Source organism: Erpetoichthys calabaricus, chromosome 2 (assembly GCF_900747795.2).
Source record: "Erpetoichthys calabaricus chromosome 2, fErpCal1.3, whole genome shotgun sequence".
Lineage (NCBI taxonomy): Eukaryota > Metazoa > Chordata > Cladistia > Polypteriformes > Polypteridae > Erpetoichthys > Erpetoichthys calabaricus.
In genome coordinates this window covers 92,372,989-92,517,167 of record NC_041395.2, presented here as the reverse complement: position 1 = coordinate 92,517,167, position 144,179 = coordinate 92,372,989, and the positions used below count along the sequence as shown (strand labels likewise).

Sequence of the window (144,179 nt, the reverse complement as noted above, 5' to 3'; positions counted from 1 at the left end):
ACAGCCACAGACCCCACAAGCCCACCTATTGATAATCACCCCAGGACATGGTCAGGGCCAGCTTAAGACCTTTAGAAGCCCTAAGCACTTAAAAGATTTTGGTGCCCCCATATATATGAGCTGCACTTGTACTCGGTGGACGACTGAACAGGACAAGAATAATCACGTGAGCTGAGCCTCAGTGGTCCGCATGGCAGTTGCCAGATTCTAATTTTATTGCATTTCCAAGATTAATATATCATTAACCTCTGGTATTACTGTTATATTATTATTCTTGTTATTGTATACAGTATACATGTATGCAATTTTTTTCATTTAATATGGGAACCCCTTTTTGTGGAACCTGTTTCAGCGGCACCATTTCTAGTTGTACACCATATGGTCAATGATAAAGCCCACAGTGTAACATTTCTGGGGTTCCCCCCTTCCCCTGATGCCCTAAGCTTGTGCTTATTTTGCTTAAATGTTAATCCAGCCCAGAGCATGTACGTGTTCAGAATTTGTTCTCAATGGAAAATACTGTGTTTATTGATAATTGAACTTGAAAGTTTATTAAACATCCATAAAGGAAGCAAAGTGACCAGTGGCAATGTGTTTTTGACAAAGTGATCAAAAAACCAAGTGATAACTGCCATAATGGCAGAAAGAAAAAGAACAACAGCGACATCTGCTGAACATCAAATGGCTTACAGAAGGTGATTAAGGGTGTACTCCCACTAGGCACGTTTGTTCTGTACTGTGCCCAAACGTGATTGTCCCCCCTCCCTACCTCCCAGCTGGCCTACACTCATAATGTGTAACGCTCTGGGCCCAGGGATACTTTCATCGTGACCGTGCAACTTTGTGTAAAGCCAAAACAAGATCTGAACGCATAGCAACAGCATGCGTGTCAAAATGATTTTACTTATCTTGTGTTTTGTTTTGGAGTCGTGTAAGGCAGGATAACGCTCTACCTAACTACACATTTATTGAGTGTGCAGCGCAGAGGTTTGCTGTATGTATGAGAAGACTTTTACAGAGACAAATGATTTTAAGGGAGGGATTAACTTTTCTTGCCAACTACAATTCATGTTCATCTGTAAGGTGAGAATACAAAGCCATTTTTAACTCAAATGGTGTTGAATAAAATGAGAATTGCACTTTCTGACTTGTCGCATCATTGACGTCATGTCTGTTGTCTGTGCTCGGGCACGTTTAGCAATCACATTGTTCCCGAATCCTACTGAACCATGCTCGGTCCCACCTCTTCTATGTGGGCCAGGGCACAGTATAGTTGGCCCGGCACAGAGCGATCACACTAGTCAAACGAACTACACTTTGGGGGGTTGCATGTGGACAAATGTGCTTGGGCATGGAATGAATTGCCAGTGTGAGTACACCCTAAGTGAAGATGCTGAACCAAATTGACAAGCAAGAAGATCAACTGAGCACCACACAAACACGATGGCTCATAGTACTCAAGAAAAAGAATGCAAAATCACCTCAGAAAATGAAAAGCACAGCGACAATTAAAAAGATTATCACATGCTCAAATCTTCTGACCATATGAAAGCTTTGCTTTTACATCCTTACATCAATGTTTCATTGAAGACTATAACTTACCAGAGTTCATCAGCAATGTGATCAGTGTTAAGCTGTAGTTGATAATCTCCTTGGCGATTACTCGGAGTGTGATGTGGGCCCAGAATTCTATGTAATGATAGTTGAACCTGAGTCAGACTCCTGGTGACATGTAATGATACGCTTTACGCTGAATTAATCTTGGGACAGTATTCTGCTGCCTTTTAGTGGATCAAATAACATCATGCTGCAAACCAATCCTGAATATTTCTATGCTTTTTGACCCTCCAATGTATCTCATCAATATTCATGAGTGGGGTGGAGCCATCAGCCAAAACACAATGGAGTGTAAACAAGTTGCATCTAGCGACAGTGATGACAATGTGAATTGGACGTTAGACATTGGCACGGATAGTTAAACTGACTCATACAACGCTGTACGACTCAACCGCCTTGATAAGCCTGGTGAATTCAGTCACCTGTAAGTTCGCCGTTCAAGCAGGTGTGTGACAAAAAGGCAAAATGATTACAAGTGAAAGGACATGAAAGGTGCTATCACTCTAAGCACTGTTCACAATGACAATGGTTGTGTCTCGGGAAATGTGGAGGTCACTGGGCACTGCGCTGTGGTAGCCTACAATAATATAAGGAATGTATCGATCATGCGGGTCAGGCACTGATGTTCAACCCTCTCATGTGCAAGATAGAGAAACAATATTATAAGAGAAGTGTGCAAAGAAACACACTTGTAGTGTCTCGATTGTGACGTCGGGCCTTTGGCTGGTGGACGTGTACTAAATCTGCATCAGCCCAGAAGTGGACGCTCCACACACCTTTTTATGTATTTATGTATTTATGTTGACATTTTGATATTTAAGTTTATTTTTCCATTACAAGTAATAACATTTTTTCTTGTTGATAAAAATTAAATGTTTTTCACTCGTTTTTACTGGCAGAAACAATAATGCTAAGCAGGTGTAGAAGAAGAATGTTCTCCTCAGCACCATGTATTTTGTGTGTTTAGTAAATTAGAATCTTTATAATAACTATTTTGTAACTTGCCAGTGAAAGACGCTTTGGCTTATGAACTAACAAAAATATGTTATTCCAGGGTTCAGGAGAAATAGTGTCCAGATGAATAAAATGTAAGCTGTTTCTTGTTTTCCCTTTCTCAGAGTGAATGTTTCAGGGACAAGGTCACAAGGCTGCAGAAAGTACATGTAGTTTATGCAAAGGCGTCTCTCCTGTGCTTAGCTTCCAAAACACAGATAATGCTTAGCTCAACAGACATATTGTTTAACTTTACTGTTTTGATAAGGATGTTCTTTCTGTCTTATTAATCATGAGATGCTGAAGTATAAAAAACCCCTCCTGGCTTTTGATCGGGGTTCAATTGAGCTTTGCGGCAATAAGTTATACTCTTTTGAATCTCTACTTACTGCGACTCCGAATGAATAAATAAAGTGAATTGAGAAAATATTATCTGTCTGCTTTCCAGTGTGCCTTTTTCGTCCACAGTTTTTGGCGCCCAACGTGGGGCAGGAGACGGGCAGACGACTCCCTGGGCGGGTTCGTCCAAGTGGACCGATTTCCGCGGATCGAGGACCAGCTCCGGTACAAGTTAGGACTGGCCAACCTCGGGCGTTTTCCTGCGTGGGGAGTCGCTGACCTCCTCCTGACAGAAACGAAAAGCAACTGGATGGGATTTTTTCCAGGCAGGCAGAAGGAGTCGCGGTGAGTAGATTCGGGGGATTCCCGTTGGTTTGACTGGTGTGCTGGAAGAAATAGAAGTATACGGGGAAAAGAAAAAAGAAAATAATAATAAAAGAGAATAAAAAATAAAAGCATGCTGAAAGAATAGAGAATCATACTGTATCGACCTAGAAGGGTTTTAGGGATTCATAGAGAGTGACGGCACAGTGTGAATGCTAGTAAATCATCCCTTAAGAATTCGAGTAGAAAGGACTGAGTGGCACGTTCCTATATTAAGAGGAATAGGGGTGAAAGGGGCAGTTAGAGTACGTGTGAAATTTGGAAGAGGGGAGGTTGATTTTCCACTTGTCGACTCTTTGATTCCGGGGAAGACAAGTGGGATGAGAAATAATCGGGGATTGAGTTGCTCTCTGTTGAAGGCCTGCTGCTTACTATGGGAAATTGTAATGGCACGCCAGTCAAACAGGTCCCCCAGGGTCCTCAAAACTTAATGTTAGAAGGATTATTTTCAGAGAATCACCAGGCTCCTAGTACACCGTCGGGATTGAAAGGCGGGTCCCCTAAACAGTTAATAGAGAAGCAGCCTGGGTTGGATTTAAAAAGGCATGTAAGAAGTGGAATAAGCAGAGGCGTAACAACCTGCTGGCTGCTGAAGTCAAAACACAAAAAAGACAAGGAAGAATTATTGCTAGCGTTGCAGAAAATGAAGATAGAGACAGCGCCCAAGCCTGAAAGTAAAAGAAAGCAGACCGAAACGAAAGACCCCCTATACCCCGTAATCTGTCCACCCCCTCCTTACCAAAACTCCCCCGCTTTCACCTCCTGCACCCTCTTCTCCAACAACACCCCTGTTAACAGACGAACCGTCTGGAGCAGGTTTTTACGATGGACAATATCATTATGACCCATCCTCACATATTGACCCTGAGGAAGATAATTCAGATCATTCACAAGGTGCTACTGGGTTGCAATGGCAGAAATTAAAAGAGTCATCTGTCTCCCAGCGCACGAGCAGTCGGTGGACTGCAATTTGTGGAGCCGTTACAGCAGCTGGATAACATGTATAAAACAAATGCTGCACAGTGGACACAGGTGCTCCGTCGACAGCTGAGCACCGCATGGGCAACTGTAAATCATGGTGATCATAACGGTGTCCCTTGGCGTTGGAATGAAGGTCCTTTCCTCGCCCAGTGAGATCCTTTGAAAGGAGCCCTGGCAGAAAAAATATAAAAAAGGGCACAAACTGGTCACTAATTTCAGCCGGCTCACCGATTGCAAGATCTGATGGCTAATCACTCTGGGCTAGACAATACAAACGATAGAACTCGTGCTGCAGTGCCTCCTTTCATCTCGAGACTGAGAAGTGCCATTCAAAGCAAAGTCTGCACGTCCTGCAAAAAGGCTGGAAGACCGCAACGTTCGAGGAAGACAAGCGTCATGCAGAGCATGCTGACAGACAGACTAAATTAAAAGAGTCAGAGACACAGACCAAACTTTTGGCTGCACAAATAAATTACTATACTGGAAGAACTGACCTGGCTAGGGGGAGAGGACATGGAAAATTCTTTGGAGGTCGAGGGCGAGGGCACGGAAGAGGACACGGGTTCCATTTATCAAACCCTAAAAATCCTTTTGCTCAGATGCCTAACCCTTCGGAGCAGACGCCAGCGTCATATGCCTGTTACGGCTGCAGTGAACTTGGACATTTCAGACGCAACTGCCCACACAAGTGCCTCCGTCACCCCCTCTCCCTGAGCCTAATGACATTCCTTGGTCCTAAGAATTATCAGGGACCCCAGCCACTTTTTCCAGTTTCCTTTGCTTACTCGTCATGCTGAAACTGATCTTTTACTGACTTTAATGGCAAAGAAACTGCCTTTGAAATGGACACAGGAGCCATGCGCTGAAGGAGGTTCCTGTGCAATTACAGCTCAGCATTAACAGTTTCATTATTGACTCGTTGCTTTCTGTTAAATCATTTGTGCCCTGTGAAACTGCTGGGATGGGATCTTATGACTTAATTGTCAGTCTCAATTTCTGTAACTGACAAAGGATTTTTGCTGCTCCATTCCTAAGCTCCTGTGCCAAAACTTCACACCCCAAGCCCTCTTTTACAGCCTGGACCCTGAACATCTCCCCGCACACCTTCCTCTTGAAAGCCCTTCATTCTTTCCCCTCATGCCTATTTTCCTCACTTACAAGTCCCGGACACCCTGCCTTGTACTGCCCAGTATTTCCCTACTGAAGTGGACACACCTTGGTTAGAATCTTTTCTTTCCTCCAGCACATGCCCTGAAACTTTGCACATTCCATGTATTTTTGTTGTCTACTAAAGCAGTTGCTTCAGTGCACCTCACATATTCATAAAGCGTTTTCTGTTTAGGAGATTCGGTTCCCCATGTTTCCTTAGCACTGTGGTCCCAAGGGAAAAATGATTATGGAAGGATAGCACACTGAGCCACTGGTGATTTTCTCAAAATCTTCCTTCCGCCCATACCGTATCCAGGATCCTCTGTCTCCAGAGGCAGAGGCTGGCATCGCCGCCGTACATTCTGATCTCGTGAGGCGAGGAGCGATTATTCCAATTACATACTTTCCAGTCAACTCCCCCATTTTTTCAAGTAAAAAAGGCTGACGGGTCCTGGCATTTTGTTCCACACCTATGACAAGTTAACTCTGCGGTTTTTTCCTAGAACACCTATTGTTCCTAATCCTTCCACTATTCTTTCCACGATACCCCCGTCCGCCTGGTACTTCTCTGTTATTGACCTTGCTAACGCTTTCTTTTCCATTTCCCGTGCACCCTGATTCTCAATCCTGGTTTGCTTTTACCTTTCAAAACCGCCGATGGATCTGGACCGTCATGCCTCAGGGATATACTGAAGCCCCTTGTGTTTATGGTTTTGGCTGTAAAAAGATAATAAATTGATACAGTATATAGATAAGAAAAAAAAAAAAGAAAAGAAAAATAAATAAGCAACAAGTGCACATGACACTCAGAAAAATTGCTATTCTTTTTAGGTGAAAATGGCCATAAAAAAAAGTGTCGAGAAAAAAAAAAAAAGAGAAAAAAGAAAAAACTGCAGTTACTTCAAGCTATCGTTAAATATTTAGGTCATGACATTTCTTGCGATACAAGAGCTCTCTCTAGCGGCCGTTTAACCATCATTCAAAACCTTCCAAGACCGGTCACAAAACAACAGGTTAAGTCAGCATATTTCTCTGTGGCTGCATAGCTTTTGGTGGGAATGTTTTCTTGTTGTGGAGTTGTGCTGTGTGTTTCCCGAAATGGATTATTTTTGTTTACAGTTGGCACTTGGGTCGCCACGGAAATTAGTGTTTCCTTGTTGTCGCTGACCCGGTCCCGCCTCGGACTTTTCCATGATCTGGAGGCTAGCATGTATGGCACCACGGTGAGATGAATTCCTAATTTAAAAGTAGTACCAGCTTGCGGCCTGAGAAGTTGTTTGCTTGTAAGTTTTTCAGGAGGAGCACAGCCTTTACAAAATCTAGCTAACACTGCGATCTGGCTGTATGCAGTGATATAGCAGGCTGACAAGGCTTTATGTGATTTAAAAAAAACAAAAAAAAAAACAAATGCATTACTCTCACTGACTATATTCTCGTCCATTCACTCTGTTCATGGACGAAAAAGGGGGGATTAATGAATGCAGTTTTAACGCAACCACATACAGACAAACAAAGTGCTCATGAGCCCCCTAACAGTAAAGGTACCTCACGCCGTTCATTTTATTTTAGTACAGGCTAAAACCTCACATCTCACAACTGCAAGAGCAATACACTATCAAAATGTACTCTATACTTTGTCCAATGTCACTGTTGAAAGATGCTCTACCTTAAATCCAGCCACTCTTCTTCCAACTGAAGAAGATGGAGAGCCACATGACTGTCATGATGAAATAGCTAAAGCTGTAAAGCCTAGACCAGACCTACACGAAACACCGTTAGATATTGGAGAATTAATTTTTGTGGACGGATGTTCTTTGCGATTGGAAAATGGAACACCCTCGACCAGCTATGCAGTAGTGAAAGGTGGCCACCTGCTGGAAGCAAACCGAATTTCATCAAATTTAAGCACGCAGGCAGCTGAATTGATAGCTATCACCCGAGCATGTCAGTTGTCCGAAGGGAAAATTATAACAATTTATACGGATTCCAGATATGCTTTTGGAGTCTGCCATGATCATGGAGCCTTATGGAAATTAAGAGGATTTAAGACCAGCGCTGGCAAACCGATCCAACATCAAAAACTGATTGAATCCCTCTTAGAAGCTATAATTAAACCATCAAAGTTAGCGATCGTTAAATGTCAAGCTCACATAGGAAAACAAGATCCTGTCAGCAAAGGAAACGAATTAGCTGATCACTTTGCTAAACAGGCTGCATATAATAACACACCAATTTCTTTATTCCAACAGAGAAATAACCAGGACCCTGATAATCAACTTGTTTCTTTACAGAGTGCAGCCACGGACAGAGAAAAAAGAAAATAGTCCAAAGAATGGTCCCTCTCTTATGGAGTCTGGACCCATAGGCAAACTAACAAACCTTTCCTCCCAAAGGCTTCTCTGCAGAGCAGTTCTGCAGGCGCTGTGCATTATGTCAAAAGTCTAATGTAGGAAAGGGCACCCAGGTAAGTCCAGGTAAGTCCCGCTGTTACACCTAATCCAATGGGTCCGTTTGAACACCTCCAAATGGATTTCATTGAACTAACTCCGTCTAAAGGTTACCGTTATTGTCTAGTAATTGTTGATGTGTTCTCCCGATGGGTGGAAGCTTTTCCTTCTAAACACGCTGATGCTGAAACTGTAGCCAAAGCTTTAATCAACGAAATTATTCCTAGGTGGGGCATACCACAGAAATTGCAAACTGATAATCCATCCATCCATTTTCCAACCCGCTGAATCTGAACACAGGGTCACGGGGGTCCGCTGGAGCCAATCCCAACCAACACAGGGCACAAGGCAGGAACCAATCCTGGGCAGGGTGCCAACCCACCGCAGGATACACACAAACACACACAAACACCAAGCACATACTAGGGCCAATTTAGAATCGCCAATCCACCTAACCTGCATGTCTTTGGACTGTGGGAGGAAACCGGAGCGCCCGGAGGAAACCCACGCAGACACGGGGAGAACATGCAAACTCCACGCAGGGAGGACCCGGGAAGCGAACCCAGGTCCTCAGGTCTCCCAACTGCGAGGCAACAGCGCTACCCACTGCGCCACCGTGCCGCCCGCAAACTGATAATGGCACCCTAAAATCTAAATTAGCAAAAATCTGTGAGCAGACAAATTTATCCTGGCCGGACGCTTTGCCTCTGGCCTTAATGAGATTGAGGGCAAGAACACACCGTCAATTAGGACTGTCGCCGTTTGAAATTCTGACCGGACACCCATGCCTGTGGGCATGGTTATGCGAAATGTTAACCTGCATACTGTGGACAATGATCTTCTCTCTTGTCTTACAGGTCTCCGAGCTTCTCTGAAAGAAGTCCACGAGCAGGTTAACCAGGCCTGGAGGACTAGTCTTCCATCTAAAGACACGCCGATTCCCTTAGGCACTTGGATCCTCGTCCGTGACACTCGGAGGAAACATTGGCATCAGCCGAGGTGGAGAGGACCGTTCCAAGTTCTTCTGTCCACACCACATGCAGTGAAAATGGAAGGATTGCCCGCCTGGATTCACACCTCACATTGCAAGAGATGGCACCCTTGATTGCTGTGCTACTATGCTTTTCCTTTCCCTTATCGACTGCCCTGGTCACCTTGACTTTCCCGTTAGGAATCACCACATCAGTGCAGGTTGATTTCTGCTCTATTATCAACTGTAGGACTGGTCGACAAGCCCAGTGGACCTGGTCTGACAAATACGTGTGTATGACTGTTACGAAGTATTATTGGGGAAGTAACTGTGACACCTGGCAATGGGTTTTTGCTAACACTGGAACTGAGGACTGGGGTTCTCAACCTTTTGAGGCCCAAAAATACGGTTTGAAAAATCGATTTTCTATCATAAAAGGACATGGTTCTCATAAATGTGTTGACAACCATTGTAACCCCTTGATCATCATTTTGAAGAACTCCTCTTTACATGACTCAGGAACCTATATATTAGGGGCATATGTATCTGGAACAGACCCTTTAGGGAGATTTCTAATTAAGATTGACAACCCTGTTACTAACACCTCTCATTCTCCTGCACACACACCTGTCACCCCAACTTCTGGTCCAGACTTTTCTTCTGTTAAGATTATGAATATTTCCACCCTCTCATCCACTTTTTCAATTGAAACTGGCTATGGCGATCAGAATCGTTGGTTACAGTGGGTATTATATTTGGCTAAGTAAGTAAATCAATCTGATTGCTACGCCTGTGCTACGGCCAGGCCACATTTGGCTACTGTCTCTTTCCCTCTTTCTAATATTTCTGACCCTGTTGGTCTTCCTTGTCTCCTTGCCCTTTTTACCTCTCCGTCCACACCAAAAGACTCTAACTGCATTACACTTTCTCTCCTCTCCCCCCCCACTCCTCAAATGACTCCCCCGATGTTCCAGTCTCATGAAGGCAATTATACCTGCTTCTCTAGTAATTATAGTTCCCCCTTCCGAGGTACTAATGTTGGTCATATCCCTTCTTCCTTCTGTTCCCAGACTTTCCAGGTTAACTCCACCTCATTTAATTCTACATTATCACTTTTCCTGTTGACACAGTCCACTCCGCGTGCTGATATTTGGTGGATGTGCAGTACATTAAAATTACTTGATATTCTTCCCCCTGTTTGGAGTGGCACATTCGCATTCACCCAACTTGTTATGCCTTTCTGCCTCCTCCCTTTGAATTCTCCTCGCGTGTCGTCCAGCTCTGGCCGACGTCGTCGACCCCGCTCTGCTGACCCCTCCACATTCTCTCTTCACGGCCCTGGCGTTTACTTTGATTCCATTGGTGTCCCTTGTGGAGTCCCTGATAAATTTAAAGCGCGAGATCAAGTTGCTGCCGGATTTGAGTCTATTTTCCCCCAAATTACAATAAATAAAAATGTAGATTGGATTAATTACTTATATTACAACCAACAGCGTTTCCTGAATTTTACTAAAGAGGCTGTTGAAGGGATACATGAACAGCTTGATAGAACATCCCTTATGACTTGGCAAAATCGATTAGCATTAGATATACTCCTTGCTGAAAAGGGGGGTGTATGTACTATGTTTGGTGATGCGTGCTGCACTTACATCCCTAATAATATGGCTCCCGATGTATCAATCACCCGTGCTTTGCCAGGTTTAACTGCCCTTTCAAATGAATTAGCTACCACTTCTGGCATTTCTAGCCCCTGGGGCTGATGGCTCAGGTCAGCTTTTATTTCACTGGCCGTTGCTTTTATAATTCTGTTACTTGTGGCCTGCTGTGTAGTCCCCCTAATTAGATATCTTGTGTCCCAGTATTTCACTGCCTCCGTGGCCAAGGCTTATATGTTACACGAAGAATGCATACTTCCAATTTCTTCCTCCTTTTCTTCCACTCCTTCCCCTTCTCCTACTCTTTCCTGCGTTACTCCTATGTCACCCATATTTTTGTTGGTTCAAAAAGGGGGGAATGTAGAAGAAGAATGTTCTCCTCAGCACCATGTATGTTGTGTGTTTAGTAAATTAGAATCTTTATAATAACTATTTTGTAACTTGCCAGTGAGAGACGCTTTGGCTTATGAACTAACAAAAATATGTTATTCCAGGGTTCAGGAGAAATAGTGTCCACATGAATAAAATCTAAGCTGTTTCTTGTTTTTCCCTTTCTCAGAGTGAATGTTTCAGGGACAAGGTCACAAGGCTGCAGAACTGTACATGTAGTTTATGCAAAGGCGTCTCTCCTGTGCTTAGCTTCCAAAACACAGATAATGCTTAGCTCAACAGACATATTGTTTAACTTTACTGTTTTGATAAGGATGTTCTTTCTGTCTTATTAATCATGAGATGCTGAAGTATAAAAAACCCCTCCTGGCTTTTGCTCGGGGTTCAATTGAGCTTTGCGGCAATAAGTTATACTCTTTTGAATCTCTACTTACTGCGACTCCGAATGAATAAATAAAGTGAATTGAGAAAATATTATCTGTCTGCTTTCCAGTGTGCCTTTTTCGTCCACACAGGCTAAAGCTGAAAACAGAAAAATGTGCTGCCAAAATAGAAAGATTCGATCGTCAAATACTCCAAACTTCTGACCATATGCAAGCATCGTGTTTCCATCCTTCGACCCGCGTTTGTACTCATCAGGAAAGTGAGAGCCCCAGTGTGACCACTGAGAGACTGTATGGCATAACGGAGAAAACAAACGAGTGCGTTACCAAAATAGACACATTTCAGCCTGCAGTATCTGGACCACCTTTATTTTTGCACCATAGTTCCTCATGTTTCACTGATTATTATTATTTTTATTGAGATCAAAATTTGAAATGACTTACATTCAGGTAATGGATGCTGCTTCATTTGTCCTGTTATAATATTTAAGCTGTTATCTTAAATTTCTTTAAGTTTTAAGGGAAAAGTGGTTAAGTCTGAGCATATTTTTCTAATGACATCCATTCCTATTTTAATGGAGTGAAAACCTTTGAGAATTCCTCCTTGTATTGCCAGCCACCACAAAAAAACAAAAGTAACTTTAATAAGTCACAGTGTTGAGAGGCCTGTCAAAATGGATGTCATCGCCGCCGCCACTGCTGCATTCTACAAACAGATCCGTCTCTGGCATGTTCCAGAATTCTGCAGAGGGAGCAGATTAAAGGAGAAGGGCGAAGTTGAGAAGCTGCCGAGTATCTTAGGCTTAGAGACTTTTGGCTTTTAACAGAAACAGCGTTACTGAAGTCTGTTCTGCGTGTTTACCTTCTCGTCAGTCACACACATGGACTGTTCTCTGTGGTCCCACAGTGTGTGCGGAGGGTCTCCTGCTGCTGCACAACACACACCATAATGTGAAGGGCTGGATGGCTCATCCACATCACTTCCTTTGATTCCAAAGGTTCTACCTCTGCTGCTATAGAAGGTCCAGCTAACCAGTTGTTTTGACAAGGGGCTGCATATTAGAAAGAAAGAAAGAAAGAAAGAAAGAAAGAAAGAAAGAAAGAAAGAAAGAAAGAAAGAGAAAGAAAGAAAGAAAGAAAGAAAGAAAGAAAGAAAGAAAGAAAGATCAAAGGAAGCCAACCATTCACACTTTATACAGCACAGTACAAAGCTGGCAAGTTGGCATGCACATTGCTCATAGCTTCAGTCTTTCATTTGACATAAATCCTGAAGTTATATGAAGCACTTAAAAGAATCCTCAGTCCATCCGTCCATCCTGTAATGTTTTTAATCTAATTCATTGTCATGGGAGCCAGAGGCTTACTCAGCAGCACCAGGCACAAGGCAGCAGCCATCTCTGGGTGGGCAGTCTGTCACAATAATAATAATAATAATAATACATTTTATTTATATAGCGCCTTTCCCATGCTCAAGGCACTTCACAAAGCACACTCACTCGTATTGAGCCATGCAGAGGTGTGTGTTGTGCTCGGCTTTGCTTGCATGTTCTCCAAATATATGACCCAGAAAGGATGGGTGATTAGCACCATAATATTTACTTGCGTCAAGTTCTTGAAAGACATGTCACTCATGCAGTCAAAGTGGTCTCAGTGTCTTTAGATTTAATACAAATAACCTGAGAACACATCAAAGGTATTATTAGTTTCAAAATGGCTGATGCTTATTGTCTCTCAGCACGTGCACATTTAGCATCACCAGGCCAGGGGGCCCTCACATGTAGACACATGGCGATGGGGGCACTGGGATGGACTGGCCGGTCATCCTGGGTGAGACGTGCCCTATCTGAGAACTGGACGAAGTGAAATAAAAGCAGGCTTCTCGATGAATGCATTAACATGTGCTTTAGTCACATTGCCAGTCATCAGTCTTTGTTGTGTTCAAGGCAACAAGGCCGTTCAATACACATATGGCTGATATTGTGGTGACAGCACCAAAGGTAAGTTGATTTTGCTGTTATCGTACTATTTATTATAAAATTAAACTCCAGTAAATGAAGAAGGTGCTTTGAAACAGTTTAGAACATCTTGTGTTGTGCTGGCAGTTACCAAATGTTAAAATGGTCAGATTTCACGGGAATTTGGGGATTCTGATTTTGTCATTTTTTTCTTGTAGGGTTGTGTGTTGGCAAATCAAATGACAACAATTTGGACTTGACCTGGGGTTTGGGCACCTTCATACTGTATATGTGTAGATTTGAAGATGTGAACATTATTGTTCTTCTGTACCCCAGGGAGGGAGGCGAGCAAAGGCCATGTGAGCGGAGGAACAGGAGCGAGCAACGGAGAAGGAGTCTGGTTACAGAGAAGAGTCGGCACAGCACAGCAGACTTATTCGTCTGCTCCTACTGAACTTCCAAGGTACATCAGACAATTTGAGTTCAATAATCAAACACTGACTTTTGTGTTATGGCAGAAATGTATAGCAAGCCCTGGGCAAGGGAATGAGGGTACACAGCTTTTTATTATTTACATGGGGAAGCACTTTCCCTCACTCCCCACAGGAGTGCACAGTACAATTAAGCACCACAGGCACAATGCAGCAGAGCACTTTTCTTTTTCTTCTTCCTTGTTGTTGTCATCATCTCCCTCTCTTCACCTCCTCTACAGGCAAGCTTCGTCCTCCTCCTCCTGACTCTGGCTCCTGTCTGTGAGGTCGCTGGCTCCTTTTTAAGCCGTATTCCAGGTGGCTCATTAGGGAGGTCTGGAATTACTCCCTGGTGTGGCGGAAGCCCAAGATATGGCTCTGCAACTCCCACAGCTCCCCCTGGCGGCATCCACGGAGCACAATAGGGCTGTGCCGACGAATAGTAATTCCCATACAGCTCCGTTGTAATCTGAGGTGGCATTACAATCCAGGGGGGCTGCCAAGTAGCAGTTTGGGGGGAGACAGATTTTGAAGGGTGCTATCTTTAAGGAGGTGTCCCGGCTGTCCCTCATAACACGTAGTGCCAGAATCAGGGCTCACAGGCTTAAAGAAGCACCGGCTGATGAAATATTTGTAACCAGAAAATCAAACCAGACCGTTCATCTGAATGAAAACACCACACTACATCAAAGTCAAATTACAAAGTCAGTAAACACACAATGTTTGTTCAGGATGAATATCCACAATCTTGGATGCAAAAGACATGTGGCATTGGGTATTTAAAGCATCGTGGTGGTGATGTCATGCTGTACAACTTCTGGAAGCACATTGTGTGAAAGAAAAAAATTATTAACTGCTTGCAAGTTACTAAGGGTTAAAAACTGACAAAGCTGTTTTGCTATAACGGCAGGTTATTTATACAGACGTCTGTCATAAGACAGGGGGCAGTAAGCTGACCCAGGACGATTTCCTCTTTAGGAACTCGTCCGTTAGACGCAGGAAAGATGACTTTTCCTTCTTCCGGGCCCCATCTGTAATGTATACAAAATAGAAACAGTTAGCCGATTCAGGCAATGTAAGATGAAATGCTTAGATAAACATATTGTGCTTATTGATAAGTAAGGGGAAGGAGGAGGCAGGAAAGATATTAAAAGCCGATTGAAACAGGGGAGCTTTACTCTCCTGCCTTGCAACTCGTGAATCCTATGTACTCAATGGTGCCTGAATAACGACATATTGATTGAACTATTCCCATCTTCCTCGGAGATCTCCTTCCATAATCGCGGTAACAGTTCCACAAAATTGCATATCCCAAGAGAAAAACAAAATGGTAAAATAAAAGCATAATAATAAAAACATTTACATCACCCCACAAGCCTGATGGAAACATCGTCATACCCAAGTACAAAACCTTTAAAAATAATAAAGAATGCATCCAAGCAGAAAGGTTTCTTTGACATGGCATGCACTGTAACACCGAGGTGCATCACAGTGCCTGAGTGTGTCCTGCAGCGGCCTGATGTACAGTCCAGGGTGGTCCCTGCCCTGGTGCTCTCCATTGCCATGCCAGGTCACATCGGAGTTTCTTGTCATGTGTCTTGTCACAGCACAATGAGATTCTTACTTGTGTGTCTCCAACCTGCTGGTGACATCTGTATAATGCAAACAGCTGACATGAAATATAAAGACACCCCATCAGGTGAGCTCATCCAGTTGACAACACAATCAGCTGTTGGGCAGCCTTACCTACTAAGACTACTGCTGCATTGTATTTGAAGCGGCAAATCAGAATTTCTGAGTTCCCAGTCAGAATATTTAACTGGAATGTCCCATTAAGTCGGATTTCCAACTCGGAAACTCAGGACTGGTTTGTCAAGTCCGACTTTGTGTGACTTCATATCATGACGTCAATCCAAAATGGCGATGTACACCGCAGACTTTAGTGAAAGCTATAGTGTTATTCTGCTTCTTAGCACTTCTGTCTATTTGTGTCTTATCAAATCAGTTGTGAACACAATACTGTCAAACTTCTATCTGTGGACGGGTTGCTATGGTGTTTGGATACACAAGAAAAAAATAATGTATAATGCATTGTTATCAACTGCTATTTATTCTGATGGAAGGTTTTCCTGGAAGCGTCCATATTGGTTTTCTGAATGTTTTACCGGAACGCAATCAATTCGTGTGTGACGGCATTCTCACCTCTGACTTCCGAGGTAAATGGAACATAGCTTATGTCCACACCACTGCGCTTTTGTTTAAAAAAACAGACTTTAGTCTCTACTTTCTTTTTTGTCCACACTACCCCGGCATTTTTAAGCTGCAAAAATGGAGACTTTCGAAAAAGCTCTTCAGAGCCATGTATTTCTGGAAACGCCAGCTTGGTGTTGCAATGTGGATGGGTGAAAACGAAGAGCTTTGAAAACTAATCACACTCTGATTGGATCATGCATATTATGTCACTGTTCCCTGATTGGATCCTGTTAATTACAATGTTTGACTTGACACCCTTCATGGAAGAAAACCATATTCCAACATGGCGGACGTAGAGGAGTTGCTTCCCATGATGCAAATCATTTACTGGCTGCTACGGTTTTGGAGTAAATCCCATGGCCGATGGTGTAATCATCTTTTCAAGGATCTGAATGTCTAGTGTGATGGACTCTTGCTTTTCCCCGTTTCCATCAATTTCCGTGCGCCCAGTGTAGGTGAACATCTGCTCCGTATGAGTTTTCAGTGATTTTAGTTTGGACGGAGATCCTTTGATAAACTGTATGAAATTGCTAGTGTGGAAGGAGATTGTTTTCATTTAATAACACCATTTTTAAATGATAGTGTATTAGTGTGGACATGGCCTAAGGATATGAACTGAGCCTGATTCAGAAGTGTTCATTTTCACAAAATGGATAGATAAACATACTGCAGGAGTCAGAGGCAGATTGATCCTCCTCAATTAAAACGGCACTCCAGAAGTGTCTGCAAACATCCCACACTTGTTTTTATAAAACCCACACAATATACGGGTAAGCCCGCTGAATTCAGATGTAATGTGTTTCTTTTGCTAAAGGAGTACACAATACCATTCTGAGAATTTAAGCCAATGTCGACAACCAGTGAGCCCTGCACTTTTAGTGATAGGTCTTGAGCGGTGGTGGGACCCTTTGGGATTGCCTTTGTTTTCAAAACAATGGGATCCAATTCTAAGATTATTAGACCCTGGAGTGAATCCTGATATCATCAGGTACAAGATAGGAATAATCCCTGGATCCAACATGGGTATGTCAATGGGCACAGGCACACTCACACTCGCTAATCCCAGGTCAGTTTAGTGTCTGTGCATATCACCTCAATGTGCAGGAAAAATCCACAGAGTCTTGAGGACGAAGTGGAAACTCCACACACAACAGGGCTTGCAGCAGCAGCACTGCTAAATATTTAATAATAAAATAATTAAGAAATCATCAAAACACTACAGGGTGGCCATGGAGCAAGCGTGCTGCTTATGGTAAGCCAGCAGTGTGGTGACCATTGCTACAACTGTAAATAATATAATTGGATTAAAGTCAAGTAAAGTATGCAAGTCATTGAAGTGCAATTCAATTTTTATTTGCTTTATGCATCAAAAACAGCATAAATCCTGGTGGATAAGGCCTCCTTCCTGCTAAGTTATTTCAATTATTAATGTTATCAATAAGAATGCAATTTAGATTTACTACATGAAAAATTTAACACAGACTTGGAAATTAACATTAATGTTCACAGGAGACACCAAGGTTAAAGTTCAACTGAGCCCCCACGCTAAGAGTCAGTACCAGTCACATGGCTGCTTCTTCACACTGTGCCTGTTGAACACCAATGGATTGCCACATACCTCATAAGAAGGTGTTAAGACAGTCACCCATTTTCCTTTCCTTACCCCACTTTTATGTATCCATCTTTATCGACTGTGCTTAATTTAATTTGGAGTGGTGTAGGCCGGGCCTGTTTCTCCAGGTATTCTGTTTTGCTCCCGCTTCACAAACACATGCGGGTTTGGCTGACTGGCCTCTCTGAACTGTCTCTGACTGTGCATCAGTGTGGCTGTGGGCTCGCCTCAGGTGGTTGTGTTTGGCTTCAGTCCCCACAAGCCTGAACTAGGATTCATAGATTTTGGACAATTAGATGAACTCTAATTGAATAAAAAGCTTTAATTTTAATTAGATTTTAAACCGAGTCAGTTTCTTTATCCAGAGATCATTCCACCAAGGCACTTTCCTTTGACTGCTACTTGAACCACTAAGCACCAGACCCTTATGACTTCTGCAGGTGGTGGGCCCATTGTTTCTGTACAATTGGAGCTTGGCTTGTGTTTGCCAATAGTAAGTCGGGCTCATCCACAGTGGGTGTAGGCCTCCATCAGGGCTGCTGTCTGCTGCTCTGTGCAAAATGTTTATAGTCAGAATTTCTAGGCACAGGAGTGGTGGGTTTCCAATTCTGTAGCGTCAGGAGCGTATCTTCTTTTTGCAGATGATGTGGTCCTGCTGGCTTCACAGGACTGTCACCTTAAACCTGCAGTGGGATGCTTTGCAGCAGAGTGTGCAGTGACAAGGATGAGGATCATCACCTCCAATTCCGAGGTCGTGATTCTCAACTGGAAAAGAAGTGGAGTGTCTCCTCCAGGTTGGGGATGAGGAGTTTAAGTACCTTGGTGTTTTGTTCACAAGTGAAGGAAGAAAGGAGGGGGAAGACTACAGGTGGATCAGAGCAGCACAGTCATGCAGACATTGTACCGGTCAACACGTTGAAAAGATTGGTGAGCTAAAAGGCAAAGATTTACTGGTCAGTCTGTGTTCCTGTCCTCATCTGTGGTCACGAGCTTTGGGTAGTGACTGAAAGAACTCAACTCTTGAGATAAGTGACAGAAATGAGCTTCATTCGCGGGGTTCTTGGGCTCAGGCTTAGAAGTTAGGATGAGGAGAGCAGCCATTCAGGAGGACCCCAAAGTGGAGCCACTGCTCCTCTGCATCAAAAGGAACAAATTGAGGTGGTTTGGTCCTCCCTTGGGAAGTGTTTTTTTTTTTTGGTCATGTCCAACCTGGAGAAGATCTGGGGCAGAGCCAGGACACTCTCTAGAGATTTAATCTCTTGGCTGGCCTGGCAATGCCTCAGCATTCCTGCGGGGGGAGTTGGAGAAGGTGGCAGGGAAGAGAGATGTCAGGGCGTCTTTGTTCAGACATCTGCCCCTACAAGCCAGACCTGAATAAGTGGAAGAAAATGGAAGAATTGATAGACTTTAAATAATAAATTACAAATTAGAAAAAAATCAAAGTGTTTAACATAGTATAACATGACATTCATGGTCAAGGGAGGTCAGAGTCTACATCAGTTGCCTTTTTATTTTGAACTTTGACCCTTTTCACTCCTGATCATGCTTCAACTGCAGTATTTTATACATTGGGTAATGTCATTGTCATGCTTATTTTCACAAATATCTAAAAATCATATAGCAACACACACACAACTAAATTGCCAACGAAAAAAGCATCTTAGGAAACCTTTACTGGAAGAATCCGAAATAAACACGTACATTGCTAAATTATTCAAACTATGCACCTCCGACTCTCTCTGTAAAGTAAAAAGACCCCTCTACCGTCTGCATGTCCAGTTATGCCCTTCTCTTTTCTTTGTACTTTCAGAGTGCATTGTCAGAGCTGTGAACACAGCACATTTGTTTGTTGACATTTTGAGAAGCCTGTGGCCATCATGTTTTTTGAAATGCATAAAACTGTCCATCAGGGCCATGTACACATAAAGTCTGAGCACCCACATCATGGTATGTCAGTTGGACTGAATGTGGTCGTGCAGTTTGAACATATATGTGCCTGGCGACTCGATCATACCGTTTGAATAGTCACTTCCCCAAGATCTCTAAAAATGTATGCGTTGTATGATATAACTTAGGCTTAACTTCCCTTGACTTGTCCTGTACACATCCTGATATACAATCTAACCTCCTATCTGCTGTCTTGATGGCTTCTGTACACCATCACAATGTGGACAGTGAAGAGTCCGTCTGCAATGATTCTGCTGACTCTAGGCTCTCTGCCCTTCCACCTAGTTTGGTATCATCTGTACCTCTGAAAATCAAGATGAATAACATCACACACACCTCTCTTATCATGGGCAGTTGTTGCCTTCTCATATTGTAGCATAAAGAACTTGAGTTTCTAATTGTATAAGAGTTTAAGCAACACTGATTATAGAAAGCAATAAAACACACAGGAATTAGGAAAAGTGTGCATATAAAGTGCAACGAGGATGGGGCCGGTTTTCTGGACCACGACCAGTTGTTTAAAACACACACGGCGTCCTGGTCCGAAATGACCTTAAATGCAGAAAAAAGGAAAACCTGACGGACATCATAGTAGCATTAGCCTCAACACAGAATCATGAGAGAAGAAATGAAGTGGAATGTGCTGCTTTCCCAATTAGCAGGACCGCTCATTAATTTCCTGGATCACAAATGACAGTGTCAGGTAGGGGTGGACATCCTGCACATTCAATAAATGGAGGCCCAGCATCCCTCTTGTTTTTACTTTTCTCTGAAAACCTAATTGGCCTGGTGCACAGTAGATGTCAGTGCTAGGTTTTCTCTGTTACTGTTATTGATTTTTATTTCATGACATGCTTGAATCAAAGGGGCGCACTGGAGTTATAAACTTTACAATGGATGAGAAAGTGAAAACAGCCGAGTCAAAGACAAATCAGTAGTTTTGTTTTGGTTGACTGTAACTGGTTTCCTCTAAGGATGTCACTATGAGATGTGCATTAGTACGGTAGGTCGCGTGTATGTATAGTGTAAGTGGCCATGACAAGAACATCAAACACCAATAAATCTGGAGACAACCCCCAGCTCCTCAGTTGGTTATCACCAGAGCAGCACCACACTTCACCGCTCCTTCACTGTTGTTCCTGTTGTTGCTCCCAAAGCAGAGGTGCCCAGCCACATGCAGTGGCAGCCATCATTTCAACGTTGGCCTAACTGCCGAGAACCTCACTCATTGAGAATCCATTCAATTTCCAGATGTTTTGTGAAACATTAAACTTGTACCTTATTTATGAAAAACTCCTGGCCATTGCAGACCAGTGACTGTAATGTGGTGTCTGGCAGCCTCACCTAGCAGCTGGACAAATTGGGTGACATTAAGCATCTGAGTGACAGGATGAAGAATACCAGAAAAGTCACCATTGGTTATGTAGACTTAACTGAGAACTATACAAGTGGTGTCTGTGGACTACTACATAAGACTGCAGATTAAGTTGGCTTTTGGCCAGTTGGAGTAGGAGATGAAAGGAAAAATTACATAAAGGAGCCTTACATCATCAGAGGTTCATACATCATCAGAATGAAGCAGCAGAGGAGTGTAACAAGAAGCACAAAGTGGTTTCCCATCCCAGGAGCTTTCTTCAGGAACCAGGGAGACCTTTCAGAAACTCTGGACCATTTGTAGCATTCCCACCACAGGAACTTAGGCCATTTGTAGTTCCACTTAATATTTAAAGCTCCTACTCTAGGGTATGTTCTTTTTGTTCAAACGGGGGGGCTCAGATGATGAATTGTGCTGATTGGTTGACCACAAGCACTGGCATCATCTTACAAATCTGGTGCGTGGCACCATGCATCAATGATGCAATGTTCTCCCCTGTGAAGTTGTGATCGCTTCAATACAATAAGGTGTAGGGGTCCTCTGTAAACTCCAGATCGCACCACACCATTCTTCGTAGCCATCTCCATGGTGCACCGTGCCATACACCACATTGATATGGTGGGAGGTTTTGAACCCTTTGAACTTACGATGCGCCTCACTTTGCACTGTGTCACTCTTCTTTGCACATCATATATTTTGTGTAAAGGTTTCAGTTCCTGTTGTGTGGTGGGAACACAACAAATGAAAGCAGCCAGGGACCACAAGTAGCTCAGGGCCTTCATTATACAGGAACTCATTGGTTCCTGAACACAAAGTTCCTGTGGTGGGAAAACATCTACACACGTGCCTAGGGAGTAGTGCACATCTGTTTTGGCATCCTAGTCCTTTCCTTTGTCACACCCAAGTCATTACAGTAATTGTTTGTGTCCTACAGGTAGTTCCCTCCATTAATATCTGAATAGTCTATCGTTTGACTGCAGAAATGGCAAATACTTGGGACTTTGGCCTAGGCTGACCCTACCAAGATCTCATGTTCAGGTTTAGTTCAGTTGTAATCTCAGTCAGGTAGGCTCTCTTGGCAGTGTTGCATAGTGGTTAAGGCACTGGACTCAAACCACAAGGCCACTGCCTCAGTTCACACTAACAATTCAGTGTTTGACTCTGGTCGAGTCGCCTAACCCTCCAGTACAAGTTTGGTAATAACTGTGTATAAATAATTATACTGAGTTCTGGTCTCGTAAGCTACACCAAAGTCAGCCAAGTAATCCCAGTGGCATCTCCATTTTTAGAGACTGGGGGTGCACTAAAAAGATGGCACAGTTGTTCAAAAGAGAAATAAGTAGTAAACTCACCTCAATAATTTAACATATTATTAAAATATTATAGTAAACTAAACTCCATTTTTCAGTGTCTCGTCTAAGAAAACTTTTCTTTTTGGAATGTGTGACACTGGCTTTGTGCTGCTAGCCTGTTTTTGGGTTGTTTGGAGAGTCACTCCAGCCCTGCCATACTTTTGCTCAAGTGTGCACATGTGCAGCCTCATCTTTTCAGTTCCGTCTTGTGTTTTGAAAGCTAGAGCCCTTTAAAGCTACTCCTTGGTTGGTTTTCTCTGGTACTGTCTAAAGTGTGCATAAGCTTGTGCATCTTACTGTTTTGGAGTAGATGTCACCATTATCATGAATCACACTGCTTACACACACACGGACCCTCTGCACTGCTTCTCAGGATGGCTCCGCTCCTTTTGATGGTGTTTCTCTTCCAAATGTGTGCCACAGCAACAATATTTTCATGCCAAAAACACATAATTTAATTATGTGAAAAAATTGTGTTTTTCAGAGATACTAAACCTCAAGATTACTGCTTCTTTTCTCATCCCTGATCCACTGTGCAGCCCTTACAAGTTCCTTAATCAGTATGACCATTCGTAACATGTCCTGATTTTGTAAGTTGCCTTAGATAAAGGTGTCAAAATGGATGCAAATGATAAAAATTATAGAACATAAGAAAGTAACAAACAAGAGGAGACCATTCAGTCCATTGAGGCCATTTTATAGCTAAAAGCTGAATCTGGTGGGGTGACAAAGTGACAGTGACAGAACCGGTGCTGCCTTGGACTCAGTAAGAAAGAACGAGCTGCATCAGGTTTTGTCCCCAGCATGCTAGTATTTTCTACTTTCCAGTTGTTTATCCCTGCCCGGAATATGTCACCAATATGACAGATGTAACTATTTGTCCATCGTTTTTGGTGGTGTGGCAGTCAAGAGGGCACCTTGCTACCTGAATATTTCTACAGATGTGGAGCTCAGATTTCATTGATTGCTACTTGCAGTTCTAATAACTCAATCTGAGCATCTGCTGGCGGCTCTCCAAGAACTTTAAGGCTCTTCTCATCTAGCAGTCGCTTAGATCATAGTGTTTATAAAACATCCTGCAACCTTATCCCACTCTGCAGTGCTTACTGGAAGAGTAGACACCATTATAAGTGACTGGAAGGAGCTCTTCGGATTCTCTTCAGGTCTTTTGTTCATTTCACCTTTTAAACTACCTTGTGCACCAGAGAACTCCTGTGATCTGTTCTCAATTTTTCTTACTTCTCTGCTAATAGCATGAAGGCAACTATATATTTTTTTTATATTTAAACAGCATAAATGTTAGCAACATTTATGTTAACCACACTCTTCCACAGAAGAAAGAAACATGCAGACTGGTAGGGAGAGTGCAGGGAAGGCAGAAGATTCTATAGGGTGGCAGACACCCGCATGTTCAACAGGCAGGAGTGACAGTCAGAGAAAGATACAGAGAGTGAGTGGCAGCCAGTGCAGCTCATGGTGACCCAACAAGTGCCAGCTGAGCCTGAACCTCTACAGTATGTCAGCAATAAAAATGTTCAAGAAGGAAATTGAATGAATTAGTAACTATGAGGGGGCATTAAAATGTACTGACAGTTCTGACAACAAATGCTTTAAATCAGTGTTTCTAAACATTTCTGGTGTTGTGTCTCACTATTTCGTATGTAATTATCTTCGCAACCCACAAATCGAGCACAAAAGTCAAATGAAGTGTAATTGTCACATTTCTCTCGGTTAATCAGTGACCCAGTGCAACCCACTTTGTGGTCCATTGTGTCCCTCTACCACTATAAACATTAGCAGCCCTGGACCCAAAAGTGGGCTGCAACCAAGTAGTGGAGAAATACTGGTATAAATAAAGATTTTTCTAAAGATTTTAAAATATGGAAAATTTAATAACCTCAAAACAGTTGTAGCAGACGGCCAGGGCCCATGCCCGGCCGGGATGCCTCTTCAGTATATGTTTAGGGGGAGCAGCCATGGACTATTCAATATCTCCCCCTGGATGCTAGATGGAGTGGTGCCTCGGTTTCCTGCAGAGCTTCATGGGAATTGGAGTTGGGTCCTGCAGGCGCCACCAGGGGGTGCTGAAGCTGGGACTCCTGAGCCCTTATGGGAAGTGTTTTCACCACACCCGGAAGTGCAGCTGGAACTCGGCAATCAAGCACCTCGAGTACTTCCGGGTGCCTTATAAAAGGAGCCAGCAGCCACCACTGAGCAGGCTGAGTTTGGGAGGAGAAGGACAACACTTGCCGACTGGAGGAGGAGGAGGAGGAGGATGAGGAGTGGTGGAGAAGAGTGTGTTGTAGTGTGCTTTACTTTGGTTTATTTGGTATGCTTAGTTCTTGGGACTGTGTTATACCTGAGGGACACGGAGAAGACGTGGACCTCAGGAGAAGAAGAAAAATAAATCACTTTTGGTTGATTTTAACGTGCCTCCGTTGTCAGTCTGTGTCAGGTCAGGCGCATATATAGTGCCTTTTTCACACAGTATAAAGGGACTACTTAAGGAGGTACTGAGTGGTTTATAAATTAGAAAGAGAAATACTGCTCGAGTTTTTTTCAGCATTGTATCACAAAGGTTATGCCAAGTGGCGTTTGAATCTTTTTGTTCTAATTGACCATCAGCTCTACATACTGATAGCACATCCCTACTGCCCTACCCCTTATAAAAAAATCAGTGCCCATTGTAGCCTGAGAGAACATTCAAATCAATAATTTCTTTTCATACCATTCCAATTAAAATTTTTCCAGGGTCATACTACTGATCAGCAGTAAACAATACAATCGACTGGAAAAATAAAATAATTCAAGGGAGGGAAAACCTTTTTCTTGTGGAAATATTTTAAAATTTACAACCACATCCCTATGGAAGAAAATGAGCCACAATATTTTAATTTAACATCAGGATGTATTTAATAGCATTAATGCTGATCCAGAACTTTAAGTTCTGAATGTCAGTCCAAAGTTTTCTATAGCTTGGTAATCTCCCCCCACCCTTTACTCTTGCCATTCAATCAATTAATGTCGAACCTGCTTACTTCATACCAACAAGTGTCTGGTGGCCCTGAGTTAGCACACATTTATCAGTTTTATTACTAAGAAAGATCATTAATTGTCTTATCAGTAATTGCCTGATCCCTTGAAACTCCAAAATAAATCCTTGACCCTTGAAATTTATAAAGATACAGATTTGGTTACAATGTGAAGAAAATATCTAGTATGAAACTATCGAACATACATGTAACCCGGTTCATTACTTATTGTTAGACAACTACATACTTTATATTTTTCTAGTGATAGGATTCAACGTTAACAGAGCAGAATACAAACACTACACATACAAATTGAGCATATACTTTTCCACAACCCCCCCCCCCCCAGATATTTTTGGATATATAAAATTTGTAAATGTAGGCATCTGCAGTCCACACAGATTCTTGGCTTCTGTTGCGACACTTTATACACGGTTTCTTTTGTTTTATTGCATGTGCATCTTCCCACCCAGCTCTTGTACATTCTCACAGGAGTGAGATGGACCCAACTGGATGTTTTCCAAAGGTGTTATTGCTGCTTAACATAAAACTGCTTCAGTATTTAAACAATTTTCAGTCATCTGGCAATATAAATTAACAAAAGAAGTAGAATCTAATATTTCTCTATGTAAATCATTTTGAAAAAGTACACCTATACTTAAATATTTTACAGAATATGTTTGTAAGCAGCAAGTGGCATGACCAATGTATTCTAAACCTGTTCACATCAGTAATCTGCACATTTTTTGTTGATGAGCAGCTACCACACACAAAACTGTGGCACGTCATTGAATTTTATTTTGCTGTGTGTGCATCCAGTCGCCTGGCACCTTCTCTGCCTTTTATCGATGTCCGCCACTTTAATTACAGTATCTCTTGCATTCCCTGTTACGTTGACATGGCAGCTCTCGTCTCATTTTCTTTGCTATATGGTATATAGCAGACTTGTCATTTAGATTAATAACTTATTTACTATAGGAAGTGATGTGAAAATATGGTCAGTATTTCAACATTTGTTCCACTGTCTATGAATGACTCAATGAGTCACATCGCCAGACTCCCTTTCCCTTGTAATAGAGTAGGACTTTCTCCAAATAGGGGATAGAATTTGGTGTATATCTAATAAATAAGCAACAGTGTTTGTATGTCCTGACTTTGGTCACAATGCAATCACCAAGTGAGAGGAAGAGTCCAAAAGCTGCAGTTTTTGTGATTAAAAAAAAATTAAATGTGTGAACAAGATTCAAAAAGTTAAGGAAAACCATAGCACAGAACCTTTTAATTTAATTAAAAAATATATATATATCAAGGTTGTGAGAAATGTGGCAACACTGTCTCATCATAAACACATGATCGAGGCTACTATTCATACCTGAATTGGAAAGGAAGAGGACATTTTCATTCTATATCTATGATTTCCAATGAACTCCCTTTCAAATTGAAACAACTTAAATTTCCAGTACATCTTGCATTTGCAATGTCCATGAATAAAGCACAAGGACAATCACTTAAAGTTACTGGAGTTTAAAGCAAAGAACTGTGCTGTACACGACCAGCTAAATGTTGCCTGGTTCAGAGTTGGATCAGGAAAGAGTTTAAAGGTTCCTGCTCCTAATGGCGAAACGAAAAACGTCATGTATCATAAGGAATTCTTATTCCGTTATTCATTAACAATGGCAATTTGACTTTTGAATAATAAATTTATTGCCAAATAATAAATGGAAATGGTTTCACTTTTTTCCAACCCAAGCAACAGCTGGGCATCCCCGCTAGTTTGTTTCATATACATCAGCAGCTATCCAAAATTTGTCATCAGACATGTTGTGTTTAGTTGGCTTCAATCAAAAGACATCAGCATTTATTAGGAATAACTGTTTAACAATGATTTTGTTCTACACTTACTTTTAAGGAATGATGCAGCTTTGCACTAAGAGTGTCTAATGTCTGATATAGCAGCAGTGGGATAAGTAAACATGCTACCAGTTACCATTTAGATAAAAATGAACGAATTGGGTATGCATCTACCATCAAACCACTGTGTGTATATGATTCAGTATGTACACCAGAAATTCTGTACAGCTATATTCAATTCATATGATTTCTTTTTCCTAAATGGTGCTTCATTCTTTATTCCCCGTTCCTCAGTTCTCCCAACTTGGTGCAATCTTGGATGTGTTTTAGTATCTTCAAGCAGCCCATGCAAAGTGTACAGTATGCACATTGTTGAATCTGCCATTGTCCATCGAAAAAGTTGTGAGCAAGCCTCCTTCCAGTGCTATGCTCTTCACTCATGGTTTGCTCGGTTCACAATGTGCCATGTTGGGTTTTCTCACTTCTCCATGTCAAATTAATGCTGTATGTATACTCTGTATTCCAAGCTGTGTGAAAATATTGTGATGCCTTTTGAAGTGAGTTTATATTTGTGTTTTACGCCTTGTAACTAACTGGAATGCAGATACTTTTTCTTATTTGTCTATTTTCTTCAGCACGTATAGTAAAAGAATGTGAGTGATTATAAGCGTGACACTTTTTCTGAAATTAGATTTGAGCTGTATACTGAAGAAAGACACCAATTTACATTTGAGTATCTATTTTCAATAATTTCAATAAAACAACAGCATCAGAAGAGAATTTGTTGTGTGCAAGCCTGAGGAGAAAGGTAGAGATTCACACTGTGAGAACCAACATTCAATAATATTGCTTCTGGTGGTAATGGGGGTCTTTCATGTTAAAAAAAGAGATCACTCATGCTTCCTGAATAATCTTTCAGAGTTACAACAACATGAGCATTTACAGTACAGTACAGAAAGAACAGTAGTGTGATATGCATATTACAAAATTTAAAAAACAACACCAATTGATGTCATCCATTGCACTTCTGGTGTTAAACATCTTAGCGAGGTTACTGACTACATGTATAAATCTTTGACATATTTTTTCAGAGACCACTGCACACTGAGAAATTTTCTAATAACTGGAGACTGGCAAGTTGTATCCCTTGGTATAAAAAGGGTGATCAGGCAGATCCAAAGTAACTATTGACCAGTAAGGTTAACATAAAGCACATGGTAACAACAGGAGTGCTAGTCAACAGTCAGCACGGCTTCAGAAGGAGAAAGTGGTGCTTCACTAATATGCTGGAATTCAGCAATTCATATTAGAAAGCACCAAAAGCATATAATAACAGAGTTATCTATCTATCTATCTATCTATCTATCTATCTATCTATCTATCTATCTATCTATCTATCTATCTATCTATCTATCTATCTATCTATCTATCTATCTATCTATCTATCAGGAAAAACATTAATTTTTTAGAGAAAAATCCATGCAGGGCTGGGTCAAGGTTTGAGCCCAAGGTACCACATTCATGAGTGGCAGTGCTTATTGTAGCAGCATTATGCCACATGAAAGTTGGATAAAATTAATCAAGTGATTTAATTTCAGGAGAAATTATTTCTACAAATATGGTGCTATAACATTTTTTTATTTCTTTTCATTCATCATGGATTGCAGCATGTTTTAGTTTGATAGAATGTGTGTGTTACAATAGGATATTTCATTTATGAATAAACATTCAGGGTTATTAGAAAGCATTTAATTTGAAAATGCAAGTATTCCTACTAGTCTTTTTTTTCTTCCTGTTTCTGCACCACATTCCATTACCTTAAGTTGGTTTGCAAACCGCCATTAAACAAAAGCACAGTGCAAGTGGACAGCGTGACAGATGTGTGCCGTCACTTCCCTGCATGTGAAGTGGATCAGGTAGCTTTACACTCATTCACTTACTGAACCAGCTTATCCAGTTTCAAGGACACAGAAGGTCACACCAGGCACAACAGTGGAGCCAACCTTGTTTAATTCACTAACCAACTTTATACCGTAAGAAAGTAAGGAGGGACAAGTGCTGTTTAATAAGCAAACAAGGGTAGGATGCTATGTGTCAGGTGAACAGGCTCGCAGTCAAAGGGCGTTTGTCAAGGGAGCTTCATCCTGTTCAGGTGCAGGTTCAAGAATGGCTGTTGACTTCCACTTCGATGAGCTCCTAAATACCTGATGCGGCAGAAGGGGAGAGACTACCAGCAGCTCCTGGATGTGACACCTGTTGTCTTCTTGTGCCTCCTCCTCAGGTCTGCAGATGACAGGGGAGAAGGAGTTAATGGCCGTATTACCTCACCCTGGCTTGGGCCGTTCTTATCTCATTACAGCCTTGTGCATGACAATCCATAAGCCTATTTTATGAACTGCCTCGAGATCCCCTCACATTCAGGTAAGATGCTCCAAATAACTGCCCAAGTGATTAATATCCTCACTAAGTCATTATTGTAATTAAGATTGTAGGTATTATTTAAGTGATCTTACCCAATAATCTGGCTGATCCTTCTTCTCTTTAATGGTACACATATCTGAATAGACACCACACTGTATAACCAAACTAAGAAATGCTTGCAAAAAGCTGGATCAGTAATATAGTTACAAAGGATTTTTTTTGCAATGTCAGGATACGGCTTTATGGATTTTTTCCTATTGCTTTTTTTTAAAGAAAATTATTTTAGAAGAATCATTTAAGAAATCAATAGGGACCTTGCGGGTGCTGTCACACTCAAGGAGGTTTAATGATTTATTCATTGCAGCCTCCAAAATTGAGGGGTGGATCACGGGCTGCTGTAGTGCATCTACGCTTCTGTAATGTGGAGCTCTTTCATAAAGCACTGGAGACCGTATTAAGTGTTTACTTTATGTTATGTTTTCCTCGGGCAACAACAAATGAAACACTTGAGTCTCTTCACCATCAATATCCGTGATTGTGTTTAAAGGCCTATAAACTGCAACCCCTTCTTGACTTTTTACAGCAGATTAGGTTTAGGAAAAGGGAACAAAAACCAAATCCAGTTACACAAGTGATGGAGACAAAACATTGCAGTGTTGAAAGGCCTAAAGCGATAATATGGAGTATCAGGCAGCCTCTTTACGTAATAACTGGACTGAGATCTCGTCTACAATAAATGAGCCTTCAGGAGGCTGTTATACAACCCAACGTAAGCACAAGTCTAATGAAAAATGGCAGTATGGAGTGAGACCGCAGATTACGAAAGCCGGCTGACTTATTACATACTGTAAATTACAGCTCATCACGCTGCAGGGTGCAAAGGGCAGAACTGTGCTCCATTTTTCACTGCGAATGACGTTACTTTTTTTTTCTTTCTATTTATAGAAATGTAGAACTGACCTGTATGACTCAGGAAGAGAGTCGCTCAAATCATTTAAATTTCCTCTCCATGCAGGCAGACTCAAGACAAATAACTAACAGACAATCCTCCTTCATTTGCTTTTGCCTCTACAGCTGCTGCTGCCTCACGTCTCTAGGAGGCTGGGTTCAAATTCCAGCCCAGTCGCTGCCCAAATCCAGTTTGCATATTCTCCCCGTGTCTGGTGTTTCTGTGGGTCTTGCAGGTTTCTTCCCAGAGGATTAGCAACTCTGTTTTGGCCTAATACAAGTGAGTGTGGGATTCTTGATGTCTAATTCACTCCAGATTATCTCTACTTGATATGTAGGAAATATACCAGCGCCCATGAATAGTACAGGAAACACAGAGAGTGAATGAGCTACCATTTGTAAGCGAGCGATACTCTCTAAACCCTCCATTCAGTTCAGTCTGTGCTCACTTAAAATTCTATCAGTTTGCTTAGTCGTTTCTCTTTTTGATATGGCCCATCTTTGACCAGTTCGAATTCTTCTTTAAATGGATGGATGACAGACTGGGTTTCTTTATAGCTGGCCTTATATATGCCTTTATTTAGCAGGAGCACAAGTCAGAGTGCAAAAAAGATGGAATGAAGTTTGCATAATGTACAGTAGGTGTGTGGTTTGAACCTAAAGAAATCACCCAGTGCCACCAGCTGAGTCTCCAGCTTGACCACGATGAGTTATCTGCACAGGATGAAATTTCAAAAACATGGCTGACACCAAAAGCAAAACGTATCCAAGTGATCAGAAAAGAGGCTAGAAAAGAAATAAGAGTGAGATTTAATTCAAGAAAGTAAAAAAAAAAATAATGGTGCACCGATAACCAGGATGAAGTACAGGATGTTAATCGAATCTCTCAAATAGACATAACCAGTCAATAGCAGAAGAAACACGAAAAAGCGTAAGAACTTCTGGAGCACCAGACAAAAGGAACATCCTGTGTGCCAACTGATCCCTCCTTAATACTACCCTAGGCCGCACTGTTCAGGGCTGGACTGAGATCACAAATTGGCCCTGGACTGGGAAGCAGGATAGAAAAAGGCATGACAAGACCCTCCAAAGTGTGTGACTTTCAGGAAGATGGATCTTACATAACACTGTGATTTGGGAAAGTTGAGCTTTACAAAAATGCCGCTGTGTATGATTGTGATGTGATCAGGTGCTGCCCATGGGAATGAAAAATTATAAGAGACCCCAATGAGATCAGAAAGGTATAAAATGAAGAACTGTTCTTTGCTCTCATGCTTCTAAGGTTTTTCTCCTAAGTAAAAAAAATACCTTGGAATCTCACTAGTAAAGATCTCAGCAAAGTCATACAATGGTTCTTTGTGGTAATAACTTTACTATGATTACAAAACTGTAGTCCTTGCCTCTGAATAATACAATTAATTATTCTAATTTTTACTGTTGTGCTCCAATTAGAACATACTCATTCTAGAAGAAGTGACACAGTAGTGAAGACTTTGGACTTCAAACCCTGATGTTGTGGGTTCAAATCCTACTACTGACACCATTGTGTGACCACGAGAAAGTCGCTTCATCTGCCTGCGCTCTGAAAGGAAAAACAAATGAAATGGATCCAGTCTCAAAATGTTGTAAATCACCTTGGATATAGGCATCAGTCCAATAATAAGTAAATAATATGAAGTCTTGAAAGAGATTAAACCAAGACAAGATAAAGGTCTCTCAAAATATCACATGCTTTTCAAACCACATTCTCCATTTTGACTCCTTTTACCTCAGTTGTATCTCATGTCTCTTTTCGATTTAAATAAATTTCTCCTTTTAAGAGATTCATCTGTGACAAAGTTGATTCTTAAAATGTAAAAGACAATCTCTTTGAAGTCTCATGAGCCATCGAATGATCAACCTTTGAGCAGTAGAATTTTTCTATGGGTGACTTTGGTTTTGTTCTGATACATTAAGACCCCTTGTGATCTCATCCTTACTGTAAAGTGGTCCTTTTTTAACTTCTCAGTCTCAGCTGATCTGGACCCTGCCTTGAAATCCTGGAATATGTCACCATGTTAATGCTGGCAGGACTCCTGCTCTGTTTTCCATGGTCTTGGCTGTCTTATGCTTATGAAGTTGGTCTGGTGTTTACTTCACATGATCTTTTGTTTTGCTTGTGTTTTTCAGTTCTCTTTGTGTTTGTTCTTTGAATAACTTGCATGCCAAGTTCGAATCCCATAAAACGCCAAAAGTGACTCTACTCTGTTGGGCCCTTAACCTGCAGTTGCTCCATCCTGGGTGTGACGTTAATCTGCATCCAGCCCTTTATGTATGCCCTCCAACCTGCAGGGAAAAACCTGGGGGTTGGTGGCAGAATTGGCACTCCAGCCACCATAAAAGACCTCACACTGGTTCCGTTCCATCTGAACTAGCATGGTGCTGAGGTGTCACCCATTGCATGGCTGCACTCGGGTCCTAATCTGGGATCCTGAGTTGGTTTGTCATGTGTTGGGTATAGCAATGCGCTGTATTCAGGCTTTCCTTCAAACTCCTGATGTTGCACCAAAGATGTCAATCCCAATCCATTTGCATGACTCCGAAGTATTCAGTGACTGATTTTGGAATTTGTATTTGTCTTTGATTATTGATTTTTGCCATACACCTTGCTGTTTATTGCTGCTGTTTTATTACTTTTTTTATGTGCTAATTTATCATTGGCTATTGAGGACTCATTCATCTGTAAAGTATTGCCAAAATGTAAGTCTTTGTTTCTTAACATCTTACATGGAAAATAATCAAATAATAATGATAACATGTTACTAAAATCAAATTGTGGTGGTCAAGCCCTGAGCAGATTGAACTTTGAGAGTACATTATATCATTTTCATGAATTCCTGTTGACATGTGTTATGGCCCTCTGGTATTGTGGGTTGCTCACAGTTCCAGAGACTTGGGTTCAGTTCTCGACTAAGCAACTGCCTGCCATTTTACTCTCACATCCCAAACAGTTATGTGGTGCTAATGGCGTCAATAGTGTGACATCCGAGGTTTGTTTGCGTCTCAAGCCCAGTGATCTCCTCCAGAAACCAGTGGATGAATGAGCCATTCTAGTTCCTTTTAATGACAGCTACAGGATGGTGCAATCAAAAAAACAGTTTTATCATGAGCTTTATTTTTCTTCTTTCTGATTCTTTATGCATAACATGGAATTCTTTTTGTGATCAATTCTTATAGGTACAGAAGTTTTGAATAAAATTTTAAAATCTATCCATCTAATTGGTGCCTACATTTTTTTAGGCCCATACAAAGTCTTCAGTTCTAATGTACTTGTCCCTTCTTTCCAATGAAAAGGCAATGTGTCCCCACCAGGCCAAGAAGACAACAACACCCTAGCAGTAGAAGTCATTCTAACATTGAGTGGTCTGATGACCCAGAAGGCAGAGGAAAAACGTCGAAGAAGATAAGGAGAGTAGGAGAAAGAGACAGGTTTTGATTATTTACAGATGCAGTCTTAAGAACGTAAGAAAGTCTGAAAAAATAAGAGTACAGCTTCTGTTATATTTGGCTCATTTCATTAGCTAATGTTTTATTTATTAACCTTAGAAATAAGGAAAATCCACAGCTTTTATAATTGACAATAATGGCCAAAAGTAATCAGCTAAATATGAACATTGCTCTGCTCTAAGAAAAGCAATTTCTAATTACACAGAAAAAAAGATGAGCTGACAATAATTCATTATGAAAGACCCTCTTTGGTTATTTACATCAATGACTGTGACATTCCAGACCAATTTAGTGAGTTTTGTGTTGACTCTAAAAGTTAAATAAAATAGAGAGACATTGACATTCTTGCCTACAATGCTTATATGCCCTGCTGCGCAAATTTCCCCAACGTACACTTTGTCAGACCCCTGTGCCATTGTCTTACTCCAAAGTTTGTCTAAGAATCTGCCTTCTAGGAAGGTTTTAGTCGAGCAGGCCTCACAATTCCTCAGTAATGGGCCCATGCCAGTTTGCCAGTTGATCTTCTGAACATGCTCTTCGTTTGATCCTCACACCCTGTGATGAAGTTGAATGTCCGAGGATTAATGTGACAAAAGGTTTAAAGCCAGGTAATATATGTGAGACTGAAATGTAGTGAGGGACAGGCCGAGGACAAAAGTAGAAAGATTGTTAAAACTGGCAAACAAAATATGAGTCAGGAAACAAAAAGGAATTCAAATGGCTTTGGCTACTTTGGAGAAACTAACTGTGATAAAGCTTTTTTATTGGTTTTTATCCATCCACTAAAAGGAGACGGAAACATACTGTATTTATAGAGTAATCACCAGCCAGCGAAAGTGGTCATGTGATATGCCAAGAACAGCCAAAATGAAGTAAACAATAAACTCTTGACAAAATAAATGAAACACAAAATAACAATTTCTGTATGGTAAAAGATCATGTAATGACTCATTAAAAGAGTAAAGGATGCTGTCATCACACATCAAAGCTCTTGGCCAGTGTCCTTCTCATTGACTTCAGCTCAGCTGTTAATATTTAACAGACTTCTGGTTACAAACATGAGCTCAGTGCCCCACTGGATACGGGATTTACACAGTAGGAGAAAACAGGCCGTCAACGGCAACAACGATAAAAACAATGATGTTCTGGCAGCCGTGAGACAAACACCAGGAGGCTGCAGTCCAGTTGACAGTCCAGTTCAGTTTAGTTTTGTTTTTGCTGTCTATAAAATCACATAATGCCTGGGAAAGTGAAGAGGTCATTACAATTTGGAGTCCAATTGTTGTGAATGACTGTGGACCACCACAGTCACTTTTGTTTTCCTTTTTTCTATTGTCATCTGGCATATTTCATTTCCATGTTAACAGGAATTTACATCCTACCTGTGGTTACTTCTAACTACTTATTAAGGCTGCAGTGATGCCTCAGCTTTGCTTTTATTTCTCATCTCCCCTTCTCCCTTTGTCAGAAGGGGACCTTGTTTTTCAATTTCCTGGATAATCCAGTTACTGATTGTGTCAGGGTTGTTTGTGTAGGTATTTGCTGTCTTGAAAAGCAGTCACCGCTTTGAAGTCTGGCCTTGGAGGATGTCTGTATTTACCTGAAATTAACATGTTTGACAATATTGGTTTCGAATCAGCAGATCTGTACTCATTAATGGTTGGTAACAATACACTTTGTTAACTTGTGTTTTCATTAATTGTTAAACCCAGGAAATTTAGATGTGCCATTGATTAAACTGATTGTCTAGGACTGACAACAGCAGGGACTGAAGTAGATAAAAACTCCTGGCAGCAGAAGGCATAGAGCACAGTACACAGAAAACGCTGCCAAGACACTCGGACAGAGCACAGGGGCTTGCAGGCAGACAAGGGTACCTGGCTGGCACGACGTGAGGCACAAGGACGGCAACACTTCCAGGTAGGAAGAGACAGCTCCACAAAGAGACGCCGGATGTGGGTTCAGCGAGAGAGGGAATCCGCATGAAAGGACCAAGCAAAGCTGGCAGACGAGAAATGAGGCGTGCCTAGGTCACAGCAACACAAGGAGCCCAGAGTGGAAGAAAAAGGAACAACGAAGAGATGCTGACAGGGAATCAACAGTTTGACACAACTTCTGTAGGGGAACGAGTGTCCAGTGAACAGAGTGCATCCATGGACAGCTGAACAATTAAGTGTTGGGGTAATACAGTGCACCAACTGGACTCTGCACCACTAAAGGTTGTATCCTCCAATTCTTGTTTTTAACGGACTTTTACAGTGTGGACTGTGAGTTTTCCTCTTAAAAAACAGGAAATTCATTCCTGATATGTTTAGATTTTGTTATGTTTGTTTATCTTTTTAATGTACCTTATATTGTCTTGTGTAATAGAACTTACTGTTGCTTTTTTCTGAAATTAATGTTGTGTCTTTCATTGTGTGTTTACTCACCGCCCAATTTAAAGAAACCTGTGTGCTATTATTGGTAAATTTCAGGAGTTCCCAGTCTCTTAATAAAACTGGGTGGCGTAGTCGGATATTTTAATGGTGTCTAAGTTAGATTACCTGTAAGTGTGACCAGACACTTGTGACACCTTTCCTTTATTTAATTTATATTTTATTTGGGGCTTTTGTGTTGTGTTTCCATGGGGGTGAAGTCTTGTATTGAATTGGGCTGCAGGAATTAGGGCCACAGTTACCTGAGAGGACCATTTAAGGGTTATGCTGCAGTCAGGGCTCCCCACTAGCAGGGGTACAAATGCTCTTTTTATGTGTATGTTGTTTCCAGTCCTGATGGTAGTTGTTGTTGTCCTCTTAGCTTGCTTCAGGTGGCTGTGTTTGCAGCTCCTGTCCAAGACTCTCTCTTTTGGTTGTGGTACTCGAAAAGGTTATGTGGCTTGGCTCCAGGACTCTGTCTGACATTTTAATAGAATTAGTTAGTTTAACTCTCTTGTTAAGAAATTTTGGGATATTTTTATCATATGCATCAATTTTGGAAACGTTTCTTTAAGGTATTTAGGTTTTCAAAGGTTGCCTTAGGTTCTGATCTTGTTTAAAATGGATTCCTTTATTGTTTAAGTAATTTTGGTACTAGTTAAGCTATTTGTTTGTTTGCAGTTTTGCTAAGTATTTTCTTTGTTATTTGCATTTTGGTTTATTATTCTATTAACCAGTAACGGTGGACTGCAGTGAATACACTTGACTTGAGAATTCCTAGTTTTCATCCTCTTTCTCTGTACATTTAGCATTCATTTGCTCAGAGGTTGATACGCTTGCTGCTTCCTGAGCAGTTCTTCTTTCCTCCACCCTAGCGGGCCGCTTCATCTCTTCTTCACTTTAAAACTGATTGTTAGTTTTTGTGTTGCAATTACTTAGTACATTTTTCTTAATATTTCACTTAAGCTGGCACTTGAGTGTTCAATCTGCCTTAAGTATGATTTAAGAGATGAAGAGGTAGGGAAAGTGACGGCGAAGGAGTTAGGGATGAGAATGGCGCCCATACAAAGGTGCCGCACGGCCACCCTGTTGGCTGCTGCCGAGAGTTGATTCTACAATAAATAAAAACATAAATAAAAAGAGTAATAAAAATCATCACCCCGAAAGCGGATAGTAGAGGTCATGTAGTATATGTGTACCAAATTTCAGGTCAATAGTTCAAACGGTTTGTGAGCTACAGGTGATTTAAAATCCTGGACAGACAAACGGGCAGCCACAGTAGCGTATTACATAAGAAGATTGGTTTAATTCAGGTCTCAAAGACTTTAAGTGTATATTTTCTCAGCTGTCTTGCCTTTTCTGACTTTTTTTTTTAGAATTTCCTTTATTAAATATTCTAGTTAATAAACTAATTTAAATGGCTGTTCTTGAGAGGTTGTCTATGGTTTTGAGTTTCTCGTTTAGGGGTATAAAATCATCACCAGAATTGGACTGATTTCTTCTCAGAAGCACATCAGATGACTGAGTTGAAGTAAATATTGAAAGGTTTTGTAGTGTATGCCACATGTAAATATATGTAGGTGCTCACAGCCCGTACTCAATACAGAGTGCTATAAAAATATGCTTACTTGAACCGCTATCCACCAACATGGCGTAAATCCCACCGAGCCCCATTGATGTGTTCAAGTTCATGTGGCTCTTTTCTGTATTAAATGTCCAAGAAAGCCAAGGAAATCTAAACAATTCCCAGGAGCCTTTGGCTCCTCGACCAGCCCCTCCCAGCATCCTTCAATTTACTAAGTTGTACATCACTGAGATTTATTTGCTACTTTCAGTGTCAAGTATTGCCTCTCATCAGCCAATTACTGGAAGCAAGAAGTTCAAACAGTAAATTAATGACAGAAAATTGTATCTAACACCAATGGGGATGGAAAATCTTTGGTCAATTTCAATTTTGTCAGGCTAAAAGGGCAGGGTGTTTTTCTTCCCACTAATGAATTGTGAAGCAGTCGGAAAACCTTTGGAAATCAATTATGTTAAAAATCTCTTTTTTCACAGTGCATGCTCAAGTGTTTTCTGCCTTAAATTTGAAAATGATTTACATTGGGTTCCCAAACGTAAAGCAATTGTTGGCTGATTCCAATCAAGAGACTGCTGTGCCCTTGTTGTAGTTCATATTCGAGGGGGCCATGCAGAGGGCAACATGCTGGCTCCATTTGATTTCCTTCATTTGACTACTGGTGTCTTTAAAAAGCCAGTGGTGTCTGGATTATATTCAAATCTTTAGCCATTATCTCTATCAGTGAAGTTTAATGGGATAATGTGCTGGGGGCATACGCTCAGGAGGGTTCAGGGCTAACTAAGAGAAGCAGTGTGGTATGTTGGCAGAGGCACTGGGCGATACACCAGCAGCTGACGGGTCAGACTCTCCATGTGACACTGAGCAAGTCTCATTACCTGCCTGTGCTCTGTTCAGAAGGAATTGTAGCTTATCCTGATTGTGTATGTTTCACTGTGTACTGTCCACAGCTAAATATTGTATAGCAATGCCACTGTGTAAGGTGAAATTACCAGTTAGATAAGTAGAAGCTCCAGCACTAGGCATAAAGTGCAGGCTCTCTAATGATAACTACACTTGTCCATGCACATAGACATACTGGTATGAGGAGTCCAGGAGTCAAAGCAGAATGCCAAGAGAGTTCTCTGATCCAAGGGCTCCTCTTGCTTATCCTCTCAATGGTGGCACATACTGTATATAAGCACAATACCAATGGCTGATCATGAACAGAGGGTCTTGTCGCCAATCCAGCTTCATTCAACGATCCTGTAATTCAGTGCTGTGTAGTCCTTTAACATGGAGGCTGAGGGTGAGGATGAAGAGTCAGCCTGGGCTGTCAAAGGACAACACTGCCTTAAAGTTACGTGTAACTGGCCAGTGAACCGTGACTACATAAGATTAGTAGAAATGGCATATTTGGAGACTGGCAGTAGAGAACAGCACGTTGCTCTAGGGCAGTGGTCTCAATCTCCAGTCCTGGAGGGCCGCAGTGGTTGCAGTTTTTCATTCTAACCCTTTTCTTAATTAGTGACCTGTTTTTGCTGCAAATTAACTTATTTTGAAATAATTTAATTGACTTGCTCTTGAAGACTCAGACCCCTTAATTGTTTCTTTTTTCTTAATTAGCAGAAAATGAGCCAAAACATGACCACCAAACTAGCATGACCATACAGCATCTGGAAATAAAGAAAGTTGAAGATCTCAGGAATGTTTATCTGCTCAAGTCCTCAAAACATTTGAACAGTGCTCTTAGAAAAGAGAAAATCAACAGTTTCTGAAATGTCTGATGTTGCACAATGAGAGCAGCAACAAGCCATAGAATTAAAAAAATGGTTTTAATTAACGACAAAAATAGGTGTCTAATTAAGCAATTGGTTGGAGTGAAATTGTTTGGAGTTTGAGGCTCTGACTTAGTTGGTCTTTGGTTGACTCACATCACATTTCATTTCTGTTTGGGTGCCATTTAAGGAAAGAAGTGAAGAAATTCAGGGGAACAAATCTTAAAAACAAGTCCATTAAAATGAAAGGAAAAGGAGTTAAATAGCAACAAAAACTGGTCACCAATTAAGAAAAGGATTAGAATGAAAACCTGCACCCACTGCGGCCCTCCAGGACTGGAGACCACTGCTCTAGGGGAATGGTTAGGCAATATGAAAATAAAAATCATAAAGGTAGAGGAGAAAATAAGCAGAGGAGAAGAGAAACTATGGAAAGCAATTGACAAACCGAGATGTCCTTGATATTTAGTGTGTCATTGTCTGTGTGCTCCCTTTACTCCTTCCTCTGCGTCAGTGTGCAGACATACTGAAACCTTTCTGTTCCTGTGTTGAGACAGAACTGAGAAAGGCAGAATGGCCGTGCTCAGTATCTGATCTTGCTTTATGTCATTTGGTGACTTTATATTGGCAGCATTCATTGTGTTTAAAATGAAAAGATTTTTAGCTTTGAGTTTCTGCTGCCAGTTATAATGTAATACTGATTTGATTGACTGAGGAAGAGGAGAGCCTTTACATTCTACAATCCTGATACAGCTCAAGGATATGTTGTCTTCTTGTCCTGATATTTTAGTCCTGAATTTGGCAAGTCCCTCAGAAGTACATCCACACATCACCAATTCTTTGCGCGTAGGCAGAATGTTTCTGTTCCAGCCTGAGAACAAATCTGAAACCGCTTTCTGAATGCTCACATTCTGTGACTGTGATGTCAGTATGCAGGTCTGTGGAGTTCTTCACATTCAGCGACTGTCCTCTTCCTCAGGTAAAGGTTTGGGTGTGTTGCCTGCTCCGTGACACTAAGCACAAGTGCTTCAGTTCAGTTTGTTTCTGCACAAAGCCGAGATGACATCCTTTGGCAGGTTTCTGCACATGAGCACCGACTGTGGTAGTTGAAGGTTGTTTGGTTGAATTTTAGTGGCTGTGCAGTCTTTGCTGTAGTTAAGTCAATTTTTGTCAACTTTACTATGAGCTCATTCCTTGTCCCAGCAAAGATGAAATGTTCAACCAGGTGTCACGCACGCGCGCTTAGGGGGCCGCGGAAAGACCCGATGAGCAGCGTACAGCCTGCCAGGGGCTGGAGACGGGGCACTAACCTTTTCTTCTTTTATTCCCGCAGAAAACCAGATGCAACAACCCCGTAAACGTGCTCAAGATGCCATTTGATCCACCCGTAACCACTTCCGTGTTTCCGTCCCTTCCTCTGGCCTGATATGATGACGTCATTACCCACAACGCTCCTCGGTTCCTCCCAGCATTCCAGTCACCAGTTTCCGGTCCCCCCTTATTTAAGTTCCCCTCTGCGAAGGGATGAATGTCTTTTGGTTGGACGCATGTCTTTGACAGTGCATTGTTTTGTTGCAGTTTTGACAGTATACGGGGCCGGAAACCCCAAACCTTTATGCGAGTCTTGTGCTTCTTCACACAGGCTAAAGTCCTTACTTCAAGATTTCATTTCTTTGAAAGACTTGGTCAATGCTGAATAGAAGAAATTCATCCTTAAGATGAGAGGAAATGCCATCAACACGGTACCAAGGTGACGTTTACTTGATTTACAGTAGTATTTTACTTCACGGCCCAAAATGAGTATCAAATACTAGAGTCATTTAAACTGTCAACACAGTAGCCGTCAGTGGAATGGCGCCACTCAAATGTGTTTACTCCTAACAGAGCGCTCCAGAAGGCCTGTTCATTTCCTTCTTTTAAGTATATTGTTTGATTTGTAATCTCTTCCACGGCTTCTTCCAGCATATTGAATCAGTGCAATGTGTTTCTAGTGCTTGTGTTCAATAAGCAGCTTGAATGTGACAAAGACACAACAAACGGCATCACTTGAAACTGCAGTAGTTTACTCTCTATAGTGAGCACATGCTATCATATTCTTATGCTTTTACTGATTTTTGAGATCACAAACAGAAAACCAGCTTGACCCCGTGGGCTCTGGAGAGAAGCCCCTTTCCATTATTCTCACACAGTCAGGGCCACAGTTTATTATTATTTGCACTCTCTAAAGTTCATTTGCTTCTTGCCAATGGCCGAATGAGCATTATCATTTCTTAGCACTCCCATATTTCAGGGCCCAAAGGCACCTGCTCAGCTTTCTTGATGGTTTTAAAATTCATTATTTGTGCTTTAATGATTAATAATGATGTCCATGTGCTTTAAGACTGAATAAGCATTTACAATAATGCAAATGACAGCACTCTAATTCCGATTAATGCTTATGTGGTATGATTTGTGATTAAATATTAAACTTTAAGATCAGACCCTAACCCAATTCTGCTTCTGAAATTCTAACATTTTTAAGTCAAATTTTAATTTTTATTTAATCTTATTCCATATTATTTTCTATGTGTTGTTATTGATTATGTCTTTGTAAAGTGCCTTCTCCTCTTTGTGTTGAGTCTAATGGGAACGACCTCCCTGAACGCTGCAGCTGTGGATCCACCTCAAGGCCTTTTAAATTTACAAAAGCCACAGGGCTAATGCTGGCTTTCATTTATCTATTTTGGGTTTTGCATTGTAAGTACTTTTCATTTTTCTCTTATTGGAATTTGGCTCAGTTTAAAAGATATGATTTTGAATTATAGCTTGGTTTTATTGCATTTTGTTTTGCTTCCTTTTTCTTTTTGCTTTGCTCTTGTTTTTTTGGGGATATTTGTTAAATAAATTTTAAAAATATGATTTTTGTCATTAATGAGGACCAGGGGTTTTGCATGGTTTCCCCCTTCCTGTCTGACATTTTGAATTGAACTCCTTTATTTCTTTTTGTGTGCCCAGCACTAGCTGAAAGTCTGCTTCTTGATATTTAGGAGCTGGGCTAATTTAGGTAGGCAAGGCCTTCACTTCTGTTCAGACCAGTGTTTGGTACTGGTTCAGTTCTAATTTGAGACTTACCATCATTTTGAGTTTTGAGAACCCAACAGATCATAACATTACGTTGATTTTATTAGTTAGTTTCCTTGTGCTCTGTGCGTTGAACCTAAGGGGTCAGGACCCCCTAATACTGCAGCTGTGGGGACCCCTCTCAGTCCTACATAAGGCCTCTATTGTATCTTTGTTGAAGCATTAGTGTCTGCTATTTTTGTTCTGCTCATTTTTGCTTTCTTGTATCTTTATAAGTGCTCATTTTTTCATACTTTTGGTTTATGAACTCTTTGTCAGTCACTTGTGTTTTGTTATTCTTGAATTGTTAGATCCTCAGCTTTGATTTTTCAGAGACCTTGTACTACTGCCTGTCCTTTCACTGACTGCAACTGTTCTCCACATTTTTCTATCAACGCTGTCATTGCTGCACTGTAATTGCTGTCATTTAAGTTCACACGCTGTCGTATATATTTTTTTGTTATAAAGTATCCAGCTTTAATAAATATCTAATACATAAAGCTGCACTTAATGTCTAACTGATACTAGTTTTCAGCTTCTATCTTCTAACACCTTTTTCCATTCCAGGGTCACAGGGAGTCAACGTCTATCCCCAGAAAGTTTAATTTAATCAGTCATAAGAGGAGCCTTTGGAGTTGTCCATTAACATTCCAGGATTGTCTTTGAGATGTATTGGGAAAGCCCACAGAGACACCAGGAGAACATGCAGACTCCACATGGGCTTTGAACCCAGGATTTTGGATCTGTTGGACAGCAGGGCTAATTACTGCACCACTGTGCCACCCTTTCATGGATGTTTGCCCCAAAGAGTCTAACTGATGATGGTTTTTGATGACAGGCCTGTCCTCAGATCAAAGTCTTTCACTGTGCAGAGGTCAGCATCAGAATGTTTAACCCATCTTAGAAAAAAAATGCTCATGTCTGAATATGAAAATGTAAGAACCGCTTAGAGCAAAGGTAAATGAAAATGTTCAGCACTACGGATAGGAAAAGAAATGAAAAAAAACCCACTTTCTATAATTTGATGAGACATAAAGGGTTATGAGAGGCTTACATATTGCAGAAGACTGCATGATTAATAATGTTAAGTAGTAAATTATTTATGAGAGGAATATTCAGGGGACATGAGGCAGCATAATTAGGTATTTTTAGCAATTCAGATTTTGCTTGGCTTATCATCCGCTGTACGTGTTGAGTCTCTAAGTTTGTTTTCTGCACGAAATCTCCCAGATGTGGAAACAATAAACATTTTCTGATTCATTTCAATTCAGTTCAATTTTGCCTGTTTGTATATAATATAGCGCCTGTCACGCCATAACTGGCTACACAGATTTTCAATCCATAGAACCCTATTTTTAGCCTGACTGAAATATCTTTAGTAAAGAGAAGTGTCTCCTTTGCTGCCTCGCAATTGTTCTCTTTGCTCTTTGAACTTCATTGGGCCAAACAATTCAAGACTGCATTAAAGAAGGTGATGAGTTTTATATTCCTTCTGAATATTCTGTACCTTATTAAATAGTGATAAGAATACTGACCATGGCGCAGTAGTTAGTGGCCCATGCCCTACAACCCCAGAGTTCTGAACACAAATCCTAACTGTTTGCCAATGTGGAATTTGTGTGTTCTCCATGTGCTTGTGTAAGGCTTCTCTCCCCCTGTATTCTGAATCTCCTTTGTGGCCTGTATGGGGCATGCTGACCCCCAAACTCTTGACACAACTACATCACACGCAGTCTCGGGTCCAATCTGGCACTTTTATTAACAACAAAGCGTACCTTTAACAGGCTTCTTTCCTTTGGTGCAGTAAAGCATCACACGGCACAGCAGAATACTCCAATTCTCTGGGTCAAGTGGAAGGCTCTCTTTTAACACCCTGTGAGTATTTCTGGTGCTCCATCCACTGTCGACTGTCAGGTCAGGTGGGGCAGCCCTGGGGCCACAGTAGTCAGTTCCACCACAGGACCTGACTGGACAGCCGTATGGGACCACTTCCATACTGCCCTGCAGGTGTCCATACTGAGGCTTGCCAGAAGAGATGCTGCCATCCAGTGTATGGGTGGGAATAATCTGCCCATAGCAGGTGGTCTTTCAATTTCCCATATATCTGGCCTCCCAACCTGGAAAGGAACTGCCAACCAACTTGTTCTGGTTGCCTCCCCATCCATCATGTCCCTCTGATGATGCTGGGATGCCAGCCCTGGTGCACCAGCTGCTGTATCATCCCTCTATGTCGACCTCTTGGCACAAAGGAGGAATATCACACCTTCCTTCCTTCCTGACCATCCTTTCTATTGGTTTCATGTCCAGGGAAGAGTAGAATCCATCCTTGTTTGGCTGCTGGTCTATCCATTACACAATCAAAGACATGATCATTAGATTAACTGACAAATCTAAATGTAAAATATCATTGTATATACAGTAAGTGTGCCATGCAATGGACTGGAGCATCCAAGGATACACTCCAGCACTAGATAAGCAAAGTTAGAAAATAAATGGATGAATGGATGGTTGGATAAAACCAGAACACACACATGAGCTAAATCAAAACTTTCAGCATGTGATTAAAATGTGCCTCACAAATCTAAGCACCTGCCATCCACATCGGGAAAAAAAAGAAAAGCAAATAATTGGGGACTGAGTCATTGATGACAATTCTACCAGCCATTAGCCAGCTGAAATAAGTGGAATTCCTTCCTGCTTCGAATAGTAGCAAATTCAGTAAAGGTAATCCATTGATCTTCATTTTCTGTAGCACTTTGATGATGTGCACCACCCAGTAGCCAATATAAATTGCTTTCTTCTAAAAATGTATATAATTGGACTCCATTGAGCTTATGCTAAAATATGATCTTATACTCATATTGGTCCCTGTTGTGACAATGCCGGTCCCCTAATAGACTCCCTCTTCCCACATGGGAGTCTGCTGAACCAACACCGTCAACAGTTATGACCGAGATGAGCTGACAAATGAGGACAATTCTCAGATGATGCCAGAGGATGATGGAAAAAGTGCTCAAGTGCTTTTATTAAAAAACAGTCAACACAAAAGTAAAACCAACAATTGTCAATTGTGCAGTGTTCTAAAAACAGTACATATATAATCCATAAAAATCCAGTGAAAAGTGGGAATTAAAAAAAATCAATTAATAAATCCATTAAAAATCCGAGCTTAAAAAATGCAGGCTAACTCTTCCTGATCTCAGCCCACTTCCTTCTCATTCTCCATGGCTCACTCATTGCTCACGTAGCCAGCGGAGACTCAGCAGCCACAAACTCCATTCTTCTGACCCCCATCTTGGCTGCATCTGGACATCGCAACCAGACTGTCCGAGGTCAGCTCTCTTCCCTTCTTCCTTCGCGCTCACTTGGTCGCACCTCAGAAGCCTAGGGAGGGCACCTACCTTGCTCGCCACACTCCACCCGAATATTCAGTGGGGCGTACAGGCCCCTACAGCGCCACAGCCAGTGCTCCTTTGCGGGGCCCCAGCTCATTATGTCTCCTCCTTCCAGGTGGCCAGAGCGTCCTTCCAAGGCTGCCTTTCATGTCTTCTAACCTCTCTTTCCTTTCCATCTTTTACTTCCTCTCGTCTTTCATTCCTCTCACCCTTTGTGCCGGTCCATATATATATATATATATATATATATTTATATATATATATATATATATATATATATATACACACACACACACACATACACACACGTCTCTGTGGGCACAGCACCTTAATCACCTGCCGCAGGAAGCCAATGAAGCAACTGAGAACGAGCGCACCCTCACATGCAGGTGCGACTCGCCCCAACTACCTCATTAACTCCCCACGGTCGTGCAATCACGCCCACAGAGAGTGACACGGCTTTATGGATTTAAAGCCTGGCCCTTTTTTTTGAAGCTGCGGACCCGTTATACCCCACCTGTCCATTAACCCAACCACAAAGCCACTTTGCCTGATCAGAGGCCAAAGCCAGCAGTGCCAAAGAAAGGCTGGAGTTTTAGAGGACAGCAAGAACCTCTTCTTTGAAAAAAATAACTTTTATACTCAATCAATAGCATCCATTTCAAAAAGAAACCCAAAGGCTTAAAGTGAAAATGTGTAACATGTGCCCTTATGTGCGGACGCCCTTCAAACATGGACAGCTTAAAAATGCTGGCTGCCCAGCTACCTTCAGTACACTGCTTCTTAGTGGGCCATCCTGTGTGGTCAAACTGCCAAGCTGACTCAACTTGTTCATCAACTCAAGTCCACGTGCACATTAAATAAAACAAAATGTGAGTGAAAACAGGATAGGTATGGGTGGCAGGGAGGGTGTATGCCTTGTCCATGTTACCCTTCTCTTCCTCTGCTCTTGCCAGCTTCTATTCTCAGCTTCTTATAAAAAGGAAAATAACCACAGGCAGAAGACAACATGTAAATGAAGACAAAAACAGACTCTCCATCTTTGTAAAATACTGCTTACTCCTGTTGTGCTTTTTTCACTTTTTTGAAAAATGTTTCAGAGGAGAATCCTCACCATCTCTACTCTGCCCTCCTAGCTCTTCTACCCTTTAAGCCATTTCTGCTGATTATATCTGCCTTCTCCTTCACTTCAAAGTCAAATTTCTTCCAGAATCTGGTCGAGGCTCCTTAGTTGTCCTCCATCTCAGAATTTATTGGTTCTTCTCTCTCCTTCTTCTCTCTATCAACTCTTAAATTTGTGACCTGCTCTGTAACCACCAAGAAGCTCCCTTAGCAATAGACCTCATTCCCTCATATTTACGTGGGTCTCCTGTGCCTAAATTTGTGCCACAGTCTTTACTTTTCTGCTTTTCTTCTTACTGTCTATCAGCACTGCTAAGGTGAGGGGATTGACGGCTTCAGCTCTGCTACTGAGAAATGTGCTTGTGTTGTGAAAAGTACAGCTCTGCACGATGCTTCTCAGAAGTTCTAGGTGTGGTGGCTTTTATTTTGTGTATGATGTGATTTGTCTACTTGATGTATACATTTTCTAAGTGATAGCATGCCTTATTTCATTTTGATTTAATTTGTTATACAATGTTAATCCCTGAGGGAATATGGTCTTTTGCATAAACTTACTGAATATTCCAAAACACCAAAGTGATATTCAATGTTCGACCAACAGTGGAATACTAACAGACCCCTCTGACTACTGTGTGGTATGTCAAATGTTGAACTCAAAAAACCTCAGGACTGCGTACGTTTTCTAAGCTATCAAATCTCTATTTTTTTGATTTTACAGTTTAAAACAAAATACTACTTCTGCAATTTCATCTTTAATTAGCCAATGTTTTGATATATAAAAGTAGGTGAATGATAATTGTGATTAAATACAAAAAAGAGGAGCTGGTTTAGTGATTGGTAATTTTAAGAATTGCAGGAAACACTTTTAAGACTTACTTTTGAATATAAGGTTTGCGGAATCCATACAAAGTGTTTAAGTTATCTTTACAAAATGATGGTGGTGTCTTAAGCTGCTTCATTTTAAAAAGTTAATTCATTCATTCATCTCATGCAGGACTGACAATTGTAATGTGTAAATAGTATTAGAGGCAGACAAAGTAAAGATTTGGGGAGTCACTCTGTATATTGTTGAAGAGTAATCACAAAGGACCGATACTATGCTTTTCCAGCTGTAAAACAACAAAAGACAAATGAAAGTGAATGAGTTTGATTTTAAATTAAGGCAGCAATAAAGAGGGCGAGGTCATCAGGAAGTGAGGTCATCTGAAAAGGGATTGAAGCAAGGAAACCTTACTTAGTCTTCTGTGGGTCTCTAGGGAGAAAGAGAAGAAGGTATTAGTACTCCTCATCAAACCTTTTTCTAATGTTTTAACACTGTGGATTGGACCCTTTGGCTGTCCCCCAGGCGCACGTGTGTGACCAATGCTTTATTGTCAGGATGTCCAAATCATTCACGTACCACTCAACAGTTTGTTCAAAACACAGCAGCAAGAAATGAAGAAGAACTAGGATGGTTGACCATATGACTCCAGGTCTTAATTCACTTCACTGGCTTCCAGGTAAGTTTCAAGACAATATTAAAATCCTCCTTCTCATTTTAAAAGTTTCTAAATGGTTTTGGCCACCCCCTTACCTTAAAGAATTTGTTAGTACCAATACTCCAGGGTGTATATTGTGATTAGTGATGAGCTGGCGATTTAGGTGAAATTGAATTCATTAAAAAAAATTCGGAAGCCTTGATGAGACTTGACGAGTTTCCTCTCAATGACCAGCAGGGCAAGGCTGCTTAAATAGTTTTAGCTCATTGGGTTGCAGCTGTACGACTTGACTTATTTTAAGTAGAACAAGCTCCTTTCTACATCTGTTGATGTGGCTCCAATTGTTGCCACGAAAGACAATATCTTGTATAGCTGAGGCATTGCACTATCCAACTCCATGTTTTTAAAAACATCAAGAAATCACATGACTTAAATATAGGAGTTCAGATCTCAGTCTCCCTGAATCCAAGAAATGGCCATTAATTTTTCAGGACACATTGGAATGCCTCCTCAGGAAACACTTGTCTCATTTCATCAAATTTCCCTGGATTGATTAGTTCTAGAAAGTATATACTTTCTAAATTTGCATAGCCACTTTTGCATAAACAACTTTGAAAGCCTCCTCTGATCTCTTCTTCTTTGAAAAAGCAAGGGGATTCTCAGTTCTTTGTTTGCAGTAAAGAATATCCTTAGCCCTCTGCTGCACAATGTCAAAGACCACATCAGTTTCTGAAATTACAAGGGGGCTTCGCCCACTGCTCGCTTCGCTCACCTACCCCCGGCGTTGGGTATCCTGAAATACATTAGTCGAGCTCGTTCGTTTTGGAGCCATGCCCGCTTTGCCCGCGGCATTTCAGATGCACGTTGTAGGCGCCTGCGTTCATTGATTTTATCCAGCCGGGCTTGTGTTTGTATATCCATCAGTCGAGGTCGTTCATTTTGAACCCGTGCCTGCTTTGCTTCCGCAGTTTCAGACGCGCGTTGTAGGCGCCTGCGTTCATTGATCTTATCCAGGTGGGCTCGTGTTTGTATCGTTGAGCTGTATTGTGTTTGAATTCGGTGTAAAGCGTTCAGCGGTTTGTACAGTCCCAAGCAGCACATTATTCCTAACTTCACTCCGCAGTAGTGCCACTTACAATATGGCGGTTACGCCTGCGCCTTTCGTACTATCTTTGTGGACCTGTGGGGCCTCCGTAGCCTCTCACGTTTGACTCTGGGGTGCAGCGCAGAATCCTCTTTTTTGTGTGGTTGTGTCGTTAGTGGTAGCTATGGGCGCGTTGTTGCTTCATTTCTCATTCACATTAGTTGAGTTCCTTCATTCCTGGGCCGTGACTCCTTCGTTCGCAGTGGATACGACTTCGCTTAAGGTTTATGAGATGCGCGCCTGCGCAGTACGTCTCATGGTCCTATCGCCGTGTCCCTGCGTCCATATCTGGTCTATTCTTGGTTAGTAATATGGATTTGTTCATGTGTTCAACATAAAAACAAACTCAAAATCCTCCTGTGTCCTTAAGAACACTTTGGCAGCAGTGAGTGTGTCCTCATCTACAGAGGTCTTAACCTTGACAATCTTTTTAAAGGTCTGCAGAAGCCCATCATAGTTGTTAAGTTCCACCGAGCAGGAGCATTTGAACACCCTGCAGACTTAAGAAAGGACATCATCATTTTCATCATAGAAAAAGAATGTGGCAAACCACAGAGAGATGCTTGTCCGAATCCAGATTTTTTTTTTGCATTTGCCCCCTGAGACAACACCAGATTGAGTCTGTGTGCATAGCAGTGTACAAACATTGAACTGAGGGCTATTGCTTTATTTTAGCTTGACATCTATTCAGAGAAGAAGCCATGACAGCAGCCACAACTTTTTCTTTGCATTTGTAGGCCTGCATTTTTCATTTAAAACATCAAAGACAGACTGGGTATATTGTCCCCTGAAACTTCAAAAAATCCGACAAATTGCTCCTAAATTTGACTTGTGGTATCAACATATCGAACTATGACAGTTGTGCCTGACATGAAATGTCAGTTGTTCATCTACTTGCCATGCAAAAAAGGGAGTAGTTTGAAGTTGACCTTTGATTTCATTAACAACTGTGGCTGCAGTAGCAGAAATCAAATAATTTTGAATGCAATGGGACATGCCAGATAAACATGGAAGATGACTAGAAGTGTGTGGCCAAGTCAGCATCATATTGAATAATGTTTCACTGAATTCTCTGTAATTCCCCTTGTTAGCAGATTCACTACCCTCATCATGCCCTCTGAATGCCAGCTTTTGATAGCCAAGCAGTGATGTGATGTCAATTAGACGGTTAAGAAAGGCCCTGTTTTTTTTCTACTGTTTCATTGTGTTTTGCCACCTGAATGCGAACACCATCATTACTGTAATTGCTAGTTCTACTCTGACCCTGCCAAGACAACTTAACTGTGCATATGGACTCACGTGTTCATTGCTTTTCTCATGTCTTTTGTATGACCTGCCAAAGTTAGCCAAATCTCCGGGACCCAGTTTTGACCACACAGCCTGAGATGGTTTCATTGAGAGGCTTGGCCAACAGTACATTCTCGTAGTCACAACACTTCCAGTCAGCCAGCTCACCTTGTCATACCCAGGAGAGTTGAAAAGACTGGTTATTTTTTCCTGACTTTTGAACCAAATCACCTTTGAATGTTGATCTGCCCTGCTGTTTAATTCTGAGTCTCTCCTCATAAGGAAAACTGTCAAATGGCTTAGTTAAAAATCTGGTCAACAATATTAGCTCTGTCCACCATTACACACAGCTAACTAACTGGCTGGCTATTTCCTCCACCCCCTTGTGACATTTGAAATAAACAAACAAACTAAACTGAAACAAGGAGCAAACTCAAGAATGCTATATGTATGTTTTTCTTTGCAGTAGGATATTTACAAGTGAAAATAGTGGGCTATATCACCAGAAAATAACAGACCACGAGCAGCAGCTTGTCTCACAATTTCACTTGCCAAAAATCCGCATGGGACTGAACTTGAAATGCTCCAATGCCAAAACTCTGTCAATCAAAAAGAAGTCCAGCCCCTTTGACAGTTCCTCCAATCATCATGCAGCACCCTGGCCAGCCCACTGCCCCTTTTACTCCCAAAGACGCTGAGCTTCCCTGGAAATGACATTTTGAAGCACTTGTCCAATAACTCTCTGGCTTTGCTTTGTTCTGACATGATACTGAAGTCCAGTGAAGCTGCACTTCAATGGGTTTTAATGGATGATGTTGTCACGGGAATGTATGAGTCAAAAATTACATTAGACGACCTGCTAGAAATTATTGCTGATTCTGAATGAACTAGCCATTAAGTAGAACACGTTCTAGCACATTCTTTGTAATAGCAGTGTAAATACAACAGTACATATTTGACACATTTTTTTCGTGACATTTTAGAGGAGGCCGTGCTTCCCTTGTAGTCTTAGAGCAGTTGTCTCTGAACTCTTGATATTTGGACTTACAGTGTGTGCATGTTTTATAATCATAAAGGTTTAAAAGAGACAAATAGACAAGCTGAAGATTAGCTGTACCAATAGCAGCCGTTATAACAGCCAGCAGGCTAATTTCAGATGAACAATCCGTTTAACAGATTTAAAGGCAGTCTTTGGGCACTGGATGTGCCTTCTGCTCTGATCTGGTCAGCAATTGGCAGCCTGACTTGTTATCCCCGGGTTTTTATAGGAGTGGAGTCAGTAAAGGTCTTCTGGCTCTGCTCTTGTGCCTCCAAGCTAAAAGTGTGAAAAGAAAACACTCAGCTGATGGTGTTAGCAGAAACTCCTTCCCCTGTCCACCCTTCAAATCCTTCCTCAGAAGAGGCCCAAGTGACCCGATTCTTTGACAGTTTGTGTATGCTGGATCGTGTGATGTTTCCTTGTTTGTTTAAAAATGAGGTTTTCTGGTACATGTGTTTCATTTTTATTATATTTGTGATTACTGTATAGTGCAATAATGTATAGTGTACTAATAGTGCATCAATTGAATTGCCCTTAAAATGAATACGGAGACCGTTAGATTAATTATTTAAGAAATAAAGATCAGCGGTATCGCTATTTAAATATTTTAAGCAAGGAACACTACAGTGTAGAATTTTATTCCAGAAAAACAAAGGAGTTAATAATATTCAGAGCCATTATGCCTATCCAAGTCAAAATCTTGAGCGATGTCAATGGCTTATGAAGTAAGCCTTTTGCTCTTTTAAACTGAAACATGAGCAATCCCTCCCTTTGAAAACAAAATTCATAAATGACAGATGCAGCACTCTAGCATAAGATGGCCACCGTGACATTGTAAATGTGTATTGATTTTTTTAAGTTGCCTTGGGTGATGGCTAAATAAAAAGATTGTTTATTTCCTGAACTTGTCTTATTCATTTCTTGGTACAAAAGAGCTGTAGCCCACCCTGGCAGGACTGAGAGTAAGGCAGGCAGCCCTCTGGATAGACAGAAGAAGAAGAAAGAGAAGAAGAAGGGTGACAGGAAGGATTTTCCTCTAAACTGTCACGTTTTTCTTCCAGTTCCCAAAGAGGCACAGGTTTGTTCAATGTGGACGTGTGTGCAGTGGGCTTTATGATGAAATGGCCACCCCTGCAAGGATATCCCTGTCAGGATAGGCTCCAGATTAAATGGATTTGAGAAAGCAATGACATCATTTAGATCTGGACTCTACACTCCATGATGTTGTAGATGACCTGATGCTTTCCATTTAAGGTGTCCACACACCATCTGTTGCTAATGGACTTGTTGACTCCTCACTTTGAAAACAGTTATAATATGTAATGACCCCTCATCCAGACTGGAGACCAATGAAGTTGGCACAAAAACCCACATGAGCTGATCTTATTTAAATTACTATTAATTTATAATATTTCATTATTATTTAAATATTTATATTTAGGTGGCATGTTCTTGCTGTGGTCAGCCCTGATGCCTCACAGCTCCAGGAGACTAAGTTTGAAGCAGGCTTGGCTGCTGTCCGTGTGGGGTTTTCATGTTCTCCATCTCTGTCCATGCGTGCATGTAAAGTCCACTTGTATCTTTAAGCTGGTCTGTGCCACCCAGTCCAGCAATGCTCAGTGCTGTCCACTGGGCTCCAGTCCTCCATGACTCTATAATTGTCTTAAGTGAGTTTAAAACTGAAAGGAAGTATTTATAGTGAGCACAGCTACCTCCTCTGTTCTTGTCACCTTTGTTAATTTTCTGCTTCATTTTCTTCAGTTGATGAATCCGGCGGTGTTCAAGGTGACAGAGATGCAATGTCAGGCAGCCCTTGTGTTTGGTTTGTTAAGCAGCCTGCTTTTAAACTCTGACATCAGTGCCAGAGGCTTCTTCACTTCACAACAAGACATCATTCACCTCTCAAGGACTCGTAATTGATACGCACCCTACAGCCACTGTGGGCGTCCAGTGGCTCCCACTGATGGCTTGAAAATGTCAGTCTTCATAAAAAATGCCTGTTTGAATTGTCTTTAGGCTGATGATAAACCTTTGTATATCTCAAAATGAGTGGATGTGATCTGACCCTCTTGTCTGTAAATCTAAGCAGTGTCAAGAGAACAGAAGAACTGCTACACATGTGAAATGACAATGAGATTTTGCAGAGCACTCCAATTTTTATTAAACTTGTTACAGTGTAAAGCAAAAGGCTGACGGCTTTAATAATCTTTGTTGGGCTTCCAAAATGACCAAGAAAATGAAAGGAATAAACTTATAAGTACAAGCAACAGGCACAGATTAGATTTTTATTTATTTTACACAGTACCTGATGGAGCTTATGGGATGGAAATGGCTGCCGTTGTAGGTGTTTTTTGTGGATAGCATCCTGAGTTTCATCATCCATTGTTCATTTAGGTGGACTGCACGCCTGACCAGGGCTGTTTCTGGCTTTGTGTCCTACGCTGCCAGGATTGGTTCTGTCCCTCTGTGAGCCTGAGTTGGATTGAGAGAGTGTGAAATTTAGATGAGATGAGATTTATTGTTTATACTCTGTTATAATTTTCAGAAACAAATGTCTGAAGAGAAATCTGAATATCATTAATCACTTTTCTGTGTCAGTTTTGTCTGATTCATCCTGAAAGAATGCGGTAAACAGCTAAAAACACATTTAAGGAAATGTAAAACACCTCCCAAAGCACAGACAAGATGTTTATATGAAAGAAACAGAAGCAATAATGTACTAATGTGTGGTGCTTGGTCCACTGGTGAAGTGTTTAGTTGCTTGTGGGCTTTGCAGTGCAATGTCTAGAGTAGCCATGTTGATTAAGTCTCTAGCCTAACAGATACAGTAGAACTTAATGAATCTACTCTTGGATTGATATCATATGCTGTTCAAATATTGTGTAGTTATGAACAAAGGTGAAATAAAATTCATGGAGCCATCCACTACAAACAATCGACCTGGTGAGCATAGATAAAAGTTCACGTAGTTGAAAACTCACCCCACATCCTCCATGTTCAATCACCTCAGGTTGGAAGGCCCCGCACTCCATTTAGGTGCGCCATGCCACTTACCATCATATGTTTGTTATTAATGGCTTGTTCTCCATGTGTCACTAAAGCATTTATTGACATGAATGCAGCTGCCTCCAGGCTTCTTGTCAGCTCATGGTGGCCAGATTCATATGCCTACCTGCTCATCTTTTGGCCTTGGTGTTGTCTCCTTCAGCATATTAACAGAAGTGGGATTGTGTGCATAAATTAGACCCAGACATCCCCCAATTGTCTTTCCCTCTAAAAATGTTTAATTATTTTTGTTAGAATATTGGTCTTATTCACATAAAGTGAAAAGGATCATTCAAACTCTAATGACATGAGGCTATTGACTTGGGAGGTGGTGTGATGGTCAGCACAGGTCCAGATCTCTGGGTCCAAACCTCAGCCCACTTGCTCTCCATGTGGAGTTTGCATGGACTCCTTGTGTCAATGAGAATTTTAATTCCGGCCCTCTGGTATTCTTCATATACTCCCAGAGACAGGAGTGTTCATTTAATAATAATAATAATTCTTTGCATTTATATAGCGCTTTTCTCACTACTCAAAGCCCTCAGAAATTGCAGGTTAAGGGCCTTGCTGAAGGGCCCAACAGAGCAGAGTCCCTTTTGGCATTTACGGGATTTGAACCGGCAACCTTCCGATTGCCAGTGCAGATCCCTAGCCTCAGAGCCACCACTCCGTCTAAATTGTTTGAACATGATGGTGTCCTATGATGAACTGCTGCTCTGTTCAGGGTTGGTTTCTGCCTTGAGCCCAACCCTACCAGGACTCCTGCCCCTGCAACCCTAATTTGGATTATGTGCTGCGGCAGATGGCCGGGGGTACCCGTACCCATCCTGTTTTCATATCCCAAGGGCACGGGAGAGAAGGAGGGTTCGCCGATGTTATGAGTACCATGTTACCGGTCATCTGTGGAGGCATTGTCCGTGAAGTTTGACGGAGGATGCCTGGAGGTGGCGTTGTGGCAACGTCTCCTCACCCTTTTCTGCTTTGTCTGTTGCAGGACCGGGCTGTGGACAGAAAAATGTCGGCGCCCTGCCGTGGAGGAAGACCTGCCCTTGCGGGACAGGCTACTGCACCCTACGTGCTTCTGCTGAGGGTGGGGGCACTGTGGCAGATGGCCGGGGGTCCTGCCCAGCTGGGATGCCTGGAGGGTCCGGGAGAGGAGCAATACCTTACTTGGGCCACGAGAGGGCAGCCAACCTGGACTACGTGGGGGCCATGGGAGCAGAGCTTGGAGGCTCAACCCGGTTAGGGCCCATGGTCATCACCAGGGGGCGTCCGAATACTTGTGGAGTGCTGCTGGACATGGGATGGTGTACGCCCGGAGTGCTTCCGAGTGCAAGGGCAGCACTTCCGCCACACTGGGAAGTGCTGCCAGAAGTTCGTCATCAAGCACCTGGAGCACATCCAGCGAAGATATAAAAGAGGCCGCCTCACTCCATTCCAGGAGCTGGAGTCGGGTGAAAGTGGACAGAGCTTGCCTGGGAGGAATTGGAGGCAGTAGAGAGAAGAAGAAAGTTTAAAGGACTTTGTTGGTGATTACTGCACTGGGGCGTGTGTTTGTAAATAGGGGTTGCAATCAAAGCGATTGTGTTTTACGACGTTCCGTGTCTGCCTGTGTGTGGCAGGTTCGAGCTTTCCACAGTGCGTACAGAACATGTAAACGTTTGGATCTGGGAACTGGCCATATGACTATCCAAATGATAGTGAGCCACACCTGCTTGAAGGCTCTGTTGCAGACATTTCCATGTGATTAATGTAAAACATACTCCTAAAGTATAACAGATGATGAAAACTCGTCTTTTTTCAGTGCAGTTAGATGCAAACCCCCACTTCTCCCTCCACTGCCTTTGAATTATTCACTCACATAGGGTCTTGCGCCAGCTGGTTAGGGGGCTCTGTTCTGTTTCGTGAATGTTTTTTAATCTATTTTTTTTCTTGTTTTGTTTTTTGGGGTTTGCTTTTGCTGTCCATGCCAAATATGTTTTTCATTTCTCTAAATGATCATAGTCTCCACATGTACAAGTGGATGTTTAACAGGAACTACATATCAAAGCTCTGGCATAGACACTGAGTCCTGCAGAAAGTGTCACAGATGGACCAGGTTTGATGCTGGGAATCAGTGTTATTCTGCTTATAGTGCTGCCTCAAAGCTACAGTGGTGACACAAATCGTACATTTATATTTAGCTTGGGTTAGAGCACTTTTACCATGCAAATTCACAGTCAAGTCCCAAAAAAAATTGACAGAGATGAATGCAGCAGTTACCTGAAATGCTCTCTGTTCCAACTGTTGTATTCTCCAGATGCTGTAGGAGTGTGCAGAAGTTTAAACCATGGAATTTAAAAGTGCCAGAGTTGAACATGTCAGTAGCTATGGTGCTCCATCATGTCCGGAGTCCAGTGATGGTGGAGTCTCAAAATGCCTGGGGTGAGGAAACACATTTTGTAAATTTAATTTTGCTTTGGTACCACAGACCAAAAATTGTCTACTTAGGTGTTTTACCACACCTTTTCCGGAAATCTCTATAAAGAAAATATCTTTTTTTTTTACCTTTCTCACTAATTTAAACAGAGCAACAGTGAAAACAAATAGCAAACAATGCATTATAAAAAGGAAAAGCAAGCAGACAAGTACTAATATATATATATATATATCCGAGTCTTGGCTATCAGATGAAAACGCCATCAACAGACACTTGGACATAAATCCAGCATATGCCAACTTAAGAAGGACATGTACACAATAATTAAACTATACAACCCCCCCCCCACTTGATCATACTGACTTAGTCACCGCCACCCACCCCCCCCCAACTGAATGTGTTGCTATATATTGCCTTTGATTCTTGTAAGTCTAAGCATTATCCTCTGATGAAGACCCCTGATAGGGGTTGAAAGCTCGGGAATAAAACTATTTTATGATACGTGATTCGTTTTTTCTCCCTTCGTGGATCTCCAACTGCATATATATATATATATATATATATATATATATATATATATATATATATATATATATATATATATATTCGCAAAACAAGTCTTCTTAGACCAGAGTCCTATTCCAGCTGTCGAAGATGCTGGTTTTTCCGGTCATATGGCTCCCAGGCAGGAAAAGGAGGGTCCAGGTGGGCTGACATTGGAAGTGAGGTCATTGGAGGAGAGCCATCAGTCTTCTGGGCAGCAGAGGGAAAAAAAGAGAGAGCGTTATGACACAGCGCCACCCGGTGTATTGGTGGAGAATTACCATCACCTAAGCCCTTAAACTGTCTTCCATGCATATGTGTGTGACTATATGTGCATATATATATATATGCACCAATCCTCCAATATTCCTCCAATCTCACATCAGTTTCTCAGACACGTAGAATTTTGTTGCAGCAGCACAATTACCAATTTCTTTCGCCACTTCAATGACTTTTAATTTAAAATCAGCTTCATATTTTCTTCTGATGGAACGCTCCATCGTAGATAAGGGATGCTCATACGGTAAAGGTGTATGAGGTTGTGAGAAATAAAAAACACAAAACAGTGCAAACGTAACATCGGAATAATTTGGGTATTACCGTGTGGTCACGTAGGCACAATATTTGGAAAAAAAAGGCAGTGTGCTCTGTGGTTACTCTCTCAGGAGGGCATTAGCATATCATAATCTCTTGGACCAATAGCGTGAGTTTTCCGCATTCGACTTATACGACCAGCATTATAAAATACCAGAAATTATACGATAAAATCAAGCCCTGACTTATCTGCGGAAAAACTTAAACGCGAGTATATATGGTATATATATATATATATATATATATATATATAAACTCACACACACACACACATGCATTCAATAAATATAGAGTACATGAATGAGTAATATTTCATAAGCAGGCTATTTATATGAGTTCAAAACTTATTAAATACACTGACCACAGTGACACATTGAATCTTATTGATCTTCACTGCTGCCTGCAGGCACAAATTCTTTTTGAATCCTTGGCCTTAGACTTTTTCCTCCTTTTTACATGAAGTGTTAACGCACCAAATTTTTGCAACGACTGGTCCTGAGTCAGTAATCCTTCAGGAAAGGAGTTCAGTTTTCCTTAACCCAATTCAGAATTGGCCACCTGCTCACTTCCCAGCTCTTGCTGCAACGCATCGTAGAGACAAATAAAGCACTTGAGTACAGACCAATGTCAGTCCGCACAATTCCACAAGGTTTATATGAACACTCTGGGAGAGATGGGCTTCTTTAATACACTAGTCTTCATTCGGTGGTAAAACATGCTGCACCTCAGACATATTTTAAAGTTAAAGAGACATGTTAACCTTGAAACCATGGCTTGTATGCATTAGAGATCAAATGGAAAGGGAATCTTTTCACCTTTTGACAATGAACTCTACAGTCTATTAAAAATCCTGCTCTATTTCTAAACAAAAGAACATGGAGTTAAAAATGTAAGTGAGAGTAAGTGTAAACTGCCTGCCTTTTTAACTAGGACATTATATGAGACCACAGGTAACATTTACCTTTATATTTTGTTCTCTAATAACAGTTTACATATAGAAATTGTATTTCTTTTAAGCAGGTGTCACCTGTGACACTTAATGATTAACTACAGTATACATACTTAATACAGAGGTATGTCTCTGGACCGTTTATCTGTAAGCTGATTGGTGTGTTTTAAATGCTTTGTAGTCATTATATGTAAATGAACCCAGTTGAGTTTCTAACAGTCTGCCATGCTGCATTAGACAGAGCACCTGGGACTCCACCTGTAGGTATAAATAAAGGACGTCAGTGTTTGGAATTTATATCTAATGGTGGCTCAGGACCATTTTATTTATTTATACAACATTGAAAAACTTCTAAAGAGACATCAATAATAAAATTACTGTAGCTTGAGAACTTGATGATGTTTACTGCATATACAGTATGTTGACAAAAAAGTTTGGTGAATTTTACTATTAAAACTATATAGGCTTATCATAAAAACAGCCAGTCTGACTGTTTAAAACCTTCCATACAACTGAGATGACTTATAGTTCTAGCGTACATTTCCATCTGATATTTTGTATTTTACTAATTATATTATTGTTCTATCTCTTTATAGCTTTATTTCAGTAGAAGAAGGGTTTCTGCCTCACAGTGTCCTGTGCCTGCTTTAAAATCCCAACACTTTGTGAAGCCTGCATGACCTTCCCCGATTATATTGGTCATTCATCAGTTTTTCTCCTACATCCCAAAGCTGTGCAGATCAGGCTATTTCGGTTGGGTTTGCATTCGTTCATCTGGAAAAGGAAACAGCTAAAGGTTATTTACATATTGAAAAAACAAAAATTATATTAAGCCAGTTTCAACTCTTTAGTCTTTGTGCCACTCCTAATGAAGGCTCAACAGAAGGAATATTGTGTTTCTAAATTGATTTTTCCTTAGAAATATAAATACAAAAGGCACTATATGATAGATAAATAGATATGAAAGGCACTATTTAACATAGTAGATATATATTAAAGGCACTATATAAGACAGTAGATAGATATGAAAGGCACTATATAAAAGAGATAGATAGATATGAAAGGCACTATATATGATAGTAGATAGATATGAAAGGTGCTATATAAGATAGATAGATAGATAGATAGATAGATAGATAGATAGATAGATAGATAGATAGATAGATAGATATGAAAGGCACTATATAAGATAGTAGATAGATATGAAAGGTGCTATATAAGATAGATAGATAGATAGATAGATAGATAGATAGATAGATAGATAGATAGATAGATAGATAGATAAGAAAGGCACGATATAAAATAGTAGATAGATATAAAAGGCACTATGATAGATAGGTATGAAAGGCACTATATAAGATAGATAGATAGATAGATAGATAGATAGATAGATAGATAGATAGATAGATAGATATGAAAGGCATGATATAATAGGAAATTGTGAAAGGCTGTGCACAATAAACAGAGCGATGTGAAAGGCACTATAAAACAGACATAAATTGATATGAATGACACTATAAATAAAATTACAAAATCATCTTTACAATCAAGTTTAGGAGGTCAAATGAAAAGAAGACATTGTAAGGCTGGTATAAAGTATGTCAATATGATTAGCTGACAGTTCACTTTATTAAAACTAGATTCTATACACCATCCATCTTAATTTACCCACATCACCAAATCTCAGTTTGCATGTGTTTGTAGTGATTTTGCATGTTGTCTTTAATGTGGTTTAAATTATTTCTCTGAAAAAAACCATGAAGGATTCTCTGCTGCATTTCTGCTTACCTGTCACCATCTAAATTTGAAATCCCCTTAAATATAAATGCCAGCATCATGTATGAATTTAAAGCTTCACATTGCTGCCCTGTCTTGGCTGACTCCCATATTTTGCTCATTCCGGTCTCTTTGCTCTCCATGATGATAGTAAACCACACTCTTGCTCTCACTGATGTGACATCTCAGTCAGTTTACAGTATGAACTGTATGTGTACAGTATTTTCTAGAAAGTTTTTAACTATTGTCCAATAGTGAAGAGTGCCACCCTGTCTTACAAGCCCTATACCAATGGGCACCTATTGGCTCAGATGTGCCAGTAAGTTTATCATTTAGAGAATCTTTGTCAAATTAATCTCACAATCATCTTACAGAATTCACATCAGTCTGTGAAGCAAACTAGGAGAGAATCTTGAAAAATGCCCACTCTACATGGTGACATTTGCCAGGAGCAGCCCAGCTGGAGTGATTTATAAGCTGACATGCTTCTGTGTATGAAACAGAGCTTACATCTCTCAAAGCTGGATATTCATACTGTATAATGTGGAAAATGCTAATTTGTATCTGGCCACCTAGAATTAAATGGTAATTATGATAGTTTCCCCTGTGACACCCAGTGGACCCCTGGCACCCTGCCTGGCATGTCCAAGATGGATGATATAGTATTAGGGGCAGAAGCTACTTGGTAGTCATCCTAATTTAGTCATTAATCTACTACCTAAAGTGCAGGGCTGCAGATCTAGTGATGCCTTCCTGCTGTTCAGCAGATCTAAGAGTCATCAGAAACAATGACGAAGTTGCTGCCTCTCAGAGGTTTCTGACAACTTATCACTATTTCACCAGTGAGTAATTTTTTTTACAGCATTTAAGTATATGTTGACCATCTTCATCTTATCCATCCACCATTATTTTTACTGTCGCCTCACTGTCCACTCCCTTGTCCTTGTGGGTCTCATAGTGACAACAGGCTAAAACAGGCTGATCCTGAAAATGTACCCCTACAACAGCGGTTCTCAAACTGTGGGGCAAGTAACAAAAAAGGGGGCGCGATTAAAACTCTTATGAAAACTCAGGTCGCAAATACTTAAAGGTTGAGAAAAGCTGCCCTACAACAACAACAAAAACAACCTTTATTTCTAAAGCACATTTTCATACAACAATGTAGCTTCAAGTGCTTTCCAAGATGACAAAGGGAAAGTTACAAATAAAGAGAAACAATTAAGATAAGGCAATAATATTAAAGAGTAAGTAACAAAGGAAAAAGGTAAGGTCAAATGGTCAGGAGGACAGAAAAAACAAAAGAAACTCCAGTTAGGCTGGAGAAAAAAAACAAATTCTGCAGGGCTTCCAAAGCCAGAAAGACCACCCTGCCCCAGCTGAGCATTCCACCTAACATAAATGTTTGTAAATCAGTCCTTTTTGTTTTCAGGCTTCACATGATAGGATTTGATGGTGTTGGTCTTGTGGACAGCCAAGGGGCTGCATGGTGCCTTGATCAGGTGGTGGTGGTCTAGAAACTGTCTACAAGTACTTTTTGGGAAAGCCTATTTATTGGTCTTCCTGAAGAGAGACCCAGTTTCTTTAACATGTCCTGTGTCTGCTTCTGCAGCTTCGTCTAGTGGGTTGTGCCCTGTACGTTACTCAAGTGCCATGCACATTACTTGCCCAAACCCCTTCATCTGGCTAATGTCCATCAGAACAAGCAACAGTTCTACTCCTAGGTCCTTGGGCATTATTCCGTTCCTCCTTTTCTCACCTCCAATTCCCAGGGAGCTGCAACATGTCATTGTCATCTGCAGATGCAGCATCAGTATATCATGGGGTTAATTCAATTATTGTCACTCAGTGTGGTCAGACTGGTTAGCTTAATATGACTGTGGGCCAAATGTTCAGCAAAGAAGCAAGGTAGGATGAAAGCCTCTATAAAATGTATGGAGAGGGAATAATACTGAAATTTAGGAGGCCAAGGCAACCAGGGAAACATAAAGAGAGTTGGAAAGTGAGTGGATGGATCTTCTCACCTTTGTGTTAACCACATCTCTTTGGATCTCCATGATGTTGATCTTATTGTGACACGTTGTCAGCTGAACTGAGGAATGGTGATTTCCAGGGGCTATTTGGCCATTCTTCTTCTGAACTTGCTTACTTGATTATTTTGCAAAGAGAGTTTCAAGACAGGTTAAGATAGCAACGACCTCTGGATGGGGTGCCACTCAAATCTCAGGCCATGCTAAAGTACACACCTACACTCCTTTATAGAAGACTGATTCAGAATGAACAATCAATCCAATATTCTTCAGAGGAAAATAGTAAGATACCCAGACCAGAGTCCAACCTGCATGGGGTGTCAGCCCATGGGTGCTCATCACAATAAATACAGTGTGTGTGTGTGTATATATATATTGTCACGCACGAGTGCATAGGGAGCCACTTAAAGACCCGATGGGCACCGCAACATTTCATGCCAGGGGACAACGACGGGGTACTAACCTTTCTTTCTTTGTTACCTCAGGAAAAACGAACCAACACCACCATGAATTCACTCGGACTCAATAGAGTCGCAAGCCACTTCCGGGTTCCTTCCAACCCTCTGGTCCCCACCTGATGACGTCATTACCACGCATCTACCACCATGATTCCTTCCCAGCATTCCATCTGTCCACTTCCGTTCCTACCCCATAAATTGTCTGCCTGTCGTTGTACCAGTTGTCTTGTGTGTTCTATGTATGAACTGACCCATAACGAAAGTATTACCTTACAGTATATGGGGGCGAATACCACAAAACTTTATGACTTGTTTTTTGTCTTTATTAAAAAAAAATAATAATATATAGTCCTTCAACTGATTCTTTAATTTTACTGAATAACAGATATTGAGATTTTTAATATTAAAACTCCAAAGTGTTTTTTTTATGTAACATTATTTCGTGAAAATTTTAAAAATTACAATATGCTGTTGACATATATTCAATACCCACCCTTCAATATTTTATGGAGTCCCGTCTGCAGCAGTAGCAGCTTTTAGGCATTTAGTCTATGCAGGTAGCAGCTTTGTTGACTTTTCATTTTGGCCGTTTCTTCCAGACAGATTTGCTTCAGGCTATTGTTCAGGCTATTTAGATGATGAGTACAAGCCATTCAACATTTATTCCTTGAGCCACCCAAAGGTTACTTTGGACTTGTGTTTTTGAATCATTGTACTACTGAAACATGAATTTGCACCCAATCTCCCATTTTTAGCAGACCACAACTGGTCATCTTACAATATTTGTTTGTATTTCCCACCATCCTTTCCTGCTTCTCCAGCCTGGTTCCATAACAAAACACTACCTGCTCCATACTTCACTTTATGTACTGCATGGTGTTTTTGAAACGTGGGCACCATTACTCTTTAGATTTTGGCCAAAATGTTCTGTCTTGGTCTTTTCTGACAACAGAACTTGAGTAATGTTTGCCATACAGACTAATGTCATGGAGAGCCCTTACTATACCTGACTGGTGTGTCTTTAGACCAGTCTGAGATAACGACCTCAAAATCCTTCAAACTGAAAAATAACGTCTTAATGGCTTCTCTTACAAGTGTTTGTACGGAGAGTTTTGAGAGAAAACCTTTTGTAGGCAGTACCAGGGTGGATGGAAGGCACTTCTACTTGCTTGTAATTGAATTAACAGTTCACACTTGGGCGTCTTTTTCCCATGTTATGTGTTCATTAGTTTATCTCTGTGTTCTGTGGACTAATCTCTAGTCTTTATTTTTACAAGATCCCTCAATTGTGAATTTATTTGAACTGTTGCCGTTATTTTAATGATTTCCCTGGAGGCAAAAATATTAGGCGACTGTATTCTTGTTAGCCAATTATATTTCACTTGGGCCAACTTAGAGCTTCCACAACACGGTTAGTTATGCAAACTGCAGAATTACTTTTGCAAATGTTTTCATAATATATGACAATGTTACACAAAAAAATTATTTAGTGTTTTTGTGTTTTTAAATCAAATTATCACAGGAAAATACATTTCAGTATATGATTTTGTTAATCAGTCAAACTTGCAAATTGGTCAGGTGATTAAATGCAAGACACCAATATATTGCACACACACACACACACACACACACACACATATATATATATATATATATATATATATATATATATACATACAGTAATATAGATTGCAGCTGTCCTTGTTGCCTTTCCATGATTCAAATTAGCATCCCTCAGGAGTTAACTAAAGACTCGCAACAGCAGCAGCTCTTGGTCCCTTTGCTCTCCTGCATAGCTGTTGGCTGCCCTCTGCTGTATCTCTGCTGTATTTGCTTTAAAAGTAATACTAGGGTGTTGTACCGTGTTAGCCATTATGAATGTAGAGAAAAGCCAAGCAAAATGACACCTTTTATTGGCTAACTAGAAAGATTACAATATGCAAGCTTTCGAGGCAACTCAGGCCCCTTCTTCAGGCAAGATTGCCTGAAGAAGGGGCCTGAGTTGCCTCGAAAGCTTGCATATTGTAATCTTTCTAGTTAGCCAATAAAAGGTGTCATTTTGCTTGGCTTTTCTCTTTAAAAGTAAAAAAGTGTCACTCGTTCCTCAGTGTATTTCTTACAGTCTTCTCTAGAAAAACTTTTTAAATTAGTTCTAAAGCAACTCTGTTATTCAGAAGCTCCTTTCTATAAAAATAGAAGCACTCTAAATTCTCTAAATCAGTCATTTTTATAAATCAGTTATTTAAGTACTGGGTCATAAAGGTTCCTTACATTAACTGAAACCTAACTTGGAGGGACTTGGTGCATACCTCTCCTGGTTTAGATAGAAATAAATGATTACAAGGTTTTGGTGATGTGATGTGATGTGGTGTTGTGTTGTGTTATGAGTTGTAATGGTATATCATGTTATGTTATGTTATGTTATGTTATGTTATGTTATGTTATGTTATGTTATCTTCTGGTCATCTCCAAGGTATCCAGCACTAGAAGTGCCAACCAGCAATCACCAAAGCAGTGCCCGATTCCTTTAGTGAGAATACAGCTGCCCGTGGTCGGGAGGTCAGTGCCCCAAACTTTGTCTCATCAATAAATTTTAAAAACTCTTAGCAAATGAGTGAATTCATTGAAGATCATATTTATTGTCATGTGTACATAATCATTATTACTTTGTCACTGTATCTGAGTATGTTTTGAAAATGTTTCTACTTTACATGAGTACAAAATTTTCTTTTTTTTTAAATTTTATTTCACTAGAGTTTCAAATGCAAATGTCTACTTTTACTTTGGTATATTTTTGTGGGCACATTTATTACTGCAATATTACCAGAAAACAAAAGGGTTATACAAAGAAGCACATTATTTTAGTCAACCAGTTATCTAAAATACAGGCTAGCCCCAAATTAACAAAATGTGTGTAAGAAGTATCTGGGATAGTTTTCAAATGTGCACCTCTGGCACTAACACTCGATCATCTACACAGGCATTCCAAGTATCTTCACTGCAGCACACCAAATAGGGCGGGACTGGATGTCTTGGGCGGAGCCAGGCAGTAGGGAGACTCGGCCTCAGCCTCAATTATTTCCATGGCATTCAGACACTGTCTTCATGGCAGCCTGCCAGAGGAGGCGGGGCTGCAGTGAGATGTACTTGCTGTGGTTCACTCACTCACAATATACTAAGCATCACAGCTCCAAAATAGTTCCTGAATTAGTTGCAAATGTCCAAGAAAAACCAAAAGGTCGTTCCCTTTGAATTAGAAGCTACAAGTGATTAAGTAAGGCTCTTTATTATACATTAATTAATAAAGGGCAGTATCTTGTTCCATCTTTCCATTCATTTCCAAACTCGCTTATCTAGAGCAGGGTCACAGTGAGGCCATAGGCCATCCCAGCAAACATCAGGCACAAGTCTGAAACAATCCTGGGACAGGACAGCAGTCAACTGCAGAGTGAACACATACACATGCCAATTTAACAGCACTATTACATCTAACCTGCATGTCTTTTGAGAAGTATTTGCATTTAGTTGTCTGATTTAGACTTGTTATTCAGTAGCGTAGCATGGGTGTCAGCCGCCCGGGGCGGAGGAAAATTCCGCCGCCCCCTTATTTAGGTATGGTTCAAATTTTTACAAGATATTATTATTATTTATTGTGAAATTTTGCCGCCCCCTAAAAGTGCCGCCCGGGGCAGGCCGCCCCTGCTGCCCCCACTACGCTACGCCACTGTTGTTATTACTTTTTATTGTTAGTTTTATTTATTTTCACACACCTGTTTTGCTTATGGTGGGAACACTTCTTGAGTATTTTTTTTCACAATGGCATCCATATTGTTTTTGCCAATACTGTTATGTTGTGACTATGCAATGACATGACATTGATTGCGTGATGTCATCACTTAGATAGTAGCTAAAATGGTGGCCCACTAGTCCTTATGTCCAAGATTTTGAATACTCAAATTAAAGCTTTTCACTATGCTGGTTACAATAGATGTTTTGACTATGAGTTGTGTTTAGTGTTTTGGTTTTGGTGTTTAGGTTCATACTCCTCCATTCATCTTCTGGTCTTTCATTCATTTTTTCTGCTGAATTTCCTTCTGGATGAACACACTAATAATCACACCACAGTCAAGGTGAATTACATTATGGGCCAATGCCCATGCTAATGTTTGTTAAGACAACAACTAAACCTCTTGGCTGTGTCTGCACCCTGGAGTAGCATCTGTAGTGGATCCAGTAGGAGAAATGCACTGTCACCAAGAGGATGTATGATGGTAGGCTGTCTAATGAGGTTACCTGGTCCTGAAAAGCTTAATTGGAAATTTCCTTTTTTGGAATATCTCAGGCTGGTTAAGTGAGGTCTAGGTGGACAGTCCAAGGAGTTCCATACAACGTTCCAGACCCTGCAAGTAATTTGGGTGATCATCGTGAACATTTAAGTTGGTGTAGACTCTTCTGGTCTTTGTTCCAAAGAATTTGGAGTTAAGGATGAGTCATGGCAAGGGTTCAAATGAGAGTGAAGCTAGAGATTCAACAAAGAGGAATGGCACGTGGGAAACAGGACTGCGGGGCATGGTACTGAGGTGAAGAGTGGGCCAGCCACCAACTTGATAGCCATGTAGGAAGGCCTAGATAGCCATTAGGCTTTTGTTTTATTTCTGTTTACTTGCATATTTTGTCACTCCTTATAGCCATTCAGTGCTTTATTTATAATATTTATAATAAAATAATTTGTGTCTACCTCATTGGCCTCCTCCTTTTACAGCTAATCCACTTTAGCCTCTCAGATAATGTTTCATGCTTTTGAAATATTATTAATCTTTGGTCTATTTAGAGTAGGAGCAGATAAAAAGGAAATGCATTATGAACTGAAATAGATCTGAAATAGATCCAGAAACCTGTGACTCCTGCATTGCATTAAACAGTCTTTAAAATATTATGTAATGCATTTATGATTTATTTTTAAATTTTTCCCCTTGTTTTCATAACTCTTTCTTTTACTGCTTGTAAAGCACTTTGAGCTACACGTTTTGTATGACAGTGTGGTATATAAATACAAATGTTTGTGATTAGTCTTAACCTCTATTATGGTGTCAGAAACCAGAATAGTTTTTTTTCCTCCAATGAGTGAATATTTAGCAAATATCTAAAGTACTTTAATATAAATGAGTAAGCTTGGTTTCTGAAGTCTTTATTTCTAGCAAAGTTTTGATATATGCAGTACTCGATAAAACCTCTTCTCCTAATCTGTCCCCCTTGTGATATAAACCAAAGTCCCTGTCCACACTACTACACTTCATTTAAAACACAAACAGCAATCTCCATTTTCACCTTTTGTCCACACTGCCCCGACATTTTCAATCCTAAACATGGAAACTTCTGAAAATGCTATCCAGAGCCAGATACTTCTGAAAACACAGCCTCATTGTTGTAATGTGGATGGGCAAAAAATTGAGCTTTTCAAAAAACACAAACTCTAATTGCATTCTGATTGGTTTGTGTGTATTACATGGCCTTTTTCTGATTGGATCCTACTCATTACAACATCTCATTCCCTGATTGGTCACCCTTCATAAAAGAAAACCATATTCCACCATAGCGGATTTGCTTTCAATGGCTCTTGTACTGCTTACCTGTATGCATTGAAAGTGCATTTTGTGCAATTTGAATTCTGCATACATGCACAAAAGGCAAAATATTTATTAGTTGATATGGTTTTGTAATAAATCTAACAGCCGTCAGCGTTACAGTCCCTTCAAGGAGCATCGCATAGTGTAGGTGAATTTCTACGTGAAATATGTTTTTGGTCGTTTTAGAGTGAACAGAGATACTTTCGTAAAAGATGTGAAAATGCTTATTTGGATGGAGATCTCTTTTATTTTAAAATGCCATTTTTAAATTTTGACATAGTAGTGTGGACAGTCTCTTCACATTGTTTATAGTTGTTTTTCTGTTTAAATTGTGTTTTGCTCATATGGTGAATCCCTTATATAAAACAAATGAAACATACGCTAAAGTATTATTATATGCTAAATTGTAAGTATGGTAATGCTTTAGATGCTCTAAAACCTCAGTAGATAGCGTCATTATGTCTGTGCAGTGTGGCATATTGCCATGATGGTAAAATTACATGTTAACATGAAGCATTTATGAGTCTTATGCTAAATCTGAAATATCAAGAAAAATGTGTCTCAGTTTTTAGTCGGTCACATGGCACAGATGAATAAACACTTTACTGATGCTATGTAAGTGTTATGGAGACCCAAAGTGTTTGTTAAGGTCTTGCTACATGAGAGTAAAGACATGACAGATGCATTTTTGCAGTACCTAAACTATAGTGTTATGGTGCGTTTTATTACCTTTGGTGTTTGTTTTCCATTCTACAATTTTTCAGCTTCACTGGCTTGTGGAGAAATGAAGGATGAGTGTTCCCAGGGAATTCTGGGTTAATATAGTATCATGGGCTATGTAGTTTAAAAGATTGCATTTGTACTTTAAGTTGTGTGTAGCTATTTTTGTTAAAGTGTATCATAATCCATCCATCCATCCATTTTCCAACCCACTGAATCCGAACACAGGGTCACGGGGGTCTGCTGGAGCCAATCCCAGCCAACACAGGGCACAAGGCAGGAAACAATCCCGGGCAGGGTGCCAACCCACCGCAGGACACACACAAACACACCCACACACCAAGCACACACTAGGGCCAATTTAGAAACGCCAATCCACCTAACCTGCATGTCTTTGGACTGTGGGAGGAAACCGGAGCGCCCGGAGGAAACCCACGCAGACACGGGGAGAACATGCAAACTCCACGCAGGGTGGACCCGGGAAGCGAACCCGGGTCTCCTAACTGCGAGGCAGCAGCGCTACCACTGCGCCACCGTGCCGCCGTGTATCATAATGTGTGTTGTAATTCAAAGTTAATTATAATTTAGTTTTTGAAAATGATTATGTTAAGGGTCAACGGTTAGAGGGGGAAAGACCCTGTTTCTGATAAATGTATGCTCACTGTTTAAAATGTGTTTAGCTGAACCTGCCGTAAATCGTTCATCTAATAATGATAATAATAATTCTTCAAGACCATTGTTTAATTAATAGAAGGTGTGCCTGAATTATTAGGCTTTTCTCTTTACGAATTGAATTTGTTAACTGATGTAGAAACACTCTATGAAAGTAATGGACGCATGTAACTGTACTTGAGCTGAGCGTAACATTTTGTGTTTACCGCCCTTTTCAACACAGTTAGAGATTTCATAAAATGAACAGCGTGCTTTCAAAAGAAGCATAATTTAGGATTATCAAACCCATTTAATCCAATTCAAAGTCATGGAAGTGCTACTGGAGTAACACTAGGAACTGGGAATGACAGGACTCGTCACACACACACACTACTTGGATGAAGTAGAAAATTACTTAATAGAACCAAAAGGTAGCCAGTGATGTTATGCACAGAATGTTTTCAAAGGCCAGGGCATCTAGTAGAATGTAGTGGGCTTGGTACATCACTTTTAGAATTAAGAAGTTATTTTTGGTGACGATCATTGGCTGAGTGTGCTAGACCCATCAATGGTGGTGTCATGTGTGTGACCATTTAACTGCTTTAAAAGATTAAAGTAAACAGGAAGGGAGTACAAAGGAGAAGGGTCACATTTTTGCCTACGTTATCATTCACCTTTCCCGACTACATTTTATGTAAAACCAACAGTTTTTCTCACCTTCTCCCTGTGGCCAGATTGGAGCGGAACACTGCCACAAGTCATTTTGATCAACACACATCACCAGCTTTGATCTTAGTCATCTCTACCACTGTGTAATGCATCCAAGCATTCTTCTTCTATCTTGGAATTCCAAACCTTCCTAATCACTCTGACTTTTCTTTTACAATGGCCAACATCCCTAATGAACATGGGGGCAGATTTTTAATTTGAATACCTACCTCCTCACACAAGTTGAAAGGATTTCCAAAGTTCTGAGCAAATAAGGAAGCCAACATCTTGGAAGAATGTGATGAGTAGAAGGGCAAATCTAAGAATATATGATGTGTTCTTCAGGCCCATTCAAGAAAACAGTGTGATGTTGTTAAGAAGGAAAGAGTTGTAGTCATCATCACTGGACAGCTTTGTGTTGTTCTGAGTGAAAGCTACACAATCACCTTGACTTAAGCAAAATTAATTGAGGAGAGCATTGTACAGACCTTCAAAAGGTGCACAGGAATAACAGAAACTGAGACCACACAGTAGATGTCACATTAATGCTCTTTGTTTTATTTGGTTTTCAGACATTAAAGTATCTGAAGGAAAGAAATAGACGTTTGACTAGGAGTCGGAGAGTCAGATGGGAACCTCAGAGCTGTTTTTAGGCAGAGAACCCAGCGTTTCACAGCCTTACTGGTGGTTACTGGAAATAAAGTCTGTCATTTCTGGTGTTCCCCACTCCAGTGCACCGGCATCTTATTTAGAGACCTTTATTAATTTATTTTTGGTTATGGCTCAGTGACCGGTGCTCTAGCATGAGAAACTGCAGAAGTCAGAGACCCCGTCCCCCACCGTGACATTCCATCTCAGTGTATGTGGAGTTCTTAAGCCAGCTTTTGCTACAGAAGGGCATGAGGACGCTTTGGTCAGGGGCAGCCGACTGGCCTGTTAGCCCCAGCTATAACTACTCATCCTTGCATTTTTTTCAATCGTTCCCTCCTAGAATGTTTCCAGCCTTCTCAATATTCACATCAGAGTAGCACTTCGTGTTAGCATCCTTTTGTTTTAGCCTTCAGCACATTTCTAGCTCTTGACTGTTTAATACAGAAGCAAGAAGCTGATATGTTTGGAAGATAATATTACTTAAAATAACTGCCTGTTAAGGACTACTGCTTGACTGAAGAAATTCAAACTGGAGAAATACCTCCACTAAGGAGAGGGGTCAAGAAGTAATGGAAATCAGCACCAAAGGAACAATGACTACATCAGAGGAAGCTGCATTAGAAGTGTGGTCAATATCGGCAAGGTGGTGTAGAAATAAAAAATGAGGGTCTAACAATCTACAATATGTCACTTTGCACTTAGTTTTCTGAAATAAATAATAAAATAAATAAATACTATATCTTTAGTGCAACTAATTGTAGGGTTCTTTACTGACATGAGAAAATATATACATATTATTTTAGAAGGGGTTTCTTCTGGATTCCCATGGAAGACGCTTGACACTCAGTATACTGTATGTTGTTGTTCTTTTGGCCAAAGCAGCAAAAAGCTGTTTCAGTGACAAGTATAAAATAAATCTAAACTTGGCACTGGTGCATTGATCAGCATCTCTTTAAACCATGGGATTCCGCTTCTTAGTGGGAAGAAAATGGACATCATGTCTGCTTTTTGGTGGAAATCAAGTGGAGCACAATAAGCCTGTTTGCAACTTACTGGACATGACTTGGATTCAGACAATCCTCTGTTGCTTATTTGAACTGAACTGGACTAACCTGATCCGTTCTGGTGCTCATGGATGAGAAGTGGATTAATAGAACCCTGCTTTATTTGAAATGAAGTTTAGTAAGATGACCTTGTCGGCTATTTCATGGATGTGAACTGAATTATTTTATAGTCTCGGATCCTTAGCAGAAATGATCTGGAGGAAGATGATCCTCCATATTGCTTACATCATGTGATCCTGCATTCTGCTTACTGGAAATGAATTGGACTAAGTTGATTCTGCCCAGTTTTACCAGAAGGTAGCTAAAATGGGCTGATTCTGTATTCTGATCAAAAGTATACCAACTAATGAATGTCGGCCATGTCCAATATTCAGAAGACAAAGATTTATATCAAGATATTGGTCCAAATAAGTGAGTGATACCAATGGTGGTCAAGGGCAGCATTTGCTTCTGACCATCAGAGCAGTTGTGTAATTTGACTGCCATAATGTGGGCAGTTCAGAAAAAGACAAAGTTTTAATGTTTGGTTTACGGCATCAGACTTTACTTTTTAACATGCAAGCAAGAGGCATGGGGTCCAGAGTGATAGATTTGGGATTTGAATATAAATGGGGGGCCTAAAATTGACAAAACTAATTGCCCTTCCTGGAAGATTTTGCTCCAACAGCATCCACCTTATTTAAAAAAAAATGTAAAAATTCAACATCCTCTGTATGATGCAGGGATCATCCTTGGGTCAGGTAGGATTCAGAAACACTGAGCTGTGGGGGACTGAGATCTCTGCCCAAAAGTCACATGAGGACCCACCTGTCTACAAACCGTTTAAAGCTTTTGGGTTTTTTTCCACAAAAGAAACAATGCAAACAAAAACAAATAATGTTAAAGCATTTTCTCATTGGTTCTAGCATTTATCTCTAAATTTCTACTTTCTTATTTTTTTTTAGCATTTTTCTTTCTAACATGTGGTTCTGTTGTACAGTGAAGACACAGCAAACTGCATGCACCTTGTAGGTCTACTTTGGTCAAGCAGACTCTTCAAAGAAATGCTCTCTCATGGGCAAACAGGGTGTGCTTAGAGCAATCGAACCAAAGATGACAAATTTCAACAGGTTCATTAGAAGCCAGTAATAGCCAAATATGTTTTAAGAAAAGGTTGGACTATTGTGTTACTGTATATTCTGCTTTGCCAAGTTGTACCTTAACTGAACTGAACCTGCTTTCTCCTGAAAGAATTCATGAACATGACAGAAATTGGTGCAAACAAGCAACCCACTGCAGAGCTGACGAACATTAAGTCTATCTGGAGTTACAAACTGGCATCCCAGCATGTTGTTGGACTGTGTTGATGGAGGCCTACATGGACACACACCCTCCTCACAGAAGGCACCACAGGCTCAAATTAAATCTGAACAACTTCACAGCAGTGTAGACAACTGTGAATGTGAACATTAATTCACTTAGTAAAATTTGGTTTTGCATGAACTGGCAACCCATTGAGGGGCTACATAAATAACACTCTATGTGGTACACTTTAGGAAATCACTCATCCATTATCAAACTCACTTAATCACGTTCAGGGTTGTGGAAGCTCGATCTTATTCTGGCAGGTGCCAGACCTTGGCAAGGCACTGGTCCATCACAGATCACATCCATCCATCCACTGTCACACCTTCCCTCATTCACACCGGGCCAATAGAGTGTCACAAACTAAAGTACACAAGCATGTGCTGGGGAAGAGAAGAATAACAGAAGTACCTGGAGATAAAAAGCCCACACTGACATGAGCAGAATGTGCAAACTGCACACAGGGAGGGTCCAGACTGGCATTCACAGCCAGGGCCGTGGGACAGCCTGGACTACAGTGTCACCACTGGATAGAAATACGCTTCAAAATTTTGCAATGGCCGAGTCAGATACACTACCCTTAAAGGGTCATTTATAAAGGGGGCTACATTTTTTTCTTAGGCTCCATACTTTCTCTTTGATTCAATTGCTCGTCTATAACAGCTTTTACAACGATGGATCAGTGGAAATTAAAATAGAAAAATCCACCCGTGGGCCATCTGCTCTCCCATGTAGAAAGTTTCCCAACCTGCCCCACCTCATTTCCCCTTTCAGAATCTGTGTCTTCACTAACAAAACCACTTTTTTTCCTCTAATCCACATTTTCACATTATCGTAAACGCGAAATCTATGCGTGAAATGTCTAACATAATACACAAACATTTAAAAAAAATGAAAATAACCATTTAAAACATTTTTAAAAAATGAATAAAATGAAAACAGTTCAGGTTTTGGCAACATTTCCTTACATAATAGGAAATACAGCATATAGAAATTAATTATACAAAAAAAAAATAAACTATGGCCTGTCTAAAAATGACAAAAGTAGCATTTTGGTTGGTTATTTTTTCCTTGTTTCATAAAAAAAAACATGAAGTTAAAAATAATTCATACAATTCATTGTGTTGTCCTTGTGCAACGTCAACACTTGTTTGGGGACTGTCCAGATCTTGGCACCCAGGGGCCTCTCAGATGTTCGTAACTGGACATCATCTCGCGGAAGGCAGGCTATCGACTCCATATTCTTGCCTCTTTGGCGGGGTACTAAATTAATAATATATTTCATATAATATTCTTCTCCTTTATTTTAAATCATGAAAATAATTAATATTTAAATTCAAAGCATTTTGGAAAACATCTAGTTCCCGCTTTGCAAACATGGGCATTGCACAAAAGCCTGTAGTGGAAATGCTAGACTCTGCCTTGACTACTGCTGTCGATTCTGTGGGCAATTTAATGCAACTCTTAAATATTTTATTGCTAGTTATGGTTATTTTTGGATTTAGATATCATTGGTTTTCTGCTTAGGTTTGTTAATCAATAGAAAATTCCTGGCAATTAGCTCCTCTAGAAATAATTCAACGCTTTACTTGCCCCTTAGGCCACAATATCTGGTGTCCCCCAGCTTTGGTCACGAGTTAACGTCACACAAGGTAAATGCAGAAGAGTGGAAAACCAACGCAGCATTTTGGTCACTTCAGAAAAATCAGTATTTGGCAAATTCAACTCTACTACTTAAGGAAGAAAACAGTACCACTTTACTGTTACATAGAAACTCTGTTTGGTAAAAAAGATATCTCTTTATGAAATGGTAGTTTGTGTTAAAAAGTTAGAAAAAGAGGTAAGAAGGCAACTATTCTTTAAAGGTTCATCTGGTTGTTTTTCAAATGTTGGTTTCATGAGGTTCAAATTATAGAGGCAAACAGAGGTTTGGGGGAAATCTGACACCCCCTGGTGGAGGAGAGGTGGATTACACATGACTAATACAAAATGTAGAGCTGTATTTAAACCAACTTGGAGTCAACAGAGGGACAGCTTGACAGCCTGCAGTGCAGGTTTGAACTGCTAGGACAGTCATACCAGGTGGGCCTCTGCGTAAGTACATGGAGAAGATCTAAACAACCTGTCAAAGTAAAAAATCTGAGCAAATTCACTAATACAGCCAGAAGATGTCAAAGGCCAGCAACAGGCTGCACTAAGGATCGATCAGCATTTCTTTAACAAGTCAAGTCGTCCACTTGTATTTCCTGTTACTCTGACCTAATGTGAATACAGCATAAGAAGCAGCGAAGCTGAAATGTGAATAGCATGGGTTTCAACTTTCAATGGCAATACTCTTTGCAGTCAGTGGAATAACTTACTGGGACTAGGATTTGGAAAACTTACTATAGTTTAAAAAAACCTGAAGTTGAATATTGTTCAAAATGGATGCTTGTTACACCTGAGAACTTCACCCCAATGAAACATACCTGGCATAAAAATTTCCAAATGAAAAACCAGTGCCAGAAAATGGCCGAGCATTCCAAAAAATAGAGGAGCACATTGTTCTTCAGGAAATTTTCCATTAGTGGTAGGCTTCAATGAAAGTGGCGTATTCATTTACTAAAATACTAAAGTGAAGTTTGTGCTTTTAAATGTGCATTATTACAAAGATGCTTTTGCTCCTAGTTTAAGTATTTAATGTGAAAAACACATGAAAAGTACCCAGATGACCTTTGCAGATAGATGCTTTGTAGCTTATCAGCACAGTTCTAATTTGTTTATCTGTTAAATTAAACAATTAATGCTTTTTAATGTACATCTTTGGACATTATTCAGCTTGTACTATAAAATATTTGGATAGGTTAACAAAGTAGTCCATTCGTAGGAGCAAGTGTCACACCTGGTTTACTTGCCACAGACAAAGAAGGCCCAACGCACATGGACTCAGATGTCCCCTGCGTAGCAAAAAGAGGGCCAAGCAGGCGCAGACGGTAACGTCCCTGCTAAAACAGACCAATTGCCTCGGGACTGGCCTGAATGGAGAGATGAAATAAAAAAAAATCCAGCATCTACAACCTAAAATCGTTCATTGGCTTAATTCTATGAAATATAAAAATTTTAATCTTGGTGAAAAATATTTCTTATACCAAAAAAAAACACTTTAGAAACTGCCTGGGCACCTTCTACAGGTTATGCCCAGCAGTTTGCTCAGAATATCAAAAATTCTGGACAGGAAATGAAAGTCTTTGGTCCTGCTTCCAGAAGTGTGGACCATCTGTGTGAACAGCTAACCGGAACACTTTCTGAAGTGAAGACCACTTCCTGGTTTGTCTGCGGTTAGGTACACATATGTTGGCTTCATTGGAAAAATCATTGGATGGCGTTTCACCATCGTATGTTAGAGATGACTTTAAGGATATACTGTGTACACTTCAGCAGTCCTCAGTATCTACACATTGGTTATATAAAAATAAGTATGTTTTTCTTTGTTTTAAATCTGAATGAGGCTTTTTTGGCTTTCAGTGACAAAAGTGGAGATGAAGGACTGATCCTGCTGGACACCGCTGGCTGCTTCGTCCTCGTAAACGCAGGCAGAGATGGCACATGACACTCTCAGGTGAGCACTTAGAGGTTTGAGGTAGTTGTCTTCAGCTGTCATTGTGGCAATGCTCTTGGCTCAATGGCGGACCTTAGTAGTTTGGCTAGAACATTCTTTTTTTTAGGTGAGGTAGCTATCTTTGGAGGTAAGAAGGTTTAGCGACTGGCTCATGGGCTTTCCTCCACGCACAAGGAAAAGAAAATGGATGGCTTCAGGTTGTGCAATGAAATCACAGAAAGCATAACTGTGGGGAGAGAGTGTGGGGGGGGGGGGGGGGGGGGTTGGGTATGCCTTCCATGAATGCCAGCAGTATTGCTAGCTATGGCAGTGCAAACACCTAGGGGTAAAATATCAGTAAACTGAGTTGGCCAATATCAAACCTGGTGCTGCTTTAAAAACTGTCAACAGTAAGACTGGGAAAAGACATGAGTGTGCGTGGGGAAAGGGTGCCCAAGAGGGTCACTTATTATGGCACTAACATCTTGGCCGCACATTAACCTGCACCCATACCAGGCTGGTCAGACTGATGGGGTTCAATCAAAACCTCGCACTGGGATGTGAGCTGCTGAGCCTGAGAATCCCGAACCTCTAATGAAGAGCCCTGAAAGCACAGAAAAAACAAGAGATTAGGAAATCCAAATGTCATGTAGTGAACACATGCAGATGCAAGGTCACAACACTAATCCACTTGAGCCAACCATGAAGAGAGAGTAGTCATGACAGATTTTGGAAAGTAAACCATGGCCTTCTCTCTTATTCTCAACAATTATCTGTATTCAACACATGGAGTTTACAAGTGAATTTGGTGTAATAAAAATAACAAGGCTGAATAAACCCTTGAGGATAATATACTGTACCTGAGGTACTAGTTCTATGGCTTCAGGAGGTCTATTCACTCCCTCCTTATGAGAAGTGTTTCGTTGACCGATGACAATAGCACCACCATTGCTTGTCTCTGTTCCTTGAGGCACAGTCCAGCTGTCCTGTGTCCCCTTTCTGCAGAAAAGACTAAGAAGAAAACAACACCGTGAGCTCCTCCAAGATACCGTGACCACATAGTGAGACACAAGAGTGTTCTCTTCATTATCTGTGTCATCTTCATTATAAGGTAGGATAAAATGCCATATACATCAAGCAAAATCTTAGCCATGATTGTGTTTTAATAGCAAGTGACTCAGCAAATGATCTGAGTGTTTATTCAGTTTTGGTCCTTCCATAACAAAAAGTAGAGGGTGGTTATTCACTGAAGACGTTCATATGATGACTATTGCACTGTTAAAGGTTGGGAGGCCAAATTTCTGCTCAAATTCCTTCTTAATCTGACCTTGAGCTGCTTCATCTTGGGCTGAATGACGAACTATGGGCACTTAGTGAATGGGTTTTCAGAAAGAACTTGTACTCCACTGCAATAGCACGATTGTGACTATTATGATAGCAGATGGAGAGCCCTGCTGGGGCAACTCCTTTTAATGGCAAGGTCATGAAGCTCCAGGATTAGTCCAAGACACTGAAACTAACGGAGTCCAGAGAACTTCAAAACTATGAGAGGCTTGTGTTCAGCTAGCACCATGTATTTCAGGGAGGTCTATTTCACCCTTCAATAAAGGCATAAATGGTTTATTATATACAATAAAGTAAGAGCTGGGATTCAATGGTCAATAGCTGTATAGGAGAGATAAAGAGTGGCCAGAGATGAGAAGAAGACAGAGTGTTCTCAAGGATGACATTGGAGACAAAAGAAATGGGCACACAAGAGAAGGCTAGCTGCTCAATCAAACAGAAAGGACACAACGCTGGAAAAGGGATGTACTATCTTGTTCCCTTTATTTAATAAATGTGCAGCATCTCCATTAATCCAGTTATCCATTCACCCACCATAATTTAGTCTGTTTAATCTATTGTAGGGTTACATATTCCAGAACCTCTTTCTGCAACACTGAGCACAAAGCATAGTTCACACACACACACACACACACACACACACACACGCACACACACATGCACACACACACACACACACACACACCCACCCTTCTTCATTTACACAGGGTAGCTGTTTGCATGAGCTGACACATTGGTTTTAATCTGCAGTCAATCTAACCTGCATGTCATCAGGCCTGTTGGACTGACGTAGAGAAAAATCCAAGCAGTCATGGAAAAAATACAAACAGCATGCAAAAAAGTAATCAAATAATTCAAACCAAGTGTCCTGTATATCATATTTTTAGTTAATCATACATTTTAATTTCTGTTAGTGTGTCAGATTCAAGAGATGGAGTCAGGTCATGCATACCAACGATAATCTCTGAACACTGCTTGTTGACGGGGTTGGCCTTAGATCAATGGCTTCACCTTTCTTTGATGTCATCAGGTACAGATCCCCAGACTCATTGGATGGTGGTGTTTCAGCGGTTTCTTATTTTAAAACTAGTTTCTGTGTTTAGGTTAATATTTGCTTGATTATTTGACCAGTATCTGACTTTATTACAATATCACATATGCAGACCTGCATATCCTCATTGGGAGCTTTAGGGGCCACACCAGGTGGAAGGACACAGTCCTTGTCAAAGCACCAGAGTCCTTCATGGGGCTCAATCATGCAGATGCTCACACAGGAATCAACAATTCATTTCCCTTAAACAAATCTGGGGATTTGGCAGGAAAGTCAGATTACCCAGAAGAACTTATGTTGTTTTCTTAATGTCTTCTAAACATTTTTTAAATATACCGTATAGAAAAAAGCAGCAGCAAGGCAAATGATAGTATATCGTATATATAACTAGTATATAGCTAGTATAGTATATATAATAGGAGCTGCTACTTCAGTTCTATTACAACCAGAATGTAATCATCACCAAAGTAAAAGACAGAAAAACATAAATAACTGAGAACATCCTAAAAAGTAAGCACTATAAATGTTATTCATTTCTGCACTCCTTTAGCTAAAAAGTTTAGGTATCCATCTTAAAGACAGCATTCTAGTCCCTGTACTCTTCACCCAGTCACTAGGTACCCATCTATAAGTAAGGGATGTATTTGTGTTCATGCATAAAATACCACCATGAAGCAAAAATCTTACCTTCTTCTGTACCCAAACATGAGAAACAGAACACAGAAGACGATGCAAGCCATGCCAATATGGATTCCAACAACAATGCCAGTGATGGAGCTCTCACCCTCCTGTCGACAATTACACACTGCCTCACTCCCTGTGGAGAAGAGAGGGATTTAGGATTAAAGAACTATTATGTTAAATAGTGTATATGCATGTGATTGTATGAGTGTATTCTGTATATAAATATATATTTATATATAATATAAATTATATAAATTAAATATTAATTTATATATTTAAATAAATATATATATTATATTTATAATATAATTATATAAATTATATATTTATATAATTTATATATATATATATATATATATATAAATTTATCTGTTCATCATTGAACTCATTTAATCAACTTAGGACCAACCGTGGTCACGAGTCTATTCCAGTGTGTCATTTCTATATTATTGTTTGAACTGTTATATAGTATTATTGTATATTTCGTTTATGAAATGCCTTGTGATAGTATTCTCTCCAAAAGCACAAAACAAAATAAACATGAATTAATTTCAGTGATTATCTATAGAGGTGGTGGGTTTGATGTGATCATGCAACAGTCATACACTGAGACAGATGATCACAGTAGGTCTTGTGTGTATTGTATGCAATGAAATACATTAAATGCAATATTCTCTCCAGAATGTTTCATGGTTTGATATAATGTACAAAAAACTCAAAGACGTCATCCCTCTGACAAAGCAATGGCTAGCAATAAAGACAACAAATCAAGAGATACTTTTCTCTCAAATCACTGCAATGACCTATTGAATCCTGTGCACAGTTCTACTCACAATGGTTCAAAAAATCAGAACATCTTCAAATGTTGTGCAAAGAGAAGTAACCAAGTGTAGCCCAGACTGGAGAGCATGTTGCAATCTGACAGGTTAAGGGGAGTTGGCTGCATGGGGACTTAAATCAGGTGTTCAAAATTCTTGATGGCGTTAGTAAAGATGAAACAGCAGAAATCATTTCATGAAATAGTGAATCAATCACATATTTGAGGACACTGAGAAACTAAAGCAAATTGTATTCAAGATGGAGTGTGAGGTTCACTTCTTCACACAAAGGACCATATAAATAAAGCAAAGAAACCAACAACATTAAAACAAGATATTTAGATGAGAGATAAAGATAATTCTGTTATTATCTAGCCACACAAGCTTGTCAGACTGAATTATATACGTATACTTGATTGTATAATTTCAATATTGTTTAATGTTAAAATAATAATGTTTAAGCTTGCTACACTTGCACGGTTTGCTTCATATTGCTCCTTCACAGTGTTAAAAGCTAAGAACCTTAAATTAAGAAAATTAAAAAACACAGCATCAGTATAGACATTAATTTACAACATAACTTCGGCCTGTAATAGCTTTCTTCAAAACGTTTATTTCTGAACTCAGAAAATTAAAACATAGCAGTTTTCTTAATCTGCCTCTGAGCTGTTTGTCATAATCACACAGTTTTAATAACTAGCAAGTTTGAAGGTGATGCATCACAACACCTTGCCTTGGGGTGATGCAAATGAGGCTACATGCACACTTTTATATTTTCTTGTAAAAACTGAGTTTTTAAACAAAATCAATCTGTCCACACCAGTGTTTTTTGACTGTAAAAGAAAATTCTAAAATAATTTCTATTATTCTGTCTATTTATGTACCGCTTCTTCCATTATAGTAGTGCCGGACAGCAAAGGTTGTAAAGTATGAACCATCCCTGAGGAATGTAAGGCAAACAGATTCAATTATTCTCACACAAACTTGGAAAATGTAATGTTATCACTTAAGCATACATGTACTGTATGGTTTAGGAACATAAAGATGTATATGAGATAACCTGAAAAACGCCAAGTGAGTACAAGGAGGACATTTAAACATCTTTTAGATGCTGACTTGCCTGAGAGTGGAACTCTACTGCTGTCATGCAGCCGCCCTGTGCACTGTGTCTTCTTGAACTTCATCAGCCATAAGTAATACATTTATAGCTCTTCTTCACAGTTAGTGGTACCAAGTGGTTAGTTAACAGAGAATCTAATGATGACTGCATTGTGATTAGATCACGATAGCACAGAGGCTTGCTCAATAGAATGGATCAAACATAGCAAGCAGCACAACTGTTCCGAACCCCAACATGTCTAACAGCCAAAAGACTCTTGTGTCTTTAAAATTCTTGCTCTGGAAATAAACAACCTACCTGCATCTGTTTTGTCGCTGGAGACTTCCTCTCTCATAGAGACAAAGCGGGTAGTACAGTTCCCATCACCGTTTCCATTGTAGGATAGCAACTTAACCTCATAGACAGCAGAGGATTCTGGAATCACAAAGAGGACAGTCCTTATGACAACGTGTCCTACAACTGCTAATTCACCAGACCCAAATCTCTCATTTTACTCTTTAAAATGAGGTGTAAGAATAACGGATTTTTTGTGCATCACAGTCTAGACTGTTTAACAACATTTTAGATTTCAAGAGCAAATGCAAACACTCAAATTCACACAGACTTCCACTCACCGAGGCCAGTAAGGACAAAGGCATTTGTGGTGCTTGGTAGAACCTGAGGACCCAGAAATTCTTGCTGTGGCACCCGCCGATAATAGAGCTTGAAGCCCTCCACTTTACCCGGCTTGTCAGGAAGCTCCCAGAACACTTGTATGGCACTAGAATTGAGCACCTTGGTGAAGAACACTGGGGCAGCAGGCACTACAGTTGAGAAAGATAAATAAAGTCAGGGTGCACAACATGGACATGTTAGTCTGACAAACACAAATGTCTCTCCTGAGAATTCTTCAATGTCTACTAACACTGCTGCAAAACTGTTGTCATTCTACCCATCCTCTCATCTATTTCCCCATTACCTACAATTTAAAGAAGTTTGTAAAGTTTATCAGTCTCTGTGAAGGTCATTTAGAGGTTTGTCACGATAATAATAAGTGGGAAAGTGTATGCCAAGAGAACTGTTGGGATATATCAAGCTATAATCTACTTCATTGCAAAATATGGCTTTGTTAAGTAACATACATTTTTCCTTTAGAAAAAGACACAAAATTTTCTCTGTGATCCATTAATGATTTAATCAAACTTTATGAGTGCAATGCTTAGAACAGAGATTTTGATGAGTGTGGGCTAGGGGTATATGTCAGCTATTTATTTTTCCACCTTAATTTACTAGTTGTGTTACAGCAGATGTTCACACATACTACAGATTTCAATTAATTTTACTATTCAACAATGTATCATACAATACCAGAAGTTGGACCACAAGTTGTTCAGAAAAGGAACATTAAAGGCAGTAAAGAAAACTGCACTTGGCCAGGCCATAAGCAGACTGCCCTGTCTCGATCGAATCTTGGACACTTACCACCTCCGTGCGTGGTGACCACAATTACTTGGGACTCCTTGCTGGCTCCCAGAGGGGAATAAGCTTTCAGGTAGATGGAGTAGGTAGTTGATGGTTCGAGGAAGTTAAGGGTGTGCTGAAATGTGGTCTTACTGACAGCTTCCTGCAGCTCACCTCTGTCTGGTTCTGAAGAAGATGGTGATAGAAAACAGAAGGTGAGATATTTGGTTCTAGTGCAGTACAACAAGCTTGTCCATTCATTTCCAGCTTTGTGGAGAAAGAAAGTATGCAGCTAACATGTTTTGTTTCTGATCTCCAGTGTTGTACAGCATAAAACATTAAGTTAGTCAATTATGTGTTACGTAATGCATCTGCCTTTTAGTGATTCAGTGGACCAATCAAAGTATGTACAATGAGACAAGAATCGAGACGAAAGCAAAGAGGGTCACTCTAAATTTAGAGTAACTGGTTAAGCTGATCCAAATCTCTTTGGGGATGTGGCAAAAGAATGAAGTACCCAAAGGAAAACCCAAGCAGACGCTGGAAAAACAGGCAACAGCCAAGGTAGGACAATAATCACTGCGCCACCATGCAGCTTGACTATGAACGTAGTTTCTCCAGTTCTTTTTAAAGTATATCTTCAGTATCATACTTTTGGCCTTATACTGCCATCTTTGACACATCCGTAAAATCAAAGCTCAAACTTACACACCATCTGTTCATCCATCTCCTAACCTGCTAATCCAGTTCAGGGCAGCACTGGGTGCAGCCTGCATGAGGTACCAGTCATTCACAGGGCACATTTATGCACATGGGCACACACACACTCACGGTTGCCATTAAATCTAATCTGCATGTTGGGATATGGAAGTAATGGCAGAATACCAGGAGAACAACTCAAATAGGCAACCAGGAATTTGTAACTGTGAGACACCCACCTCACTGAGTGTTGCTGAAGTTGTTACATGGCTTAAAAATCATTAAACAACCTGCATACTGTGTACAACTTGTAAGTAAACATCTGTGTATAAAGAAAATCAGTAAATAGGAAACGTTTAACATTTTTGCATTTACATGTGGGACAGAAGTGCCTGTAACATACAGAAGACTGGAGAAGTACAGAGACTTGGCAACATGGTAAAGAGCTACATTGGGCCACAGTTCGAGCTACCCACCTCCCATCTTGCGGATGTGCAATACGTAGCCAATGATGCTGTCAGTAACCTCTGCGGGAGGCTGGGCCCAGGTCACCTGGATGGAGGTTGTGGACAGGGCTTGGGCAGAGAGCAGCTCAGGGGATTCTGGCAGGTCTTTGGACAGTGACACAGCTAGCCGGGCACTAGCCTGGTTGGTCCCAGCAGTGTTCTCAGCAATGCATTGGTAGATAGCCTCATCTTCTGATGTGATGCGAGTGATGGCCAGAGTGCTGTGAACACAACAACAGACAGGCATAATGAAAATAAAGACATTGGTGTCCTGCTACTACTTCTTAACACTAGCCTTGTGGCCCTTGATAGGCACTGAACTTCTAAGATTTGCTAAGCTTATCCCTTTAGCTACATAGGAATAAACACAATGTGATTAATGTGATTTACTAAAAAAAACCTTTTCAATAACTAGATAATTCATTCAGATTACTGTAGTTATATATCAATATATATTTTACATATTACCTTTCAAAGAAAACATATCTATAGCTATAGATTCATAATATAACATAACATTCTGAATCCAACTTAATCAAGTTCAGGGTTCAAGATGGCTGGGACCTATCCTGGTGGTATTGAGTGCAAGCAGTACCAACTTTGGATGGAGCACTAGACCGATACAGGACCCACATTCCCACTTACATAGAGCTAATTTATACTGGCCAGTTATCCTAATACAAACTTCTATAGGACTGTGGGAGGAAAAAAAAAGAGTACAAGGAGAACACTATAGACACAGCGAGAACATGCAGACTCCACAAACACCACGGTACAAGAGAGGATAAGAAGCCACAAATTAGTGCAATTATATCAGAGAGAGGTTCAGACTTCCTCTGGGTCATACAGTAGAGGGATTTCAGCTGCTGCCCCTGTAGCTTTCTGCCCATATCTCATAGACTAGAAGTGGCTTGCTAAATATTAATGCAATAGTCATACAAATTTGAAAAAATGAAAACCAAAAGAATTCAATTCCTCTCACCGTGCCATTAGTGAGTGCCCATAGACTCAAAAGAGAAGAGTCCTACTGAAATTTCAAGTATTTAAAACTGAACAGCACAATTAATTAATAAATTATCCAACAAGTATAAGGCATTCATAAAGTATATACAGTATGCCTCAATGAAGTATCAAATGGCATAACTGACCCTGCCTAGAGATCCGGGGGGCACAGATGTCACAAATACTGGAGTCATAAATGGGTGACACTGTGGTCAGTAAGTAGATGACCTTAAGAGTGCTATTGTCGAGGAAGGGAACAAAGCCTGATTAAACTCGACCATAATCTCCACTCAACTGTGAGTGCAATTAATTTTGGACCCAAGAAGAAGTGAATATTGAACAACACATAAGGCCATCCCCTAGAGACGCCATTTAATGGCCTTGGTATTTGTGACCTCATTTCTGCCTTAACAGCCACATGCAATTTAACCTTTCTGTGCCCTGCTGTGTTTGAGGTACTCGAGTGATAAACCAACTAATTATTCTCAGGTTCTATTATATCCGAAAGTCAGGAGGAGGCCAATCTGTTTTACCTGCCTAAACCAGGTGGAGCAGTCAAATGTGAGCTGTGGTGGCCATGTCCAGGGCATTGCTGGCTGATCTAACAGAAACACATCTGGAACATTTAATTTAATTAAAACAGCAGTCGTCTCTGAGGACAGTCTCAGAGCCCTTAGAAATGAACAACCACCAAAGCAGCCATGAAAATGTGTGAAGTCTTTAGATATGAGGAGACATACTGTGTCTATTTAACTGTTAGTAATATAGGACTGAACGGATCTATACACTTTGTCTCAGCTATTCCCAGAAGAAGAATCAATTCAGTAATAGAAGAAAAAATTAGGAATAGTAGCGAAATAAACTAACAGTTGGCATCAGAATGATGAATAGGGCGCCAGTGTGAACGGAAAACAGGAGCTCTCGCGCACACCTGAGTTTTTCTTTCTGATTTTTAAAAATGCTGTCAAGGCTAACTGCACATTACTGGGGTTTATTGATCAGCTTTGATGGATTTGCACACCTTGTGCCGACGCTGTGAATGTTGCAAGCATTTGTCAAGCAAACACACTCAAGGATCACATTTAATCTGTGAACTTGTGTCTGTTTTGATGGCTTGCGCTGAATTGTTGTACTACATGGTATATTCAATGGAAGAGCTTTGTGCTAAACAGTATCAAAAAATCAATTTTGTATACATACAGTATGTTAAGATTTCATATTGAGGCAAATTAAAATGCTTAGGGTGGGAGGCTGAACATGTTCTTTGGACCCATACGGGGAATCAAATAAAAATGTAATATTTAATTATAATGCTTTATTGTGTGGGGAGAAAAAAATAGTGTAGCATAAAATAAAGTAGCGACTACATTCTTAAAAATAAATGTTGTAAAATTGCTTGACAAAAAAATATTTAATTTCCAAGAAGAGTTCTTTGTATATGAAATTAGTTCTTTGGGCTTTGTAAGAGTTCTTAATATGTGGAAAAATAAGAAATCTTTAATGTGTAGTGGGTACTAACAGGAAAAGAAAATCTGAATTTAGCCTGTTACTGTATGTAACAAGATAATAACAAAAGCTTTGCAAAAAAATCAAGGCTCAATATTTATAAAAGAAGAACGAAACTTTCAAATGAGACTGCCTACAGTGCATTTATTAGTCACTTGTTGCCACCTTAAGAAGGCCTGTATTGGTGTCACACGACTAACAGACGCTCTGTACCAACAGCTCAAAGTCCCTAATCTGAGGCACCACCAAAGTAGCACAGAGAAATTGAGACGATCACAGTAGACCAGCGAGGTGCCCATCACATTACTTGATGCAGACAGAGATGAACATCAAGAATGTGCTGCCCAGCTGGCAAAGGGTCACCACAGGCCAAAGGGGTGCACATGCAGAACAGTTTGTGGGGGTGGACCGGGCATGAAAAAAAGTCACATTACGAGAGCCCTCACCTGTTGTTGTTGGTCAGTTTAATGTTGTCCCCAGGCACCAGGACTTTGCCGTTCTTTAGCCAGATGAGGTGTGGCTCTGGTACCCCTTGTGCCACGCAGTTAAACAAGGCGCTGCTCCCCGCTGGCTTGGACATGGACTGCGGCCATTGCAGGAACTCGGGTGGGGCTGTAAGGACAGAAAAGGAGAGGGGTGAGAAAGAAAGAAAGAAAGAAAGAAAGAAAGAAAGAAAGAAAGAAAGAAAGAAAGAAAGAAAGAAAGAAAGATGAATGTCTTCTGTAAACAGAGAGAATAGATCACATTTAAAAAATAGTTTGAATTTAGCTATCCTAAAAAATAGACCAATTTATTAATAGCAAAAAATAAATAGATAAAATAAAAACACAGATCAAACTAGAGTTTGTATTTTCATCAACACGTTTTCACATTTGTCTCTACATCATTCTTTTCGGGTCACCACCTTAGCTGCCCAAGCCGCACGTGTGAATTGGCTTGCTGAGCAGCTTGCAACAAAAGATGGATCTTAAACCGCATTTAGGAAGACACTCCACAATAACATCTCACCTAACTTGCTAAATGCAAAATCTGCAGTCTTGAATTCTATACATTTGCTACAAACTCACGATTATATCATGGAATTAGAGATGGAAGTATTTGTCCATGAAATACAAAGAAAGAACCAGATGTCGCCACGTTTCTTTGTGCTGTAATTCCCAAAATGAACTCTAGAGGGCAGCATTTGCACATTACCAGTGTGCCGTCCGCCCAGCTGTCCGTGTTCTGAATCCATCTGGGCTGAGGTGTGGAGTCGGCGACAATGCTGGCATTGTTGCTGGCTTCTTTTATAAGAGAATTAACTCTATATGCAAGTATTTTAAGAGAATTAATTTTATATGCAAGTATTTTAATGGCTTGGTTTAATTTAAGCAATCACCTGGAGAAATACAAACCGAATGTAATACTTTGCTTAAGGCAGGGATGTTTTAGGTAAGAACATTGCTGCTAACATCTGCTGAAATTGAACATCTTGATGAGAAAAAAATCAGGTGAGGACATCCATTACAATTGTATTAAATGGCACTAAACTGAAAGAAAGAAAGAAAGAAAGAAAGAAAGAAAGAAAGAAAGAAAGAAAGAAAGAAAGAAAGAAAGAAAGAAAGAAAACTGATCTTTGTTAAAATTTAGAACATAAAAAAGAATAAAAATGTATTCCAACATTTAATAAAAAATATTAATGATAAAAGTCATATTTGGTTAAATGCCCACCTTAATTTGTGATCTAAATATAGTAACAGTTACATTGAAGGTGGAAGAGAATTAGATCAGACACAAATATTTGACTAACTTCCTTGAGTTATCAAATGTGCAAATGCTGCGAATCACAATATTCATCTTCACAATTCAGAGTGTAGATTTCATGGCGAATCCTTTACTTTGAATTCAAACTCGCTTAACCAATAGCACCTCCAGGGCTGCTGAAGTGGGCTGTATCTAAGATTTTTTTGATGTATAATGAGACATACTGCAAAGTATATTTTAGTCCATCCTAAAATGAATGAAAGCAAGTAAAATACGTCAAGTGTAATTATACATTTTTCAAGTCAAAGAGGCCGTTGTATACGCAGGAAATACTTCTGTTGTGGATTATGCTGATTTAATTTGCATGTGTGGTTCTTCCGCTGGTGTGAAAGCCTTACATTGCATTCAGCCTCTCGTACAGCACAGCACATAAGTTCATGGGAAACCTACAGACTGTAGCCGAACACTGAGAGCCACACACTTTACTTAGACTGTCATATGAGTAGCTGTTGCTCTTGTATATATCATCTGGAAAAGCATAATCAAATTGTTTTAATATATAGTACTGGCAATGTATGAAAAGCAGGTATTGTATAGAAGGGCTAGGGAATCTTAGAATGCGTAACATTTTTAGGCAAAGTATAAAATGTCTGTGTTGCTATATACTCTCCCTCAGCATTGAATATAATACCTAGGCATTATAAAGAATGATTTGCCAATTTGCCTCTTGGCATTGCATAGAATGCCTAGGAATTGTTTGAAATTTTAATCGCTTCATATTTTGACGCCCCGTCTTCGGCATTCTGTGGATTTCCCAGGCATTCTACGCAACGCCTAATTTCACACATTGATAGTAACATATATACAGTATAGAATGCTTCTATTTGTATGCAAACAATTTCTCGTAATATTTTACTGATTACTCCAGTCTCATACAGATTTCAATAAACATGATTTCGGTTTTAATGTTCTGACAGGTTTTCCATAAAGTCATAAACACAGCATAATATTGGATTAGCTCTTTGGTGTAACAGTTTTATCTAACTAAATATGTTATTTTTTAAAAATAAACCTAGCTAGATAGAGTGACAGACAGACAGTGTGGTGTGTTTCAGCAGATATCTCTAATCATTCCTCAGGCAGATTATTTTTTCTTTGCTTCTCTAATCTTAACTCAAACAGTCTGCTTTAATTTTAACCATTGAGAGAAAAAGAAGCAAGATTACTCTTGAAAAAGAACATTGTTTTGGGTTCAGCTCTCTGTTGGTCCAGCTTTCTTGCCTTATTTCTCCAAGGCACTCTGGTTGTCACTGTGGATAAACTTTTTGTCTTAATTACCATAGAGCCAGTAATCCCCATCAACCAGATGCTGGGTGGCGCACTTAACCTCTTCTGGCAGATATAGTGGATTTAGATCCCAGTTCACTAGAATTCTTTCCCACAATTAGAATTTCTAATCCTGAGGCAGAAGGCCCTAAGCCCCACCCCATAGCCCCTGCCCTTCCCACTCAGCCCCATCTCCTTTGTCATTAAGCTCCACCCCTAGAAGAAACAGACCAACCCCCCTGCCTCTGACTGTGGGACAGATGTGTCTCATTGCCAAGCCCTGACATTGATCTCAAAGGGGGACAATGGCCGTCTAAATGATCGTGAACTTCTCCTGCATCTAATTAGGAGGGTCAGTGCTGATCTATCACCCCTGAGTGAATAGGGGCCTCATACTGCTATTGAACAGCCACTGACAGAGGGGGAGACCGTGGCTTTCAATAGGGAATCATTAATCAATTTGTGGAATTAATTTATTCCACTCCCCACCACCACCACCTATAAGCTTGCTTCGTCCAGCTTTTTTTTTCTTACATTTTTGCTTTTTTTCTCCAAGAAAGAGAAAAAGCAATTGTTATCGGTTTTCCAAATCTTGCCTCATTGACTAATCTCATCTGAGAGATGTTCTCAAGTGTTTGTGCAGCCATCAGAGAACATCTGCAGATAAAACCTCATTCAGAATATGTACAATAGCATGTATGTTCAAAGAAAACTGAAAGAAAGAACTAGAAGATGACAAATACCAGCATTTCAGAGCCTCACGTTTGCAAACATATCAATGGTACAAATAACATCACATTTAATGGTGTAAAAAAATTTTGGTTGCGTTGAAGGAAAAGTGTTTTTACCAGATTTAATTTTATCAGCGACAGCAACCTTACAGAGGATCTCTAACATTCTGTGGATGTAATAAAACTGTTTTAAAAAAATAACACTGAAAGTCTGCACTGACGTGAGTGTAACTGATGTTCTTTATCTACTATGTGCAAATGAACATCAGCTTAAGTGACACCTTTGAGCGTGAGGAATATTTCAGGACAAATGCAAAGGAAATGCATGACTATTGATAGACAAATCAGAAATGAAAAACACAACTTAAGAGTCTAATCAGATCCCATATAAAGTAAGCTATTCTCTCTTCTAACTCTGAGCCTTGGCTTTCAAGCCTGCCCTTGCCTATAAGACCACAGACCACATAGCAGTATGGCAAACCAATCTAAACTAAATTGACTAATTTTAAGGAAAAATCCAAAACTTTAATTAAGGCTGCTTAAGCTTTTAATACAGCTTAGACCACCCCACAACACCATGGAGCAACGTAGCTGAAGAGATTCTGGGGAGTATAACTGCACCTCCATTAAATAAGGCAAGGCATGAGTGAGCTTTGCAGCCTGAACTAAAGCAAAGTTCTGGTTAAGATAATCACAGGAGGTGGCATTTTAGGGACGAGTCTCAATCTCTAACCACAGACCATCAGGGATAGAGTCACTCTGCACCATGTGGTGACAACAACATCACTTGAAACTGTTCGAGTCTTGACATGTTGGCATTGGTGTCCCCACCAGGTAACTCTATTTATTCATTCATGTTAGGCTGTTTCAGACTAATGGTGGGATGAGTCCATAAGTATTACCTGAAAGAAGCTTGGTAGCTACAATAGAACTCTGTGTGAATTACTGAACATTTTATGAATTAGCAAAACAGTGGGCCAATTAACAGCACTTGATCCAGGTTTTGATTTTGGCCAAGTCTAAATCCTGGTTGAAGTTTTGAATGCTTATCTTTTAACCTTTATTTTGTATAGCCCCTTCCTACAGTATATATGTATAACATCATCATAGGCACTTCACAATTACGCCGATATGGTACCATTACTTATATGGATGTCTTACAGCTGAAACATAGTCAGGCTTAGTAAATAAGTCAGAGGTGGGCACAAAACTAGCAACTTTATGGTTTACAACCCAACATAGATAGATAGATAGATAGATAGATAGATAGATAGATAGATAGATAGATAGATAGATAGATAGATAGATAGATAGATAGATAGATAGATAGATAGATAGATAGATAGATAAAAGGCACTATATAAGATAGATAGATAGATAGATAGATAGATAGATAGATAGATAGATAGATAAAAGGCACTATATAAGATAGATAGATAGATAGATAGATAGATAGATAGATAGATAGATAGATAGATAGATAGATAGATAGATAGATAGATAAAAGGCACTATATAAGATAGATAGATAGATAGATAGATAGATAGATAGATAGATAGATAGATAGATAGATAGATAGATAGATAGATAGATAGATAGATAGATAGATACTTTATTAGTCCCAAGGGGAAATTCATAACATGTAACCAGTGTCACGTTCAGAGGTTCAATGGTGTCTTCTATAAAATTTTTATAAGGGACTGATTGCACAGGTAGAGGCAGACATGACTAGATTCCACTTCTGGCTGCATATATTTTTAACTTTCACTACTGCAAAAAAAAATAACATACATCTAACCTTAAAAATGCACTTCATGTGGCATAAGTGGGAGAAAGAATAACGCGATTAATACCAGTAACAAAACTGAACAGGTCAAATGCCCAATGGCATTTCTTATAGTCTTATGGTGATTGAGTATTGTGACATGGTGGGAGATATCAGTGCTGATTAAAGGTGATCAACTCACAGGCCGAGCAGCACCGAGCAAGACAGAATACAGAAACTGGAGTTCTCTGTGTTTATATAGACACCAGGAGAGATACAAGAATTTTAGCCTGCAGAGGTCTATTATTTTTTTATATCTAAGATGTCTCACTTAAAGGTTTTCCAATGCTGTATCTATCTTAGTGTCTACATAAAGACAGCGAATTTCAGTCTCTGTATTCCATTTTGCCTGAAGAAGGGGCCTGAGTTGCCTCGAAAGCTTGCATATTGTAATCTTTTTACTTAGCCAATAAAAGGTGTCATTTTGCTTGACTTCTCACTACACAAACATTAGGAAGTTTTTCTTAACGGAGAGAGCCACATACACTTGGAATAAGCTACCAAGTAGTGTGGTAGACAGTAAGACTTTAAGGACTTTCAAAACTCGACTTGATGTTCCTTAGAAGAATAGGACTGGCAAGCTTTGTTGGGCTGCATGGCCTGTTCTTGTCTAGGTTGTTATGTTATTAAAAAAATAGATTTTTGGAGACTTTTTCCTGAAAAGCTGAAATCAAAATTGATATCTCATAGTTCCAATAATGGGATGGCAGCATCTTTTAATTTATTATACTTGTTTAGATAAAAGGTCAACTAACAAATCAGTTATATTTGCAGATGCCACTCACATAGATTAAATTTATCATCAATAGAATCCCTATACAGAAACACCTTGATAGAGATAGATATGTGTCAGAAGACATTTAATGTACATAAAAGAAAAACCTTTTATTAAAAGAGTAAAACAGTCAACATGATTACACAATCCAGTAGGGCATCTGGAGCTAGAAATGTCCACATCACTTTCCTCAAAAGTGAACAAAATCATCTAAGAAAGCTCCAGGACTATGAAGAAGGGACTTTGTGGAGTGAGCTACACTAAGAGGAAGGACTGAAAAAGTTTAGCAAACAGAAAGAAGGAGGTAACACGACAGTTTAAAACTACAGGGAAGTATGTAGGGTGGACACTAGATAGACTTTTAAGTGTACATTTTCCACAAATATCGGGAAACAAATCTTTACACAGAGAGCTGCAGAGACCTGGAGTTAGTTGCCTAGTAATGCAGCTGAAATAAGCACCTTGATAACCTTCAGATCTTGACATTATTAGGAAATGTCATCTAAATTAGGAGCTGGGGAGCTAGATTGGGATGAATGACTTATTTATAGCATGTCTGGTCTTCTCAGATTCTTACAATCCCTGTATGTTGTTACCCATTCATGTGATGTGGCAGTCTGTTTATCAAAATATTTTAAATGCAATAAACAGCAAACATCGCTGCTCCTTCACAGTACTTTCGCTCACATCTGATTTAAGTAAATGGTGGGACCAAAGTATGCATAATTCCTTTATACTTGTGCGCACTTGGTGAGCTGAAGAACAACTTAAGGGGGGGAATATTGGCTGGTGAGCCGTTACAGAGATATTGTGAAATTCAGACACAAGCAATTGAAAGAATGGACTTTACTTTAAAAATAAGAGGAGACACGTATTTAATACAAGAAGTGCGCATTGTTAGCTAACAGCTAGTTATCTAAATCTCTCATGCGGATTTATTGAAATTTTTACCGGATGCACTTCATCAATAGTAATGCACAAAACCAGGTGGGGTTGGGCTGCTGTAGCTGCCCAAATAATTTAATATTTTCGATTCTGAGCATCATATACAATTTTGCATGCTGTATCAAGGGTATGCGACATGTTCTCTAAAAGCTGACGATTTATTCCTTTTTAATGGCAACAATCCTCATTTGGGAGTGAACCACACAGAAAAAGCAGGCATGAGGCTACTAACATGACCCATAAGCATCCACAATGAGACAAAAACTCGGTATCGTCAGGGGGGTCTCTAGGTGAAGCCCACATGTCCAGCCCCTACAACATGACAAAACTTTGGCCAATAATTAAGCTAAAAACACCAGAACTTTCCATTCTTTTGCTCAGGATGAAGGAGCATGAGGAGAAATATCTTCCCATCTTTTTAGAATTACATGTAAATTACTTACACAGTTCTCTGGAAATGGAGCACTCCATGAATATTTAAGGAAAGCTTGACAAAGCATTAAGTGCTCTGAAACTGCAAGCTTGAAAAGTGCAAGAGCAGTCTTCAGTAGACATATAACAATGACCACTGTCATTAGCCCCGAAAAATGAAAAATAGAGATTAACTTATTCATGGACACTAGATACCTAGATATGACCTTGTTCTGTTTCTTGTGACTTCAACAGTTGTCACCTCCCCAGTTGTTAAATGTCAGCCCAATGGTCACAACCTTTATTTCAATTATGTTAGCAATGCTTATTGTTTTGCTACAGTTTCTTGTTACACATACAGGAAAATTCTCTCCTAAAGTAAATAAGTAGGGGCCTGCAGCGAGGCCACCAGCAGTCCTTTCCCAGCAAGGCCATGCCAAGTCCGCTCCTTCCCTAACAGGTGCAAAGAGCCCATTTAAGCAGCTCTGTTCCCTGCAAGTCTTTACCAAAGAACTATGTTTTTCCTGCACTTGAATAGAGACCCTTCAACAGGCTTTGCAAGTTTTCAAGTGTCTCCCCGCACTGTAATTAATCTACAGGAGGAGGATAAATTCTCACCGTTAAGGCCCTTCACACTTGAACTTACAGGGAGCCATTTATCTTCACCTCATAGAGCCAGCTCTCACCAGGAAAGACACAAAGGTGGGGGGACGGGGAGGAGGTGAGGGTCTTGAGAGGGACTCGCCTGTGGTTCAAGCCTGGGCCACAGAGGCTTGATGAGATTTTATTTCCAGAATTGATGGCTTGATGTAAAAGCCACTGCTACCAAAAATCTTTCAACCCATTTAAACCTTATGACAGGAGACGCTTATACATTCCGTTAATTGCCTGTGCCAGACAAAAACAAAACTCACAATCCTAGCAGGAAAGCACTTGGAAGCAAGTGGCAACAGCAGTTAAATTTGCATTACCGTTTGTTTAACTTTCAGCTGGGGTTTGATCTTTGTTTTTGCATCTTTGAGAAAAACAAAGAGTGTCAGGCTGTTGTGGAACTTAAAACCCCACTGCATGGAAGAACAGAAAGAATGGAAACTGGCAGCTTTTAGGCACCAACAAAGTCTGTGCAGCAGAGAATAAAGAATCTGTTGTTACAGCTGACATGTGTCCAATGTAAGGCAACACAAACAGAAGTAAGTCATCTGTAAACAAACACAATATCAGAAAAATGAAATAACTGTTCTACCTGCTTAGCTAAATCTCAGCTCAGTTGAGACCCCCTCACTGGCAGCTTGGCTTGAGTACTCCTGAGCCTCCAAATGCCCTTTTCTTCTTTCTCTTGTTATTATTTTAATTTCATTATCTATACCCACCCCCCTTTATTTCTGGACCCTTCACAAAGTTTGCAAGTGCACTGTAATCAAATAACGTTGTGGGTAAGGATATACAGCAAACCTTGGGCCAGATGCACACCAAGTCCAAGTCAGGTCAAGAATTTACAGTCTTGGAAGAATCCAAATGTCCTTCTCCTGACACACTCAGACAGTTACACACTATTTTATGAGCCATTGTCATCATATGTGACAGTGTGAGATGTCAACTATTACAACGCTGGGATATATCGACATGTTTCACATTGCAATGCATATCTTGCGTGATTGTATTTTGACACCATTTTGGGATGTAGTTGTGTTTTTATCACTGGATCTGTGATAGTCAGGGTGGAGTTCCCAAATGCTTGGTTATCTCCAGGTACTCCTGCTCTTCCAGTATCATAATAATGTGCATACAAGTTAAAATATTTGAGCATGCCCAGTGATGTACTAGCATCCCCCCCAAAACTGTATCTAATACTGCTGGCATAAACCCCAGTCTCCATCAAGTTTATAATGATAAAAGAAGGTTCAGAGAATGCATAGATGTGTAGATGGATGTTTATATTTATCAGTATTGAATCCAAACTGTACATTATTTCATGCTGGCATATCTATATGCTTAAATCCTCTATCCCAAGTATTTCCTTTTTTTCAGACTAATGCCAATCCATTCCTCATAAATCTACTACAATTAAGTCACAACTTGCTTAAATCATTTAAGCTATTTGGTATATAAATCTGTCAGATTACTTCATCATAATGTGCTTATTTACTGGGAAGAGCATTATCTCATTCAGTAGATCTTTCAAGATGCTGCGTTAAATTTACAAAGTAGATCAATAAACTGAATGTACTCAGCTGTGGACTGGCACCCCACCCAGCCGCTGCTCCTTTCTCATGCACAATGCTGCCGGGACAGACTTCAGCTTCAGGTGACCTTAAATTGGACATCACAGTTTGAGTAAAAGACTGGATGCAAGTAAATGGACTTGTGTGACTAAGAATTGGTCAGAGAAGTTATAAAACCAACTGTCAAAGGTTTAAAATCATAATGAACTTTCACCAGCGATAATCCCACAGTACACCTTTGGTTAAATAACAGCATATATATATATATATGTATATTGTGATAGACGGCCAGGAACGCTGCCCCACCTGGATGCCTGGAGGAAGGAGGGACCAGGAGAGCGGCACTTCTCTTCCCTGGGCACCTGGACAGTCCTTGATCCTTGGGGGACAACGCTTTTGGGTACACCAGGAAGTACTGAGAGACCAGGGATGGTGTATGCCCGGAGTGCTTCCGGGTGCAAGGGCAGTACTTCCGCCACACTGGGGAGTGCTGCCGGAAGTTCATCATCAGGCACCTGGAGCACATCCGGGGCATTATAAGAGGGGCCGCCTCACTCCATTCGGGGAGCTGGAGTCAGGTGGAAGACGATGGAGCTTGTGAGACAGGTGTGGAGGCAGCCACGAAGGACCAAGGACTGAGCAAACTGTAAATAGTTTTGTAAAATAGTAGTGTAATAAATGTGTGTGTTGTGTCGTGTCTGTCTGTGGCTGGGCTAGCTCTTACAATATATAACCGTATCACAGACCTTCGCTTCCATATATATATATATATATATATATATATATATATATATATATAATACAAGTAAATACTGTAGCAGATGCACTTCACTTTTAATTTATTAAGTCTGCATCTATGAGAGGTCAGTAATGTACCAGTAGGTGCAAGAAATATGCAGGTCCTAGTAAGTGACTTGAAGATTACAGAATGAAATGTGTGACAACATTTAAAAAATAAATCACTAACATTGGACAGAATTCATCTTCTTCAGGTAATAACTTCATATATTCTGACTTTATATTTTCACAAATATATTCAGACATCTTGTTATTTTCTAACCCACTTAATCTAGACCAATGTCGCGGGGGTGCTGGAGCCTATCTCAGCTAGCACAGGGCACAAGGCAGGAACTCACCCAGGACAAGGCACCAGTCCATCGCAGGACAAACACAGTCAGCCACACAGCTGAAGACAATTCACCTAATTTGCATGTCATTGAACTGTGGGAGGAAACTGGAGCACTCAGAGGAAACCCACACAGACACGGAGTACATGCAAACTCCACACAGGGAGGATCTGAGACACAAACTCTGGTCTCCTTACTGCAAGGCAGCAGTGCTACTACCGTGCCACCCATATTCGACGTCAATATTTTCAGAAATGACTTTATATATTTAGCCACTGTCTTGATTTATTCAGCCCCTGACATTATATATTTAGACTTGGACTTTGTTTATTCAGAAATGATTTTATATACTGAGACTTTGATTTCATATATTCAGAACTGACTTTATATATATATTCAGGCGCTGACTTTATACAATCAAACTTTTACTTTATATTATCAGAACAGACTTTATATATTCAGACATTGACTTTATATTTTCAAAAATAATATAATAATTTCATAATGACTAATATGTATTCAGAATTTGACTATATAGTGTATATTTAGTGTTTTTTGATTAGAGAAAAAACTAATTTAACTAAAACTAATTAACATAAGGCAGCAACATAACAAAATGTGGAAAAAGTGAAGATATCTGAATACTTTCTGAATGTACTTTATATACTGAGCAGTGGGAGTGCTTGAGACATACAAATCTCAGACACAACCATGTAGGAAGTCCCGGGTTTAAGTAAGAATTTATTTGAAAGAAATACCTTAACAAGGCTTATTTTCTCAATAATGCATTCTCCACCTACAGTATCTTTCTTGTGCCTTTTCTCTGTTTCTCTATTTCTCCCCAGGTAAGCATTGTCCTTTTCCTCTCCTGACTCTACTAACTAACCTGAGTGAAGCAGCACAGTTTTCCTTTACAGTACAACATTGCATCCAGAAAGCACTTCCAGGTAATGTGGAACCTCCTTACAACAAAAAATGATTCTCCCAACAGCTCCCAAGAAACCCAGCCTGGAGGTCTATTTGGACTACAACTCCCATACAGCCATTTGGGTCTTTACATGGAAGATCTACCAGAAGGATGCTGCCTCCTATCACACCAGGGGTGCACATGGCCTGCCTCCACCTATTCATCCATTATAAAGACTTCCCAGCTTGGTAAGGAAGCATCCACTCCGGCCAGGATGCCAGCCAGTCAGTGTCCTCTGTGACACATATACTGTATTACACACATATCTATATTATCATTTTTGAATCTCACTATAAACTAGTCCAAGGACCTAAAAAGAGTAAACATTCTACCATATTTCTAAAATTATATAAAAAAAGCCTATAATTACTTCAGTAAGTACAAGACAATTGTGTCACAATCAAATTGCCTATTTTTAAAGATAAAATGCAAAAGCAGTTATCCGTGTATTGGTTATGACTAGCGGCGGTATAGACTGGGAGAATCCTTATTTACTACCATGACAGGATTTCATCAACTTTTATCAACAATATAATTATCATTACTAAATGCAAGTAATTGGTCTCAATATTTCAGGAAAGGAATGAGTGGCAAGGTGGCACAGTGGTTAATGTCTGTGCCTGGTTGTGTTCCATGTGCAATTTGTTAGTTCTTCCCCCCACCCCCAAGTCTCTATGGGATTTTCCCTGGGTACAGTTTTCATCCAACTTGCTCAAAGATGTGCAGGTGAATTGATGAGTCTACATTTGGCTCCATGGATGTGTGCGTCAACGGGACCTGTAATGGACCGGTGGCCTGGTTCATGTCCTACAACCAATGCTGCCAAGATAGGCTCTGCCACCCCACAACCTTGAGCTGGGTTAAGAAGATTTGAGAACAATTTTGTTGTATTATAAAAGCCCTAGAGAATGAACTAGCAGAATAAATTTCAGGACTGCCAGGAGTGAGCTGTAAAGAAAGATGAAGGAGTTAATTCTTTTCATCTTAAACGGTGATATATTTGTGGTGTTGAAAATTGCAAAGGGAACAGGGAGAGAAGATGCTAGCTGTTGCTTTGAAATCTTCAGCAAGAAAATTGAGGAACAGATTGTTAAAAGAAACAGAGTAGGGTCAGGATTTACAAGTAAATTACACAGTTTTGTCAGAATTATATTTTTGTTATGTTGAGTTAGCTTGTTGGTGATGATATCAGGAGTCACCAGTGTAGAATTGGTTTGCATGAAGCTGTGCATTGCTATGTTGGTTTTGATAGGCCCAGAAAGGCTGAAGGAGATTTTGTCTGTTTTATTTTCTAATTTTACATGCCTCTTTTTGTTTAGCATTTCCTTTTATTTATATGCAATAAACCTGACACATTTTTATATGCTGGAATCTTTGAAAAAATTCTGGGTTCTGGGATTAGCACCCATTGTTTGCAACTTCATAATGGGATCTATACAACATATCTTTATTTTTTATATAATCTCTGTGATGAGGTGCTACCTTGCCCAGGACTGCTTTCTGCCTTGCACTTAGTGCTGCTGGGATAGGCTCTGGCTCCTGCGTTTGAGAATTCCATGTTGTGTTATGTCTGGGTTATCTCAAGGCATGTTGGCTTATCAGGGTGCTGTAAACGCCTTCTTCATGCAGACAGTGTGTTCTCCTCCTCTCCCTGGTGCTCTGTGAGGCTGATGAGCACCTCTTAGTTGTGTATTCTGTGTGCTCAGTGGCCCCCATGGCGTGTGCCTATGCTTGTTATAAGTCCTAGACTTCCAGATGCCCCCATGGTCATGAATGGGACTAAATATGGAAAGATTAGCAGCATTTCGTTACATTTTATATATATTTTACAGTGTATATCTATTATGTATTTTATTTTCATGTAGGATAAGCCAGATAACAGCCTCAGTGTATTATTAGTCCATACTAGACTGCTTAGGCATAAGGATCACATCAGCTTACTTCATTGTGTTACTTATTAAAAAAAAAAAAAAAGTTTTCTGCCATATAAAGCAACAGCTCTGTGCTTTGAGAGCAGAGGTGATGTTAGATTGTATAGAGAGCTCTACATGACTGTGAAAAGGATAGGCCGACTCTGAATAGAAACGACACCCCTCAAAGACGCTGCTGGGTTGCGACTGACATTTTAGACCGGAGATGTCTAATAATGTAGCAGACTTTTATAGCTAAAGATGCACAGTATGCTGCACAATAGTCAGAGTCAGCGTGCATTCAAGTGAGTCACAGTGTCCATTGAGAGCGCTCATACATTAGCAGGACTTTCAATAGGAGTGCACCTATAGTTTTAGGATATACTTAAAGTACTTTTTATTATTTGTTTGTCATATAAGAAATAAAGAAATAACAGTACTTTAGTGCATCCTTGAACTGTAAGTGGAAATAGAACTAAAAATTACAATCTAGATTGTCTATAAATGAGGCTTCCATTTTATGATAAAAAAAAAATAGAACGAGTCCTCTTCTGTTGATATCAAGTTTTCCTCCACCGCCATTAGTTGATCTTTTAGCCTTGACTTCAAAAAAACAATTATCTGTTAGATTCATTTATTAATTTTTCAAATGTTCTTATTCAAATACTGTATAATAAGGAACTGAAGCCTGCTCTTATAGCATGAGATTAAAAGGCTGAATATTAATTTGTGCCGACTTACGTCCTGCTATTGTGTGTTTCCTATAACAACAAGCCAAGAACAATACACACAATTTCACTTACACGTCACATACAAGGTGACAATGAATAAGGAGGCTAAAACTAAACTATGCATTTTTCTCCTCGGGTGTATTGCTTCATTGACAAAAGGCAGTCTCTTGTTTGAAATGTTCATTATTCTACTCTATTCCTTTCTTCTTTGAAGTTTGTATTCAGAAACATAAAAAAATAATTCTGTTTGCTGACAGGGGCCAGTGCACTGATCGCCACACTCAGTCCTGAATTACCCAATGCTAGATGATTATCATTCAAACTAATTTATTAATTTCTGAACAGGATGCTATATTATAATATCTCCTTTCATTGTTCCATTCCAGAAACGCCTGAAAAGACTTAGACTTAGTTAGAAGACTTAGTTAGAATTTAACTAACATCTGTATATTTTTCTTGTTATTTATTTCATTACAGGTGACATGAGATGTTTGACAAATAAGAGGAAACCATTCAGTATATTAGGTGTGTTTGGTTAGGTAATATCATCTTGTGTATAAAGTACTGACAAGTTCTGTTCAACCCACACCGATCATGTTGGCACTCTCTGGTGCCATGATTACATAGTGTTCATGTGTTTGTTCTTTATACAATTCCACGCTCTTGGTCCAATCTCAACAGAATTTTGCACACATATTCCACTTTGTCAGGATGAGACAATAGACTACTTTGGACCCAAAATTCTGACTGGGGGTACCCTTGTTCCTTTTAACTACAGTAAGTTTTAAGAAGGGTGTCTTTGAAGTTAGATAGTTCTGCCTTAAAATGACTTACCAGGCAACAGCTGATAGACCTGAAAGTAACAGCCATGATGTCTCAATGCCTCACCCACATACTGTATCTTTGTTAAAAATTCTCAATGCCTCAATTGCATGAATTGATGGTTTGTCCCAGATTCCCATGACTCATGTGTGAAGAAGAGCTTCCTGACCTCAGTGTTTAATGCACGTCAATATTCTTGAGTACATGATTCACTGCTTAAATGGAGGAACTCAGCTTTATCAATGTTTTTGTGAATTTTGAGGACCTCATGTAGGTTCCAATGCAGCTTTTTCAGATTAGCCAAGGATGCACTTGGTTTGATCTCAAGACTTCAAGTGCTGCTTTGCCTTTTTTGTAATTTTTTCACCAGAACTACACACGGTACTCCAGATGCAGTTTCACTAGTACCTTATACTTTCAGAGCATAATGATATATACATATTAGTTTTTGTAATTCAGCCTAATCTAAGTTAACCTAACTCATGTCCCTGAAGAAAGGGCCTGAGCAGCCCCCGAAAGCTTGCATATTGTAATCTTTTTAGTTATCCAATAAAAGGTGTTATTGTGCTTGACTTCTCATTGCTTCCATGTCAGTGCAAATTGAATTGAAAGAAACAAGCAGCTCCTGTTTCAGGCTCTTTGTCGTTTACATCAATACCTTCTATCAATTAATTGGCATTTTAAAGGCTTTTGTTAATATTTCTTGTAAAAGCAAGTTGCACTTTTAAAAAATATGAGCTTTGAGTTACAACAGCAATTTGCTCTACTTGCTCATCCTAACCTGGGCAGTACAGCAACAATACTTTTCTATTAGAACAACAGAAAAATTTTTGACAAGAACCAAGCATTCAGCCCAACCAAGCTCGCCAACCCTATACGTCTGATTCCTCCAAAACAGCATCAATTCAAGTTTTGAAGGCCCTAAAGTCCTAATGTCCACCATAATTTTTGGTCACTTATTCCAAGTCTCTATGGTTCTCTGAGTGAAGAAAAACTTCCTAATGGTTGCACAAAATGTACCCTTAACAAGTTTCCAACTGTGTCCCCGTGTTCTTGATGAACTCACAGTCTCGATCCACTGTACTAATTCCCTTCATAATTTGAAACACTTCAATCATGTCACCTCTTAATATCCATTTGTTTCAACTCTTTCAACCTTTCCTCTTAAGTCATAACTCTCCATCCCAGAATCAGTCTTGTCGCTCTTCATTCCCACTTAAAGTAACAACCAGAAGAAACCTGGCAATTGTTGCTGCAAAGTATTGAATCAACATAACATGGGCTGCCAGGCACAAAAACTGGAGTCACAAGTACACATATTCTGGAAATTAAGATCTCATGGCCTAAACCCATGTCCACATAGAGAAATCTCTGAACATCACAAATAGTGGAAGTCAGCGAAATGTTTTGGAGCAAATCTAGAGCCGAAGCAGCATTCACAACATGATGTGACTATTTCATAGTAAAATAGAAAACATCCATTCATTTTGCAAACCCATTTTTTAAAAGGGCAACATTAAGTATAAAGCAGATTTATAGTATACCTTCACCATAGAACCTATTCTACATGTATTTTGGATGAAACTGAAATATTTCTGGAGAAAACCCAGATAGGAAACACCACCTCAACAATGACTGAGGTGGGATTTGAACCGAGGTCCCAGGAGCTGTGAGGCAGCAGCTCACACCACTGCATTATCACGTGTTCTATGTGAAAACATAAAAGCATCAAAGACTGCATGCTGCCATTTAGTCTTCACAAAATATTTCAATTTTTTTTTTTATTACAAGACACAGGAACTTGGCTCTGATCTCTCAAAAGCAAGACACTTGTCCATTAAACACAAGCAAGGTTTAGATTTTTATGAATTGTGAAGCAACATTAAGTCCCTCAGCAAAGTCTTAACAGAATGCAAATGAAAACTCGGTCCCTGTCATTTTTTCACAAAAGCAGCAGCAGTTTAAAATTTTACCCTGACTCTTTCGTCTCCAAAACAGCCAATGTGAAGCTTCTGCCCGTACAAAACAGTCACTTGGAGATTCTCATTTTTCACTAAATCTTTCATTCTCGCCTTCTGTGCAATAAAAGGAGTTTTCCTGTGATTTAGTGGTCGCTGTCTTTTGTCTTCTGCCTTTCCAATAAAAAAGCAGTGGGTGACTAGTGTGCGCTCGACTTTGGTCTCGCCGCCAGCACTGCAGGACAGATCTGGGTGACAGAAATGTGACAGCTGAGAACAATGGCAGCGCAGGCCTTTCCAGTGTCCCCGACTGGCCAGTCTCTCCTGCAGCACATCGTCATCAATCTTCCCTCCCGCACTACAAATGTACCCATGCTAATGTCCAGCCCCTGTTTATTCAACTTTGCCAATTCATCACCGTGGTTTTCTTAAGGCTTATTGTTAGAGGGTCACGGGTCAGAGGTGAAGGCTAAAGCCTTCCCTTGCCTTCCCACATCCCCCTTCATCTCCTTAGTGCGCTGGCCCCTCCCCCCACCTTTTCAGGTTTGGTCAAATGGTTTCTATTGTCCAGCAGAGCACTGCAGCTGTCTTTGACTCTCCAGAGGCTCTCGGGGAGGTGCCACACACTCCCACACACATGCACGAGCAGAGCCACAGACAGACGAAGTTCAATGCCTCGGTCTCCCAAATGGAGTTTAAGGCCAAGGAGATCAGGACCGAGTGTGCGAAAGGCCAAGGCTCACTTCTCACATTCGCACTTCTCTAATAACGCAGAGCTGCATTGTCATTCTGATTAGTCAGAGAATCCGCAGATTGCTATATTTACCAAAGGTGTCCATATGGAAGGTGGATGTGAACATCGATCAGCAGAGAAAGATGTTTTAAATTGCAAAACTTGAATAACAGACTTTGTGCCTTTCAATGTGTAGCCTTTAGCCTCTGCACCTTCAAAAAAAATTAAGATGTCCATGAAGACAAATGAAAAGGGGCTGCAATAATAAGCCATACTGACCATAGCATTTCTCTTTGAGACTCATGGATGCTTTTTGTGCACAAGTGTCATGATAAACCATTCATGTGCCGGAGCTGACCTGAGCATCAAGCAGTATGTCACATCTTAGTTTGTATCCAATTCTCTCCGCAGGATGAAATTAATTCTATTTCCCAACAATAACCTGTGCTTATAACCTAATTTTGCTTTTCTTACACAGTCTGTCAGTGAGAACAAGTCACCAGGGTTCATCCAAACATCACCATTAATGATTTAAGTCAACAGACACAGCAGTGCTTGGCTTGAAGGTGCAGCTGCAGTCCCTGCCTGCCTTTCAGTTCATCTTAGATAAGCTATTAGGGTCTTTAATAAGTATTGTATTGATCGAGGCCTGTACAGCAAGACATAAGTGAATATGGGGGAGGTCAAAACTGTGTGAATTATATTATATATATATATATATATATATATATATATATATATATATATATATATATATATGTGTGTGTGTGTGTGTGTGTGTGTGTGTGTGTGTGTGTGCATGGTTATGAGATATATACACAAGCATTCACAAGTTGGTGTTGATAGATTGAGGTACCAATAAACTGATTGAAAATACAGCCAAGACATTACTAATGTTTCTAATGACTATCAGTACTTGAAATTGCTAATTTTTTCATTTATTATTCACATACGACTGCAAAGCCCTATTTTCAGCTGCCATTGCTTCAGTGCCCTAATGGTAAACTCTCTCTTTCATTAATCCTCTTTAAATGTTATTCCATTATTAGAGAAACATTTGTACCTGTGCTGTTCTGTTCAATAAAGCAGGTAAGCTGTCTTTCTTTAGGCTGCAAGGTACTGGCATTCCTAAAGTTCTATTCTGGGCTCAGAAATGGGCAAAATGAAACAGCTTCTGGAAAAACACATCAGTCTATTGTTGTTTTGAGAAGTGAAGGTTATTTTATTTTGGCAGACTGACAAGATATTGAAGGTTTCACATAAAGGTGTCTATTACTGTCTTGAGAGAGGAGGGCAAACTAACCAGGATAGAAGAAGAGAAAGCGGCAGATGGACAGCATCATAAGAGGATAAGGACATCAGATTCTGCAGTTTGAGAAAGAAATGCCTTATAGGTCCTCAGTTGGCGTCTCCTTTAGATAGACAGTTACATTTATATAGTACTTTTCTAGAGACTCACAACACTTTACATGGGCTGTATGGGGCCACTTCAACCACCACTGATGTGCAACAGCCACAGTAATGCGATGGAAGCCATTAAAGTGCCAGTACACATTAGCTATTAGGCAGTGAAGGGTTGAGAGAGCTAGTCAGCCAAAAAGGGACAGGGGGTAATGGACAAGACCATGGTCAGTCAGGACATTGAGAAACACCTTACTCTTTTAGAAAGATGTCCTGGAATTGTTTTTTATTACCAAAGACAGTCAGGACCATGGTTTTACATCTCTTCTCAAGGATGGCACCATTTTGCACTGCACTTGTGCATTGGGATCCACACACAGACCCCAGAGTAAGAGGCCCATGATGGTCTCATCAACACCTCTTCCAGTGGCAACCCAAGCTTTTCCTAGATGGTCTCCCATCCAAGTACTGACCAGGCCCAGACATGCTTAGCTTCAGGAGGATGACCTGCTCTGAAGTCCAGGTGGTTTGGCTGCTGGCCATATCATTCCTTAAACAGTACATGCCAAACACCAGTGTCATGTACAACAATGGCAGGGAAAGGTTCAAATGGACTAAGAAGCATAGACATCGGACTGCGGATTTCTGGATGATTATGAATGTTTGCCCATCTTCACCTTTGCTTTTTATTGGCCAGTTTCAGATATGCTTTTTTTTTTCTTTGTAATTCTGCCTCTAAGGACAGCATTGTAGATTCATTGTTTCACTTTTCACACTGCTTAAAGGTTTATGAACCCAGGTGTAGTTCTTCATATGTTACATTTTTACCATAAAAATTTTTGCAATGAAAACCAGCCCTTTCTTTTCTAACAGGTAGGATTAAATCCACAAATTTTGTGTATTGCTTAGAGCAACTGAGGCATGTAGTGACAGTGACAGGACGATTGCTTGTGACATTCTGCACTTCCTCTGTACCTTGACTCTCATCACTATATTGTCTAAAGGCCATACAGCTTCAGCTTTTACATGACAGCTTTTTCTTACTACTTGTTTATTTAATGTATCGTTTTATTTTAAGGTAAAATATGCTCATTGATATAAGTTAAATATTTAATTGTTGCCCACGCAAATGGAGATTGTGTGCATTTCCAGATGTGCATAGACTTTCATACATTTCATAACCATTCCAGGTGAGTGGTACCACGCTGTCTCAAGGACAAATGCTTCCAGGAGCCCTCAAATGTCAGAAAATGACACCTATTTGTCTCTTGGGTGAGTTCACAAAGTACATTCAAAGGGATTTCAAGCCAGTCATTAAACAGTATGATGGAGGAATTTCAAGATCAGTTGTCCAAACAAAGAGCAGGCTATGCCACCAAACCAACAAATCAATAGGAGGTTAACTTAAGAAGGATCTAAAGCCATCTTCTGGGACAATCAATGTCAAAATACAAAAGTCAGCCAAATTGGGATCTAAAAAAATAGCATAAATATACCAGATAAATGTTAGAGAACAGCCGGATGTGAAGGACAATGTGTTATGGACAGATAAGCTAAGGGTGGAGCTGGTTTGCAATGAAAAGCCATTATGTAGGCCAAATCTGTTTGGTCTCCTTTTGCTTGTTCTTTTATTATTCTTAATTTTCAGTTATTGCCAAAAGCTGCTAGTCACATGGAATATGATTTAGTGAAACTCATATAAACAAAGAAAATCAATACAAATGTAAGCACCACATAAGAATAATAGCGATCATCATTCCTCAACAATTTCCAACTAACCAAGCCACGGCAAAGCTTTATACATATCCATCAAACCGGCTACTTCCACGATCTATAACAGTAAATGGAACATAAAAAAATTATTGTGTCTTTTGAATACCCAAGAGTGTAAATTTATGAGTTAGATAGTTTGTGAGGAACGACTATTACAAACCTTTATGGCTGTGGTCTTGAGAGACCTAAGCAACCATCAGATGAAGGAGAGTGTACAGAGGATGCAGGCTGTGTGGTGGGTCAGATGAGATCTTTAAGGCTTTATGTTTTACTCTGGAAGAATGGAGTATATCCACTGAGGGACAGTGACCATCTATGATACTGAAAATGGTGCAAGTCACTCTCTGGAGCTGTTTATTTTGCAGTGTGCACTTTTACCCATACTTCTTGATGCCATTATTATTTTCTATTGTAATCCAAAATCATATGCATCACATTTCTGTTGTTTGTTTAAATTTTTACTAAAATATATAAGTTAGCGCAATCAAAATAGTTTACGTATGAAAGAGAATAAATACTAATCCAAAACAAACGGCTAAGTTACATTAGGGCCCTGTAAATTTACACCAGTAAACTGAAAGCTTTGATAATGTTTCAGCAGCATATACTTAAGTTAGATCTCCTTTTTCTTTATCTTGTTAACAATTAATTTAATCTTTCATTTCCTGAATGTCTTTATTCCATTGTATAATTGTGGAAAACCACAGCTACTCCTAGTAACAATGGTTCAAGACAGGAGCCAATCCTGGAAAGGATAGTCTAGCATAGGGCACAGACAGGCATTCCTACAAAGACCATGAACAGTCGCCATCAGGCTAGCCAATATATACAGAATTTGGAAGAAACCTGGAACACCTGGAGACAAACTATAAACAGTGACCAAGTTGTGAGGACTGTGACTTTAAAGCATCTTTGGGCCTGGCCAGACGTTGGATGGGAGGCCATCTAGGAAAAAGCTTGTGTTGCTGCTGGAAGAGATGTTGGTGAGGCCAGCATGGGGTGCTTACCCTGTGATGTGTGTGTGGATCTTAGTGCCCCAGGGCAGAGATGGGAACACTGTGCTGTAAAAATGGCGCTGTTCTCCAGATGAGACGTAAAACTGAGGTCTTGATTCTCTGTGGTCATTAAAGATCCCTGGGAAATTTTCAAGAAGAGTAGAGTTTATCCCTATATCTTGGCTAAATCATCCATCATGGTCTTGTCCGTTATGCTGTCCAAATCTTCCCCTGTCTCTAATCTCTTCCACCACTTCACCACCTAACAGCTAATGGTTGGTGAGCGTACTGGTGCAAAAATGGCTGCCATCACATCATTCAGGTGGATGCTACACATTGATGGTGTAAAGCGCTTTGAGTAGTGACAAAAGTGTTATATAAATGTAATTAATTATCAAAGAGTAAAAACTTGATATATGGATATCTAAGTATAAAATGTAGAAACCAGGGGCTTCTGGACAAGCTAGTCTAATGATAAGCATAAAAGCATATGAAGGCAGGAATCTCCAACTATGGTCCTGAAGTGCCACTTGTGGCTGCAGGTTTTCATTGTAACTCTTTTTTAATTTGTTACCGTCTTTTGCTGCTAAATTAACTTCTTTTCCCTTCATTTTAATTGCCTTGTTTTTTAAGATTCAGTCCTCTGAATTTTTCATTTTTGCCTTAAATGACACCCAAACAGAAATGAGATCTTAGTGTGCCAACATATGACCAGCTAAGTCAGGACCACAAACCCCAACCGGTTTCACTCTATCCAGTTTCTTAATTAGAAGTCAATCCTTGTTGTTAATTAAACCCATTATTTAATTAATTCTATGGCTTGTTGGTGCTCTCATTCTGCCACAGCAGACATTTACAAAACTGTTCATTTTCTTTTTTCTAAGAACACCATCAAAATGCTTTGTGGACTTGAGGAGATCAACATTATTAAGGGGCCCGAGTCTTAAATAGCAAGCCGATTAAAACTAAGGCAAAAGAGTTAATTAGCAACAAAAACAGGTCACTAATTAAGAAAAGTGTTAGAATGAAAACCTGCAGCCTCTGCAGCAATCCAGGACTGGAATTGGAGACCCCTGCAGTAGGACTGAGTCTAACATTTGGACCTGATATGAAGAGTTTAGATGTTGGATGGTTTTTGGTGTCCTTCTAATCTCATTATTACTTAGGTAAAGATATGTTAGTATATATGAGAATGGACTTAGAGAACGTCCCTGTATATGGAATATGAATGCTTGACACATTTGGATATGGGTTATGAAACTGGAAATTAATAAACTGAAAAATATGAAACAAAGTTTTATTTTGACATTTATTACAGCATGAACTTTAAGGTATTCATTTTCTACAGAGCTCTCTGTTTCAGTCTTTACTCAGATCTCCAGCACACCTACATTTTTTCAAGCAGGACCTCTCAATTGGTCCAATATGAGTGAAGGTGGACAAGCACAAGTCAGTGTGTCCTGCACTGGACTGCCATCCCACCTGGTATAGGTTCATACCTAGAAACAATTCATAATGTGATGTGCTCTGGCTCCCCATGATAGCAGGTGTCTTCAGGTTCATTCAGGTGGGCCATAGAGGCTGTAGATTTTTTGCTCCTACCCAGTTTCTTAATTTGAAGCCAATTATTGCTACTGAAATATTTTTAATCAAGCACCAGTTTTGTGCTTCATTTCAGCTAGCTCACTCATTAAGATTCCCAACCCTTAATTGATACTTTTAGTCTTAAACAGCTGGTCTGAATTTCGTCTTGTTTTCTTCCGTAACTACCAATCAACAATGAGATGCAAAAGACAAAGGAGCTGGCAGCTCACCGAATAACTTAGTCCCACTTACACTTGTGTATGTGTGTTCATCAAGAAGTATCTGTTTTAATAAAATACTTAGAAGAAATGGAAAGGGAAAAAGCAAAGGGCTGTGGATTACTAATCTACCCTGGCACACAAATCTTTTGGATGATATCCTCTGCAAGGAAGCATCTTTAGTATAAGAATAAATTGACATGACAGATTCAAAGCACTAGCAAGAATGAAGTTATTTAAGTTTTGTTGCTTCTAATTAAGCAACTGAATTAGAACAAAAATCTGTAGGGATTGCAGCCTTCCACATCTGAACTAGAGGACCCCTGGTGTATATGCTTGAAAATAGAATGCATAGGTGCATATTTTTGACATTAAGAATAAAAGGAGTTGTCAGGATAAAATTTGGAACAAAATGACTTCTCTGCAAAAAAAGGAGGCCCCAGCATGTAAAAGGGAGATCAAAATGCATTATTTTTATATTAAACTACTAGCTGTCCCCCGCGGCTCTGCCCATGTGGTAGTGAAACAGGACAAACTTTAAAAATCAATAAAAAAAATGTAAAAAAAAAAAAAAAAAGTAATTCTGGTGAAACGGGAGGTAGGTACGCTGCAACGTCAAACACTGGCACTGTATCTGATCATGTTCAGCTCTGACAGGAGAGTTTCCCCAACGTGGGGAGAAAAGCACGTGGCCGTGAGCTCTCTGCCAATGAGTAGCTACCCTCTAAAACACATGCAGCATCTCTGATCTCTCTCTCAAAAATGTCAAACATTACTCCTTAACAATCTGTAGATGATAATGTCTGTTGAACAAACTGGTATTGCTAGCTAAGTGGAGGCAATGTGCACTCCAACAAGTGGCGAGAGGTAGAGTGACTCGAATGGAGGCTGGCACATGAGTGAGGAGGGCCCTGCCCGGCTCCCTACTCCTGAGGTCCCGTTCCCATACTCTCGGCCCACAGCCACTCTCTCAGATTTGTGTGAATAAATCGGTACCACAAGAGAACTATGATACTTAGCTTGATGAGAGAAGTCGCAAAATCAACCAGAATGTTCAAGGAAATTATAGAAAAAAAACTGATCTAAATCCGTTAAGTAGTTCTCTCATGAAAAGCGGACAGACATACAGACAGACGTTGGATTTTATATATATACTGTATATGTATATTATAGTATATTATAGTAATTAACTATTACTAAATATATATATATATATTTAAACTATTATAGTATATTATAGTAAAAAAACCATAGCTGGGTATCTTTTTTAAGTAAAACGTTTAAAATAAGTGAATGTGTGATCAATTTGGATCTTGAAATCTACACTGCATTTTATAGACCAGGTGACTGGTTCCTTGTTAACAAATGTTAAATCCTTTGTTAATGGATGTTCTGACTTTTCCTATATTTTTAATCTTCTTGAAGATCAGCTATTCAGAGTGGTAAAACTCCTCTGTTCTCAGAATTATTGGTTCATACTGGTGTCTAACTCCTGTGCAGCATATTGGTGAGGAACTGGGATTCTCATCCTCCCCTCTTGATTTTATATAGAATCAACACTATCCTGACCTCTATTGATCAAGACAATGTGTAGCCTTACAAAACCTGACAGTGAGCTTGACTAACAGAAGAGTCCTTTGAGGTAACCACTCTGTTCCATTATGGCTTCCCACTCACTCTAGAACTGAGAAACGCAGTCGGTTCCTACCTTGTACAACAAGACGCCCCAGCGCAGTACGGCGCATCCTAGTCCCTGGCCGGTTGGCAGCACAGACATACACTCCAGAGTGCTGCAGGCTAACATCTGAAATCATGAGGTTGCCTGTGCCGAGCACCTGGATTCCCTCCACACCAATGGAGCGGCCATCTGCAAGTGAGACATTAAAAATAGTTTTCTGTGAACTGAAAAAAATAAATGATACCCAAAAAGATTTGGATGTTAGACAGACATAAAAGAGTAAAAGAACTGTGGAGATAAAACAGATAAAATATTACAAAGTGACAGGCAGAGCCTGCACCCCTCTTATAAAGGAAAAATGCTAGAGGACCATAAATCCAGTATGAAAAATAAATAGGCCAAGGTGTTCGTACCAAGTCTGCTCCAAGAGACAATCGGCCGTGGGTTTCCTGTAGCTATACATTCTAAGATGGCTGTTTGGTGAACTGTGAGGGTAAGATTCTGTGGCCCTGAGAGGATAACTGGCTCCTTGTACATCCTCTGGGATGCAGCTGCAAAAAAGCAATAAAATATTTATTATAACATACAGTGTACTGACATATCATAGACAAATTAAAAATGAATACATTTAGTCTGATTATAAAAAAAAGACATGGAGCTCATTGACTGTGTCAGAGAAATCTTTCACCCAGGTGTGTACTAGAAATGTTGAAATGTAAATTTTCCCATCACAACCTGGACAACGGTAGGTAATGACTACAAAAGCTCGCCCTTTCAATCCATTACAAGGAAGACCAGGAAAACTTGTGTAGCAGAAGCAAATGAGGCGTCTCCATGACAACCTCACTTTGAAGGGAATTAGTGAGCTCTGATATGCGCCTTTGATGCAAGCCATCTGAATGATACCTTATGTAATTCAGAGCAAAATCAAAAAGCTCATTGCAAAGGCGAAGTCGCTGCCCACACTCACTACAGAGACCTTCTTTATCCTGTATGTGTTCCAAGAAATTGAAATCTTACTCGGGAGATTGGTGTATAATGGGAACACGATCTGTTATGATGCTGATGGGAATGGGGATTATAGCATCTTAGGACCTCACTGGACTACAGGTTACTGTAGTACAGCGGTTCTCAATCTGTGGGGCGTGCCCCGAAATAACAAAAAAGGGGGCGCAAATGTTGCCATATGTGGCGTAATTTTGCTATCCATAGAGAAATTTTAAACTTGTAGCGGTGTATCAGCAGCAAAAAATATAGGAATAAATTTTATTATTATTTCAAAAAAACGTTAGGGGGGCGAGATTAAAACTGTTATGAAAACTTGGGTCGCAAATACTTAAAGGTTGTGAAACGCTGCTGTAGTATGCTTTGCAGGTGACCAGGTACCTGCATACTGTCTGTTCACAGCCCTGAACCACACATTCCCACACGGATCAGAACATGACACAAAAGTGCCAGTGCCAGTCTCGTTTATAATGATGCTTGTAGACTCCCATCAGACAATGTGTCAAATGGCTTGTAACTACATAACTTTCTAGACTTTGACATAAGGCACCAAAAAATATAGAAACCTGTTATAACATTACCATAAACATTACACTAATTCAAACTTTTATAACTCTGAAGTTCACAAAAAATTATGATGTCCTGAGTTCCATCTTCTCATAATACCAGAACTAGTTGGTGGGGTGAAGATATTCCACTCTGGGGTCATATTGCTGCTTATTATTATTATAATTAATGAATAAAATAAAAAATGATTGCTAAAATATATCTGACTTAACAAAGAATTTGGCAATTTTGTACATTGTACAGTCTAAATCTTCCCAGGACCCTGCACTCACCTGACACATTGAGTTGTGCTTCATGGCTGTAGCGGGTATTGGCGATATTGGTTGCCACACAACGGTAGAAGGCGTAGTCTGGCCGACGGACACCTGTGATTTGCAGGATGCCTGTAGGCAGGAGTGTGTACCTGGATGGGAATTAATGAATGCGAAGAATAAACATTACATGAAGCTAGAATATTTCTTCCATAAAGAAACTGAAAAGGACTGATCGATGAAAAGATGTGAAGCTCAATTTTCTAACACAATAAAGCAAAATTCAAGAAAATATAACCCTTTAACAGCCTGCTGTGCATATGTAGAGAGACTGAAGTGGGAATCTGCTATTTGACATATAAGAGAGTGCGTACAAATGCCGTCTGAGTATATCATGGTAATGTCAAGCTAATCATCTAACTTGGAGTAATGAAGTGAATAATCACCTAACTCTTTCTCCGATAAGCCTTTTGTTTAGACCCATCTTATTAGAATTAACAGAAAAGTTCATAAAACATATTACTTTAATCTAAGCTTTATGCTACCCTATTTCTCACTAACAATAATTTTCAGAATGGCAGTGCAGTGGTTAGCATTGCTTCTGCTTCAGTTCTATGTGTTTGAATTCTATGCCTGGTCTCTGTTCATGTGACATTTTTATGGTATCCCCATGCCTGTGTGGATTAAATGGGCTTGAGAATGTTATATATTATTATTATTATTATTTGGTATAGTAGCTACTGAACTTGACTGTTAATCAGAAAAGATGGCAGTTCAACTCCTGCTCCCAACCCCGAGCCAGACGACGAACATGATGTGTTCCAACTATAAAAAAAAACCTGTAAACAGTGGCACTGTGCATTAGTACTTACTGTATGAAGTGCCTTGACATGGTGTCTTTGACAGAAAGGTTGTTGTTAGTTCAGTTCAGGATTACGGAGGTCAGAGTCTATAGACAGTAGTTAACTATGGTCTGGATGGCCAAAAAGTTAATGTAGGGTCCTGCTTAGCTCGTGCAGTCTTAGTCAGTCATGAAGGTATCCGTTGTGTTTGCACACTTGAACAGAATAATTATGGATTAAGTTCTGCTAAGCAGTGTTGTCAGGTAGCTAGGGACCATAGTAATTTTGGCTGACATCTGAGGACAGATTTTGAAGAAGCAAATATGAGTATTTTAGCTTTTCTTGTCCAGCAGTACCGAAAAAAAGGGTCTAGAGTTTTTATCATAATTAGTCTACTTTCTCCCAAAAATTAAGGCCTACATACAGTAAATGGTAAAATAATAGAATAAGTTAACAATGGACGAAAAACACTGATCCACACTACCACTTTTTACTTCAGAAACTTGCCGTCGTCAATGTTTTTTTGGATAAGCACACACATTTGTTCAGTTTAGTCATCTGCTCACCTCTGGTCATTGGTGTCCAATGCAGTTCGATTTCGCTCCCATGTGATCACAGCTTCTGGGATGCCATTCACTTGGCACTGAAAGCGAGCAACACCACCTTCGTCAACGGTCATTGATTCAGGGTGTGTGTAGAATTTGGGGAGGGCTGAGGAAAGAAAGTAAGTTAGAGTTGTGGAGATCACCATTACGTAATATACTTGCCATTCATCTATCTATGCAATTTTAGATTTCTGGATGTAGGAAGTACAGGGCCATTTGATTGCTTACTATAAAAAGTATCTTTAAATAATGTTCTGAACCCCAGTAAATCATTTTTCCTAACTATATTAGGGCAACATTAATCTCAGGACTCAAAGATGGCTGTTAAGAAGTGCACAGTGTTGGCCGGGGAATCAAATCCCACCCTATCACCTGTCTTGTTACTTTTATCTGACTTGCACCAAAACTGGGTGTTATAAAAACCCTGAGCACTGTGCAGCACAGCTAGAGCTTCTTGCTTTTCTTGGACTAGTTTGGTATTTGTCACAAAAACCAAAGACATGCATATTGGATTGATTGGAAGCCCCATATTCACCCACAGTCTATGTATGTATGCCATGTAATGATCTGTAAGCAGACTTGCATTTAATACTTCCAGACCCCTATAGTTCTACATAGAGATTCAGAAGAATTAATGAATGATTGGCTATAAAACAAGCTCTGTGTCCTGAGAAGACTTATAATGTGATGAACTTTTTTAATTAAAGAGGACACTATTTCATTATTTTGTGAAATAAAATATTACTCATTTTTTTATAAAAATGACAAGGATCACCAGGCTAATTTGCTAGAAGCAGCAAATGAGAGAAAGCTTGACAAGATTTCTTAAAGTAAGCTAAAAAATCGTAAATACTGTATTTTTTTGATAAGTCAATAGTTCTTACAATAAGGAAAACAAGATTTAATGTCACGATATAAATACTTTTCACTTGCTTAGATTTCATTTTTTGCAATGTACTGAGTCCCCAAGTGGAGTACTGTCTGCAGTTGTGGTCACCTCATCACAAAAGAAACAAATGGCAGCTTTAGAATCTGTGCAAAGACCAAGAAAAGGGTATCCCAAACTAAAGAGCAGGCAGAAGCAGCTCACAGCTCTGGTCCAGATGAGTCCAAACCTGAAGCCATGGTCCTGTTTCAAAAAATAAAACAGCCTGTTTCTGTAGGTAAGGTGTGGAATTCAACTAGAGGAGTTCAAAGTACTTTAGGCCATTGTTCATGAGTGAACTCAATGGAGAGTTTGAGAAAGACCATCAAATTGACCAGGGCTGCATATTTACAAACACTGGAGCAGACAGGTGCAGTGAAAGCTTTGTCTGAGCACAATCCATTGATTTACAGGTCAGTCTACATCCCAGTCCTCACCAATGGTCATAAGCTCTTGACAATGACCAAATAATGACGTTACTGTGCAAAGAAAAGTGGCTAAAATGAGGCTCCTGCGTACGGCTCCTTGGCTCACTCCTGATGATAAATGAGAAGCCCAACAGTATGAGAGGACTGTAGAGGAGAACTGCTGCCTCTCAGAATCAAGAAGAACCAGTTGAGGTGGTTTGTCATATAGTTAGGATGTCCCTGGGGTTGAAGGTCCAGGAAATCCTGGAGGGATTACATCTTTTGACAGGAATACCTGGTAATCTCCCGAAAAGAGATGGGAAATGTTCATAGCACAGAGTGGCCTGGTCTGTCGAGCATGGCATACTGACACATCAGTCCTTATCACAGAAAGCAGACAGAAAGATACACAATGGCACAAACTAAATCTTTACTGTACATGAACTCCAAGGCTCATTAAAGTTGATCTAGAAGAATGATTATAAAGAATATGAAGGACTGGTAAATTCAGCTTACTATACAATTTATGGTAACATAATTTAGAAAAGCCTGTAGCTTCACTGACTCTAAAGACCATCTTACAGATAAGTAAACAAGAAACTCATTTTTTGTTTCTTCTGTACTTAGGATATGTCTGGATGATGGCTGACCTGAGCAGTTTTAGAACAGTAGTCATTTATTTTCTCCAGATCTCATTTTGCTTTTTTTTCTTCAGTGCCTTCTGTTAAACCATTAATGTCACCATTTATACACATAATATGCAAATCTAATATATAAATATATGCAGCATAATTGTATATTCCAGCTTGTTCTCCTTAAAAATCATCATTTCCCTGTCTCTGTGACCAGGTAGCTGGAGCAGAAGGTTCTTTTCACATTTTACAGCAGAAAGATTCTTGTTTTGTATTTGTGTGTGCAAAAATAATTTATGTGATAGTCAGAAAATTCAGATATTTTAGGGAGAACATTGTTCCTCCCAGCCATAAACAGCCTTTCCAACAAACACATTAGTGTTTGATCATTAGTTTCTGGCAAGAAAATGCAATTTTTGACAGACTTTAAAATATGCAAAACCTATACGTCTTTACTATACAGAAACCCACGTGAAATATAATGAGAAAATATGTGCATTAATATACCCTAGGCTGGGAAAAATATAATGTTCTCATTTTCTTTAACATTTTCTCCACTTGAATGCTTCATTCTTTTGTAAAGCACTCTTCTGCAGTGGGTGTTACATGAAATAAATCCAGTTAATGCTTGATGTCACAGCTTCTCTATTTGTCAACGAACCAGCTATTGCTAGGAAGTTATACCTGACATGGTCCACACAACTGGTGAATCTGTATTTTATATTGGGCTTTTCAGGATGTGGATCATCTCAGTGTACTCTACATATACTTTCTAACAGAGCATATAGACTTTTCATCAGTTGAAGTGTAATGGTTATGGACTTTTTGGATCTAACAGTGAGCCAAGGGTAAGGGTCAGAATTTGGTGTTTTCCGGTATAACCCTATCACTGCTGATTTCTTTTTAAACAAACTTTCACCTTCTGTTCAACTAGTGAGTAGATACAAAAGAAGACATGCCATGACCTAACCATGCCTGACTACATCAGCCTTGCAAATTAAATTCCTGTCTTACAATTCCGTCTCCAGCTCCGTCAGTACTCAGATACAGACAGAATGGAGGGTTCTATCTCTTAGCCTCTTCCATGGCTATCCCCTTACTGAGCTGTGACTTCCACCAAGTATGTAAATGCCTAAGCCTTACTTCTGCACAGAAAATTCCATTATTTAACTGAACCCCCATTTCCTGAACTTCTGTGCCTCTATGTCTTTTGCAACACTCCTGCGCTATTCAGTTTTTATGGGCAGTTATGCCACACCAGGGGTGATTTAGTTCAGCATTAGCATTGCACAGTGGCGACACAAAAGGCAGGATTTCAGACGGCCTGTCTAAACCAGAAGAATGCATGACCGACTTTTAGCACCTCAATGAATGACCACTTGGGAAGCGTCTGCTGCAGTATTCACCACTCACACACACACACACACACACACACTTACCAGGACAGCGACCTTTTCCCTAGCCATAACCTTTCTGAATCCTACAATGTAGCTGTATTAAACCATCATTTTGTTTTTATTAAAAGAAGAGAAGGATCAGGAAATCCTCTGGGGGTTACAAAATGTTTGCCAATGTAATCATGTACGTAGAAATGCAAAAAAGGTGAAGAAAAATTAATGGGATTAGTGGTACTAAATAAAACAAAAGAGAAATCAGGGTAGTTATGCTCAAGCAGAATATTTAGCCAGGAATCTCAAAATAATAAAAAGGAATGGTGAAGTTGTGCAACACCAACTAGTTAGCACTGGGCCTTGCAACTCCACAGCTCGAGGGGCAAATCCCTACCTATCTGTGTTTGCTCGATTTCTTTTTTCATTGATTGGAGACTCTAAATTGGTATCTTGGACTGTGCCCTTCAATCAACTGGCACTCCATCCATGTTTGATTCCTACCTTGTGCACTATACTACTAGAATTGCCTCCTGCAAAACAAAAATGTATTTCTGAATATGTAAAAAAGAAGCAACACCTTAAAATAGCCTTTCAGTGTGGGGCAAAGGTTTTACCTATTTGTTTGCACTATTTGCAACAAAACTGAAATTACTTTTCAGTGGGAAGCAGCAACAAATTGGTCTACCACCATGTAATTGTAGACATGTCTATTGTTAAAAGCTGCAGAACAAGAGTCACTCTAAACCAGAACAAAGCCAGAAAAGACCCCTGAATGTATTCAAATAAATGGTAGATTCAAAAACCAAATCATAAGAGACAGAGGAATAGAGGAAGAACTCAAAACTATTGTATCATGTCAGTGGTTGGAGAAAAAGACCAGCTGCCCCACTGGAGTATCCTGAGTAGAGGATCTGTCAGCTTGGCTAACATTATTAGATAACTAAACTACCCGTCCAGCACAAAAGACCAAAACAACACCAGTCATCACTATTTATCGTGTTCCCTCTTTTTTCTGGCCCTTCTTTTTGCCCAATTTGTCTTGTGACGCTAGAGTCAGTACCATAATGAAACATAAACTTCTTTGAACTCCACTTGGGGTTTCACATCCAACAGTTGAGCAGAGTCCTTTCCAGGGTCAATTGCGGGTCTTCAGTGTCCTGTAAAATATTTTGCTCTGGGTTGTCTCTAAGACCACTGCATCTCTGGGCCCCCGAATGAGCCAGGCCTGTATAGTAGCTTGTGGGTGTCCAGCTCTCTTTTACACTCAGCAGAGCAGCACCCATCTTATGTGAGGTTTGCCAGACAAGATGTGGCATAATGGTGGAATAGTGTAAGCTTCCTTCTGATATCGTTAGGTCGTTTTACCTCACTATCATCCCCAGAAAATTACATCAGATGCCTTGGTGTATATAACATATATAATGCTGATTATATGCTGTAGCGGCTCAAAATATAATTTTTTCCTCCCAGATATAAGTCACTGGGTTATTTTTTGCATCTTGTACAAAAAATTTAAGGAAAAATATTTCTCTGCTTTAGAATTAAATAAAAATATCTATACTGTATTTGAAAACAGAACATTAATGATAAAAAAAGCTAATGGGATTAGGATTCTGCAGTGCTGTACAATAAAATAAAGGACGTCAACAAAGACAATTAACTACATGTACTTGAGGCTTAGGAGGCAGCATCCATGTTTGCTTGGTGCTGCTCCACTGAGTTATTGACAAAGTTCTGCAAAAAAGTGTCTGAAGTTCTTTCAGGAGAAAAAGATTAAAATTCTGAGAGTTCTTCCCATCACTCCTCCTCCTCCTGGCCTTCTATTTAAAATACAGACAACCTCAATACCTTCAGGCACAACAATCAAGGTAAGAAAAAGCTGTCACTAACTAACTGCCATTTTCTTTTTAACTTATTAATTTAGTGGTGCACAATACTGTATTATCTTTGGTTTTCAGGTTAAGAAGGTGCATTAAGTGGAAAAACAGCCCACTATATGTTGCTTCAGTATACATCCCACTTTTGATCCTAACTTGAATTCTGTGGTGGCGATGCTCTGTATTCCCTTGTGTGGCATCACCTGCACTCTTGTGGATCAGAGCCTCTGGTGCCCATTATATTAGGGTACTTTTTTATTAACAGTGTGGGATTTCATGTTTATCTCCCATTTATCCATTGAAGCCCATTCCCCTCCCCATGCAACCCTAGTGCCATTTCTGTCTTTCTCAACCCCTATGTTACATATTTTCCATGGTGCAGAATTATATTTGTCTTGTTTTTTGTAATATTTGCCTGAATCGCTTTGTTTGCCTGCTTTCACTGCCCTCCACTTTTTCCATCTTAATGCATCGCTTCGTTTCTCGTGACATGAGTAATATATAAAGCAGATTAACTACGTGACATGAAAAACTGATTTTTGAATCCCTCTAAATCCTTTTGGATAAATTTATTTACATCCTAAGTGCCAATGATGGCTTCTTCAACTGCTAAAAGACTCACATGCAAGTTGAACACGGGCCTTCCTGCTGATCAACATGCCAAAACGATTCTCTGCTGCACAGTCATACTCGCCGGCATCAGTCTCATTGCTGTCACGCCGCTTGTGGAAGTTCTCGATAAGCAAAGAGCCATTGGCTAATACAGAAAAACGCTGTCCAGTCACCAATGGCACCCCATTCTTCCTCCAAGTAATGGTGACAGGCCCTTCTCCTTCAACCTGGCAGTGAAGCATAAGTGGACGATCCCGTACTGCAATGACGTCACCTGGCTCCGAAAGGAAAGAAAGCTCTGAAGTCTTGTCCTGGCCTGTGGAGAAACCAAAAAACATTATATTAGGCATATTTAGTCTTACATTTCACAACATACAGACGGTACAGAACAATATGTCAAACTTCTAAAGTTTTCCTTATACAGTATTCTCATAAGTAAGATTCAAAATTTATCTGAAAAGAAATAACACAACAAAATGCATTGATGAGAAAGGGCTATGTAGTAGCTGTAAGTCTATTTTCTACTCTGATTGTTTTGATTACAAGGTGGTTGGAAACCAAATTCTACCTTGGTAGCAACACTAGTCACCTCTTGAAGGAAACCCAAGAAGGCACATAAGAAGGTTAAAGGTGAAAACTCTACATGGAGACTGAGCTGAGAAAATAATTCATGTCTGTGACAATAGCATTAACTATGTGACAATGACACAGGCATAATAACATTGAGGCGAAATTTTAAGGTGGGTAAAATGATGAACTTCTGAACACCATACACTTCTTGTATCTCCACACCTCAAGATTACGTCTCTGCGCTGGGGTTGCCTCACAGACTTTTTATTCCATGGTGCTGTATCTGATGCGGCCAGACAATCAATGTTGGAGTTTGGGAGGAAAACAGAGCGCCCTAGAAAAAACCCATGTGGACAAAGGGAGAACATGCAAACTCCACACGGGGAGCACCGTGACTCAAATCTTATTGTTAGGCAGCATTGGTAACTTTTATGGTCAGTCAGAAACAAAGTGTGGCAGAGAAGAAAGATCAAGCCAAATGCCTTGTGCTTACTCATTTTGTTTTATCACTGAAACTGAGAATGATGTGGCAGTGAAACATGACACAAGGTACATGTCTCAGTCACACTTCTGGGTAAATCGGGTATATAGAGCTTATTTTTTTCCCCTGAAGAAAAGTTATTTAACAATCATTGTATGTGAAGTAAAACTGGCAACGAATAATCAAGTTAGAAATGAATAATTAGATGAAAGGAAGAAAAATAAAAACTCTGGTTTACTCAGGTTTACTTACTTCCCGTACAAACTTTAGACCTTTACTATTTATTCAGTCATCTACTTTCCTAACCTGCTTTAGCCAGAGGCTGAAAACATTCATGGAAGGGACACCAGTCCATCATAGACAACATTCAGACACTAAGTTTCACTCACACTGACTCATACTGGGACATGTTACAGATGCCACTCAACCTACCCTGGAAACTGCAAGGTCGTGTAAAACTCCACATTCATCTGATATGAGTATGAAAAATTGTGCAGACAGTGACAAGGCTGGGAACAGACACTAAGATGTTGGATCACCAACTGGCTGGCCACTTTGTTTGTATAAGATGAAAAGGACTACACTTCCTAAATATTTCCCTAGAATTCAACTCACAGTCCTGGAATCACTCCAGCAGATTTTCCCTGATCTTCTTCTAGTGCAATTGTGCCCATCGAAATCTGTGCAGAGAATTCAGAAGTTTTGGTCTCCGGACTATTATAAGGAAAGAGTGAAAGAGCTGAGCCTTTCAGTTTAGATAAAAGAAGATTAAGATTATGAATGAATTGTTTAAAATTATGAAGGGAACTAGTACAGTGGATGGAGACTGTTATTTTAAAATGAGTTCATCAAGGACACAGGGACACTGTTGGAAACTTGTTAAGGGTAAATTTCACACAAACATTAGGAAGTTTCCTTCACACATATGGAATAAGTTACTAAGCAGTGTGATAGACAGTAGAACTTTAGGGACCTTCAAAACTAGACTTGATGTTATTTTGGAGGAATGAAGTGGACAGGACTGGCAAGCTTTGTTGGGTTTAATGGCCTGTTCTCGTCTAAATCTTTCTAATGTTCAAATTCCAGATAGTGCCTCAGAAGTGTTATATATCTTAGACATAGACTACTTACAAGTTATATGAGTACTAATTATGATGGTCTGACCTTTCTCCATTTTGATGTACAGTGACAGACTTTACGCTAAAAAAACAAGAATTTGACAGATGGGTATCAGCAAAAGTGAAAGTGAAGAAGGTCTACAGGACAGTAGTGAGACCAGCTATGTTATACGGGTTGGAGATGGTGACACTGACCTAAAAACAGCAGACAGAGCTGGAGGTAGCAGAGTTAAAGATGCTAAGATTTGTATTGGGTGTGACGAGGATGGATAGGATTAGAAATGAGTACATTAGAGGGTCAACTCAGGTTGGACGGTTGGGAGACAAAGTCGGAGAGGCGAGATTGTGTTGGTTTGGACATGTGCAGAGGAGAGATGCTGGGTATATTGGGAGAAGGATGCTAAGGATAGAGCTGCCAGGGAAGAGGAAAAGAGGAAGGTCTAAGAGAAGGTTTATGGATGTGGACATGAAGGTGATGGGAGCAAACTGTAGAGGACAGGAAGAAATGGAAACAGGTGATCCACTGTGGCAACCCCTAACAGAAGCAGCCAAAAGAAGAAGAAGTTGTGACCTAAATAAAGACAGAGAATTTAAAGGTCTCAGTAAAATAATGTGATTTCCTTGAGACCAGGATGGTGTCATTGTTTTCATTTTATTCAATCTTTGTCACACATTCCTCTGTTTATAGCAAGACAATTTTTACAGATACCATAGTTTGAAAGGAGAGTCCTTTAGCCTAATATTACTTTCTTATTGAAGATATGTCACATTTGTGTTATCATTACAGGTTTTGTGTTTTAAATTGTGTACAGTGTTGCATAACTTGATTAACAGCATTCTGCTAAGCGATAAAGTAAGTGAATCAATGAGAAATTCATATTTACGGTACCTTTAAATTGTGGCATTGGCTCTCATTCAGTAATCACACTGTAACTTCAGAACTCCTTGGTTATACAACTTGTTGCCGAGTTATTTGTATGAATGAAAGTGGGATCACAGATCCTTAACCAACAATGAGTTTTCCCTGCCCATCAGAGCATCTTCCCCCAGTGTACCGGCCTTCACGTGTCTCTTCACGACTGACCTTTTCAAACAAAACGGTTACATCATTGAAGCTTTGTATCACTTTGCTCTGCTTAGAAACCCATTCAGCCCTTAATGTACTAAATTCTTGTTTTTTGAATGATCCATTTCCATCTAGGCTTTGTGTTAACAGCAGTACTAAATCTAACATAATTTACTAAAAGCTATCATTTGTAATTACCTGTTAACACAACCACTCACCTTCAGTAAAGACACAAAATAGTGACTTACAGCTACACATGATGCTTTAAGACAGGCCATCCATGTTTTGGTGTGCTTATGCCTAACAAATTCTTATTTCCTGCCTAGAATAGGTCTCCCACTTCACCTTGTTAATGCTGGGAGCATTCCCATAATACTCACTAAATATTAGAGGATAAGATAAATAGGAAAAAATGTCAAGGAAAATGCCCAGGATACAGAGATCAGATATACAAAATATATTTTCTACCCACCTCAGTGAGAGAGCAGCTGTCCAAATGTCATGTCATACCATGTAAGGGAGGATGGGCATAAGAGCCACAGCCTTTTGTTATATTTGATCCTGATTAATTATTTATTATTATTATTGTTGTCTAACATTTTTATCCAAGAATGCTTACCCACCTTGTACCACCAACACAAAGTGAGTTGCAAGTGGTTCAAAATCCAAAACCACCAACAAATGTCACCATTATATACATTTTTCTAAAATGTCAAAATAACAGAAGTATGAATTTGGCTTTTAAAGCAGACAAAAGCAGAATCTGGAGCCTTTAAATGGAGCATAGTATGTTATAGTTTTGTATGGTGGTGTTTTCTGAAGATGATACTACAATCTAATACACATTTTGTGGTCTCTAACTTTATATTGTTGATAAGTATTGGGCTCAGACACATTTTGTATTGCTTTTTTATTTAGGGACCAACACCTACAAGTTGTAATAATTTCATACTGGCATACACAATATAAACTCTTTGTTGAAGATAGCTGAATTTAAAGTCAGCATACAAATCTACTAAGATGGTTCTGTCTGTAGTTCACACTTGAGAGAGCAGATGACACATCAGGATGACTTTCTGAAACATGGGGTCAGTCTGAAACAGCAACATTTGCATCCTGACAGCTGGCAAGGGGGCTTCTTTTGCCTCACAGGCCTGAGAACTACCGGGCAGTGTCAGGCAAAATTGACTTCTGGTTAAACAATGGAGCCGGAGGAGATAAAAGGATGGGGTCAGCAGGCTTGTGGGGGCTGGGGAGCGAGGAGAGAGAGAGATGCACTTGACGTACGTGGAAAATGTGAGAACAGGCTGCTTTTTGAATATATTGTGGGTGAGACAAACTAAATAAACCCCAATCATGTAACTTTAAAGGCCTGGGGGGCAAGGTATTTTAATTTTTGTATTTGGTCAGCTATAAGCTTTATATTATGCATTATTGTTATTACTATTAACAGACTTTTGGAAATAATACTAAATAATTAAATAATGTACTCTCACATTTCTATGTGTTATAAACATGTGAGTAAACCTCCATATTGAATATTTTTTGTGACATATTCTTGTGATATGGCATACAATTTCCAAAATAAATGAACTATGAAATCTGGTGCAGCTGCTCATGGCTACGCCATTCCTCCTCCCGTCTTTGCCATGCCACAGTTCACCTAGATAATTATTGCTATGGCTGACTGACCGCCTGGCTGGCTGGCTGCTCTGTTTTGTCACCTCGGCTCATGAGGTTAGTGTTTACTGTTGGCTGTTTGAAGGGATCTGCTCCAATGCAAGAAGAGGAAGTAGCCTTTAAATTTTATTCAGTAAAGTTTGTAAGCAAATGCTAAGACCTCACCAGAATGAAGCTTCTGTTTTAATGTTGCCCTTTATTACATTTAACAAAAGGTGATAAAAGACTATGCGTTTTTATGAGGTTGTAAAGTACGGTTTCTCTGTCTAGTGGTTGTTTGAAATCGGAAATGGTGACTGAGGGGCACAGAAGTGCAGTGCCTACCTTCATTTCTGTGTCGTTCTCATACTTCTGAACTCATAGTTCACGTATTTTACGACGCCATGGCTATTTATTTGCCATCTTGTAAAGCACTTTGAACTACATCCTTTGTATGAAAATGTTCTATAGAAATAATGACTTTTTAAAATGACCATTATTACAAAGCAAAAAGCCTGTAATGGCGGATGACACTTCAGAAGAAGAATCTTAGAAGGTATGTGTTCTGGAAGCCATTTGGGGAAATGTCTTTCAGATTATTCTGGAATTATAGGCTCATCTGATCAATGGTTTAACATTCTGCAGCACTGGTACAAAGTAGATGTGCCAGGCAGAGGAACATCAGGCAACAAGGATGTACAGTGTCATATCATCAAAACATGTATTACATTGAAAACATATACTGTATTTTTAAAACTGCATATGCTAATAATCTGACATTTTGTCCATGTGTGACCCTCATGTTGGTGAGACAGCTTCATAGAACTCATGCCTTTTTTGAAAATGTCAAGAAAACGTTTATGACTTTTCTCTCACCGCATCTGGCCCAGTTGACCAGAGATGTGTCTTACACTTAATACAGGCTATGCTTGTGAATATACGTATAAAACAACCTCATATAACACAGAGTCCGGTGCTATAAATTATATGCATTTATAGAGATGAACAATGAAATATTTCATATGTGCACTGTGCAATCAAACACACTTGAAACATGACTTGGTGATTTGCCTAAAATAATGTTTAATATTAATAATAAGGATTGTTATTTACATACCCTTTCTCAAATAATGAAATATTGCTATTCATGCCTGCAGCATATTTGTGTCTACATTAAATAATATGCATTTAGGCGTTTAGTCCTGTGCAATCTCTTCTAAAGCTTCAGAAAATGGTCTATTTAAAACATTTTTAAACCATTTTGTTTATTTTATTATATAAAATTTCACTCAGCCAAACCAGCATGCATCCAGTCGAGCAAGCCTGAAAAATTCATGAAGATTGTTATATGGCTGTATTATATCAAACAGTGGAGTCTGATCACACTTTTCAAATGCAAACTAGAGAAGAGCTTATTTTGGAAGCAAAATGCTAATGACACGTTTCAGTCACAAATTAGCTGTCCCCCTTCTACCTCTAGAGCCCCACCCCCCATTATTGCTCGTCTCTGGCCTAGTTATTATACTTGAGGCCTGTTTCAGCCAGGTCCCTTTCAAACCATAGCAGTTTGACTGTCCATTGCAGACCATTTTTAATCAGAAGGTAATTATGTCCTTTAGCTAAACTCCTTGTTTAATGGCAGCAGGTTGAGGGGTGAAATAGGCAGAGGCCATGTCGATATACGGAGCCTTAGCCACAGACCTTTGTCGCTTGCAGCTAGATTTTTTATGGCTGTTATTTTGTGGATTAGACTGGCCCCCTGGTGAACAGCATTAAGCTGGACATAGTAAATATACAATATGTTATTGTGTTTATAGGGTATTTCATTCTTTTCTTCTTCTCCTTCCATTTATGATGCAATATACCCTGAGAGAGAAATATTTAGGTGAAGTTCATCTAGGCACATATCACATTAATATCATATACTGTATTCTTCTAGAAAATGTTATGGTTATTTAACATAATATTATAGGTAGCAATGGAAAGGCAGCAGGCTAATATCTGCACTAAATACTGTTTAGAATATGCTAGACATACTGTAAAATACTTTAGTATATCTAGTGTAGTGTATTAATAGATGGGGGTTATGGGGCTGTGCAGAATGGGCTCTGGCTGCTGCTTGGATTTATCCACATTATTGATTTACAATTTGGAGTTTCTGTAAAGAAATTGTATCCAATCCTCAAATGAGCCATATATCTCAATACCATAATTTACTAAATATGAGCAATGGTTAATGTGTTTTCTTAGATTGTTTTTACTATACTTGTAATGCTTATAGACATATGGATTATTTGTATATACAGATGAAGGTTCTCGACAACAAGTAACACAAACAGGCAAACCTGAGTGATGTCCTCTGTCTGCCTTAATGCTTTGGGAAGGAAAGAGGCTATGTCGAATTTCCTTGGGCCATTGCTGTTAAATGACTATTAGTGTCTGCACACCATACTTCTGGCCAGGGGCAATGACTGTTTGGGGCTGATAGCTTCATTCCTAGGCACTAAGGACAAAGAATTGTTGGGGCTTTTTTAGGGGGGTGGGGGTTGCAAGAAATAATAAGGGAGGTATGATTCTGAGATGGGTGCACTTGACTTTCCCCTATTCTGATTGATGGCTTTTTTTTTCTGCTGCCAAAGCAACCACATGGCTTCTGGAATAGCCGCCTGCGAGAGATCTATAGCTCTTGTACAACAATAGAATCCTGATGCTATGGAGCCTCTCAATGAAAAAGGGTCCTGGGGTCCAGTAGGTGCTGGGACAATGACGGAGGCAAGGGGGTGGATTGTGGGGGAAGGCGATGGGGGTGGGAGGGGGTTGCGTCAAGAGTGACTTTATTCAGTTGTAACTTAGGTACATGACAATAGCCCATTCGACTGAAAGGACAGCAGTGGAACAGGCTACAACCCCCTCCAAATCCAAGAGTCTTCAGTACAGCTAGAATTAGAGCCATCTGCCCAATTCAGGATCCCCCACCCTCTCTTTTCTGAGCAAAGTTTCCCATGCCACACCATCACTCAACTTTGACCTTTCCACTCACTTTTGTCAATTGCACCCCAATAGACTTTTCTTTGGCTAGTCAACCCTGCGGGCCTTTCAATTATCTGTGAACCATAAGGAGGACCTCAGCTTGCATTTTCACCCTCACCCGGCTGGCCCCAGCCCCACCCTTAACAAATTGAATTTGCACTTGAACCCACTTGCCTAGACATAAAAATAAAATGGTCCTACGCTCCAGCTGTCTACCTCAACTTCACCTGCGGCAGTCCGCCCAGCTCCATCAGCAAGATGATCTTCACCCCCTGTCCTGGTAACCTCAGCCACTCTGGGGGTCATGGGAGAGTTGTCTAAAACTGGTGAGGCTGGACAGCTTGAGCCCTGCTCATTAAATCTGGTCACTCCTCTATTGTCTGGTGAGGTTCTATTGTAAATTCATGGCTAAGCTATGAGCAAAGCTTGGCTATAGGAAAAGGGTAAACACAGGGAAATCCCTTTATCTGAACTTCGTTTACTTTCTCCTGTGAGCTATCAAAAGACAATAATATGCAATAAAACCAAATGCTAATTAGCAGCATATCTCAGCCATGAACATAATGAGGTGACTCTTTGGAACAGGCTGCTTTTCAAAAAAAAACTTCATAACATGCATCCATTTTAAATGAATTCACTAATCTAGAGGTACTCATTTCATATATGAGAGTTTCAGGCAAATAACTGAATTCTGCAAGATGTGGCGTTTCTTGCAATCAAATAAACTCACATGCCACACATTTACTAATCAGTCACTGTTGATTTAATGGATCTGATCGAGTGGAAGCTCCCATCGGCACACTGGCAGTGCAAGGTGTCTTTAGCTCTGGATAGTAGGAGCTTAGCTGTGGCAATGCTGCCAACAGAGTTTACAATATGAACCATCCATCCACTTTCTGAACCTACTTAATCCTATTCAGGGCCACAGGGACATGAAGCCCATCCCAGCAGCAGCGGACACAAAGAAGAAACCAACTCTGGATGGGATATCATTTGTATATATTGGGCTAATTTACATACAGTAGGCAACAAAACCCAACCTGTATGGCTCTGAGATATGGCAGAAAAAGTGGAGAACATCCCTTACTGACACAATGGGTAAATGCACAAGCTGTGATTCACTTATACCAGTGGGGCAGCAGCACTAACTACAGCACTGTCCATTTGACAATACAAATCAGGATAATAAGCACTTGTGTTTTTGTTTTATAAAATGTATGCATATTTTGGCATGGTCCAAATGTCATATTTAGAAAATTTCAAAACTGTTATGTAATTGTGGCTTTGTAGCAACCCTAAAATATTATTTATTTCCATCAATACATTTCCTAACCCACTTATCCAGGGCAATGACAAGGAAAATCTAGAGCCTATCTCAGCAAGCATAGGACTCAAGGCAGGAACAGTCCTTAGGCAGGGAACCAGCTCACCACAGGATCAGTAACTACAAAAGCCTGACTGAACATCCATCGACCATTGGACCCACTTTCTCCAGCTAATGGTCCAGTTCTTGGTTGAAGGCATCTGCAGCACAGCAGGAACTAACTTGGGGTGTCTGTCCACTTCAGGGCACACACTTTACCCTCGCTCATTTAGAGTCGCTGATCAACCTCTGGCATGTGAGAGGAAAACTTGAGGAGCCACAGGAAACTCAACCAGACAGAGAGGAACATGCACACTCCACCCAGGCATTGTGCCAGTGAGGCTTTACCAGAGCGAAACACCACACCACCATTCCATAACATGAAAAAACATGCAGTAAAAGTTTTTTTTGCACTGCACAGCATTTAACGAAGGTTTAACGATTATGTCTATTTTAGGAATGTTCAAAGACAGTATTAATGTTTTCAAACTACTTTTCACATTGCGCTTGCTTTGTGAACAACTTGGTTATTACTCTGTAATTAAGCTCACAAAGCCCAGCATTCCTTTTATCTTTGCTGTGTGCTTCTTCTACAATGCTGAATTGTAAATCTACAGTAAACTGGGAGCAGACAGCGCATTATGGCGTTTTAAACTCCCTAAAGCATACACAAGAGTGGGGCGGAGGGCATCGCTGTAGCACGTCACCTAACTCATTTCAAAAGGAAAAATTGTTTCATTTTCTTTATGCATGAAAATATGAAAGAAACTTTTCCTCTCTTACTAAAATGTATTACAGTCTTTGTGAGGGGTGACAAATGTGTGCCTGCTGGGAGAATTCCTCTGCTTTTCACTCTTGGACCTATTATCTCCCATTAAAGTGGTTGGGGACTTCTCCCAGACAATGGCTGAATGAGGATCCCATGGAGAGAGCAGAGGGGACATGGAGGGAAGCTCCACATCATGCGGGCTGCTGGAAACCGCCAACCCGCAGTTCCCTGCTTTGTTTCGCTAATGGGAGTTAAACTTGCAAATGAAAGAAAGAGGCAGGCTGCAGAGCAAACCTGCTACTGAACACTTGGAGTGGGGCCGCTTTGTTTAAATCTCATTGTCACTGTAACTGTTATTAGCTCATAACAAATAGAGAGTAGTGATATCCCTGCTTCATGTCTTTGGATTTGTATGCGTGTGGAGCATTACCAGAAAGTCCCGTTTGGCAGAGTTCATGACAGACACAAAGTGTTTCCAGAAGCCATCTCAAACCATCTCTCAGAAAGATAAATTATTGCAGCCCAGTGTGGACCATACAGGGTACTTGGGCCAGCAACTAGGATCTTAAAGGAAAATTCTCCAAACTAGGAATAGACAATGGTGCCTGTCAGGCCCTCAGTCCTCCTCATGACCCTTCTTGAATCCTTTACTCTTCCTTATCATTTTCATGCCACCCTGCCTAGATACTCGTCAAACCGCCTTGCCTTGAGTACTTCAGATAGAAGGACAGTGCCTCGCTTTATCTCAAATGAACAACTGGACATTGGCTTTGGCAGTGAGCTCTGCTGATGATGTTCTTCTGACCAGCTCACTGTCTCGCCATTACTGAAATGCCAAACCACATTTGCGTCTGCAGATTTCATTTGAAAGTTACAACAACTTTGAAGATGTTTTTGTGTGTATCCTCTGCCTGAACTGCAGTGAATGATTCTTTACTCCAGATGTTTACTAAGTAAGGAACTCTTCTCCATATGAAACTTCACAGTATAAACTAACCTAAAGTTCAGAAAAGCTAGAAGTGAACATGAAAATTAGCATTTATTTCTGAACTATTTTGCTCAATGCACCACATGAGCTTTTGAGTCTATTAAAACAAAGGTAGATAATTCCTCATTCTATATTTTCATAAAGAAATCTGAATCAGGACCCTCAACTCCAAGGAACCCCTTTCTACTCCAGAGAACTCTGGTACCTTTTCTCGATTCTAACCAATGGTTTTCACATCTGACTTCTCGGATTATTTTCCAGTACACCCATCCATGATCACATTAGGAGAGATCTGTGAGGGCAGGTATGAGCACAACATGGCCAGTCCCCTAACTCAAAGTGACTCTCAATGTCCAGTGTGTTCTACACACTAGAGACTGCAGACAAGATGGTTTTCAGGATACCCACAAGTACCAATTTTTTTGGAACTTGTCCCAGAGCTTGTGTGCCAGTCAATAGCCTGTTAGCAGTGGACACTGTGACGACTCTTCTGGTTACGCTGGCTGCTCTCTGACTGTCATAAGCAGTTCAGGTTCAAGGGGTTCTGTTATAACCTCCTTGGCACCTGATGGTCAGCCTGCAGTGCCCAGAACCAATTTAAACTGACTGGCACATGTATGATGAGAGGTTATTACAGCATGGGTGGGAGTCGCATTCTGATAACGGGCAGCTCAGCAGCACAGTGTTATTATTGGAAATGATAGCATTAAGTGATGTCCAAATCTCATTCTTGGAGTGACCCACTGCAGGAGCGTAGTTCTGTTTTATTGAGCATGTAACAAGATTAGTAAACTGCTGGAGCACATTTACTACAAGATTTTCATGGGGTCAGCTTGCTGCGCTTGCTCCTGTAACAATTCTTTAACTTATTTTGCACTTTAACATATCATTGGGTCTACAGTATGTCATGAAGATTTGCGAGAAGAAAAGCAAAGTATGCAGGCGACAAAAAATAAAAAAGAATAAAGACTGTAGCTAATGATAGAGATGTCCTCGTAAATCTGAAGCACAGCGGATTCTGTTACAGATCACAAGCTAATAAGATTCTGTCCGGGCCCAGAGCGCCTCGGCGGAGGATTAAGCATGGGGGTATCAGAATGGTCCCAAGCTGAAGCAATGGGATTAACACCCCTTAATAAGATCTCAATCAGGGTGGCTCACCGGAGGCCAGTCATATGGTAATGATGGCTGAACTGTGACAGCCAGGGGCTAGTGGCATTGTGTCCGACGCTCTTCCCAAAGCCCACAGCATCTCTGCCATGCAGGTTGAGATACAACCAAAAGAGGTTTAATCTCCAGGTTTTTTAAGGCAGCGCAGTAGGAGGCAATGAGCTCTGTTGTGCAACATTTCAGCCAGTTCAATGACGCCAGCTGATGATTTCATCCCTGGACATGGCCGAATATTGCACTTCAATAAGGGCCCCCTTCCCCCAGCACACCGAGTGAGCAGCCATTAAGAGAAATGGAACAAACACGCAGGTCTGCGAATGTCTGCACCCTCTCTGCACTTGAACAGGGCCTTTCAGAAAAGCATTTAAGTGTAACTGCACACTGCATCAGTACCCTCAACCCATTGACATAAGTGCAAGAAACCAGGGCCTTCCCCAGGAGCATTGGGCACAAATCCCAGGATGGGACATCCCAATAATGTTAGCCATAAAAAAATTCCAATTGGCTAACAGAACCAAAGACTAATTTGTGTCCCCCCAAGATATAAATGAATATCATGAAACAGTTGCATCATCTATTGATGCGTGTATATTACATAGCCATTTTTTGAACTGTAGCCTTACAGGAGTTCTGTGATTTTTCTTCAAACTATGAAATGCTTCTTATTAAAAATGGGGAGGTCAGACTGGCACGTCACCCTCATTTTATTTCTCGTAAAAATTACCAATATAGTGCTGATGCTGTTATCTTTATAAGTTCTTGTATTCAGCTCAGGCTGAATTAGATTTCAAGTCTTATGAAGTTATCAAAAGCTGCTTTGGACATGGAAGGTAGAAAGTGGCCAATTTCAACCACATTTGTTAAGAAGAGGGACAACTTTGGAGAAAAACAAAAAAGTGACATTAAGTTTAAGCCCTTATAGAAAAGAGACACTTTTCAAAGAAAGCAGAGAAGTCAATTGAACACCTGAAGTGGTGTAAAATACATAAAGAAGAAACCAGTCAGCCATCCACCGTGGCCTTGTATATCTGCAAGAAGGCGCTTTGAATGGGGCCGAGCAGACTCTGTGCAATCCATTGAGCAAAAATGAAGCCCAGAAGCTCAAGGAGATAACACAGAAAGTAAAAATGGAATGTCCATCAATGGCCAGGAAACAATTCTTGTACGCTATGAGCCATGAGTGTCTCTTCCATCCGTCCATTCGTTTGATTATCCATAAGATCCAGGGCCTGTCTCGGCAAGACAGGAATCAACACACACACTCATTCATTCCAGGTCAATCGGAACCACTTTTTAAAATAACGTATTCTTTTGAAACAAATAAAAAAAGAGTGGTTATTTCTAGACTCAAAAGAAAAGAAGGTAAGAGATACAAAGTTATGTCTCTTCTCTTCTTTTCTGTTTCAGCTAGGAATAATCTTTAGCATACTTTTTGCAGATGCATGCTGATGCAGTCCTGCACTGTCCCATATTGTTGTGTTGTATACACACATATACACAATCCAAATGAAGACTCATCAGCAAAGTCTTCTACTTATTTTTAAATTTAAATGTATGTATCTACTGGTACAATTACGGCATTATGACACAGCAGGTCTCCAATCATTTGCACGGCAGTCTCACAGTTTTTGATTCCAGGCCTACTACTTATCTTTTTAGCATTAGTACATTCTTCCTACTGCACCTTGTAAAGATTTTATTTTGAAACTCTGGTGTTCAACCACACAGCAAAAGCATCCTAGGCTATCTGGGAACACTAAAGGGGTGCAGTATGAGCGACAGTGACTGTCTGTGCTGCTGTCTCATACAAGGATTGCTTACGGCTGGGATTGGCTCCAGCTCCCTGTCATTCTTTAGTGGAATAAAGGAGTGAGAATGTATGGATAATATGAGTGAGGACACCCCGTCACCAAATGGCATCCTGTCCATGGTTGGCCTTGCTTTGTTTGGAGTGCTGCAGAATAACAGCTGGCACCCCGCAAACCTGCAATCGAATAAATAGGTTCACAGATCAAATATATGAATTATTGTGCAGTTTCATTCATTATTTGTGAAGCTGTATTTATCACCTGCAAAAATAAAATCATGTATTGTTGTGATGTATAATTATATAGGAAGAGAGCAATTGGCTCTGAAAAAAAAATCCTTTCATGTGCCCAAAAATGAGATGAGCGCAAAAAAGAAACAGTTCACCATGAGATAGATAGATAGATAGATAGATAGATAGATAGATAGATAGATAGATAGATAGATAGATAGATAGATAGATAGATAGATAGATAGATATGCACTATATTAGATAGATAGATAGATAGATAGATAGATAGATAGATAGATAGATAGATAGATAGATAGATAGATATGCACTATATTAGATAGATAGATAGATAGATAGATAGATAGATAGATAGATAGATAGATAGATAGATAGATAGATAGATATGCACTATATTAGATAGATAGATAGATATGCACTATATTAGATAGATAGATAGATAGATAGATAGATAGATAGATAGATAGATAGATAGATAGATAGATAGATAGATAGATAGAAATGCACTATATTAGATAGATAGATAGATAGATAGATAAATAGATAGATAGATAGATAGATAGATAGATAGATAGATAGATAGATAGATAGATAGAAATGCACTATATTAGATAGATAGATAGATAGATAGATAGATAGATAGATAGATAGATAGATAGATATGCACTATATTAGATAGATAGATAGATATGCACTATATTAGATAGATAGATAGATAGATAGATAGATAGATAGATAGATAGATAGATAGATAGATAGATAGAAATGCACTATATTAGATAGATAGATAGATAGATAGATAAATAGATAGATAGATAGATAGATAGATAGATAGATAGATAGAAATGCACTATATTAGATAGATAGATAGATAGATAGATAGATAGATAGATAGATAGATAGATAGATAGATAGATAGATAGATAGATAGAAATGCACTATATTAGATAGATAGATAGATAGATAGATAGATAGATAGATAGATAGATAGATAGATAGATAGATAGAAATGCACTATATTAGATAGATAGATAGATAGATAGATAGATAGATAGAAAGATAGATAGATAGATAGATATGCACTATATTAGATAGATAGATAGATAGATAGATAGATAGATAGATAGATAGATAGATAGAAATGCACTATATTAGATAGATAGATAGATAGATAGATAGATAGATAGATAGATAGATAGATAGATAGATATGCACTATATTAGATAGATAGATAGATAGATAGATAGATAGATAGATAGATAGAAATGCACTATATTAGATAGATAGATAGATAGATAGATAGATAGATAGATAGATAGATAGATAGATAGATAGAAATGCACTATATTAGATAGATAGATAGATAGATAGATAGATAGATAGATAGATAGATAGATATGCACTATATTAGATAGATAGATAGATAGATAGATAGATAGATAGATAGATAGATAGATAGATAGATAGATAGATAGTGTTGTCACTTATGCAGAACACACTGGCACCACGATAACCAAGAAAACAGTAAAATACACAGCTTTAAAAATAACTTCTGAATTGCCACAGCATTAGGCTTTTAGAAAATCAGTGCAGCAGTTTGCCAAACTGGGGGGTGTTATGGCAATGGCACCCTCAGTACCCTACTTCCAGCTTGTAAAAATATTTGGATAAATATTTTAAAAATGTTTAAATACTGTATCACAAAGCAAAAGTGAAAAAACTATAATTCGAAAATACTTTATTCTTCAACAATGTATGTCTGATGGAAATGGTTCCTTTATACAGAAACTAGTCTCAAATGCTTCCATTCACATGAAACAGTGGTATTAATGTACTGGGCCAGGGTCCAATTACACATTAAATCCTAATTTATTCAGTCCTCCAGTGGCTAATAGGAAGTCATTGTTTAAATTTACACTGGTTGCCTCATCTTCTGTTCTCCATTAACTCTCATGAATCTGCATATAACCTCTGATTTTCAGCACCATCCCACCACTCAAGCCACCAGGCCAATTCTATTTATCCATGAGATCTGCCATGGAAGAAACATTCATACTGTTGCTCAAACAGCAAAGCAAATATTCAACGATATATTCAGCTGAAGATGCTTAACGCAGATAAAGACTGTCTAATTCTAAAAGTGCAGGCAAAGCGTAATATGTCTGCACAAATTTATTTTTTAATTTGTTTTGCCAAATACTGCAGCAGGTTGGGGAGGACAGGTCCATAATGTCGGCAATGGTATTGATGGGCTGCTATAATGACGGGGTTTATGTCGAGACTCAGTGATGCAGCGTACAAATTATGAAATCCAATCCCCGCCTCCGCCCCCACTTAATTAGTTAATCAGAGCTAATTAGACACGCCTGTTACCGCAGATTAGGCGCGTAACCCAATTTCCGTAGCACATGCTAATCTCCCATTTAGAAAATGAATCGCGGCGTGTAGTGTGCGTGATCTGCTCGCGCTATTAATTAACGTGATGTCAAAGACTACAAAAGTTAAGGCACTATAACACAGCTACGGAATGCTTTAAAATACAAAGATCCTCAAATGCATCGACTTTTCTTTGGGTTTTAAGTGGTTTATTAAAAAAAAAAAAAAAAAAAGACGAATATTGCTCAACATCAAAACAGTCGTCTATGGGGGTTATTAACTCCACTGATATTTGATTTGTTGGAAAATGTCGAACTCTTTGCGAGTCTGAAAAGCGATTTGTGGTAAGCCACTGGACATGTAAAACTTTTGAAAAGCATCCAGTTCGGCTCCGCAGGGCACTCGGAACTCGCCATGCCAGCGTTCGACTCGTGCTTCACTGTAGACTACAAAGACGCAATAAAATTCCTCGAAAAGCAAATCTCATCAAAGGCTAACAAATCCAAGTACCGAATAAGGCGCTTGTAATCTTCGGAAACTATATGGGATCGTTTGATCGGCACCCTCTCCTCCACGTGCAACTTTCAGCTTGGAAAACGGAATTGTATTTAAACTGTTAAAGGAAACGCCAGCTTTATCTGCGGAAGGTGCATCAAAGTGAAATCTTCGCATAAACGAGTTTTCGTATATCTTTCCATCCATTTTAAGACCACGCCTTAACCGCACAAATCCCGCTGGCATCGGACGTGAGGTGCTGGGCGCAGTTTCGCACATCCGAATACTTCATATACCTTTACCTCCAAATTAAATTTAAAAAGAACTAAAACCACGATCTATTAAAAGTTATCTTAGAATATAGTTATGGAAAACCTCTCAATAACCCAGAAAAATAAACCACAACAAAACGTCGGAACCACTTTACGATTACTCATTAAGTGCTCTCTATAGTGGGTGGAAAGACGAGCACCACATAACCCTCATGGAGTTTTAATTTGACTCACCAAATCTCTGATTTCCTTGACTTATTAACATACAAAGAAAAAAAAGTTATGCATTATGGTTAGCTATTCAGTACGTTTTCGGTTTTTGAGTTTCATTGGTTTTGTGTTGTAGTGTTTATACTGTAAAATTTCGTTTGGCTGTTGGGTGTTTAAATGATGTTTATCATTACATAGAAATCAATACCTTTTTCTTTCCGTAATGCTATTCGGTCAATGAATTGTGATCACTATTTCGAATCGTGCAGCCCTTTTGACGTTTCGTTTTATCTATTGGATTTAAGTTTTCATAACCTGACCAAGAAGATTTTTCCAAATAACTTGGATGTTTGAGAATTGATCCAAAAGATAGGGCTGAAATTGTGCTGGTGGTCTTATTTTATCCTCCCGTGTAAATGAGCAGTAATTAACATGTAGAAAGTCAAGGTTGTTGTCTTAACGTTTACTGGCTAAATGTTGCACTAGAACTTAGCGATCGTGTTAACGTTAGCATCATTAATACAAAGGAGTGGATATTGTAGTATGCTTTGTTTAGCACAAAACAATCAATAGATAGTAACCAGAAGTCCTCGGTCCATAGCAAAGAACTGTTCAGGTACTTAAATATCAAGTGAATTACGTTATAGAAAGCGGTTGCGATTGCTCAAGAATTGTACATTTAGTCCAGCTTTATACACTTCAGCTTCAAGGTACCATTAGATTGGTTTTGCATCTGGTTGTCAATTTCTCACACATTCACAACAACCCCATAATACCACTTAGCTCTAAGAAGCTTTAAGCTTTCTCACAAATGCTTGTTGGTAGACACTAAGTACCTGTGCCTCGATCTTCTGCATCAGTTACAGAGAGTAGTGCCAAGTGCGAGGCCGGTGCCGAAGTCATTACTTCGGTGGACCGGATCTAGCAAGTAATTAAGATCGCCATGTATAAATAATATACGATTAGTAGAAACTCGGTGGCAGATGCTATCCTGCTATACAAATTGCCCAATCTGACAAGTTAAATAACAGCGCTTGCCTGCAACAAGACTCGCCCGGTGCACTTTGTTAAACGAGCGCTTCAGCTGACAGCTCCGCTGGGGCCCCACGAAACCTCTCCCCGGGTGCCCGTGTTGAAAGGGGATGAAGAAACGATTTAGAGCTTTAGGCCAGCAGTAAAATCCGCAATCCGTCTTTTACCACAAGGGGCTAAAGTTCAGAGCCTTCAAATTTATAAACAAACCACCCGGCATTTTCGCATCACTCCCAGAAAACCCAACGAAGAGATGTTTGAAGTGATGGTTGCAAATGTTAACAATGCATCCGCCCCATCCTGGAAGTTTTACTTGGACACACTGATCGCGAAAAATCGGGCAGAGATAATAAGCAATGAGACTGAAAAATGATATTACCTGCCGTCGCAGCCGCTATCAGCATCGATAACCATATCCAAAACATGACTGAGCCCAATGCGCTTCCCCAACGACAGGCAGGCTCTCCTCTTCTGAATTAAATCCCTCTGACGTTCCACAAAATCATAGAATATTCCTTTCAAACGGAGTTAGACGATGGCCAGTGGATCTACAAATCTGGCATTTAAATGGTTCAAAACTTAAAATATTTACTCTAAATATTGTCACTACAACATAATTGCAGGTTTGTTTGGTTTTTTTTTTTGTCCTTTTTTTTTTAAAATAATTTTCCTACAGCGCCACGAACGCCGGCGAGAGAGGTCTCGCTCCTTTGAAGGCTTCTCCCGTCTACTTTCAGAAATCCCCCTGTCTTTCTCTATTCTCTTCTGTGATCCTCCTAGCGGGAGGCAAGCGAGATTTTTTTACTTGGGTATTGTTTGCCTCCCCTGACACCCCCGGTCAATGAATGGACATTGATACAACAGCTCCGGCTTGAAGGCACGTTGGAGGGGCGTCCAATGGCAGAAAGGCTACGCGCATGGGGCGGGGGAGGCGCGTCCCATCCGACACTTGCCAACTCAATGAGCCACCTCGCCGTGGCTGGGCACACCTTCTGTGTGCGAGTCACACGTGGGAGGACCTCACTTGTGTTTACAAACTTGAAGATGTGGACACGCGCAAGCATGCAGCTCCAGTACGCACTGTCTGCTCAGGCGAGCGCGGAGCCATTCGGGGGGCTGTTACTGCTCCTTACTGTAACGCAGTCCTAAACGGAGGACAGCAGATCCTTATCGGAACGCACCACTCTTAATGCTCTTCGACTTGTTTTTGTTTATGGACCGTATATTACATTTATACGGAGGATTTATGAAGGTAGTGCACGTAGTTTTGTTAATTCTGTTTTTAATTAACGGAATTACATCTTCTGATTCACCACTTTAAATAAAAAATGACAATATTGCATTCAGCAATTTTAAAAAGAGAACACACGTTTTTATATGTAAATATGGATTTTTTTAAAAATTCAAACGAATTCCATGCTTTCAAACTTTCCAAAGTCAATTGCAAGAGCAAAACACAATCATTTCAGTGGTCATGTGCACCTCGGACATATTTGTGTCAGATACTCAGATTTCTGTGCGCTATGTACAGTGGATTCCGAAAGTATTCTGACCCCTTCACTTTTTGCACTGTATTGTGTTGTAGTCTTAATTTTAAATTGAGAAATTTGCTGTTTTTGCCTATCAATCAACGCACAATAATGAAAGTGAAAATATATTTTCAGAAAGTTTCACCACTTTATTAAAAATCAAAAACTGAAATCTCTCATTCACAAAACATATTCAGGCTCTCTATCCAATATTTTGTGAAAGACCCTATGGCAGCAAGTACAGCTTTGCGTCTTCTTGAGGTAAGTCTCTACAAGCTTTGCACACCTGGATTCGGGCAGTTTATCCCATTCTTCCTGGCAGATCCTCTCAAGCTCTGTTAGATTGGATTGTAAGTGTC

The 144,179-nt window shown here is 40.0% G+C and overlaps 1 protein-coding gene across 1 annotated transcript; it reads right to left on the bottom strand.

Moving 5' to 3' along the window:
- Positions 1-78,755: 78,755 nt before the first annotated feature.
- Positions 78,756-143,564, bottom strand: si:ch211-57n23.4 (immunoglobulin superfamily DCC subclass member 3). The gene is made up of 14 exons (XM_051922806.1): positions 142,671-143,564; positions 123,647-123,952; positions 117,754-117,898; positions 116,367-116,497; positions 114,936-115,073; positions 114,553-114,711; positions 89,094-89,259; positions 86,110-86,360; positions 84,956-85,120; positions 84,109-84,297; positions 83,792-83,908; positions 81,560-81,689; positions 79,338-79,488; positions 78,756-79,081 (listed from the first exon to the last, which is right to left on the bottom strand). The coding sequence occupies exons 1-14, from the start codon at positions 142,714-142,716 to the stop codon at positions 78,974-78,976; spliced, it is 2,202 nt and encodes a 733-aa protein (XP_051778766.1). The 5' UTR covers positions 142,717-143,564; the 3' UTR covers positions 78,756-78,973.
- Between the last annotated feature and the right edge of the window lie 615 nt (positions 143,565-144,179).

What these genes read in the sequence shown, in the direction of transcription:
- si:ch211-57n23.4 (XM_051922806.1), bottom strand. Translation starts at nt 142,716, where the DNA reads ATGTTTTGGATATGGTTATCGATGCTGATAGCGGCTGCGACGGCAG. An exon ending in GATAGCGGCTGCGACGGCAG is followed by an intron (nt 123,953 to 142,670) that starts GTAATATCATTT and finishes GTTTCTCCACAG; the next exon opens with GCCAGGACAAGACTTCAGAG. An exon ending in TGTCTCTTGGAGCAGACTTG is followed by an intron (nt 114,712 to 114,935) that starts GTACGAACACCT and finishes TCTCACTTGCAG; the next exon opens with ATGGCCGCTCCATTGGTGTG.